Below are 144,179 nucleotides of genomic sequence, written 5' to 3'. Positions count from 1 at the left end.
GATGGACAACTTGACTACAGCTCTTCTGAATAAGGGGTGGGAATTAAATGACTTGCTTGATCTCCCTGGGAGTGTGTGCTGATTAGAAATAATTATCTGTGGATTTTTCATCAGGTGGGCAATAAACATGTCAGTGAATCTCTGTGGCTTCAAGTAAAATTGCATACAGTTTCTCCTCTGACATTCTTGGGTAATTTAATACTGCTCAGGTAGATATCTGGTGTTTAGCACATTTACATGTACTGAAATTTGCAATTGGTACTGTCACACAGGCCATATTCACTGCAGAATGACACCCAGTAACTCAAGCTAAGTTTTGTTTGTCTTTGCTCCTAATGTTATTTTACAGCATTATTAATATGCAAAAATGAAGTTTAAGACAAATAATTATGTTCATGTTTTTTACATAAAGACATTTTTGACAAGCATAACAGTGTCTTTCTTGGAGTGGAGACATCGGTGATAGTTGAACAAAGCAGTAGGATCAATGGAAAATACAGTTTGTAGCAAATAGCTAAGATCGTATGATAGTATTTTTGGAGATGATTGTTTCAAAATCAATGCTGCATACATGAAAGTAAAGAGAGAACTAGCATGGATATATTAAGACAGCAAAATATGACACTAACACTCAGCCTCTGGCGGCTAGTTTGTCCCAGTAGCCGTTCATGATTGTGCAACAAAATAATCCCTAAAGGATGTATATTTGTACAACTTTCCCAGAGGCTAGAAAAGCTATTTTAGAGTGTGTGGCATCATCTTAAAGTAAAGTCTATGGGGTAAGTGGGAAGCTGCAGGCATGGCCAGCAGGAGAAAGGCATGATGTGGAAGCCAGGAGGCTAGAAAATGTTTTCATGGCTCCATCTTGGAGTCCTTTATCCAATGCCTGTAATATATCCATGAGGCATGGTAAATTTGTAAAGAAAAAAAAGAAGCTCTTGACAGTGCTGATATCTGAGCGAACGGAGAGCCCAACATGGAGAAGATGAGATCATAAATTCTTCTAAATCCACAACATTGGAGTCGACATTATAAATACATATGTTATGAATACATACAATATAACACCTTGCTCACATTGGGTCTCACCTTTCCTAATCACTATTGCACTCAAATGTGTTTGAAAATATTGTGTTAACAATTAATTTATTTTACACGAAACAGAAGAATAATGTCATGGTATACAAAATCAAATATAAAATGTATAGTAGATTGTCATGAAAATATTTAGTAAGAATAAAATGTATTAACAATAACACAAAATCTCAGCTATTTACAGTATTTTGATGACAATAACAGTTGCTGCTATGTATACTTAATATGTTCATTTCTAACTTTCCATTATTTTTTCTGTGTCAAAGTCATTACCAATCACTCCACATTTTCAGGTTAAGATATTTGTGAAATATTGGCTTTGAGCTTTGACAGTGTGGGAAAGCAGACATGAGAGAAGTGTCGGAAATGACAACAGAGGATGGTAGAAAGGGATTTGTAGAAACTCACAATAGATGAATACAAATAGGAAAAACTTGTGAGAAATGATCTCTCTAATTGAACTTTTTGCTTTATTAAATTATTTAACTGCTTTGATGAGTAACTGCAATTACTGATGTGCATAATGTGAAATCAAATTACAGACCTCTCTTTGATGAAAATGCCATCTGGAAAGGGCTTGAGTCTGGGGAATCCAACTGGTGAGCTTCTGGTTAAAAGCCCTATGAGCCTCCACCTCTGCTGCTCTGAAGCATCAGCTGTGGATCTGTTGAGAGAAATCTGATACGCTTAAACAGCTGTACCTTCTTTCAAGACTCACAATGGTAAATCCACTGTGGACCTGCATCATGGCACAACATTTACATCTTAAATGTTGAGAATTAGACTAAAGAACTGTGCTAACACCAGTCCCATTTTAACTCCCTTTGCAGCATTTGGTGGAGATTTTTATCCAAAGTGACTTACAAGTGAGGCAAGACAAATAAGTGTTAGGGGACAACGACTCAGAAGAAGCTGTGGTACAAACTCTCAAGTCACCAGGTACAAGTACAGTGAGAAATAGCGCTAAACAGAAGGGAGCTTTTTTGATATTAAGTAAGAAGCAATAAGGAGTAGACAATCAGCAATCCACAAAGTGCTAAAAAGGGGCTCATGTGTTGAGGTGTTCATGGAAGAGTTTTCAGTCTTGAATGCACCAAGGGGGTCAGCAGACTGGAGCTGCGTATCTACTTCCACTATTACAGAACCACAAATGAGAAGAGTGTGGATGGTGATGGTATTACCAGATGTTATGTAGACCAGAGCAGATGGGATGTCAGATACCTTGCAGGCAAGACAAGAAGCTCAGTTTTGGACAGGTTCGACAGGAGCCGATCTGTCATCCAAGTAGAGATGTCTGATTGTGAAGAGAAGAGGGGATTCTTAGTTGTAGAGCTAACTTGTGAGATGGGTGTAATTTCCAACCACACATTTGTTGGAGAGACTAGTTTTGGATAAGTCAAAAAGAAAAGGGGATGAAGATAGAATCTGATGATGCTTATTTGAGATGGGAATTAAATAGTTGTCTTGTTGTTTGAAAGGCTCCCCATTGTCTTTTATTAGGAGTTGATGAAAATGTATTTCCAAAAACAATTAATAAAAAACCTATAATTCCTCCTGAGATTATCAAGAACCAAATTGTGTTCCAAGATGTACGAATGTGTTAGCCTGATAGAAAGCTGATTTGTTAAAGCTAGCATGATTTTCATTTGAGATAAAGGTTATCCAGCTCCTTAGAGACAGATCAGAAAAGTAATCATAACAAGAAAGATGCTGGTGGAGGAGAGAAAGATGGGTGGAGGGGCTGTAATACACTGTACAGACATCGTATTTAGATACTCAGATTCAATATTGGACTGGTGTGTTTACATGTGTACCAGCATTGTTTATGAGTCTATGTTTGTTTAACACCCATGACTGCATTCAGACAATATTATATTATCTACTCATGTTGAGCAACACTCAGGTTTACTGTCTGACACTCTGTGGTCGATTACTGAATACTGAGTACATCCATACTTCCAAAAAGACTCATTACGGTAAATGTTGTTAAATTGTTTCGTTGCTATATGGCATTATGACATTTAGCTTAGTGATTGGTGAAGAAAGACTGGACTTTTGTGTGGAACATCATAATTTTATGACTACAAATGTCAACTTCAGTGAGCAGAGCCAGCTGGACACTCATATTTTAATTGATAAAGCCATCTACACCGGCTTAATGTATGGTACCCTTTAAAACCCAACTTATGCTTATGCTTCAAGTCTATTTTCTCCCATTTTACACATAACCGTTGAGCTTTAGAGAAAGTATTGATTGAAATCAGGTAATTATTGAGAAAAGGGAATGTGGATACTTTTCAACATACTTTTCAACATTCCTGTGTTGGTTCACAGATTCAAACCGACTTTACAACTTCTATGTCAAAAGCCACTGTTGTGAACCGGAAGGCAACATTGCAACTTTTTTAATTACCTGAAACCTCAGGAGACCCATGAAAAGCATCTGATCATGGCACTATTGCTTTAAAGGCCATGAAAATTGTTGAGTGTTGCGCAGTGTCCCGGGCCCTGAAGAAGAGCTGTACTTTATGATAACACAAACTACTGATATGCACGCTGATAGGAGATCTGTGTTAAGGGGAAAAAAAGGATCCATCTTTACCAAGTCATGCGGCTAAAGGGATTATTCTGCGTCGCAGGTTCAGACAGTTACTATAATTCTTTGCTATTCTGCTAAGCTTTGCCTGAAGGTGCTGGTCTGCTCGATCTCTGTCATTACTTCTCTCTGTCTTTATTTTCTTCAACTTTCTTTTTTTAGTCAAGCCTTTATTTACCTCTTCTCTCTGTGTTTCTGCCTCACATATGTGACACAGGGAGGTTTAATGGATATAAACAGGCCTTTACAAACATCCTTGGAAGAAACCATGAGAGAGTACTCAGCACTCTGAAATTACTCTTCTCTAAAAAGAGAAGGTGGGATCAGTGGATGAAGAAAATGCACCTGGAATGCAGACACAGCTCTTTAGACTCATAGAAAAAGGTGGATCGCATTGCCAAAAGTACATCCTGTATGACGTCTGCCTAGCCTAGCAACAGAACACATAAACACAAGATCTTTGTAAACACTATTCCACATCATATCAAGATGGTAAACAGTGTTTATACAGGTATTTAGACTGTCCTCATCAGAAAAATGGGGGTATTGGTCATTTATGAAACAATTAAAACATCATAATGTTAACATTTTGCTGACATAGAACATCTTGTAGCATGTGAATTAAAACTTTTGGCCCTGACAAGCAAAGGTGAATGTAGAGCGACATCGTGAAACCTCTTTTTAGCCATGACCTCAACCTTTCTAACCCTAACCCTCCCTCAGCCTTCAATCCAGTATCTTTAGTTGCCTATTTTGTTTTTGCAGCTTCTTATCTCCTTGTCTCTCTTCCATCTTAATAACCACCTCCATTTCTTTTCTTATTCATATCTTCTGTGCTTCGGGAAGGTTCATCAGAGGTTTTAGAGGCTTTTGTGACATTAACACACCTCAGCAGCTTCAGTGTTCAGCTGTGATCTCAAGAGACAGAGCAGAGTAGTGGTTTCAGATGTAGAAAATGCACTGTTTCAGAAGCAATAATGTATCTGAGATCCAGTCCGCTGTGTGGAGTGTATTTTGAATTTGATTTACATGAATGAAAGTGTGTGTCTGCATGTCTGTGTGAATATTATGTCATTCATTGTGCTGCATTGGACAATAATTAATGTGTGTGTATAGTATTTGTCTCACTCTGCCTTTCTCAGCATTTATTGGAGGCATGTATGCAGTGTGTGTGTGTGTGTTATCATGGAGGAGATGTATATCAGCCTTACATCATCCACTTCAATGTTTTCAACCAGCAGATCTAAACTGAATCAACACATCTTCAACTTTCTCGACCTGCTGGTGATGAGCATTCCAAAACTATGTTTGTCTCAAACACAATCTTACTTCCATTGTTGACCTGCAGTGTGACCAGCACCTCTAACTCTCTCTGACTTAGACTCAGATCTAGTGATGCCACAGTTTGAAAGGATACTTCGCCCAATGACGGTTTTGAAATCCCATGAGTCACAGAAGTACCACTTAAAGTTCTCCTGTAGGCCAGACATGTGCTCAACTACATTCTGCTTCAGAGAGTCATTCAGGGAAACACCAGTTTCTTTTCCTGGTGACCAGAGAGGACAGGAAACATTGCCAGTTTCCCTACACCTAGCTATGACTGCCACAGACCTTGATGTGCAATGAATCCTTGAATTCTATCTTCCTGCTCCAAAATGCTGTTCTCCTTTTCTTGAAGGCTTTTGCTCAATCAGTTGTGCTTGTTGAAAAAGCCCACAAGGTAGGCAAATCCTGCCAGCCTCTGTTTGTCCTGAGTATGCTCAGCAAGGTTAGGGTCTTTATTCTTGAGGTAGGCCATGACCTCTTCTCTCAGTTCCCACACTCTCTGCAGACATTTTTACCCTGGGATCCAACCTCTTCACAGTGAGTGAGCAGGTGCTCGTGCTCTGCTCCCCACTTCCCTGCATAGCTCTGTGATTGTAACAGTCACTTTTTGATTAGATTCACTAATCTCAAAACCATATCCTCTCCTAGGTCATGCTGTAATGCTTTGCTGGCCAAAGCCTCCCTGTGGATGATACAATGTGTCAGCTTCACATTTGGGCCCACTCTGTGAACATGTGCCACACAACTAGACCTGCATCCAGTCATGCTCCTGGTGCCATCAGTGCAAATTCCAAATCCATAATTACAATACAATACAAGGTCAGCCAATAATCACCACCCTACCTTTTCAATGACAACTTTTTACAAATGTTTAATTACATGCTGAGGTCCTCCCTGTTCTCATATGAGAAATTCCACTAGTCTAAAAGCATTAAAGAAATGAACCATACTCTTCTTTCTGGATTAATTAAGTAATGCAACATCATGACTACTCTCACTATCATATTCCATGCATCAGTAAATTGTCACCTTTCTCGTTATACTTGTAAAAACGTTGTTTTCTTATGCTTTTATTTAGCTTTTGTATGTATTTGTCTGCATTTCTTTACTCATAAGTTTTTACGTTGTATGTCTCACCATAGGAGGGCCACCCAACAGCCCCTTATGGGTTTCATTGGCTCCTCCTGGACATTTGTTGGTTATTGTCCTCTTTTCCTTATCTCAAATATTCTGCACACAAACATATATCCCAGTACATTTAATGCAATCCAGTTTGAGGTCTTTCAAATTTGTGTCCATCAGTTTGAAATATCCTCTCCAAAACAGGAATTCCTCCTTGATATCCTTATCACTGACGTATCTGGCAAAGACCATTAACTGAGGGATCCCACCAACACCAACAGACTCATTCAGCTGCAGTGAAAACATTTTATGTTCCAATATTAACTCCAACCAACTTTTAAATGTCTGCTGCCATGTCCTTGATTCTGGTGGCAACAGTACTATTTGAGAGTGGGACAGACTCAGTTTAGTTTGCTGCTTCCTCACCCAAGAGAGAGAGACACACATCTTTTAAAACAGTTTTATCAGCTGCTCCCCAATTGAATTGGGTTTCTTTGCCTTGGCAATGTGGAGGCTGACTTGGTATGATGCCCTCAGTACTGCTCAGCTCCCTTTGAATGCCTGGTAGATGAAAGAGAGGATATTATCATTAAAAATCATCACTCTCACTTGTCGCCACCACATTAGTTACACACATGCACGCAAGCACACATACTGAATTTGTGACACACAGCACAGACATTACTGACACTTCCACTGTCAATACACTGTTGAATAAATCCACCTCATGGACAAACCTGCAAGTCAGTGATGAAATGTCACGTGTAACTGTTGTGTGGTGCTGCCTGTTGCCATGGCAAGGAGCCAATTTGATGAATTGGGAGACCTTTGTAAAAAGTGTCATTACAAAATAACCAACTTTGTGGCTTGAACAAACCAGTGTAGCAAAAAAGAACACTCTTTTTCTACTTTAATTAAGGAAATTAATTAATATATGATAGAATGATGCATTTTACTCACTAAAAACGGATGCATTTTGGGTTGTGACCCTGCGTTTGATAAATGCTGCTTTAAAAGACTGATAAGAATGAAAGGCAGTATTACATTATGGTGGAAAAATCTATCTCCTCACAAACATTACCCTAATTGTTCTGAACTGTAATTCCAATCCTCCAACATAGTTATAATCTATATTTTTGCTGCTCTTGAGGCGCTGTGTGCTTTGGTTTCTGATATTCTCCTATCGTTTGAACTCTCTGTCTGTCTGTCTCCCTCAAAAAAACAAGCATCGTTATTAGCCCTGTTCCACATGCTATGAATCTGCTGTAATTGAGACCTTGATCATCCCACACAAGACGAAACATGGATGGGAGACGGAGAGAGAAAGACACGGTCCAATTAGCATCTCTACAGCAGTCTGACTCCTGGGAGTTCCAGGTGGTCCTGAGGATCTAATTTGAAGAAGACTTTGAGAAATCAAAAGTCATCTCAGTCAGTTTGCAGAAGAATGGTCTTGCAGAACAATGGTTCCACATATTATTCATGCACTGAATACCTGCACCTGCCAATCATCATGATTATTACAATTCCTGTACAGCCCTGAGTTACTGTCAAGAGAATGCCAAAATTTACTATTGATTTTCTTTTCTTTCTTTTCTTTTTCTCTTTTTTTAAACTATTCTATGCAATTCTCTATTTTTTCTGTTTCTCCCTATTGGTGAAAAAGCATAATTTAAAGTAATTTTGGATAGTTGAACTTCAAAGTCCAGCTGGAATCACCATTTATCATCCATCTGCAGTCAAAAATAATGCCAATCATGTTTTTTGAAATGTGCAATTTAGTTAATTTCGTACTAATAGACTGCAGGGGGAAAAAGGTCTTTGAAGAAATATCAGAAATGTATTTGAATTAAGTTGGACTATAACATGATAGGATGTAATGCACCTTAACTAGTCACAGTCCATTCTGATTTTCGCTCTTCTTAATATAAAAACAAATATCACTGAAGCCAATAAAGAAATCCCCATCTCAAAGTGGGTTTTTTGAGAATGAAGAGTCCCCTACACAAATAAAAGCTTCAGATGTGGTAGATAAAGTTCCTTGTTTCATTCAATAGAGTACAAAGGGTTTACTGCAACTCACCATTTCCCATTGGAAATTCCTATGAGTCAGTCAGTCTGCTGTTTTTGCGGAAGTGCAGTGCAGATCATTTGAAAGATCATTTCAGTCGTAGCTTTGATGTTCAACTTTATCAAGTAGTGTCTTACTTAAGATCAAAGCTTGAGGTCATACCTCACCTTAAAGTTGTGCCAAGCCTCTCCCTCACATCTTTTCCTGCTGTTATTATTTCACAGAATGCATTCTCTGTCACTACAACTCACATTACGTTCACATATGATTTTTTTTTACTGTGGTTCACATCCATTTTTTTGTCCTTGTGATTTATTTTAGGTTCTTCAGTTCTTCATTCATTATGTGCTGAGTAGGCTCTTTTCCACCGTTTGTCTCCATGCTATTTATCAGATTTCTCTTGTAGCAAATATACTTCTGTCATTTTTATTCACTGTGTTCACCTGAGAGCACCCCTCTCCCCTCTCACATCTTCAATTACTATGTTTCTTTGAAAGCATTAACTCACCCATGTTTCCTTCACCTGCCCTTTGATTGGATGAGAATAAAAAGGGGAAATTAAAGGAGAGAAACAATTTTTCTAGCAATCTCCCACAACCCTTAAAACCCTGACCTACTAAAATGGCCCCATCTGAACCAAGCCTATAATATATACTTAAGAATAGAAATAGGATTATGTGATTGCAGGACTGTAACCTAAGCTAAATCACTCTCTTCTCTCAGTCCTTTTTCCTCTGTTGTGCTTGTGGGTCCCCAACGAATGACCAGGCTCTCCATCAGTCAGACACACAGTGAACAGATCAGCTCAGCGCCGCACAAGAGAGCTGCAGCCTCCTCATCATCTTCTGCTGCTGGACATGGTTGACAGGATCAGGAGGACCTCTCTAGGTCTCGTCACAGAACATAAACTGGGATGCTGTTTAGTGTTAGTTCTTTGATATTTCAGGAGCGCTAGTAAAGGCCTTATTAAAGATCAGAACAGTGGAAAGATATGCTTTGTTTATTTCCTTTTAATTCATTTAAGAATAAAAGTAGTTACTTTATATTTCCTAGACTGTTAATTGTGATCTTCTTTCCAAATATACAATTGCTGTGTGCTGGAAAAATCCCCTAAAGCCATCTCTTAGCCAATGGTTAAAAGGATTGTCTCGTTAGCAATGGAAAAGTTGACATTTGCATTAAAGAGAACATCCAAAGACGTGGGGAACATTTATGGACTTCCTTAACAAGTTTAAAGCTTCTGGGCAAACTGTACATCATCAGTTTGCTTTCTTTCCTTTTAATTTGTGTTCCTGTAGTTTTAGCTTAGTTGGTGTTGTTTGTTTCATTTATTGATTTTTTATTTTCACATATTCTATTCATAAGTACAGTTCCTATGCCAAAAAACAAAAACAAAAAACACATATTAAAAGAAAGTGAGGATGCTTTCAAAAGTAATGCCATGAATAGTTTTTATTTACTTAAAGGTAGAATATGTAGAATGAGCAGAACAACGCCATCTAATGTCTCGAGATCGTAGTCGCAACAACCAAAAAGTAATTCCAGCAGTTGGGTTGCCAGGTCCGGTGCCGGATTTTATTTTAGCTCTAACTCTGTAAATATACCACTTTATCCACATGTCTAACCTTTTTAGGCGAGAAAGTAGCCCTTTAGATCCACAATGTGACGCTAATTTGTCCAAATAACATCTGCTTAAAGTTTTGTTCCTGCGAATTCGGAGCCGCTCAAGTTAGCCGTAGCGAGTAACGCACTTCCGGTCATTTTCACAAAATAAAACACCCGTTGCCTTTTATTATTAAGAAAACCATAACGATAGAGTTGGTGCTTTTATTTTGAAAACAGGAAGCGAACATACCCTCGCTGTAACCAAAGTCCTTTTAAGGCAAGTCGTCTCACTCAGCAGCAAAATTGGCCACGCCTCCGGGCAGCTATTTGGCCATAGGAAGACCAACCGGCTATCTAAATGAATAGGGAGAGAGCTGTATCTCCATTTTCCGAGGTCTAAGGGACATAAAAAACATATGTTTTGAAATCACGATGAAAATCAAACTATAATCACTGAAAGGGTTTGATGGTTTGGTATCAAATTAACGTTTTAAAAGCCTTTTTCCTTACAGGCATCTTGGACTGCGCATGCGCAATACTTCACGACAGTCTTCATTTACGGCAGGCACTGACAGCAAGACGTCACCTTACGCTCACAGCAGAGACAGGAGTTTGCTCACAGTCAACTTTCCCAGATCATGCCACAATTTTGGATAAAGCATTACAAAATATATGTACACAAAGTAGTATAAACTGCTGATCATGTGTTTTAAAATGTCGCTGTTGAAAATGACTTCCAAGTGTCGCAAAAACGTGACCGCGTTGGACCAGCAAAATGATTGGAGCAACGGCACCAGAAGAGGCGGGACATGTGCAAACACCGGCCATCTTGGCGTTACGTAGTTTCCCTATGCATTTCAATGGGAGTGATATGTCTCCTCTTATTATAATGTCTCTGCTGTAACTGACTTGAAACCACCGAGGTACATTACATTGTGGGAGTAGCAGCAATGTCTCTGCATGTACTGCCTAATCCTAAACACTGATTGGCTTGTGTGTGGTGTCGTCAGAAGCAGAAGAGGCTCACGGTCGTAAACATCTAGTCACGTGTACTCTGAGATGGACGCGCAGGTCAGGAAATGACGTAAACGGACCGTATATGGTTTGTTATTTGTGTTATTACATTACGTGTTGGACTAAATACATGTTGACCTATTGAGGAAAGTATTCCGGTTAGAAGGAAACGGATTTCATATGTCAGCAGAATGGATACTTGGCGAGCTGTACAGAAAGTCCTGAGTCATAAGATGAACGTTGTGGATAAAGGGAAGACTTTGAAGGTATGTAGGCATTATAGCTTTTCTTACTTAGCTCAGGGGCTAGCCGAGCTAATCGCTAATACTATTACGGCTGTGAGCAACCATATAAGTCGTGAGTGGTCTTGAATGAATCAGGTCAATCTAAGCTTTCCAACTATGTACGGCATGAATATATATGTTTAAGGGTTGGTGTTTAAAACATTCAGAAGAACGTGTGGTTACTTCCTAACATCTGTCCCGTCCCGTGAACGGAACAGCGTGCGTTAAGAGGTTAATGATGAAATATCAAAATCCGAATAGCGTCAGAAAGTCAACCCACTCTCCACATTTCCATTTCTACCGTTTTGATACTTCATGGTACACAAACAAATAGCATCTCATATGAAAGCTAAGACCCTGGCGAGTTCAACAATACCCCTATTGTTGCGCTAAAAACTCAGTGAACCAGCAGCCAAAGAATACAAAGGTAAACAACCACTTATTTACAGCGACTAACAGATATTCTGTCTTACCTTCGAAGTTTTGTGATGAAAAGTTGTACTTGAGAGCAAAAAACGCTGGTTTTAGTAAGTCCAACACAGCTTTGCTTGTTTACAACTCCATTTCACCCAGTGCCAGCCTACAGTAGCTGCGCCGGAAGAACAGATAACCCTGGCAACCCGCAATTCCGGCCGCTAATTGGCTGGTACAGTGTACACAGAACGTCATTGTCGAACCCGTCAAAATTTTTTTTAAATATTAATTCAGACTAAATATTTTTTTTTATGGAAAAGCAATACTTTCATTCTGTACCCCTCAAAATGCCCCGTGGCTGTATTATTTTAAAAAAAAATATAGCTTTTAATAAATATTCTACATATTCAACCTTTAACTACATACACATTTCAGTAAATATAAGAAACCTAAATAGAATTTTATATTTGGTGTAAGCATTCTTTGACTTAAAAACAGCAGCAGCTCTCTGGAGAAGTTGCCACAGTTCTTCTGTGGATTTAGTCTCAGTCTCTTTATATAATCCCAGACTGATGTTGAGATCAGGGCTCTGTGGGGGCCAAACCATCTGTTGCAGGATTGTTTGTTCTTTCTGGTACAGAATGTTCCTTATGACTCTGGCTGTATGTTTGGGGATGCTGCAGAATAAATTGTATTTGGATAAGAATCTAAACATGTAAAACTTTTGCACAGTAGGCAGTTTCTCTCTTGTTAAAGAAGTAATCAAACATTTTGAGTATTAAATAACTCCTGTCATGTTCCCTTCATCAAAGACAGCAGCAAATACTACAGTGGATTTCCATGTTGTCACAAACTCCCAATTAAGAATAAGTATCATGTCCACTTCTCAAATCTCCTCTTGAATGTAACTAATTTATCTGCTCTCCATTGTGCACGCTCAGTATGTTCCAAAACGTGTATTCTCAGTAGAATATTCCAAAATATAGCATACTACACAGCTGCCATTTGTTAGCACAATTAGGTGTTTGTATTTATGTTATGCTAACAAGCATGCCATAAGGATTAGGCTGATATCCGCCTCCAGAGTTTCAATTGCAATACTCCTGATATCAAGCTTTAAAACCATATCACGCTTTATGAAACAAGCCATGAATTCACCCAACTAAGCTACTTTAGTTGAATAAATTAATGGACCCTTCATTCACTTTGCCCTTTTTCAATAGTTGAGCTCCTGGACTACAGGCTGTTGGATGACATGCTGATTCATCCAATACTTCCCCTCTCATGGGGTAAGTGTACTCCTTAGTCAGAGAGGGCAGTCACAGTGTGTCCCTGGCGACTTGTCTTTCCTGCTGGCACTGCCAGCAGCTGGAACTTAACAAGCAGACTAAGAAACTTTGGATCTGGCAAGGGAGCATTAACCCTCCTGGTGCTTTACACAAGTAGGTCACTGAGTTAAAGACTAGAACTAGAGCTCTTGTCTTTCAGTGACTGCTGTCTAGAAGTACAGGGCCATAGGTCCAAGTGAATCCTTCCAAATGCATACAAACAGACCATATAGAACCAAAACAGAGTAAGTCGTGCTTGAATCTTGAATGTCTGAAGATGTGGCTACAGTACTCAAGTCATGTATGGACTTGTAAAAGAAGCAAAAAAAGTGACTTTAATTATTTTTATGGTCAGTTTAAAAAGCCAAAAAATGACTTCTTTGTCAAAACACAAAGTGATTTGTGTTTTTGTGGGCATCATGCAAGAACATTTTTACATTCTTATTTTGAAACTAGTACTTTTTTCTATGACGTTTGCTCAGACGAGTGATCCAAGTCAGATTCAACAAACTCTTTTAACAGCCTGAACTTTGGGTAAATTGCTTGTTTCAGCCCGATGAAGGTCACCTGTACATGCATGCTTGTGAGATTTGAATATTAGCATAATCACTACCCCTAAAACTGCAACTTATTTGCCCCATTTGCGGGAAAGATTCATTCATAAAATTGTTACCAAAGAATAAAAGGAAGAATTTTACACCACAGAGCTTCAAGTCCAAATTCATTCAGATTAAGAAATTGTAATTCTTAGTCAAACAAGTGTTTCTCTCCTTGTGAAGGAAGGTTCATAACTTGTACGTCAGTTCTGGACCATTAATACATTTCCTTCATACCCAAGACAAATTCTAAGTGTGAGAAAATTGATGAATGCCACAAGTTTACTTCAATCATTCAAAGATGCCTTAAAGAACAATTCTCTTTCCATGAGTGGTTCTTTCATGAGGCCCGATGTGTGGCCCATTTGTTAATTTTGCTTCTTATAATTTGTATCTTAGTCATTTTGAGTCATTGCACTATTGAGTAATATTAAAGACAAATATGTCAAATCAGCTCCAACCAAACTTCCTCCCCTTAGACCAAATTAGCATTTCTCTGGCTCCAGTAACAGTCAAGAGGACATTAAAAATGAATCAGAGCTTCAAAATATCCCTTCAGACACTTATGTGATTAATCATATTTCTTGTATTCTGCTTTTCTTTAGACAGCTGTGTCTAAGAAAGTCATGCAATTATTATGAGATGTGTTGTCACAAAATCCAAAGAAAAAACAAACTATAAGAAACCACACACAGGAATTGATCTTGCTGCTCAGGACTGAAATTCCTCAATAGCTAACCATCAATATCAGCTGTATAATAACCAACTGTTTTTGCTTCATTCACTTGTCTTTACTGACTGGTTGTATCTGCTTGTACAGTTCCTTCCTGCATTATTTGTAACTGACCCACTGAACAAAGAGCTCCAAATATCTCCAGATTGTATTGTGCCAACTAGTTAATAGTACCGCTAAGGCAGCTCTACTAAAACGATGGATAAGCATATTTAATTCCTGTAAATTCTTCATAATAAAGTTCTCCCGTTATTCAGTCATATAAAAAGCTTTCAATTTGAGGCAGCAAAAGCAGGAAATGATGGATTTCTAACTTAAAATGACTGAAAGCAATCAGCAAACAGGAACACAGAGAGAAACTAAACCTCAAACCACAGAGATTCAGCTACAATTATGAGTTACAAGTATGAACACTGATAGGATCAATGTGTCAATAAATAGGTAAAAAATGAACATAATATTAGCATTTAATAACAGAGACGTCCTGCTGTAATCTTTGCTGCTCCACTCTGTGTTGTGTTCACTCTGTCCACATGCATATTTTGGGTGGGATTTCAGCTTCAGCAAGTACAGATGTATTTCAGAAGTTTATATTTTGAGTAAAGGATGAGAACAAGAACCAAGATCAGACTATTAAAGTTTGTTTACGATGCCTCTGGAGCCTTCTCACAGAGCCAGGGGAAGCTTTCTATAGCTGGCCAATCAGAAGAGAAGGGGGTTTTAGGGAGGGGTGCTGAAGGGAAGCGAATCCAGTTTCTGAGAAAAGCTAAACTGAGGGGTTGCATAAAGGACCAGTATAAGATCAATAAGGGGATTTTGAAACTGTGAATCATGCATAGCTACTGTAGTGGAGTCCAAAAACTATATATATATAGAGAGAGAGCTGGAATTGAGCATAATAGGTTCTATTTAACTTTGCTATAAAATTAGAGAGGAAAGATAAAATGATGAATACCCCTTTTTATAGCAAAGAGCTCAGCAGCACTGGTGGGAAGTGGTTAACAGACAAGCAGATTTTATGTGCTGACTATGTAAATACCATGAAAATATTCCCTTCTGTTCATGCCTTTGAGAAAAAATGTTTCCCAGCCTGCAGATGTATCACTGTAGTAATCAGACAGTATACATATTCATTAACTAACACAATATTTGTGCCACATATTCAGATTTTTCAACTATTACTACACATCTGCAGACAGTTACTACATTTGGGGTCTGTTCCTGAGATGACTGTGTGGAAAAAAATGTAAAAAAAGTACATTTTTCTCTTTTTCCTCACACTCTATGTAATGAAATGCATGGAAAAGTGTTTAGGATTATTTATATTGAGGCTGTGTCAACAAAAATAGAAGTTTTGAAACTGTGAAAAGCAATTAGTGCCAGCAGAGACAAAATTAAATCTGGTGTTTTGCATTTTTTTCTCATTTCAAATTCATCTTATTGCAGACTGAGCTCACAAAATGGGGATACTGACAAAGCAAAGTTAAGTTTTGTCCTTGTCCTATTTCTTTTCAATAGCCAAAAAGCCAATTACTGTTCACTACAGTGGCTGCTTAAAACTAATAATAGCCAGTATGATGTCGCACTTATATCCAATAACATTTTTAATTCGAAATAATTTCCTATAATTTTATAGTTTAGTATTATTTCTAGTGCTGAACACACTATATTTCCGTATGCAATTTATAACAAAACTGCAATAATGCTCATCTGAAAACATACTTATACTTAAACACCAGCTTTGTACAGTGAAGCTTCATTACTTCTATTTATAAGAAAGCGGAGTGATGAAGAGCCATTAAGCAAACTAGTAAACACTTACCCATCTAAAGCTTTTTTAATGCAGAGTGGAGAGCTTAATACATTTAAAATGAAGAGCAGACAACTGAGAGGACCAACAGAATACAGGTGACATTCATCTGAAGTGCACTTAACAGCATTATAGACACATTGAGCAGCAGGTAAACAGGCATGCATTATCAAGCATTGATACTGAATGTTAATAATTAAGGGCTCTGCATTAGAAATGGCTTAAAATATGAAAGTTTTCTAAGACTGTAATCTCAGAACATTTTATTTCATGCTGAAATGATGTGTTGCAAAGTGATTACAGTGCATATGAGCGATTCTTCCAGTTCACAGTTTCATGTTAATTAAGGTTACTTTAAAACTGTAACTCATTTTGACTGCTAAATCCCACCGTATAATTAAAATCTTTATTACAACATCAGAGTCTAAAGCCTGTGATGGATCATTTCAGGTTCTTTTAAAACCACGGAAATTGTAGGTAAACAAGGAAGAAATGACAAAAAAATCCTGACTTTCTCTTTCTCATGGACAAAATGGACAAACTTTAACTCTCTGAATTCTCCTGTTCTCTGAGGGTTTGTTTCAATAATGTATTCAATAGTAGGATAGAGATGGCATTATTCTCATGTTATTCTCATTATAACAAATCCCATGTAAAGACCAAAACCAATTTCTGTGTTGTCTGTGACACTTAATCCCAACACATAATCTTTAAAAATGGGCGACAAATCTCTAGTTTTATGATGAAAAGAGGCTCACGAAATTCCTTCCACTGTAGTTTTTTTATGTTACTGCATTTGTCAGGGACTATTTTAAGTGGCGGATTAATACACATATCTGATCCTCCAGAGAGTGTGTGTGTGTGTGTGTGTGTGTGTGTGTGTGTGTGTGTGTGTGTAGTGTATAATGGTGACTGTCAACCGTACAACAATGTGGCTCATTGATGCAATTTTACCTTTTGACAGAAGGTTTACATTTATGGCACAAGGCAAATGTCTCACCACATCTATTGAAGGACATGATGTACAAATATTGAAGTGTGCACTGAAGTAGATGGAGAAAAAAAAGAAAAAATAATGAACTACCTGATACCAAAATGTTTTACCTCATATTGATTGGTCTGTTGTCCCTAAATGCAGGTAAAATGTAACTGTTTTCTCATGTTTAATAATACAAGCAGTCTACATATTAAAGTCTTTGTTCTGTTCAGTTTGTGTTGAGGAAGCAAGACATCATCAAAATGTCATTTGGTGTTGCTTCCAGCTGAATTATTTTAGTCTGCAGGCAGTAATTTATTCTTATATTGCTTCTGTTGTCTCTCTATTGCTGCTATTTTACAGCTGCTAGTTTTACAGTGACATTACAGTAGCAGTTACAGAGCGTATTAGCTGTAATTCAACGCAGCACAACAGTGTGTATCTCACCAATAAGTAAGAGATTGTGTTTGCTGTGTTGAGATTTGAAAGTGCTGATCAAAGCAACCAGACTTTTCAGTAAATTAAACAGAAAAAAAACAACTTGTCAGCGCCCACAGAAGGAGCTCTTTATTGATTTTCATGGCTCATGTTTCAGCCTCATTACTCATAGAGCTACAGTAAAACCAGAGTGGTGAACTTCAGAGGAAATGCTGCTGCCCACGTGAAACTGCCAAAATCACCAGAGGAAAACACCAAATCCCAAACCTAATAGAGAGCCAATCAGTTTCAATTACTAAGGTTTTTCCTTCAGCTTGGTAAAACTGTTGTGGTTCTCATAGCAGGCGTGCTGCCCACTAACACCCACTCACAATATGTTATTGTGCCATGTTGGGTGAGAGGCAAGACAGAGAGTTAAATGTTCAACCCACCATCACAGAAGTGCAGTCTATCTCTTTGTCTGGCAGATAATTTTCATAGATTTGGCTCATTTCAGTTTGTTTGACTTGTAAAAGTGGAATTGTTAGTGGTTTTCAGGGCAAAGTGGTGAATGGAGCCAAGAATTTGGCTGATGGTTGGTGTACAAACCCTCATTTGCTATATAGTGCTCTTTTTTATTTTTGGTTTAAAAAAAGTCTGGTGTTATATTCACTGATGTCTGAAAAGAAAGAAAGAAAAACTTCAGGGCTAAGAATAGAGGCAGAAAATGGCCAGAAAACTTCCATTGATGAGAACAACAAAGATGTATAGATTGTATTTTATTGAAGTTGATTTTCAGAAATAACTTTCTTCAATCTTTATGAAGAACATTAATTACTTTCTAGCTGCTAACTGATTCTGGCTGAACGGGACATCAATTGATTGGTTAGGACCAAAGAAACAAAAGTAAAAAAGACAGAAGAAAGTGTGCACACTGTAGTTCCCTTTTTCAAATGCAGATTTAATGGGAGACGTTTCAAGCTACATGCTCTCCCCCAGACATACCTCGATCTCCTCTCTGTTAAGACAGTTCATACATTTGTCATCGTCGTATTAAGCAGGCCACACCAAACTCTATGCTTTCCAAATGCTGAGGCTGTCAGAAACACTAAAGGTTAAATGTTCTCCTCACCTGAACTGAAACTGACCTGCAGATAGATCTTCATCAGGAGTCATCATGTAGTCACAATCACAAGACCTGAGAGAAAGTGCATAAACATGTCTGTACCTTTTAGGACTCACATTCTTCATATTTAATATGTTTTCATGCTTTCACACATGTATAGTGATGCACACACGTCACATTATATTAACTTTGAGCAGTGTCTCTCTGTGGGTGTGATGCAGCTCAGTGCTCAGGAGAGTTTAGGTGTTGAATCAGTAATGAGTTTGACTGTGAAATGAATTATGAATGCATAAAAGAAAAGTGTTTGACACGCAATGTTAACATCAGAGTGTTCAAAATGTGATGGGGCAAAAATACATTAAATGTCGGTCACCATGAGTCTTGAACAGCTTCAGTGCTGCATGTATATATTCCCTCATTTATTGTTTTGATAGCAGTCATGGACAAAGTCAAATGTGTCACTCCAAAATCTCCCACTCAACTGGATGAAGATCTGGTGACTGTAAATAGCATATGATTGATATTATTTAAACACATCAAACCTTCCAATATCCCTGTATAGAAGTATCTACAATGGGGCTGCAACAAGTTGATTAATTGATTAGTTGATTAACTTTTGTGTCGTCCTCCCGGGTCAAATTGACCTCGTCTGTTTTAACTGTTCCTTCTTTCCTCCCTCTTTCCTTCCTTCCTTCCTTCCTCCCTCCCTCCTTCCTTCTTTCCTCCATCCTTCCTTGCTTCTTTTCTCCCTCCATCCTTCTTTCCTCCGTCCTTCCTTCCTTCCTTTCCTTCCTTCCTCCTTTCCTTCCTTCCTTTCCTTTCTCCCTCCCTCCTTCTTTCCTAACCTCCTCTTTTCCTTTCTCCCTCCGTCCTATCTTCCTTCCTCCCTTCCTTCTTTCCTTTCCTCCTTTCCTTCCTCCCTCCTTTCCTTCCATCTTCCTCCCTTCCTTTCATTTCCTCCCTCTTCTTTCCTTCCCTCCTACCTTCTTTCCTTCATCCTTCCTTTCCTTTCGTCCCTTCCTCCCTTCCTTGACTCAAGGACAACATGAGGGTTAATAATCAACAGAATAATTGATAATGAGAGCAATTAATTCAGTTTTTCCCTTTGTTTGTGTTTATGCATATAAAACACCGAGATTTTACCGCTGTGTGAATACAACTGTATGTCAAGTTCAAATTGTTACATGACAATCAAGGAACACTGTACTTCTTGTAATAGCTCATTTATTGTTTGTTTGTTTTTTTCTCAAAACCTCCCTCATCTGTTCACCCTACATTTAGAGACGTGTTCGTTTTTGTATCTAATTATATAGACATTTAAATGAACTGCAATCTTTTAATATACTACCTTCATGTTATTGTTGCTACTTCATCTTTGCATTTTAACAATTTACAATCATATTTATTTGTTTTGAATGAGTTTGTTTGTTGATGTGATCTTCTGTATTATAATTTGTTCAGTTTTGTGTTTTGCTACATATTGGAAATCAAATATAATTTTCTATGTCCTTTTGTTTGTTTGTTGTTCATTTCAGTGACATGACAACGTAAAACAAATACATTTGCAGCGATAAGTTTTGTCAAGTAGATATGATGCAGAAGCACATGAAAAACATAATGAACATGTTTGAATATCAGAAGGTAATAAAAAATACAATGAAAAAATAAATTACTTCTTACTGCCAATATTTACATAACATCATTTCTTAAAGCCGTACCAAGCAGAAGTGAAAAGATACCATATAATGTGAGGACAAAATGAATTGTGGAAAAATGTGCATAAAATGAGTCTTTGGTTTGAATATTTCATGCAGTGGAAACATAATGTAGGCTCAATGAAAAGCTTGAACAAGGTGATACAGAATATATATGATGCTGTCAGACAGTCTCAGAGCTACACTGAGAAATATAAAAAGACTTCCCAATGTCATGCATGCTGCTTTATAGACTGTAGCTGTAATATACTATATATAATTTACACTTTAAGTATCTGTTCATGTCCTACACTACATCAGTCATGTTTACAGAAAACACATTTAACTTTTAACTTTTTTTATTGGTTAGATTTTAATGGCATTTTTGTATGATGGGAAACAACACATGACATCTAAATTAACATCAGATTTGGTTCACTAACACACTGATAGAAAATATATATCAAACACTGGAGCACTTTGTCAAAAGATAAAGACAAAACTATCATTGTGTGAAGTGATTTAACATTCATTCATTTAAATACATTGATGGTTTAAATCTCTTTCTAACTATTTGAGAGACACATTACAACTATTCAGCTTTTCCTCAAATAGTCTGGATTGACTCAAGATGAGAGAGCACTGAAATTTTAAGCAATAATTTCAAATGCAAAACTGTCTTGTTTAGTCCTCTAGTGTTGTAATGAGGTTGTCAATAAATCACACCAGCAGGAAGCCGCTCAAGATGAGGGCTGAAAACTTGGAAGTAGTCAGAGGCCAAAAGTTTTAGAGGCCAAAAGCTTTTAAAAACTTCAAACCATCGGCACCGAAGCTCAGCTGTGTGAACACACTCCCAATGATGCACAGACAGCGGGCTCACACCTTGACTTCCCTCAGAAACACAAATATAATAAATATAAATAAGCAGATTAAACAACAAAGGGAAAAAGACACTCCAGCAGAAAGCTCTACAAAATGAGGACAAAGAAACACTATCTGAGAGAGGATGAGGGCACTTTTAAAACCCAACGCAGTCTCATTGATGCAGCAAACCAATCAGGCTATTAGCTATTATAGCCCCATAGGGACTTATGGACAGGAAGTAAACAGTATAGGGTTGTAAGTGTGGGAGGAGTGAAGGTCAGCTATACTTTGCTTCTATGTGTCCATCAGCTAGATAATTGCTTCTACAATCCTCTGATCTGCTGACCAAAAGTAGGTACATGCCCACTCCTTTATGTCTGTGACATCCACATACATTTCCATCGTTTATCCTGTCAAAGAAAATGTGTTGGTTGTTGTAGCATCGTAGTAATTCTTTGTGCTGCTGCTGAAAAAAAACAACCTCTTCTGTAATCACTTCAGTAAATGACTAGTGGCTGAAATAGTGTCTGATCAATGACTATTACGTCATTCAAGGATGAATTTGTCCATTCAAAATGATTCTGGTGCTGCTCTCAAACATCCAGCTATATTTTAGCATTCCAGTTGCAGCTGGTGTGCTGTAAATTATTTGTGATTTTTGGAAAGCAAATGTGACTGACTAGTTGTCGAGTCAAGTTTATTGAACTTAGTTTCTTTCACATTTTCACATCTCACAGAACTTTGAACTAATTCATCAGCTGAAGTTCAGTTAAGTCATTTTTAAATGAGCATGCAAACTTTAATTTCAAGTTGACATAAAATGCATAAAAATATATTAGTCTAACTAGTTTAAGAATGTGGTTAAAACTATATTTTTGTGTATATATTTATATTCAAATATTGTAGAAAGAGGAAAAGAAATCAAAGCATTGATATTCGATGTCATTGAACATAATGCAGCACCCTGGGGGATGAAGACCTAATTGGGAACACCTGCTTAGAGGGCAACTTCTGAATACTTTTGATGTCTGTTATGCTCATTGATCTTATCCAACAGGGGGTAGAATCACTTCCAAGATTGAACACTTGAAAAAAAGATTTCTTTGCCAATAGAAGTGAAGCAGTTTAAGTGTCTTCAACTTCACAATAAAATGGAGCAACTGAAAAAAAAACATTCACCAACCTTGAAGAATTTTTTTCTGCTGAGGACAAAATAAGTAATTTGAATGAATGGATAGTGTTTTCAACTTCAACAAAACACAATAACAGTAGTAATAATACACACATCCAAACGCTGGAGTCATAAATATACATTCGTTTCCATATACAAAACCATCACAGTCATTTCTGGCTGTTAAGGAGCTTGATTGATACAGGAACAAATGCATGTTTGTATCGATTCTGCCTGCAAAAGGGAAGCCTATCTCTATCCAGAATTCAGAAGAGCATATTCAGTTCAACACATGAAAATGTGTTAAAATAAAAAATAATCATGGTCTGTGCTCAGGATAACTTTTAATCAAACACAAACAAGGCAGTACCCAATGTATGATCTCATATTTGTATATCTCATATCTATATTATTTCTCATCATGATAATGTTGTGAAGCATGTTGCCACATCTAACATCTGACGAATTAAAATGTCAGTCAGTTTATGAAAGCACAGTCGAACCACACTTCCCAGAGTTTAGTGCAGGTGTGAAAGCACATTCATTCATTCATTCATTCATTCTTTAATTTACTCACTCATGGAAGGAATTAGAGCTATGAGCCTCACAAAAGAAATGTGTGCTCACTGCTCATTGACAGAGCCCATGAGTTGTCTGGATTTTATCTGTTCTCCTTCCAGTTTCATTCATCTCTGTTAGATTCAGGGAACGGAGGTGGCAGTAAGTATTCTATTTTCAAAAATAGTTTTCATTATGACGCAGGAAGACCTTTTTTTATTTTTTGTTTTGAAAAACAGGAAAATCCTATCCACAAAAACACTCAGGCAGTGGGATAGCTGCAAAAAAATAATTGAATGGAATTGAATTGAATTTTGGTGTATCGCAAACATCTGTGATTAGACCTTTTTTTATATCAGCTAGGGATTGGAAAGGGTCTTGAACAAAAAAGAAAACAGAAAACCACCTTTTTCTACCCAGTGTGTTGCTGTCAGTCAGGATTCAGTTGCCCCGTGGAGAAGCTTTGTTGTTGTTTAGAGCTCTTGAATTCTTTGGCTCCTGGAGAAACAGACAGAAAGTAATAAAAGGCTGATATATTTTCTACTGTGGAGTCTGACACCGTTAAACCCTGGAGCCCTGGGTCACCTCCCCGTCCTGCTTTTCGTCTCCTCCAGACTCTACTCCTCTTTTTACCTGTTTTATTCTGTGCCCATCCTTCTTCTTTATATTCCTATCCCTCTCTCCTGCATCGTCATCCTTTCTCCCCTCCTCCCCACACCCGACCCCCTCCCACTGTCTGTCTGCCTCTGCAGTTACAGTGGGTCTCTCAGAGCCCCCCTGGCTTCAAGTTATCAGGCATTTATTCTCTAATCTCTCCTTCCAGGAGCAGCCTTGGTCTGGCTCCATATGGCAGACAGCTGATGTGGCAGCTGGCCTTTTATCACAGCACAGGGCCCAGCCAGGTTACACACCAACACACATCTCAAAATGCAAAACCCACAAATACATATGCACACAAATGGACAAAACACACACACACAATTATTAACACAAGAACGGGCACAACTCACCTGCTCTTCACCAAGGTCACAAATACACAAACAAAAAAACACAACTCTGAAGGTTGATTTCTGTCCAAAAATTGCCTTTTGCCAAGAGTGGCTAAAGTACATCAGTCTTTCTCTGGACAGGGAAATTGCAGTGCTTTGCTGGAAAAACCTGTGTTGTTGGTCAAAAAGTCAAGTCAAATGTATTTATATAGCGTCAAATCACAATAGAAGTTATCTCAGAGCACTTTTCACATAGAGCAGGCCTAGACTGTACTCTTTCATTTAAGGAGACCCAACATTTCCCCACGAGCAAGGGGAAAAACTCCTCTTTTTTAATGGGAAGAAACCTAGAGCATAACCGCGCTCTAGGTGGGCGGCAATCTACTTCTACCGGTTGGGTTGAAAGAGAGGAGGGAGGAGGAGGGAGAGAGACACACAGAAGCATAATAATAAAAAATAATAGCAGTGGCAGCAACCACGATCCACAGACCCTTGCAATCCATAACTAGGCATGATCCATAGAGATGTGCAAGATGAAAAAAAACAAAAACACAAAGTTAGTATCACATGGAGAAGGGGAAGAGGAGACAGGAGCTCAGTGCATCATGGGAAGCCCCCCAGCAGTCTAGGCCTGTTGCAGTGTAACTAAAGACTAGTCCAAGGTAAGCCTGGCTGACCTTAACTATGAGGTTTATCAAAAATGAACATTTTTGAACAAACTGCTGGTCTGCTACAACTCCAAGGTCTTTTGAATCAAGGATGGAGACTCTATTTGCCACTAACCTTTTATTAAATCAAATTTGAATCTTACATTGCACTGTATCTTTTATTCTACTGTTTTATGTCTTCTATTTTAGCTTATTTTTATTTTATGTTACTTTTTTCAATTGGATTTAAATGTGTTTTCATATCATTATGTTTCATGTAAACCACTTTGAATTGCCTTGTTGTTGAAATGCACTGTACAAATTAACTTCCCTTGCCTTAAAATATGGTAGAGCAATTTAAAGTGTTGTTTAGTTGTATGGTATTGTTGTGACTGAATCATTTGATTATGAGCACCTCACGCCAAGTTCCAAGTCCCATAACTTCAGTGTCTCTAAAATTATAAAAGGGTGATCAAAAACAATTTTATACAAGAAATTTTAAATGAGATGATCAGCTTAATGTTCAAATATAGTTTTACTCAAAATGATATGACGAATAATAATTGCCTCACAAATCTTTTCCATTATGCTCGTCACTAATAGCTTGGAACAACCGTAACCACTATAGACAGCGCGTACATCCTTCAATGGGCTGTGATCATTTAAACACATTTAAAAGAAGAGTGAAGTCTAAAATAGTTTTACTAATTCTAAATTAGCTGGTGTTTTTTTACTTGACCAAGTATGCCACTGTCCAGGGTGAGGTTCAGCACCACAGACAGCGACAGAAAACACAAGCACTGCCTTTGACACATTTCAGGACCACGGACAGCGACCACTTCCCAACATTCAGCAGCAGGAAGTGAAAACTCACCGGACATAGTGACAGCTGCAGGGATCTTATCTATCAACACTACATTACAGGAATTTTCAGATTTAGGGTTGAGTCATCAGCTGACTCACCAGCATCAGCATGGAGTCATTTGCAGTCAATGGGATGAAGCATGAAAAAATAACAGTGTGATGATTGAACAGCTGTTGTTGGTAGTTATCAAATGTGTGTTTACACCAGTGGGTAAACTGTCAACTTGATATGACAGATACATTGTAAACCCAGCAAGTGGTAAGGTGTTTTTTTTATATATAGTGAGCCAAAAAGTAAAGGTCTGGAGTTATTGGTGTTGGAAGAGCATCTACTATGTCTGATGTTAATGCATCCTGTCACAGACCAGACGTTCCATATAATCTAATTCAAGTGTTTTAGTTTCTTAAGCCTAAATATACCTGTAGCATAGTTTAATAACCAAGATGTTTCCCTGACCTTACACATATTGTAGTTGTCATGTACAGTGTATAAAGTACAGATATGGCAGAAAGGGAGAATTTGAAAAACATTTTATGGAAAAACATTGGCTATAGGTTTGAATATACCACCTGCAAGTCTCAATTATATAAAGAAAGCAATGCTATATAGCTGCAGACTCTGTCACCATATTTTAATAGACACTCAATTAATACTTTTGGTCACATGGGTGGAAGAAAAACAAAAACAAAAAGACACAAACAGCCATGTGGTTATAGCTCTGATTCCCATGTATTAGTACAAACCAAAAGACTTACATATATTATTGTGCAACATTTTTAAATAGGATGTAAAACTTTTTGATGACTTTTTTCTTCTACTTGAAGTCTGTTTGACATTTAGAATCCAACAGTCACATTTTTCACACACGTCACATACCACAGGTGCTTTTAATAATGGTAAAACACCTCTTGCTTTGCTCTGCAGAGAGGTGTGCACATACAGGATAATAATGGAGCTCATAGGTGTATTTCACACATTTACTTGAAGGTTCCTCTCATTATTCTCCCTCTGGGAAAAAGTATAGTCTAAAGTAGAGTCTTGTCTGTTCACAGCCAACAATATGTCTTCTTTCTCTGTACAGTACATCTCAGAGTTCTGTGAGCAGCTGAAGTCTGTTTTATATGAACTCTTTCACCTCCTTTAATAATCAGTTAAGGGTTTTTGTTTTTTCTCATGCCGAGTTTCTAATCTGATCACAGATGTGTTGGTATTTAAAAATTGGCAAACTCCAGACAAATACATTTGCTCAAAAGTTAGCAACAATCTGGAAGAGATAATAGTTGATGCTAAGCGTCTGAATGGAATTACAATACTGTGTTTGGCCAAAAATGAATGAGTGATCTGTGGGGAGAAGTGTATTTTTCAGACATCTGTGTACTGTTAGTGTTGTAGGTAAACTCAGTTTTTGTGCAGAAACCCCAAATGCATTCTTTGTGAAACTGAAGATGCATTTGAGGTTATTATCGTGTGCCCTAATTACAACGTTTTCTAATCCCTGATCACTGTTTTTGTTTGAAACTTAACCCAAAGGACTTCTGTGCTGGTTCATTTAGTGACATCAGGTTGTAATTGTAATCCATTTTAAATAATAGAGATCCCAGGATAGCCTTCAAAATATCATGTGTATCAACTTATCTAGGTAGCAAACTGTCAGTGCCTGTGAGGAGTGCAACAGAAGAAGAGCATGTTTTGTGGTGATCCATCACATCCTGGGGAAAACAAAATGTTTACCTCGATCTGACAATTCTCAACATTTTAGTGAAATGTTTTCTTTCTCATCAGTTGCTGCTGAAGTAATTTGTTGTTCTACATCAACAGCTGTTTTGCTCTATATTCCTCCCAAAAAACATGATTAGATGGATATTTTTGGGGAAAAGGAAGCAAAGGGACATCAGTGACAATAACCACTGTTAGTTTATAATAACAGGAGTTGAATGAGGGATAATGGAGAGTCCAGCTCATCCAGCCTGTTGTGTTCGGGCCTGACCAGCAGCTGTGAGGGACAAAGACCACAAACCACAATAGGCAACATACAATCCTTAATAACCGTAATGACTGTCCCTGTTCAGCACAGCAGCTTATGCATCAATTTGGGAAGCGGCTGGCAGACTGACCCGAGCCACACAAACAGTTTTGACTCTGTGAGGCTTAAACGATGTTGATGCCACAGCTGCCAGGATTAGCTGTTCCATCACCTCTGAGGCCAAGCAGGCTAAAAATAGACTTTTTTTTTTTACTGTATGAAACTGCACATATGTATATATTATGACCAGTGAATCTAGTCAATATACTTGTCACATAAAAACCTTAACTAAAAGTACTTTTTACTTAACTTTAACTTGACTGTGGAGTCAAATAAAAAGAAAAAAAATATACCTTCAAGAGAACATGGAACTTATATTCACCAGGTGAAAACACAACCCTAAATAAATGATAATTTTGTTAAGTAACTGCTGGAAGTGAAAATAAGCAACTGTTTGCTACTTTATCTCTTCTTTTACTTTCTTTAGTGGAAATGTGAACTACACATGGAGTAATGTGACACCAGCTCATTAGACATGGTAGAAAAAAATGTACAAAGGCTGAGTCCCTGGTTTTGACATTTCTATGTACGCTCACCTCCTCATCTGGATATAAAAAAAAGTATAATGTGTCTCCTTTAACTTGGCATTAGCACATTTGGAGGAAATATTATGATTACATTTTGTACGATATCAACATGACTTTCTTTGGACAGGGGTTGCCTTTACTGATGATGTATCACCTGATTTTTTTTTTGTTATTTCTCATTTTGTCTGGTGATCTTTCAAGAGAGACATCACCCCATGTAATGCATTCATTTTGACACAAACTTTTCATAATTTTAAAACTTCTACTAGCACCTAACCAACCTAAATTTAAAATGTCTTAAGAGGTCGACAGTGATGGCGTGATGTTTTGAAACATCTGTCGGTTTTTCTTCTTTTATCTCAGTTTCTTTTCTCTGTTCATGAGGCAGTGACATTTGCAAGCAAAACCCATTATGTTATCATTTTGAGACATCTGTTGGTATTCGTCTTTGATTATGTCTCTCTTCCTCACACATAGACACACACACACGCATGCTGTCACTGCCATTGTGAATCCAGAGCACAGCATGGCAATCCGTTAATTACATAGCTCCCAAAGTTCAATGTTTCTGAGGCCATAACTACAAAGACAGAATGAAATGTATAAATAATGAATTCGGCATTCTATGTGATTAAAGCTGAATATCAAACTAATCAGACAGTTGCTGCAGCAGCTATCTGATTATCATTCTCTGACTTTTTTTCTGGCCTGAATGTTGCTCACTTTCCTCAGCTTTCATGCTTAAAACACCAGGGAAAACAAAAGTGAAAAAAATAAAGAATAAGCATGAAATACTTCTTATTCATGAGTTCATTTTATTCAGATTTCCATCTGTCTGATAGTTCATATCTTGGCCTAATATGGTTCCATTCAGCTGAGCATCTCGAGTGAAGCTCTGCAGTTGTTTGTCTTTTTTTATTTTCCTGTGAGAGAGACGACTTTGAACTGTTTGCACAGGAAGTGCAAAATTATTTTACACTCACTGTGGCTCACAAGGTCGCACACACAACGAAGAGTGTCAGTCATAGGCCTGCATCTCTTGACTTAGATGAATAATAGATAGCAGCTTATTTAAAACACTGTCTGTTTGCACTTCAGCACCTCCTCGCCTCTGTCCTCCCACATCACATGCCTGTCTTTGTTTAGAAAAAAAAAAACTTCAAGTCAATCAATAGGACTTCAGGCGCTTTCTTTTTTTATGCCTTCCCTCTCCTTCTCTCTGCCTCCCTCTATCCTCTTTCTATTTTTTCTTCCTCTGTGTCTCTCCCACTTCATCCACAGTGAATCTGTCATTCCATCATTCCCTCCTCCTCTGTTTTCTTCAAACTCTTGCTTCACTCCATGGCACAGACAGTGTCAGGTAGAATTATTGAGACTGACATTTACATATTTAGAGGAGCACATGGAGATCCAAGTACAAGACAGGTTTGAAGTATGAAGGACCATATTGGAGATTTTTCAAAATAAATCACACAAATTTCACATGTTTTAAACCATTTCCTGGAGTCTACCACAAATATTTAGATCATATGAATATAAAATCATAGCACACATTTTCCAACCATGTTTCATTGTGGACACATTTGAATTATATATTTATTTATTTTTAATTTCAGAGCAGGAATAACACACTAAAACCCATTGGTTTAGTCTGAACCTTTAGAACTTTTCCAAAATGAAAACATTTCAACCTTCTTTGTGCTGCAGTTAAACATTTTTGTACATACATACAGTGCAATAGTGACCATTCACCCTAAGCTGGCACAGTGCAAATGTTTAACCATCACACAGGTGGCAAGGTGAAAGTTGTGTACATTGTGTACTGGAGAGAGTTGTGCAATGTGTGTTTCATTTTGATGGACTTGCATTGAGTGAATTCTGTGTGCTGTCAAACTCTGTGATAGAGACATTACATTTTCTGTAACAATTTGAATGTGAGGCAGCAGGAAAGGGGATATTTGGATTGTATCAACAAAATAATAAGTAATGAAATGGGCTACCAAGCTTTCCTTTATGAATACTAACTAACAAAATAATCAGAGATGCTTTATTCATTTTTTTGCTTTTAATGAAGAAATCAAGCTTTTCAAAAGTGAGGATGACATGTCTCCCTCAGTGTCTTTAATGGAAAATACCCCCCTGTGCTCCTCTAGAAATCAGATGGTCTAATCATAGAGGGTCTTAACATCCTCTTTGTTATCTTGTTGCTTTGTTATCTTGGTCTTAACTGGAAAGTACAATGATACCAAAGTTTACATTTCTACTTCTTTGGTAAAAGCTGGGTATACAATTGCAAACAGTTAGGTCTATGGATATCCTAGAGTTAATTGCTTTTGTTTCTAGAAAGACACACTGATGGAGATATTTTTAATGTAAATATTTAGTAAATATGTAAATAAAACCAAAACATTGTTTTTGTGTTTTTTCAAGAACACTCTTGCTTTCTCTCAGCTCAGAAACAACAGGTCAGTGAAGTCTTCTCTCTCAGAAACCCTATAATGCTGTTCTTTGTTAGCGGATGATGATGCTATTAAGGCAGCAGTGGGGAGGAAATAAGTTTGTATAGCAAACAACACTGAGAGATGATAGATTTAATTTGTTGCAAAGAGTGCAAGGGTCTTTATTGTCAACATCCCAAATCCAGGATATTTTCTTACTGTAATTACCTCAAACCCTCACTCAGATAATCATGTTAAATGTAGAATCACAAACATCCTGACTGCACTTCCTCCTCACCCAGATAATGACATGATCCTCTGTGCATCTGAAGCCATCAGCTAAACTGATGACACTGATTTTAATTCCCACTACACATGTCACATTAAATCTTCCATCTCATGGCTCAGGTTACATCTTATTACCTCACCTTCATTACATAAAGATGTAGCTTGAAATAATCAGCTACTCTATGATGTAAAACAATGATGATAAAAGAAGAGATGGTAATGAGACTCAACCACTTGCTAATGTGTAAAGTGTTTATCATCTCATTTTCATTTCATCTTTAAGATTTGACTAAATGTAATCTAATCTAATTTCACTGATGCTGTGTGACAATGACATTGTTTAACTTGGCAGAAAAAGGATTGTAAAGGGGATTTGAGTGCAGTCTCTTACTCATTACTCAATGAAATCACCAATCTGCCAATTAAAAAGTCACACTGTGGTTAAAATGACAGACAACCTGAGCAACAACATGCCTGAACAAATAAATACAATACCAAATGCTCATTACTGTGCCAAAGCTGTAATGAGATGGAGAAAGTAGAGAAAGTTCACATTACTTTGGTGCTGAAATGACAAACATTTTGATAATTGGGAAAGTCAAGCAGATAACAAAAACTGAAAACAAGGGCACCACAACCACGTAAATGGAAGGACACAAACTTTACTTTAGCCAAATTGTTGAATGTGAGAAGACAGAGCATACAAAAACAGATAATACATTATAATAAAACCTGTATAGTATTCCCTGAGCCGAACAATTGCATTTTTTTAAATAATTTATTTAATTGTTTCTTATTCAAATGTATTACTATTATTGTTGTTGCTGCTTCCTACTACAGTACTACACTTTTTTTTTTCTTTTCTTGTGGGATTTTATGCTTGGTTTTTGATTTTCCTTTCCTTTTATCTGGGGTGTGAGGGGCTCATGGGGCAGGGAGCGTTATAAACAAAGAGATATGTACATAATACACATGTACATAATTTATCAAGCAACAAAGCTCAAAGTGTCCAGCCACTCTAGATGCTTTGAGCTGAATTCAAATGTCAATATGCTAATATGCTGTTTGGCAGATATAATGTTTCTGTAAAGACAAAGGGGCTGTCATTATTTTGCAGGTATTCAGTCATACACTAGACACATTTAAAACCTCATGATGGCACTAGATGAAAATATATAAAGGATCACCAAAGATGAGATGAAGATTGTTTGTACACAATTTCATGGCACCTCTTTGTCACCACTCTTTCTCTCCAATTAATATAGGTATATGCACCATGTCACTATACATTTACATAAAGAACATGTTAAAGCTTTGATTTTTATATCCTGCTGATTTGGATATTTATTGTATTTGAGATTGCTGGCAATGTTTGTTAGTTCTGCTCATTTCTGTGTTATTGTGTGTGGTATTGTTGAGACACTATAGAGTGATAATGCACTCTGAATAAATCTTGACTTGACTGAGGTGAAGAAGCAGTATGCCTTTAATGATGATTTATACTAAGAGACACCAAAGCGACAGGATAGGATAAACATGGAATGAACAGTCCATCTCTCTCAGAACACAGCAGCTGTTTTTCTCTTTTCACTACTCTATATCTTACACCTACATTTTGATCTGGGGCTTCCTGTGAGCAGATATTTTTCCTGCCAGTGCAGATCCAGATTGAGCGTTTTCCCTTTTATTCTTTGGCCCAATTAGTGGTGATGGGACGCTGCTTCCTCAGTGCATCCCCAGCTTGTGATTTAGGCAGATATGATGGGTGTATTTTCATATGAACGTACAATCAGCAAAGCTTTCAGCCTGACAGTCCAATAAGCAAAGGGTTGAGGGGCTGACAGCCACCTGACAGTTTTTTCATCACTAGCATCAGAGAATGAGCAGCTCCATGCTGTGCCTGTAATCATCTGACAGGATCCCTCCACAGCGACAATCAGACACAGAGCGATTTCAGCCACAAGACTCACTGTTCTCCCCTAGACTCCTCACATCTCTTCCCCTCCATCTGTGATCACGCAAGAACCGAGCAAATACTGCTTGTTGAGGTCAATACAACTGTCTTAAACTGCAGTTTCTGTAGTGGCCACTATGAGAAAATTCTGACTCTATTGAAGGGAGGATTTCCAAATGTTTACCATCAAGTTTGATATATTTAAATTTTACCCAGTGAGCTGCTTGTGGAGACATTTGTCTCCACACTATTGTGTAAGAGTGGGCGATCACAATATTGCCAGGCAACAAGTCCTCCATGTGAACTCCAGAATGATACATATTGTTTTCTGTGTCATAATTAGCTGTCATCTGTCACGCAAATGTAAAGGTTATTTTTGACCTATTGTGTTTGTTTTCTTATGAGGTCAGTCTCGGATTAATCCATTTACTGCTCAAGGTCCAACTGAAATCACGTAATCCTCAATTTATGCTGTCAAAAATCCTCATCCAAGTGATTTTATTGAATAACCAATATTGCTATTATCATTGAAAGGACAAAGGATCTTTGGAGATATATCAGAACCCCAACCCCGTTGTTGTACACGCTTAATTGACAGACGCAAGGGAATAAACTTCTGCTGGTAAATGTAGCTTACAAGCCAATTAAAGACAGTGAAATGATATTCAAGATAAGACATGACATTTTGACATTTTCATGTGGGTTTTTAAGCTCTTCAGTGTGCTAGCTGACTAAGTAATTCAATAAGCTCTAAAATACTTTACTATTCCGTCCTGGTGGATGTTTGGCGAGCAACAGTGCATCACGTGTCCATGCTTGCAGGTACAATAAGAAGGAAACATTAGCTTAGTTCATGTTGGTTTGGATTCAAAGCCTTGAAGGTTCTTGTGTTGTGTTGCAGCCAGTCCCACATCCAGTGGCAGAATGGTGACATTACTGCTTTATGCAAATAAAGTTATATTTAAACTCAATTTAAAATATATTTACAGAATGGAATAATAGTACTTTTTTGAAATGGGATATAAAACTTGAAATGAAATATTAACCGTACAAAGGTAATATGGACTGATATATGGACAAAGACATTAAGTGTGTAACAAGAGCAAAGACTAAATGTGACATGTGCATAAATAATTAAACAATATACCAGTGAAGGTTGAGTGCAATGTAAAGACTAGTTTGATTCAATATATTAAAGTAACATGCAGGGATTAAATGAGGGATGCAAAATGTAGTTTGATAAGCCTGTCTTCATCCCGTTTCTATGGCCTGTGGGCAGACTTAGCACTGTTACTACTGTTATAGATTGTCTGCTGTGGGTGGGCTTCATCATGTTTCAAATTTCTGCTGATTGGGGCCACACACCACTATCTCTGTTAAGAAAAGGTGTTTTATAGCCTGTGATTCTCAAATGTGAATTTGCTCATTGCATTTTATATTTCCAAGAATATACCATATTACTATAAAATCATTCTTTTAAGCATCAAGTAAAACTGAGCCACGTCATCCAATAAAGCACTCCAATACAGACGGGTGTGACAAAGTGTTGGCATTTGATGACTTTGGAATAAGGACAGGTTGTCTTTTTTTAGTACAGTTTATAAATTCAGTGTAGCATGCAGATGATAGGACTAATTGAAAAGTGCAGAAAATCAGACAAAAGGAAAGCGAGATGTGGTAAAACACAGCAAGAATGCAGAAGAGGAGATATGAAGTGAAATAGACAGATAAAAGTAAAAAGTGACAAGTAGAAAGACCAAAAAGAGAGAAATAACGAGAGAAAAAATTGATGGCAACAGGTGGAGATCAGACAGAGAAATGGAGACACAGGAGCATTTCAGGTGCATAAAGTATGAAATAGATAAAGGCAACCAGACAGAGTAAAGAGACGTAGAGCTTCATTTCTACTGCAGGCCTTCATGCTCAGTTCAGAGTCACCGCTCATATCTAATTTCTATGTATGATTCTTCACATCTACATCACAACGCAGCCTGTTTCTAGCTCTGATATAAACTGACAGCAACACGTGTGGGCAGAGCAACAGTAACAGAAGATGCCACATCCGTTTTTGTACAGTTGCTCCCCTTCAACTTGTGCTCAAATGCACTTCAGTTCTGGTATCTGCTTCTAGTTGGTGACTGAATGTGGGGCGTCTCCTTGAATACCAATCAAGCTGGCTCCCTGTTTCTTTTTTAGTATCGTCTTTTGTGCTCATGCTGGCTCAGGCAAGCTGTTAAATTTATGGCACTTGTGAATGATGCAAGGGTTAGTCATGTCAGTGCTTCAAAAAAAAATGTGCACGTAGGCATTCAAAAACAACTTCCATGTAGGTTGCATGTCTTGGAAATCCAATTTGTACCATTAATCCATTTGGTCAGAGTGGGATTTTGAACACAAATCCATCATCTGATCTGAGGGGCAACACAACTGTGACCTTAGCTATAGACAAAGAAGTAACTGAGAAGGGTCTATTTCTAACTTTATTTTTAACCTGACCTTTAACCTTAATGAAATCATTATTTTAACTCAAACCGTGACCTTTCCCTAAACCTATTCAAGTGATTTCTGTGCTTAACCACAAAGTTGTCACATTATACAACATCATTATTTAATATTTAACATTAATTTGTAATGGGTTTTGGAAAGCACAGATAAACAATGTTGCTGTGTCCATTACTGTCTATAGAGGCACCAGATTAGAAAATACTCCAATGTGTCATTCTAGAGTCAATGTATTCAGTCATTTTATTTGGAGGTCTTGATTTACACTCATGGTAGTTGTGGGTTGATGCAATCAGCAAGAAACTGCTAGCAAAACCAAAATAAATACACCAGTGTCTGTTGAGATTAATGTCTTTTTTAAAGGTAGTTAGACTTTTTGTCCTTCTTGACATGGGTTAGATAATAAGATTGATGTCTGCATGGTAAATGTGTAGCTTGAACCAGCAGATGGTTAGCCTAGGTTAGCATAGAGACTGGAAACTAGAGGAAACAGCTACCCTTGCTCTGTGCAAAGATAACAAAATCAGTTCATGACCTCTAAAGCTTGCTAATTATTGTTATATCTAATTTGTTTAATCATCTAAGAACAAACACGCTAACTATACATTATAGTGCTATCCGTCTTCTCATCTAACCCTATTTAAGAAGAAGAGTTGAAACATCTAAACTATTCCATAATGATTTGTTGGTTACATCTTCAAAGGCCCATCTGCCCGTTTTGCTGCACAGCTTGAATTTGATCTCTGAGCTCAAACTGGATCTGATCTGAACCCGAACCAACCTCAATCCTGACTCTGTCCTAAACTTTCCAACCCCTGGACAGCAGCATGGATGGATTGTGAGGATTGTCATAGTGCATCACTGTAGCTTTTCATCTCCCCCTCTCTCACTGTGCCCACATCTAATTTTCTCTGCTGTCCATTAGTATCCCTCCCCTCATCACCTCTGCTCAGCAATATGCCTGTCTGCTCATCCCTCACTCTGCTCTTCTGGGTTTTTTGCCACTTCAATCCAATTTATAGTTGCTTTAATAGCTTCTGCTGATAATAAACCAGTGATAGTAATCTGCAAGATTATTATCACTGTATCACTAATTTCAAAGGGAACCTTGTGGAGTTCAAGCACATGATAAAAGAACGCTTGAAAAAGTGAGGACACTGGCTGTGCCCTAAATCAATATAATCTTTTTTTACATTTTGCCTGGATGATGTTGCATGTTGGTATTCACACATCGACACCACATCATTTTATTTCCATATACAGTATAATGCTGAAAAATCACATTACAATAATACTTTTTAGTACTCTCTTGCCGACATATGGGAGATTATTTGCGACAAAGTCAATGCTGTTAGTAAAATCAAAAATATTCCACTCCAAAATTATAACACAGGTGGAAAAAGTCCGTTCTGTACGTATTCTGTCATTGTGCCTCCTTCTCCTCTCCACAGTGACAAAAGTCATCTGTGCGCAGTGCGCAGCCGGTTAATACCTGCCCTTCAAATGTATTATTTATAGACGCAGTTAGCATCAGAAATAATACCTTCAAGTTTGGTAAATCACAATGCGTGTGCAAAATGACATATTAGCATTTTCTCCTCCCCGTATTTTGCACACTGGGGTTGAAACGCCCCATATTACATATTCATCATGGCAAACGTAATAAATGGACAGCACGTACCATCTTACACAGTTGCAAGACGCAAACCTCAGTGCGCTGCGTTAGTAGATCAGCTTCACATTTGTCAAGTTTGCACACGTTTTTACACACGCAACTTTAGCAAATCAGGCCCAAAGTGTTATTGTTGCTAGACTAGCTTGTGACTTCTAGCCCGTTTGCAGTTTCTCTTTTAGAGTCAGCCAGCTGCGAAAGTGTTTCTTTAGCTCAGTATAACCTGCATCATCTGTCAAAGTTCCAACAATTACTGAGAAGCTCAAAAAGACTATAAAAGACAGTACAGACAGAAAAAAATGTTCACTGATGAAATGAATAACTTTGAGATTGACAGGAGAGAGTGAGAGTGTGCGACTGATAGAGAGGATACACAAATATCTACATTCTCCTTTATTAGAAGTATTTCACTTTTATGAGAGAAAAGGCTTCAAGGATGATAACTTCTCCTTGGAATAATAGTATTTTGGGGACCTATCTCAACAGGACTTGAAAATGTCTTGTATCTTTAAATATTCTTTTTTTTTCAAAAATAGTAATTGGAAAAGGGGATATTACGTCTTATAATGAGGAATGCTTTATAATACAGTAAATGTGTTGAAATGAGAAAAATAACATAAAAGAGGAGTTTTAGCCCAGTAATTGTGTTTAAAAAGTAACTTAACACCAGGCTGAAAGGCAGTGTTTAACTGCACTCTAACCACACTCAGCATCACTGTATGTGGATGGGTGTACTTAGAAAGTGTGTTTTGTTATATATGTAATCACACCAACAGTGATGTGACAGTGTAGTGATATACCTGGTGTACATGTCTACATCGCTGCAGTGAGGTGAGGAGTCACTGGATGTCTGCAAAAACAAGATTTTTACACAGTGTTCATTTACTGACGGTTATCTCTTCACAACATGCTGTCTATACAATGCCAAACTTAAATTCATATGACAGCTTGACACATCTATAATTGATGAAATCCAGAGAGTGATAAGACCAGGATGACTGAGAATCTCCAACTGAAGGAGACATTTTACTTGAAGTTGAGGACTCAGCTGAGCTCATTGTATAAAAGTTCAGTGATTAAGCACCTGATCTTAAATTGCTGGAGTAGCAGCTGCTCTTAGAGTAGGCTAAATCTCCATCCTCTTACTTTCTAGGCACTATTTAAATGTCAAACTACTTCCTGTTTCTGGTCGTGTCTCCTCTTAATCCTTTCATGCTGAGGAAAAGGATTACTCACTTCTCAAGTCATTAGCATATGTAGACGTCATGCTCTCTTCACAACATTTCACCACATTCTGCTCTGTGAACACAACCAGATTCAGTAATGCTCTCATGCTGCCACCTAAAACTTTATCCTCACTTTGCTGTTTTAAGCAGCCAGGACAATGATGAATGCTGTTGTCATTTCTCTACATAGCTGCAGTTGAAGTAGGAGAAGAATCAATGTGAAATCACTAGAGACTCATCCCCCTTTTTGTATCACCGGCCAAAATGACCACGGAATGAGAATCACAATGGGGCCTATTCATCAATCAGAACCAGCTGAAAAATAAATCCATTCAGTATTTCATATTGTGTAATGGTTCTAAAAATAAGTGTCCTGACCTTTTATTTAATCAATGCTGGAAGATAAAACTCACTTTTCTTGTCATTGTCACCTGCACAGCACAGTTCTCAACGCCTACACTGCAGCATCAGAGATAATTTTAGGAAAGTTCAAACATTTTGTGATTAATGTTTGCATTGAAAATGTAGCCATTCAGTAACTTCATACTGTAAAGTGTTTGTTTGCTTTGCTTTGGAGGCACAGGTTAGAGAGATTCCTTTCAAACTCTGCTTGCTAGGAAGACACATTAACATATAATTCTATGCACCTTTAGTCATATTTCAAGAGGTTAGGTTGGCTTACTGTCTAACTTGTATTGTTCACAGACAAGTTTGAGAGCTTATTTTCTTCTCTTCCGCTACCATTTTGGCCTTCAGGGTAAGCAACCTTGTTCGATCACAATACTGTTTTTTGAACATAAAGGAGGAATTTTAAAAAGATGGTTTTCTAGGCAGGGAAGATAACATATTTTTAGAAAGTAATTCACACATGCAAAGCTGGAAAAACAACCAAGAAAAGCCCCAGTTTGACTGTTCTTAGTGATATGTTTGAATTCATTTTGGGAATATGCTTCATTAAGGCACAAGATTAATGGACATACGGGCCAAGGTGCCTCTTGCTTGCTTAAAGCCAGGTTTGGTGTGATTTTATAATATTTTGAATAATCCTTATGTAATTAACTTTATTTTTAGTTACTGTATTTTCTATCACATTGGACAACCTCACACTAAGCTCTAATGATTTTATAATATGACCAACGTTTATCGTTTAACGTGTATCCTCCAGACTCTACACTGTTTTTTATGACCACCATAGTCAAGATTTTTCTACACATACTGTAGATAATAGATTATTTTTGGACACTAGGAGGCAATGCAACAAGAAAATGGCAAACATATTAGTAAACAGGTGCATATTTACACAGCTATCAGACACAGAGAAACATTTGCATTCATTTGAGACTGTATTTCTGGACACATGGCAGATAAAAGTCCAATATTCACTCTTCTTTTAGCTCTGTTTTGCTCTTCTCACTTTCACTTATTACTGACTTTTTTCATTGATAGCTCTAGCCATGTAGAAGCTAGTATTATGAGGCAATTAACAATCTACAGATGGAAAATATTTGACATTTTTAAAAGGCATATGCATCAGTGCAAATATGTGCTGAAGGGACTCTGAAACAGCACCAAAACACAGTACGACACAGATGGCAGAGGGAAAGCAAAGCAAAATGCAATGTACTGTACCACATGCAATCTGCAGCATGGACTCCAATTTCTCCATTTATTTTTAATTGGTGTATGAACTACAGTTAAGAAGAGCACAATCCTTTGCTGAAGTTAAAAAAGACAGAGTTTTTCTTCTGTCTTCTGAACGCTGATGTTGTGCTGCTGTTTTTCTCTCCGCGGTTGCTTTCACTAACAACGAATTGATGAGGACGATTCGGCTCGAGCTCGGTGTCTTTTTGAATTTCATGGACCAACCCATCTGTCTGTCTGTCTGTCCGTGGAGCTTGTTAGTTTGTTTTGAAGCAAGGTTTGGTCAGTGATGTATTATCTCTCAGGCTGAGGATGTATTATCTTTCACTGACCCAAGACCAAGATAACAAGTATGTGGAGCAGAGAGCTGCAAGCTGAGAGAGAAGAAGAGGAAGAAGAGAGGTCAAACACAATATAATTTTGTCTGTAGATTTCTTTTTTTATTAGATTTGTTACTGTTGTTTTCTTGTTGTCTTGCATTATTTAACCTGAGACAGAGGCTGCTGGCTTTTTCTTCTAGTTTTCTTGCAGTGCATACTAAGGGGCTGTTATGTTATGATGTCAGATATGATCAAAGGGTTTTCATTTGTCCAGTTGTCTGCTAAAATGTTATGTTTAACCTTGCTTTGACCAGATTGATTTTTATGTTTTAATGTAAGTCTTTAATATTGTCAAGAAGTCTAGATAAAATCACACATACATTTAGGATAAAGAGACCTTTGTAATACCAAAGGAGCCATCTGATTGTGGGAACTGTATATTTCATTGTATTTTCAGAAAGTCATCCTAATTAAAAGATAAAATAAATAACTGGCCCAGGCTCTCCAGACTGACAGTTTTCTGATTTGACACCATCGGCAGGACAACATCATTAGTCTGTCCCTTCCAAAACTTTTTTTTATTAAGTGTCAACACTAAGATTAAGGTCCGGTAAGATTTAGGCACAAAAAAACATTGTGGTATGAGTTAGAATTAAGGCTACAGACTATCATTGTCATAATTAGAAAAACAATGTTGAATTGGGAAACAAACAACAATCTCCTGTGTAAAAGTCTATCCATCACTTTGACCTCCTCCCTACACAGACTTTGTTGCTCCAAGCCTAATTTCCTCCTTTGCACACGTCATAATTCCCACAGACACTACAGAGTTTCTGTCACTTGTAAATTTACAATATGTTTTGGGGCACTAAATGAGTCCTAATTATTTTTTAACTACGCCAATAGTTACCAATATTTGCCTTTCAGATCCTGAAACATACAGTATGTGGGGTTAAAAACTCTCTAAAATATTGGTTGATGAAAAGAAAAAATGAAAGGGAACTACTTTTTAATGATTTTAAGAAGTGTAGTTAATTAACGAAGCTTCAAACTTCCAGGCTCTTGATGGCTTAGTCATCTCAGACTGTGAATTTGAAAAAAAAGAAAATGGTTTTGATTTTTCTTTGATCGTTTGGCCTCTTAAAATTTCCAGACTGGAAATATGTTAAACATTAAAATTGTTCAAACAAGATATGAGAAAACTGAGCTTTTTGAAAACACAGATTAATGAGTCAAATTTGAAGAAATATGGATGGTTGTATAAAGATCTACTCCTTTTGCTGTGATCATGTATTTTGTAGATTAATCAAGACACCCAAAGTGAGAGTTGTGGATTGTACCGCTGTTTCTGTTCAAAGTTGATCACTAGCATCAAATGTGGATGGCTGCTTTAGTGATGCTGCCCAGCAACTCTTCGTCAATGATCTTTGACCCCTTGTCAGTCGATACTGTGACCTGCTGTTTGTTTACAGTGTTCATCCAGTCTGGGATCCTTCTCCGGTTCAGTATTATAGATTTTCTCTCAGTTGTTACACGTGTTAGCATAATGGTGTGATGCACCACTCCAGTTTTGTCTTCAGGGTGTAGCAGCAGAGATCTTATAGTGTCAAATGATTTCTGGTAAGAGCTGTCACATCACTTACTAAACAAGGGTTAACTTTCAGGGCTCTGTAGATCGACCATAAAGGAGAATAGGAATCACAATTCATCAATGAACCAATTAATTGAAAGTATGAGAGTAAACAGAATGCATGTGAAAAGTCTTTTGTATATAATAAACATCCACTGCATTAATAAACATAACTTATAATGTTCTGTCAGTAGGACAAAGTTAGGCCAAGAAATGTCTCTATCAACTCTAATGAATATTTACATCAGACAGTTTGAGGAACACTCCTCTTTCCTCTTTGTCTTTACCTCCAGAATAGCAGGTTAATTGGGTTAAACTCATGATTTGATCTCAGCAGCCCGAGACCTTCCTTGCACATCGCCCTTTCCTGTCTCTTCCTCGATGGCAGAAAAGGCCAAAATAATCTTGAAAAAGGCAAAGCAAGTTTCCCCCACACAACACAGCAGTTGAATCTGTCAAACACACCCTGCCCTCGCAGAGCGTGAGCAACCAAAACTGTGACACACTGTCATTGAAACATCTTTCCATTTTGCTGTGTAATTGGAGGGAGCTGTTGGCAGAGGGAGAGGGAGAGAGAAGGGTGGGAGGCGGAAGGGGTATTAGTGAATTATGGGAGACAATTGGATTGCCTTTTTCTTTCTATAATGGTGCTGAGCGCAATAAAGAAACTTAATGGATATCTTCAGTGGAACACTGTGCTAATGTAATTGTGTGATCTCTGTCCCAGTTACAGCTCATGAGTCTGAAGGAATGCTGATTATTTGCTAATTAACTGGAAATAAATATGAATGGGAAAACTATTATGCAGGAAAAAAAAAAAAAAAAAAACCTCTGCTGATAGTATCAATTTAGTTTGCTCACAATGACAAATGTAAAACCAGGATTTCAATAATAACACAATAAATAAAGAAGCTAAAAAACACAATTTAATTAGTATTTACTGCTCAACTGTTCTCACTTTACTGCGATTATGTAATTATATGAAAGCTGCAATAACATCTAGGATATAAAGTGTTCTATAGCAAACTAAAATGTTCTCCCTCTTTCAGAGTCGCTGTGACAAGTTGAGCATTACGTGACATCCCCGGAGACTTGGAGAAATGGCTGGCTTGCAAAAGCAATATCACTCCAGCCACAAATAAATCACTGAAACCTGAAAGCTATCAGAGTTAGCGGGTTGCCAAGGGAAATGATTATGGGATTAACATTTGGGGAAAGTGTGTTTTTGCGCCATCAGTCACAGAAGCGATTAAAGTCATACAAAACCTACAACAAGAAGTGACAAGGGGAGGAAATTAGAAAGCTCTGGGCAGCAGACGTCCACGCCGAAGTTATTTAGAGGAGACAGTCGTGGCTGGAATGAGCTGCCTCTCCGTCCACCTGGTGCTCTGTCATCTCCGTTGCGGATAGGATGCTGCTCCACACAAATTACAAACCTCTGCAAACAATCTGTTGGTGAAAATATGAGAAAGCCAATGTGTGTTTTTGTCAAATTAATGGCATTTGTGATGTGTGGTGACATTTTAAAGGATAGAGGTTTTTTGTTTTCATTGCACTGTATAGGCCAGTCTGCCCTTAAAAGAAAAATGACAATATAGGTCGAAAATTCAGCCAGCAAAATGATCCATAGTTAAATTTGAGACAGATTTTGACTGACAAAATCCAGTGGCTGAGGTAATTATGACCCAGAGAAGTGACTCAGTTCAAATGACGTCAATATAAAGTGACAAATTCCTATAATTGTGTTTCTCAAGACGGCTCTTTCAAAACAGTAACTATGATTGTCATGGTGTTTACTGTTACCATGACGATGAAGGTTGCCCAACTTCCAGGAATTTTAACATTTTAACCCGCAGCATGTTTCATGTGATCATTTTAACCTAAAACATGATCTTTCCCTTACTCTAACTAAGTGGTTTTTGTGCCTAAACCTAACCAGATCTTAACCACAGCATCGTCACACCATGAAACATCATTATGTTTTAACAGTGATTTGTAACCAGGTTTGGAAAGTACTCATAGAGGCAGCATATTGGAAAATACTACTATGGGTTGTTCTGGAGTGCATGATACTATTATCCTAGAGTATGTGGTCATTTAATTGTGAGGATGTGGTTATACTGGCTGTTGTCTGTCCTTGTGTATTGCAGTGATTTGATATGAATGCCAACATCAGCTCAGTAGCATGCTCACAACATAACCATGCTAAAATGCAGGTATAACGTTTGCTATGTTCACCATCTTAGATTATTCTTAGTCATACTCTGTGAGAAGTGCTTGTCGATGGTCGGATAGCTTGAGATTTCTCCAAATCTCTTCCAACGTTGGATTAAGGGGGGCTGCGTCTGGCTATTTCTGTAACTCTCAGAAACCAGTGATCTGACATTCACACCCACTTCTTCCTTGAGGAGGAGGCAGGATTTGAACTTGTCTTGTCTTTCACTTGCATTAATAAACATAACTTATAATGTTCTGTCAGTAGGACAAAGTTAGACCAAGAAATGTCTCTATCAAATCTAATGAATATTTACAGCAGACAGTTTGAGGAACACGTTTCCTCTTTGTCTTTACCTCCAGAACAGCAGGTTAATTGGGTTAAACTCATGATTTGATCTCTAAAAAGCAGCCAGAGACCTTCCTTGCACATCGCCCTTTCCTGGCTCTCCTTTGATGGCAGAAAGGCTCACTTTTCACATGAACAATCAAATCCAACAGCAAGAATACCTTACAGAAAAGACTGTCTGAAAATGTGCACCCTTATCCTCATATCTAAATGATATCACATCTCCCCTTTCTCTAACTTTTTAGTAGGTGTCAAGAATTTCAAACACGTTGTACCAACAGGCTTTGATCGACCATAAACCTCCTCTAGCACTTGCAAATAAGCACTCAACACAAACGCCTGTGCCAGTACAGCTGAAGTTGATGGCAGTGCTGTTAGTTTGGAAGGTATTTTGACCTGATGATGCTGCTAGATGGAAAATAATCAAATAATCATCCTGAGTGGAACATGAATTTGAGTGGGATAAAATTCAAGGCAATCTGTCCAAAAGAAACTTCACACAACACCATAAATGTCAACCTCATGATGGCACTAGAGGAAAAATCACTGGTTCACCAAAGATGGAAGGATTAGTCCTCTGGGTACTATGTGTATCTGTGCCAAATTTCATGGCAATCAGTCTCTCTGCTCTGGGCCAAAGTGGAGCACCAATTGACATAATGACATTGTCATCATTAGAGCCTGGGTGCAAGTGTGGCTGAAATTAAGAAGACAGGAAAAAAAGCTATTTTAAGAAGAGAGTTTGGTGGAAAATGGTTACGTAGCTTATTTTTTTCCTGTTCTCCTCTGCTCTTTTTTTATGAGCTTCAGAAAGATTACATGTCTGACCTTCTACAAACTATTTTAGTACACTAGTTTATTACTCACCCATGCTGCCAGAGAGAATTTCAGCTGTGGGTTTGATGCTCTGCCTTAAAGATGTATTGTGAGTGGATAATCATGATGACAAATGTTGAAGCCTAGTTAACAAGGCTTTCAGTGCTGATCTGGTGATGGTGTTGTTCACTGCAGTGGTCCTTGAGAGTAAAACATGACAACAAAACAGATTTTTGTCATGTTTTCTTAAATGTTATTTGTATTTTCCGAAATGTTATATATTGCACCTCAGGGCCACCACAGTTAACCTACAGAACTTTTTTATTATCCCTGATAAATGTGTCAGTGATTTTCTCTGCTTGGTTGAAATGTCTGGCTTGAATCACCTCCTGCACTTTGAGTTAACTTTGACACAAATGAAAATGAAGCGATTTAGGATTTGGTCTCCAACGCTTTGCAGATGTAGCGACTTGCAGGCTGCAGTGGGATGTCATCCCCTTCTTCTGACACGACCTTGTCATCACTCTTAGTGAATGTACAGTGTAATCTGCTGAATATGGAGCTGCTGAGTCTCAGTAATTCTCTCTTTCATCTGAGCCAAAGGCATCGCATGCAAATCAAGACATCATAGTGCACCTGCTTCTCCACTCAAGAAAAAATTGGTCATTTATTCAGCCTGCCACAGGAGGGGATGGGAAGTTTTCCACCTCAGCCTCTAATCTAATATTTTGCCCTTTCAACATGAAAGGACAAACAAACAGGCTCAGTGTGAGAACTCTTTCAATATTTTGGGCATAAATTTGTTCATATTTTTCTTGAAATTTCTTGTCAAGATCAACTTTGATCAAATGATCAAAATTCATTTGTACAGTTGACCAGTAACACATCGTCTTGATCGGGGCTGGATATTGAACCTCAATACCTTTTCAGTGCTGGAATGGGTAGCTCAAAGCATTGAGTATTGAAAACATAAGAACTATAATGTCTGGCTGGATTTGTACTTTCCCTGTTCTTTGAGAGAATTTCACCCTCAAACTGACTATGCCAAGGTCTCGGGGAAGGTTTGCTATGATATATTATTTAGCAGATGATATAATTATGTTCTTATATGTGGTTTTAGTTGGGTTAGTTGGTTTAGCCTATTATTGCAATCTGCCACTGTCCCATGTGACTAATCCCTCAGGCCAGTATTACAGGAAACTTTTACATGCACTTGGTCACTTATTGGCCTGCAATGATTATTTCTATTATGAATCATTTTTAAGAGCTCACCAATTTCACGAGTCAATTATTTATGTAGGGCACTCTTAAGTCTGTCAAAACAGTTGTATTGTATAATGTCTTCTATGGCTTTTGAAGGAGTATGATTCACTTTGTTGAAACTGATGACTAAAAAGTCAGGATGTCTCTGCTTTGGATGCCAGTATTTTGACCATTCTTTTGTTATTGTGTCTTTCATGTGTCCCCCATCCTTGTCAAAGTGCAATATCAAATCATTGTATGCCTTGAGTACACTCCATACTCATTACGCTGCAGATAAACCCCATCGATAAACCCTATCATAAGTCCATTGTCCACCCTAACTCAAACAACAGCAGCACCAAAGTTTACAGGAAATAATGTAATCAAAATAATTTATCTTTTGGTGGCCTGGTAGGCTGCTGGGCACACACCAATAAATGCAACATTTGCAGTTTGATTATGACCTTTGTCGGATGTCATAGCCCTCTTCTCAACTCTGTTTCCTATCAGCACTTTCAAAACATCAATTAAAAGCAGAAATGCATCACAACCTTTTTAAAAAACCTCATGCAAGCATAACATGGTTTTGGTGATTGAAAGGCTCGACTTTTATAAGTGAGGCTCCAGCATTTATGGTTGTATTTGGCCAATTTTCCATCATGGTGAAAGAAAAACAAATTAATGTCCAATAGATGTGAAAGTGAAGTTGAAAAACACAACAATTTGCAGTTTTCAGAAGTATGTTTTCATGGTAAACGGCCAGTCTGCAATTACAGCTCTAAAATGCTTTGGTTGCTTTCGTCAAATGAAATGGGCAGTAATGAAAAAGGGGAAACTGGAGACAGAGAAATGCTCAGCTTTTTCAGTTTTTTTTGTAAGAGGTAACATGCAACATTTTTTGAATAAACATGTGAAGCCATATACTGTATATGTTTTCTCCCACCTGACAAGAATGACAAATAAAGAGAAATCAAGAGGGCTGACGGGCAGCACTTAGTCACAGCAAAAAGGGCTTATAATGGACACAACTCACAAACAGACTGGGACTGTAATCTTGTCGCCAATTATAGATGAAAAATAAGAAAGAATCTCTTGATTGGACTTCAAATAACTGTAAAAGAAAAACACGTGAGAACTTTTCATCCAAATATAGAAACCTTTTTATTTTACAATTTCAGCAAAAATATCATACAATTCCAGTTTAATTGTACAGTTCGTTAAATATCTAAATACACTTTTACAGTTGCAATGTCAGTAGAAAAAAATATTGGATTTTTTTTATGAGATAAAAAATTTACACTTCCCTACACATCAAAATTGCACACACGTACACAACATTGTGTGACGGGCCAATGCTGGCTGTGGACATTAAAAACCTTTGCTCTTATAAAATAATATTTCTTCACATTGCTTGCCAAATTTCTGTCTGACCACAAAATGATGGGGTGAAAACAACTGCCACGTAAAAAAACATATCACAATAAAAAAAAGGGCAGCACAGTTACAATCACCTTATCCCATTAACTGTGGAAAAGTATTTATATACTAAAAGTAATATGTGTATTTTTACACATTTATATGGGTATCAGTTATATTTTCTTGTAGATAAAACACAGTGATACAAGTTTTTAATGCTTTACCACAGTGGATAAATGTTATGGGATACAGCAGATGTGAATTGTCCCCATAAAGACTCTTAACTAGACCCAAGTTGAACTTTGATGTATTAAAAACATACTCTACATGTGCAATGTAAAGGTAAAATGTACTCTGATGAAAAAAAAAGAAAGAAAAAAAAACTTCACAAGCTTATTGAATTGAACAAACTTCACTTCCAGGGATACACTCAGTAATACCTTGGGTAATACTTTTGGGCAAAGTCCCCACAGAGGTCATTCAAGTTCCATTTGTGCAGTGAAAATTGATTTTCTTCTCTTTTCTAAAGCTCAAGTAAATGGCCTTCTGAATAGATGCTTAGAGGATGGGTTTCCTATTGAATACAGTAATAGCAAACATGTTCATAAACACTTCAACTTTCTAGTTTGCTTCAAATCCACTGAACCAGTCCCACAGAACAGTTCATCATCAAAGTTTGTTGTGTGAAGTTTTCATGTTCTGTGGGTTTGTCACTGCAAGCAACAACTTTTCGCATTACTTGCAGTCATTTCATATATACTGTCATTTAAAATAAATTGATTACTGGAGTTTAAAGTTATATTATTGCATGCTAGCTTCTGAATTTGTTTTATTGTAATAGATAAACACCTGGAAAGGCAGCCAAACACCTGGAACACACAGCATCCTGTTTAGGGGACCATCTCTACAGCAGAGGTTAACAAGCTAAAACATTTTAGTTTCATTACCTACATTATCATCATCATCAAACAAGCTGCTCAGAATAGTACATGGAGGAATTAATCTCCTTTTTTTATCAAAGGTTTAGCTGACAGTAATCACATTACAGTCATGGAGTTGGTATTTGTGCCTGTGGAAATGCTTCACTGTGAGATGTACAGACTCTGGGAAAACCAGATGTTATCGAACTGTTCTGCAGGATGGATGTGGGAAATAAAAGAAAGAAGAAAATAGACTTCTATGATGGCTACGTCTCCCAACACGTAAATAACACTTTTTTATTACAACCGGTGCCTCTTTTCAGCTGAAGATGTTGCCTCATGTAGTGGATACACGAGTGAAGTGGATACACGAGGCAACATCTTCAGCTGAAAGGAGGCACCGGTCTACACCACTTTGTCCCCAAGTAGCCTACAGTGTTTGTATTTAACAGTTCTTCACCATAAGGTCACATGATTATAAGGCCCAGATTGCACTACTGATCTGAACAGGACTCTGTTGATGTTATACACTGTTACCATGGCGACATGTCAGAGAAAAGGAAGTTAACTGGAATCAGGGTGTAAAAAGGTCAGAGGCGTGCTCTGTTTGGTCCTGTAGAGGAAACCTTGCTACAGTAGTGACTCAGCGCTCTGAAACAGCAATAACCAGTCACCTCTTAACAACCTGACAACGTCCAAGCTGCCCAGGTGTGTAGTTTGAAAGTGAGCGGGGGGAAAAAGAAACAGAGAAACCCGAAACTGAATTTAAAACTCTAAGCTCTTTCATCGGGAGTGCAAAGTCAGGAGTTGTGTTATAGACTAAGACAGTTGACAATAATGAAAATATTGTGAAAATAGTGATGAATGAGGAGTGACATTTGCATTTGTAACCCATATATATATATACATATATTATGGGCACACATGATACATTTATGATGGAGTCTTCAAACATGGATGTAAACATTATGCATATACTGTCAATTACTGTTTCCATAAACATTTTTCCTCTGATGTCACCTTTTGAATTAGATGTAAAAACTTGATGGCAAAGCAAAGTAGACACTTGATTGAAGGGACTTCATGACGTTATAATTAGCAAGTGTAATAGCGGTCGAGCCAGTATCCAAGTCCATTAAAAAAATACTTCTACCAGCAGATTTCAGCTTTCAGTCTGAGGGATCTTGACAGTTCAGATCAATCTTTTTTATTTGAACTGTTACTGTCCAACATCTTCAGTGTCGTAGTGGGTTTAAGTACCAACTATAAACCTGCTAAAATAATGTGTTCTCAATTTCGCTTTAGTAGAGGAGGATTCATCCTGTGGGTGACCCAACACTGTAATTTATCCGTGTGTAATAATACATTTCTTTATAACATTTTAATAGATGAATGATCAGACATGTTTGATGAGCTTTACGCGTTTTCATTTTCAGTGCTCAATGATCTAGCAGATCTACTGAATTTTCAGTCTTCGATTTAAATGACTAACTATGTCGATAAGTCTCTCTACTTATTGTTAGAAAAATCTAAAATATAAACATTACCACAGCTACTGCTGCGCTTACCAGCTTTCTATGTAAGAACTCCTGTTTGGTATTTTTGTGAAGGATTCATGTTTACGATTACTAAGAGGCCTTGTTAGCAAAACTGTTCATATGAGATTGAAGTTTGAGTTAATAAGGACAAAATGTGAAAGTCCGGTCCGGATTTTTTTTGACAAAATGTACGTTTGTTGCTGTTATGTAAGTATTTTGGAGGATATGACTTTTCTTTTTGGTCTACAACTGACTGCTGAAATCTAATAGAGCACAGTACCTGGAACTGCTGATTAAAATAGCACACACTGTACATTGTTCTTCTTCACAAAATCGGATTAGAGAATTGGTGCAAGCGACAAAGCAGAACATCCCAAAACATCACGTCGAACAGGAATTCAAACACAATTCAACATCAGCTGAACCACAGGATCAAATCAAAGATGAAAGAAAATTTCATTAAAAAGGAACTAGAAAGGTGGATGGAAAAACTAAAAAAAGCAATGATAATTCCCCTTTCCCCATAAAAGTACTTTGGATTGAACAGGTGGGAAAAGAACAACAACACAACAGCATCATGTCATGATTAAAATATAATAAAAAGGTCTTCTTAGGGTTCAGTTTTCAAGGCAGGAGAAAATATGGTGGAAAAAAAGTCTCTTTAGCTCTATTCACAGCCAGCAGTTACATGTGTGTTCATTTAGAAAGCCGAACACGAGTCACAAAGCTAGCGATGCCTTCGATGTCCTGCACCGGAGTCCAGGTCAATCCATACTCATTTCCAAATGAGACTTTTGAGAAGATTCCCAGTTTTTTCTGGAAAAGTTATCCCTTAAATTGAGTGAATTGTTCCCTAAACTGCTCTGGACACTTTGGACCACACATACACACACGCATACACTTCCTGTAAATCTAGTACTAGTACTCTTCCAACAAGGCACTAAGATTTCATTCAAGTTTATCATTACACAAGTGCTTTATGCATTTTAACTTCCACATTTTACTCCTAGAGCTACCTCGGCGAATCTGTTCCCCCCCCGTTTCTCTCTCCTCCCGCGCACATTGTACGCTAAAGTGATGTGTCAGCTCAGCAGCTGGCCAATCAGGTGGGTCTGCTGCATGTCTGCTGGCCTGCCAGTCACAAAGCTAGTCAACTCGCTGCTACGCGTTACGCCGTGACCCCGTGCTCAGCTGTCTGTGACAAGGTCGTTCTGGCGACTGAGTGGCAGAGCCGAATGGGGAGCAGCGAAGGGCGCACAGAAATAAAGAGGTGTGACAGCAGCTTCCACCTCCACCATGAAAAACAAGAAGCCCTTAGCCAGAGTTAGTTAATCACACAAACCCTGGTGTTAGATACTGCTTACACAGAGACAAAAGGAAAGTAGAGAACGCAAGAAAAAAATAAATATCTATTACGCTTTTCTTCGTCAGCTTCCATTTGCTACATATGAAGCAGCTCTGCCCACATCGGCCACAGAGTGGAGGAGAGCAGCTGAGGAGAAACCGCAGGCCAAGAGGGAATGGACACAGTAAAGGGAACGGAGGGTGAATGAGGGTCGTAAAGGAGAATCAATTCACCAGGTGATTTTCAGAGTGGTTCTGCCTGGCTTCACCCAGGTGTCAGGATGACTTTGGCTCAGCAGCAGTGTCCCCCCCACATCCCACCACCCACCCCTGGGAGGTTGTCAGTGCTGGAGAGACATAAGGGGATTTGAGAGGGTGAATGGAGAAGGTGGGAAAAGGTGCAGTCATGCAGGCAGATAGAGACGGACACGCAGGGAGAGGCGGACCAGGAGAGACAGTAGGTGGAAAGAGATGGAGACGGAGGATAAAGGCAGACAGACAGAGAAAGGAAACACAGAAAAAACAAACAGAAACCAAAGAACATAAAGGGAAACACTAATAAATAAAGGCAAAAAAAATTGAAATAAAAACAAAGGATTGGGGAAAAGAGAGTTGAGGAATAACAGATAACCAATCAAATAAAATCAGGAAGTGAGGCAGACCCACTGCCGCAGCAATGCTGTGACAGAATGAATACATCTCACACACAAAGTCACTTTTAAACTCAAACCCATCAATCAAAGATCAACCCAGTCATTCCTCTAACTGATGTGTTTAACCAACTTCCCCCGCGGTATCCCATCCTGCCTCACTCTGAGCAGCCCAAAGAGAAACAGCTGTCACCTCAGTGTCAGGTTAAACGGGGAACCAGAGTAAATGTAATACCCCATTTCACAGCAGCAGCAGCAGCAGATCCACGTCTGCGTGCATCTCGAGTCTTTTCTCTTGGACGTTGTAGGGCCTCAGTTGGCGCCCTGGTTGAAGTGCTCCAGCACGGTGGCGTTGGTTCTCTCAAACAGCCACTGCTGGCTCAGGGAGGAGGGGTCACACGTGTTCATGAAGATTCGCCGCTCATTTGGGCTGCTGTCGATACAGCTGTTACTGATGGGGTGATACAGACTCTTATCCTGGAGGATGGAAAGAAGGGGGGAAAGGAAGAATGGTTAAAATTATTTTATTCTTAGCTGAGAATGGACTTTACAGTGAAGCATAGTAGGAGACATTATGTGTCCACCGGTTAAACTTTTGAAATGAACAATATCTGCATATTGATCGTTTCTGGAGTGGGTTTAATTTTCGACAAGGTAACTCAACATAATTTTATTGATTCTAATTCTTACTGACTCTAATTCTGGTTTAATTATACTTTTTTCCCAGTAAATGAACAACACATTATTAGGCATTTTGTTGATGAAATGTCAGAAAATAGTGAAATGTCCTATATGAATTCCCAAGGTTCAAATTGCTGTCTTCAAATTTTTTTTTTCTGACCAGCAGTTTAAAATCACAGTTTTCCATTACAGATGAAAAAGAAAACCATAAAATCGTCACATGGCAGAGGTCGGAACTAGCCAATTTTGAGTTTTTTTGCAAAAAAAAAAAAAAAGAGGACTCAATTATCTTAACAGTTGATTAGTTTTCTGTCCGTTTAATGAACTAATTGTTGCAGGTCTAATAGTCACTTTTTAAAATCATTGATGTATTTTGTCGCAGCATGCATGAGATGAGCGTTTACTGTTTGTAGGTGTAAGTAATAGCTGACTGACTCACTATGACTCCGACATCAGATTTATTCAACAGCAGCAAGAAAATACTTCCTCTCTTGCAGTAAAATGCTTATTTGTGGAAATTGAATACATTATTCTGTATCACAACTGTCTTATCTTTTTTCTTACGAACATCAACTGCTGCTAACGACCTTGTTTGTGACACTGCATTAAATCCCACGAATGTTACATAAATTCAAATGAGGCTACCAGTGTGGCATGTTTCTTTAATAACTGAGCTTAAATGCAAAACAGCAACATCATAAGTTCCTACAAACATCAGCCAGTGCAGTTTTCAGCTTCAGGGTAGATTTTGTTCAAACGTGCAAAACTTTGAATGATTAAGTAGCCTTGAAGTGATTTATTTAAAAGCAATTATGTTATGCAGCTTTGTTGTTTTGTAGTGTAAGAAGAGAAAGGGGAGGGAGAGAATCAAATGTTCAGAGAAGAGACTCTACCTTTCTGTAGCGCCACAGCTGGTTGCCCTTCATGCCGTGACAGTCGTACAGGGTGACGGGGCTGTTGTGTGAGATGGCGTCGAAGCAAACTTTTTTAGTGTGTATGGGGTCGCCCACCCGGACGTCCTCTCTCCATCCCAATGTGAACACCTGCAGGGAACACGACAAATCTCTAATGACACATTCTTCTTTAGTTCCTGTTAAAAAACATTTCTTGAAGTAAGGAAATAGGATTACAGAGAAGGCTGAACAGTGAAAAGTGTAGCAATTATAGCCTGTTAAGAATACACCTGCTAGTAGTTTTTATAAGAAAAAAAGACACTCCTTATTCTTGATACATTAATTTTATTTGCCAATTCCCCTTTGATCTTGGATTTGTGACTAGCACTATGTTTTATTGGCTGAACAGGAAAAGCTTTTTCTCAATGTTTCTAAAGTTGGAAAAAAGAAAAGTCAAGGATCATCTGGCTGAAATAATGTATGAGTGTTATTGTGGCCTTTACACTCATCATTGGCGTGAGTATTGCAATTGTGATACTGGCTATTCAAATCACTCATTAAGCATAATTGTTCATGTTTCTGCTTCCAGTGGAGGACTATAAACCTCTTGAATTAGAATCTGAGTAAAAAAAAAAAACACGTTCATTATGACTTGTGAAGGATGATGATTATTTCTAGGCAAATTAGCCATCTTACAAAGCATATGATTTTCTGGGCTGTGATTATAGTAGATTATAAAGATGGCTGACGCGATGTTTGCAGCCATAATAACTGATTGTATTAAGATGATGACAAACCTGAAGACCAGCTAAAAGCTAAAGGAGCATAAACTTCATGACTGAGTGATCACAGACAACACACTGACCCACTGCAGATACTGAAATAACCATCAATTATCATGTTCCAAAACAAGAATGGACAATAACCAGTCACTTGTACTGTTTGTATTGTACATTATGGGCCGATTTCCCAGAGAGGGATCGAGTCTAGTCAAGAGTTTTTTCTCACAGAATCTTGTCTTAATCTCTGTCAGAGAAACTGGACTGAAATGTAAACCAAATTTGCACTGAAAAACAGGGAGAAAAAAAAAAGGGCAGAATTTGGGTGAGATCCTGGATGGAGAGATGTGGGTAATATGGTGAAAAATGAAGTAGGGATGAAAAGTTTCCAGTTCAGCATTTTGAGTTCTGATATTGTTCCTTTAAAAGCTGTGATATCATAATATCATTTTTGATTTATTTTGTTAGACATCTGTGCTTTTGTCATGTGGTCATGTCTCTTGTTCTCATCACAGACCCAGAAAAACACAAATAAATCAATTAGGATTAATATTTTAGCTCAGGCATAAAGTTGTGTGCATATTACAAAACACACAAACAATAAAAGTGCGATACATGTACTATACTATAACACTATACTGTATATAGCATGTTATATGTTCTCCCTGTCCTGTGTGTGCAGATTCATTGCTCAGCATCATCTTCAGCTCTCTGATCATTCACATCTATTTATCTAAAAGCTGCTGAAACACTGATGACTCACCACACTCAGGAGAGTCTTTGATGACACTTTGATCGATGGTGTCCTTAATGTTCATCTCTTTTTCTAAAAACCTAATTATTTGTCGCAGTGCATATCTGTTGATCTCAATGTTGCATGAAAAAATGATGAACTAAGTAGTCAGTACTGATTTGTTTCGAAACCCCCGCCCCCCCCCAAAATATTTAAAGTAATAACAATAATTTAAAAGATTGACACTTAAAATGACATGATGGGAGTAGGATCACAGTTTTAAATAAGTACTAAAATACAGTTTTTGTATTTAGTTCCGTGAAGCCAAACAAGCTCAGATTACACGTTCTATGTGCGCAAATGTGTCTCGATTACACTAAGACGAGTTTGTGTGCTTTTTCTGCATTGGTTAAATAAAATCTTCCGAGTTTTCTGTTATCTAAAAATAAAAAATTACAATAGTAGGGACATCTTTAAAGTCTCGCCCATCAGCGTTGTAGAAATGGCCGTCGCTCCAGCTCACAAAGACTTCCTAAATGAGTTCCGCCGCTCGTCTTGTACCAAATCAAAAAGCCCTGACAAGGACAGCTGCCAGACGGCCTCCTGTGATCTGCAGCAAATCCATATCTCGCTGGCGCTGAATACAGATGGCAACTGTGACACAGATTAAACTACAATGCATCTTCAGATTAAAGCAATTAAACTGTCAGGGCTCTGAGGCGCAGTATTTCAGCTGTGGAAACAAAAGGGGACATTCAATCCATTAAGGTTGTATTATGAGCTCGGCTTAAAGATGCTCGCTGTGACATGTGAGAGCAAACGGACTCCTTTCAAACAATGCAAAGATAATGAAGCTGCCGGTTTGTGTGTGTGTGTGCTGCTTGTGTGTCTATGAAAGTTCATTTGACATTTATGTGTGTTTAGCAGAGGAAATACAATTACTAAGGAGACAATCTATCAACAATGGTGAATCTCAAGGGTGGCTTAGTGATTTAAAAGTCTGTCCCTTAACCAAAAGAAAACAACTGCTGGTTCAACTCCCAAACAGACAGATTTCTGGTTAAAGTGTCCTTGCTGTTCAACTCTAATCTTACTGAAATATTTTTTAATTTAACCTTTTGAACCATTAGAGTAAATGTTGAATTTTAAGCCTTGAGGCATTCAGATTGATCCTCCAAAAATGTCAAACACGTCAGCCTGAGAGACGAAAGGCTAAAATTTTGGACCCAATCTAAAACTGACTTGTCAAAAAGCTACCTGAATTACACACGCATGAAATAGTAAAAACAAAAAGACCTGAACAGAGAGAGAACATCAACACTGGCAGCAACGTGATGAGCAACCAGTCAATGAACAGCAGTGACAGAGAAAAAAAAGAAGCAACAAATGTCAGTTTTTCCTGCAATTCACATTTCACATCCTCCTTCTGCTTCAAAAAGCTGTTTCTCTGATGGTGATAACAACACATCACATCTAATGATCAGAGCTGATAGCAAATCCCTTCTGATCCACTCGGGCATTAAACATATTCATGTAGACTTGAGGGCAGCAGCAGATAAACAGGACACAACCTGAACCAGATTAGACTGGATAAATCACATACTGTACTAAGGTGTGAGTGGACCTCTAGCATGTAAACAGTGCACAGAACTCAAATACCCCAAATATAACCCTGAAGTCTCCCTTTAATATTTATAAAAGAAAGCAGTGCTTGATCTACTCATTCACTAAAGTTATCAACTATTCAAAATAATTAAACTAAATTAAGTCTGGTTAATTTTAATATTTAAAGTAACATGTTTTTGTTATATGTATTTTTAGTGACTTTAAGTTTTATTTGTGCATGTTTTGTGCATGTTGAATATTGTCCTGTTTGTCTTGGACCTCGGTTGTCAAGTTCTGTCTTATGTGTTTAATTTAGACTCAATTCCATGATTAAAAAAAAAAAAAAAAATCAAGCCTGAAGTGTCTTTTTGTTTTAGGTTTTCGTTGCTCACCTGTCCGTGGCTCCAGCTCACCTCGCCCCTTCCCTTCACACAGCTCTCCAGGCGGATGGGACTCCCCGATACAAAGTGTTTAGTCTCCATACACAGGTTGTTGCCCACGTTACGAACCTACAGCACAAACATGCATAACAGTTATGTGTTACTGGGATAATCAGCTGTCAACGTGACAGTCTTTAGCTGTAACTAGAGGTTTTTATTAAACCACAATCACAAAAGGGTATTAGGCACAAAATCTGCAGATTCAAGTTCTTGACTCATCTCCTTAGCTTTGTTCATTTCAAAAGGCAAAAACATGCCAATCACACTCTGGCTCACATTAAATTCTCTCCTTTCAATCAGAGCATGAATCCAGACAGCAGCCTGGTACAACAGATATTATTATTTGAGCCTTCATTTTCTTGACAGTTTCCTGTATTACTTTAAATAAATTGTTATTTATGAACCTGTTCTTAGTTTGATGCTTTTTTAAAATTAATTTCAACTGAAAAACAATTAATAGCTGTATATCATATCTTGACAATTCAGTAAATTCAGTTTTTTCAGTGTTTTTAGGTCTTAATAAAAAGGACAGTTATTTAAAAAAAAAAAACAACAAGTTTTGATCTGTAAAGGAGGATATTTACTAAGCCTGTCGCATATTTATCATCAAGAGTGCAGACTTGTGATATTGCAATTTCTTAATTACTTAAGGTATAGCCTGAAACAAATACACTCAGTCACAGTTCATCTAATTTGCATAAAGTACCATTAAATAAGAGTTGATGCCGGGCTGTTTTAATGTGTGTCCCGCAAGTCTGGAAAAAAAAGGAGTGCAAATCAAATTGTTTTCCTGTTGCTGAACTAAGAATATTGGTTGTAGAGACAACACTTCTGGATCTGTGTGCCTGTACAATCTTCACTCCATATGAGGAACAATGTAGATCAGGAAATATTGGTTAAACATTATCAGTTCAACAAAATGATCAGTGATTGAAAAGTCTTCTTATGACTGACTTATGAAAAGTCAGTGGGAGATTTTTGGTGACATTTTTAAACTGCTTTTGCAAGATTGTATAAACATAATATCAAGGTCAGTAACAATAAGCTGGCTGCATCAGTCATATCATGCTGGATGGGAGCTGTGAAATTAAAAGTCATATATAAGTCATATTGAGGAGGGACCTGAGAGAAAAATAAAACTTCTGCACTCCTGCTTTTTAATCTTGTGTTGTGTTGCTGAGCAGAGAGCTCTGTAACCATCACTTTGTAATGATCTTTTCAATTTTCTCTCTCCTGCTCTCCCTCCCTCCCTATTTTTTATTAATTTCCCTCCTTTCATCTTTTTGCATCTCTAAACTCACATGTGGCATCAACCAAAACATGCAATTTTCAGCAGTGCCACTTTTCTTCCATTTTTCCAGTGTATAACCTCTGGGCCACTCTTTACAAAATAAGGAGAAATTTAAACTCGTCAAGCCTTCGTAAAGATCCCCTTAACGGCTTTGTACTCCTAATCGTATTTCAGCAACAAACACAATTAAAACAGACAAATAAAGAAACTATTTAACTACATAGCCCACTGACCCGCAGTAGAAGCACAAAAACACGTGGCAAATACACATCTGATTGAACGTTGTGATCTGAACCTAGTTGTCATTAATCAAATGGGCTCAGCTTACATGTTCCACTTGTGTAAATGTGTCTCTAACACAAGATAAGAAAACTACAGTATATTTCAAAGGATTGAAATAAAGCCTTGGAGGCAATTTCTTCCAAGCATGAACTTTAACTACCAGCTGTCAGAAAAAAATACCACAGACCATGTGAGTTCTAGCGGCTCAGATGTCTAAAGAGTATTGTCAGGTAGTCATGATATTATGGGTTCAAATCTGACACACTTTCATTCTTTGGCTCTATAAAAGCAAAAGAAAAAACCTTTTCATTTTGGGCATTTCAGATTGATCTAGCTTTCTATAATTCTATTAAGATTTCGGTCTTTTGGGTATGAGAGCAGACTGTACCTCTCCCCACGCAGCAGCAGGGGGCTCCACCGGTGGGTAGTGTTTGGGCAGATCCCAGGCCACCTCGTTCATGAACCACTTGAAGCTCTTGCAGTTTAAGCGGCTCCTCAGCTCCTTCTGCACCACCATGTCTCCTGCGGACAGGTGGCGATACTCCGGCCGACGCTGGTAGATGTATTCAGCGTACTCATCCATCCACACCTCCGCCACACGTTTCAGGTTCTGAAATCAAAAGTGAGACTTCCTGTTTTCATTCCACATTTGCAGAGAATAATGATGCCGTCTTGTTTTAACAAAAGTACAACCAACGAATACTAAGAAGTGCAGATACCGAACAGTCACAATATTTTTATACCTGTGCATATATTTTTGTAATGCTAGGAAATAAGTAAAGTAAGAAAAAAAGATGTTCATTGTGTTGAATATGGTCTGGTGAGGTTCAACAGGGATTCGTGTGCAGAATCAGTGAAGGTAGACTGAATTAACTATTTAGCAGTCATGCTTATTCACTCTTTAAATGAGAAGCAGATGATTGTAGTTGTATGTTTATTTCATTTCTTCCATCATGAAATATTAACATGAAGACTTCCTGCTGTTTGGTGAGGAGAGCACAGACAGGGTGCAGAAACAATAGAGTTTGAACACTGAAAATCCCGTATGGATGATGCAAAATGAAAATCCTGTGTCAAACTGTAAAAGCCACTTGAACTTCAAAGTCTTAAAGTCAACTGGCTTGTTGATGGATCTTAGTATTTCTGGACATCCTGTATTCATGGCAACACGGACTAAGCCATCATCTTTACATCCTGCCATACTCAATGTTTTGATTGATCCCACAAGACAAAATGATCAAAGCTGCTCAGTAGAAAGGCAGCCAGTCATCACACAGGAAGCTGTCATCATGTCCCGGGAGGCGAGCCATGAAAAAAACATTGAAGCAAATGACTGAAATTAAAAAATGCTGTCCTCAGTTTGAATATTTCACTCAGTGGGAACATTTGATTAGCTTCAATGAAGTCTTGGAGGAAGCAGATAGTAAATTAGAGTTGCAACGATAACTCGATTAATCAATTATTCAATCAGAAGAAAATGTATAATTTTTATCACTATTTTGATGATCAAATAATTACTTTTAGTAATTTTTCTTAAAGAAAAAATGCCCACATTTTAATTGTTTTCTTTATCTTCTTTGATGATTTCTTTGGGCTTTAGACTGTTTCTTCGACAAAAGAAGACATTTGAATTGTTTCAGTCTCTTCTTTAAACAAATATGCTGAAGATTCACCGTAGTTTTCACTATTCTAATGTGATGATTTGCTGCTATAAACTGAATATCTTCAGTTTCGGACTGCTGGTCTGACAAATCAAGAAATTTGAAAACATTGTCTTGGGCTCAAATGAATTGTTGTTATGGGATATGTTGTAACTTAAATGATTAACCAAGAATATAATTAGTAGATTGATCAATAATGAAAATACAATGTTTCAGCCCCTGTAGCGAATGTGTTTTGTGGAGCGGAGCAAGAGACAGCGGGCAGCAGGCACTGAAGGTTATGTGCCGGTAATGCAAAACTGAGTTTCATTGAACAAAGGATCCAACAAGCCTTAACTGAAAACAAGCACTTAAATACATTCTAAAGTAAGGACACAATAAGGAACAAGTGGCAAGACACAGGGGCAGGCTGGGAGTTGATTAGCTGGGACAACAACTAAAATAAGTGCACAATGAGCACACAGCAAAATAAACCAGCATATACTGCTGCGGACAAAAACACAAACATTCAGTCTGTCAAGCAGAGCGGCTTGCACACTGAGGCTGCATGAAAAATAAATCGAACTAAAAGACAACTGCAAGCTCTGAATAACATAACTGGAGTTATAATTCACCTGAGCACACAGTTTCCACGAGAATCAATATAGAAAGCAACAGTTTCTCAAGTGGCCCTTAAATAAAGTCTGGGACTTTTTATCTGTCCAACTTCCCACTCAATCCAGGTTTAAACAGGCAGAAAAGGGCATCTGGTGGAGAAGAAACTCTTTGGTAATAAAACATTTAAAAAAGGAAACTTAAAGGATAAAGCTGGTGATTTTTATACTTTTGTTATGGTCACAAATTGCATGTACCGAGTAAAGGCAATAAATATTGTGTGTATCTAAAGCCTGATAAATCTCATTTTCTGTATACCTCTGTTGATGTCCAAAAACTATTGAAAACATGTCAATGTGTACAGCCGCACTGTACAAGAACATGTTGTGGGTATACAAGACAAAACATCTCTCGAACCCACGCAGAAACACAACCACCATCATGTCCCAGCAGTTTTGATGGTAATGATCATAGAAGTCTGGAGCGTACAGGGAATCATTTTGAAGCAGGTTGTCTCATTGTTTCACTCCATTTTAACACTGAGCCACCCGCAGGTCTGGTGTGAAGCCTTTGACAAGACCACTTCCTGGGGAAAATGATGTGCCAAGGAACTGTATGAATTGCATTAAACTTGCGAGTGAAAGATTTTACCTTTCAGATATAGGTGCCAAGCTGAAAAGAAAGGTGTCTACTTAGATCTTCCCAGGGACAGAAATATCATGAAACTAAACTCCTTTATACTGTATAAATTGCCAGCTAGTGTGGCCTTCGTAAATGTTACAAGCAAACTGAGAGTGCTGGTCTTTCTTCACAGTCATCTAAATATGTTAGCTGGGAAGGGAGATGATAATGTGTGGTTGCATTTCTGTTGTTTTTTGGAGAGAGGTCCCTTTAGGTTTTATATCTCTATTGTATTTTTTGGCACATCTTTAATATCTGTCTTTTATCATCATGTTTATATTGTATCACAAATGTTTCCCCTGGACCACAACAAAGCTGTCAAGTTCTCTCAAAGATGTTTGCTGTGCATCTGTGACTTGATGCAAGATGCTTTTGCAGATGACTTGAAGTTGCAGTCTGTAGTTATGAGAAAAGGGAATTTGAACGAGTACAGCCTCCAAGTCCATCCTTCTTCCTCTCTACTGCTGCAGCTCTAACTTCTAAGCCCATCCCCACAGAGGAACCTGCTGTGCACGATGCATGCACGTGAAGGCTCGTCCCAACAGAAGAGAGGAAACCTGTTCGACCGAGTGAGTGCACACACTGTGTGTGTGTGTGTGTGTGTGTGTCTGTGTGTGTGTGGGGGGGGGGGATTGGACGTAACATCCGTGACATCACCCAATGGTTTGTGGACTGCTGCTCGGAAGCCAATAGTTTCGAATCTAGGCAGCGCCAAATTTCAGGTGCATGCTGGGAAAAATAAAAACAGATTCTACTTATATGGGCATGAGGCGGGGCCATGGGCAGAGCGGGGGAGGTTGCGATAGGTTGCGAGGGCTGGATCTTGAGGATATAGGGCAATCAACCTGTCAATCACGACGTAGCTACGTCCTAATGCATACCCTGCTTTATCTTCAAATATAAAATCAGGGAGGCCAAAATGTCACAAATGAACATCATACTGCATTGAAGAAGGCTTTAAACTAGCGATTGAGACCATAAACACATTTTGAAAACGTCTACTGAGGTTAGAAATCAAGTGAGAAGTTGGTGAATTCTCCATTGACTTGTATGGAGACACCAAAACGGTTGCCCCCTGGTGGCCTTTTGATAGAATGCAATTCTACGTTACTTCCGCATTGGCCTCATTTCAGAGGACTGGAACCTCCCACCTGGGGGGAAGGGGGCTGCCAGCTGCGTGTGTACAGCATCATTGACACTCTTCCTGGCTCTGATTGGTTGTTTTGATTTGTGAGCGGTGGATTCTTGCAAATCATTTTACGACCACTGGGTGGGCCGATAGACAGTGGATTTTATCACAGCTTATCTGTATCTTATTCTATTGTCAGATCATAATGACAATTTTAGCAAATACAACACAAAAATAATTACAGACTGCAGCTTTAATGAGGGCACCTTTAAAAAAAAAAAAAAAAAAAAAAAAGGTCAAAATGCATAATTTAGTGTACATTTAGGCCACAAAATAATGCATTTAGTGGTTTAAATACTTCCAGAAACTTTATTTCATTGACCTCTATTAATCATTGTGAAAGCGTCCAATATCCCAACTTTGGAACAAGACTACCTGACCGGAATAAAAAGATAAGCAAGTGACAAAGTGGATAAAAGCCGAGAGCGACGATGACTGCCATGCACACAGCTCTACTGGTTCTTTAAGCTCAGACAATTGCAAACATGAAAGATTTACACCTGAGCAATGGGAAATCCTTCCATCTGAAGCCTTTGAGGTGTAAAGAAGTAAAAAATCACAGAGTCTGTCAGCCTCTGAGGTACGGACGCATGTCTGGGAATACAGATGGTAGCAGTCTTGGAGGTATGGATGGTGAAATGAATGAGAATACTCTGTGCTCTCCAGGTGAAGTGGAGTTCAGCGGTTCTATCTCCCCTCCATGTTGACTGGACTCGAGGGGGATTCACTGATGTACACAGACACTGTTGATGTGTCTGAAGGGTCTTTGTTCTCAGTATCTGTACATGCTGAAGGGACTCACCTGCTGTTTTATAAAATAAGTATGGCATCTTTAAGTGCAAACAATTCTCTGCACATTAAATGAGAAGGATATGAATGCTTATATATATGGATGAGACACGGTTAAAAAAAAAACCCTGCAGTTCGATACTGGAGGAAAAGGAAAAGGAAGATTTGGGCTTAACTCTTACCTCAGGCAAGTAATTTTTAGACCTTGACTGAAGCTTTTCTTGGTGAACCATGACCCAAACCTTAATGTAACCAAATTCTTTGTTGCCTTCCCTTAAAAAAAAGAAAGTCAGTGCCTCAGGTCTGTAAAGTAGTACTGGCAAAACACAAATTTTAAATCAATAGACATTTAACATTTAGTTTCTCGAAGTGTTATTTCTCCCAAAACACTGGATCCCACCCCTTCTCATAATTCAATGCTTGTCTTTTAAAACACACCCTAATGTTTGTAATTAATTCTATCAAAAAATCTTCAATCTGAATGTGCTGTATTATCACAATGATTATTATTTTAATTGAACTTGATAATACTTCCTTCTGTGATATTAAGCCACGTGCAAATACAGTTCTAATAACTGATGTCAAACTAGTCTTGTGCAGAAACTAAACTTTCATGGTTCAATTTAGCCATCTTGGAATGTAAACATTATCCCAACAACTACTGAAATAACACAAGAATCTGTAGAAAGTATTATTAAACTTATATCAGTGATTAAAATTCTGTAGATTTGTAAGTTATTTTTGGGTTCAAAGATCAAAATAAATGCTCATCTCATTCAATCTTTTTCCACACTAAACCTCTTACGTTAGATCTCTTAATCTCAGACTAAAACACCTTTCAGGTCATTTTTGCGAGGTTTTAACTTCACACTATAGCGTCAAAAATCTGTTCCTCTTCCTGCTCTTCCTTTGGTCCACACACTACCAAATATTTATGCAGAGTTCTCCGTCTACAGACAGATGATATTCTTTTTTTTCCCCCATCCTTGAGTCTGTTAGGCTTCCTTTGTCTGCCTTTCTTTTCAAAGAAGCATATTCATAACATTCAAATAGTCTTTGTGAAAGTAGACTTGACTGAGACATCGAAATGTATTTTAGTCTCCTTTTCTTTTATCATAAATTAGTATTACTGAAGTGACATAACATGAAGTGCAATTTTAATGGTGACACTTTCATAATGGAATGTGGGTTGTTGTTTTGTGGTATTGTGGTATTTATGAACTTATTGAATGTGCATTGAATGTGTTATTTTATGCTTGAACTGAACAGGAGTAGCTCACCAAATCTTGCTGTATAGTGATGTACAATAACAATAAAGGTTTTTTCCATCCCCGTGCCCCGGACAATCACCGCTGACATTAAAAACACGCTTTCTCCAACTTTCTCCACTGTGAGCATGATAAAATATATATTTAACAGCATGTCATTGAGGTCAGTCCACATTGTGAGGTGAAGAAAGAGGTCTTTGTTCACTGTTGGTTTATGACTTCAATAAAAACCCAAATGTCCACATATCAAAATAAAGATTTAAAAACCCAACTGCAGTCTCATCCATTCCTGATAGGGTAACAAACAGCCTCACCATTCATCAACTAAAGCATATCTGCTTAATGGGAAAGGGCTTTTCAATATATTTTTCAAAGTGCTATGCAGAGAAGGACACAAGGGACTAAACAGAGTTAATCACAGCCCTGAGGTGCAGTAAGTCCTCCTGTATTGTAATACCTGCTGCCTGTGTTATATCAGCATTCGAAGGGCTAATGGTCAGACAGACAAGGCAAAAACAGAGGCCAAGAGGTTTAATTACATATTCAGCTAAGCCAAACATAGCCAGGTATCAGGCTACGGCTGAGTCATGCATAATAAATAGTGTTCAGCTACAGGCTATTTAATTTTTTTTTGACATTTTCTTATACTTTGCCCTCGTGTTAAAGCTCACATGGAGTAAAGAAACTTCAGCTGATTACTGGAGAACTGTAGGTTGTAGATTGTGGATAATGGAATGTATCTGGGCACTGTAAGTTAAAAAAGGTACAAAAGAAGTATTATTGTCAGTGTAGTGTGCAAAAATTAATTTGAATGATAGTTAAAGGGTAAAGTTGCCTAAATTGCATCGTTTCAAGCTTGTGATTGATTCATGATTTGAATCGATTTTTTGTTTGCCTACAAACCGCAGACTTCAAACATCATATGTTTGTACATTTGTACAAGAATAATAAAAGACCTGCAGCATCTACAAGGCTGTAATCATAAAATACATACATATACATAAAATATAGATTACCCCACACAGCTATTGCCTGTCAGTAGCAAATTCTTCAAATAAATATATGAGAGGCATCCAGTTCAATAATCAGTTTCAGCACAGATAGAGCAGGAGGATACACATACTAACAGATGTGCTGTTTGTGTTTCTTGACAAGGCATCAGCCTCATATCTGCAGACTTCTGCTAGCTAGTGATAGCTACCTGACGGCTAGGGATAAACTGAACATAAGCTGAATTTTGAAAACTGTTCAGTCAGCTCCAAGTGCTTCAACCATATTGTATTATATTGTATTAATATTGTAATACTGACAATGATTTTCAAAATAAATATCTTTGCTACTTTAGGCTGGATATCTTTTTTAATTGTCAGTGGAAATATCATGGTATCAGTTTCAATATCTCTATGAAAAGAAAAAAACAACACCACCAACAAATAATAACAAAAATCGCGTACATACATAATACAAGTCAGATTAACGAGATGTGTTTAGGAGAGAATAATCAAATATAACTGAAACTATCAGCCTGATACCATTATGAGATAATACATGTTAAAAAAGGTCTTTGTGTCCACATTAACATGCTATAAAATGAACTGAGACTCACCCTGGCTAGGCTGACCCCTCCAGGAACTTTGTAGGGGACGTACTTCCTGTAGATGTGTCCTACCCTAGAGCAAGGGATGTCCTCCATTCGACCACCACACATCCACACCTACAGAGAGACAGAGAGAGAGAGATTCAGCAGTGATACAAAAAATAATAAAAACACTATCAAAGAGGTTTTTGCTCATAGCTGCTGTGATAGTGTGTGTGAAACTGAACACTGTGAATATTAGATAAGCTGACAGGGTCAACAAATATGTGACTGTGAGAATAACAAGGCAATGGATAACAAACAAGGTTAAGATGTAAAGAGATGGAGGGAGTGGGAGGATGACAGCAAAGAAGAGAGACATGAGGTAATGTACAGTATATACAGCAGGTTGCAGGGTATGTTGACTGAGTCATGAATCTAGGAGTGAGGGATAACCGGATGGAGAAGGTAAATCTAAGAAAAAAGCAGAAAGGGAAAGAAACTCAGGAAAATAATAGATCATTCTTCTTCTCTTTTCGGTTTTATGGTGGGTGGCAACCAGCATTAAGGTGCATTGTGACCACCTACTATGTTGGAGTCTGAAGTGCTTGAAGTTGGCTTGAAGTTGGGGAACAGGAGGCGTGTACAGTTACGTAACGACTTGGCTCTCTAGTCCGTGGAAAAGCAAGCTGGTTCTTAGAAGGATCACGGGTTTAGCCAACTGTGAACCGGCACTAACAATTAGCTACAGTTTTAGCATATTAATGTTTTTACCCAAAATCACTTGCAATCCAGGTGTCTTTCACAATGTCACATGACTGATGATGGACATAGACTGGCCACAGGGGAAGCTCAGTGAGTCAAAAATGAGGGAGATGTTGCTCTTGTCAATTGTGTTGCACCACACCAGCTTGGGCAAACAGAAGAGGGAGAAATAACAGATTGAATGCAACCTCTCGACATCTCACTGTGGGGAAGGTGTGGCCTACAGCACCAATCCCTTCCATCCTCTTCATCCCTGCACGGAAACACTTGAGCTTAATAACAGGGGAGCCTAGCTGCAGGAGGGATCAAGAGCTTGAGTTCAGCGCCAGTCAGATTAAATTGAAAGTCTTATCACTCACCTCTGACACACAACCTCTGCAATCCACTCACCTCAAAACACGGATGCTAAAATCACTGCACCAAAGCATAGGTTGGCATTTCTTTTCATTACCAAAAAAAAAAAAAAGAAAAAAAAAAGTCTGTTCATAAAAAACACCATCAAATTCGGCGCAAGTTACAAAATGCTTTCCCAGATGAATACAAGTCTCTTACAAAAGGTGGATCTGGCTGACAACTGGCATTTAGTAACAATGCAATAACAAATTAAATACCCTCCTTCTTTGTTTTAGGGTGTTCTGTGACTATTGGTAGTCACCTGATTCGAGATTTCAGGATAGATATTTTGAGATCACATGAGAATTCATCCTGTCAGGCCTCAAGTTATGTGTTTGTGTCTGAAGCACTGGTGGTTCGGACTAATCAACATCTTATGAGGATTCTTGCGTGATCTTGCGAATCCTGCTGCCTCACAAGGGAAGACAGGGGTAGCAGAGCTCAAACCAAAGGACATCTTGTCATCCTGGGGACAGTGAAAATAGCATCCTGGACACATTATAGTTACTTGGTGCATTTGATCTTAAAACACCTCTCCTTTAGAGGGGCACCAGGAAAGATAATGATGAGATTGATGTACATATCAATTCAAAGCATATTGAGCTGAACGTAATGTTTATCTATAAAGCTGCATGGTGTTCAAAATATAATTATGTGTTCAGAACTCCCGTCAATGAAGAGATGACAGTTACTGAAACAAACTTATTAAACTATATTTATTATGTGTAATGGAAAGAGAAAAAAAAATAACTTCAATTTGGGACAGGAGTGATTAAATCTGGGACAGCTGAAAGTAGACAGTTGCAGGACACTGAGGAAAAAAAAAAGTTAATTTCAAGCCCTGGGTGATAGACGGTGATAGAACTGCCAAGTAGATTTTGAAAGTGCCTGCCCTTTTCCAAAAAGTTTCCAAGGACAACTTCTCAGATGGTTCCTTGTAACAAGCCATCTGGTGTGTCAGATTAAACAAGCAGTGACATTCAAAGTGAACCTGTTTTCTAAAACATACAGAAACAATGAATACAAGTCTCTTACAAAAGGCGGATCTGGCTGACAACTGGCATTTAGTAACAATGCAATAACAAATTAAATACCCTCCTTCTTTGTTTTAGGGTGTTCTGTGAGAACCACATTATATCAGAGCTCATTTGCTCCACAACTTGATATGGTGATAACTTTATGTGAAAAGAGGCCTCAAATTATTCTTTTTACAATACCCTCATGCCTTGTGTGATGAATAAGCACTTCATTCATTGCTCGTAAAAAGTTGTTAGTTGTTAAAGTTATATCTCAATGTCTCCTGTCCAAACTTTATTCAATCAACATAACACATCTGGACTAAACTCCTGTAGGTATTCCTGTTCAGTGTATGTATGTATGTATGTGTTGTATGTGTATATATGTGTTCCTTAACAGAAATGTAATGATAAGGAGATTCATAAAGTCCACATCCTTAAAGGCATATATGTGTGCATGGTGCAGCTCCTCCACTACTCTCACTTTCTTACAGTACAGTTTATTATACTCACTATCTGCTTTACATTCCTGCTGTTGCCTCTATGAAATAAAATGCTTCACAGTGAATAGGATGAGTTGGCCCTGTTAAACAAGCAAATGTAAAAGCTTTCATGCATGTCATATATGAGCAAATTGTGTTATTAGATATCAGTTGGCAATAGAGAGCAACAAAAAAAAGAGGGTATGTATTAACATAGAGAAGAAGAAGAACGTAAAGCAATTTGAGCAGTAAATTCAATTTGGATGTTCAAATTTTCTAAACAGCAAAACTACTTTGACGGAAATTTCACTCTAATGAACAACATTTAGTATTGCAATGCAGCATATGTCCAATCAAATCAAACTACCCAGCAGTGGCCTTTGTGCTTAATTGAGTGAGACAACAAAAGTCCTTACTCATACAACCCAGAATTCAATTATTGTGACAGGCTGTTATATCAGTCCAGAGCTCACTGATAGAGGCAGCAGAGGATGGGTCGGGGTGGGGGGGAGTGGGAGGGGTGGTAGATTTTAACATGCTGGCCAAGGCGCAAGCAGTTATGGCTATGCTATGGAATAATTCATGCTGAAACACCAGACAAAAGCATAATATAATATGGTATTCTGAGTATGATTAATGTGGAGAGTCTGCGATGCAACAGAGCATGTTTCGGCTCACAGGACTCGGAACAAGTGTTGAAACCATAATGAGGAATGTCTCACGTTGCTCAATTAGCCATTTAGTTTAAAAGCCGTGGCTAAACAAACAAAACATTAGGAGAAGTATGGGATCGCATTCTTTCCTACTTTACAAGCATTTCAATGTCAACATATTGTACAAGCTGGCCTGTTAACTAAAAGGAGCTCTGGCGGAAAATTGGACATATTTTGTGACCAGAGATCCAAGAGGCATTGAAACTCTTAAAAATTCCAATCTGTGATAGACATGATAGAGCATTGAGCAGAACAGGAATAACAATATCAAAAGCCTTTTGAGAAGGAATGGGTATTTGATAATAATAGCTGTGATTATAATAAGACTCATATTTTGTATGGTGAATAAAGACATTTATCTTGCAAGACTTCATCTATCCTTTGGGGCGCTTAGATAAAATAACAATTACTACACTGAGGTACACAAACTATGGACTACCTTTTTTGCAAGAAACAATTACATTTAAAAACTGACATATGCTTTTTAATTTAATGTTATTAAACTATTATGATTTATACTCTTTGGGTGTTAAACACAGTCAAATGTACAAACCTTGAGGTGAACATATATAAGCTCCTTTCAAGTCCAAAGCCAGAGCTTCAACCTGCTCTGAAAGCTTCACTTGCTATGTGACCTCTACTTCCTCCTTATGATGACATCAGATTGATCAAGCATGCCCACAAACAGCTGTTCATTTTGAATTCTTTGGTGCTAAAGTCGTTGATAAGGTTATTTCATGGACTGTTCACATTGTCCACTCTCATATTTCGGATCAGATTCAGGCTGTATTTGAGAAATTTCCATTTTGAGTGAATAATGAACAAGACAAGGTCACAACCTAGTATATGGCTGGGCTGTGTATGAAATAAAATAACTGTGCTATAGCTATGTAGCCTGGGGACACAGAAATTACCACAACAATGGCAACAAGCGTGGATGTTATCAATGTAGGTATTAAAGAAGATTTATAGAATGAATCTATTACATTAGGTGGTGTTTACATGTTCTCCCTTTGCCTGCATGGGTTGTCTCCAGGTAAAGCGGCTTCCTTCCACAGACGAAAACATACTGCTTTGGTTAACTGTTGACTTTTAAGTGCTTGTAGGAGTGAATGTGAGTGTGAATAGTTGTTTATCTGATATAGCTTAGCCCTGTGATTGACTGCAGTGTTTCCCACAGATCTGAAGGCAATGTGTGGTGGGGGGGGGGGTTGGTTGGTTGGTCGGTTTCGGTAAACCGGCCGACGGGGGGGGGGGTAGATCTCGCTGATGGAGACACACGCGGTTTGCACGGAGGGGAGGGGCTGTGTGTGTGAGCTATGTGAGAGAGACGCGTGAGTGACAGAGAGACGCAGGGTGAGCAGAGAAAGGAAAAAGGAAATGCAGCTTAACGAATACGATGCGTATTTTTTAATTAGCGTTAAAAAAAAAATTAATAACGAAACGCAATATGTGGCGGCCGGTGTTGAATCTGTGGCGCACCGCCACGAATTAGTCTATGTGTGGGAAACACTGGACTGGTGACCTGTCCAGGGGGTAACCGGTGTTAGCTGTGATTGGCTCCAGCTCCCCCGCAGTCTTCTACATGTACATGTACATACTTTATACAACATTCAACATTAACTCCAAACACGAAACATGGAAAAACCCAGGCACGTTGTGTGATTCAAGTCACCGCTCATCACAACTGGCTCAATGGTCACAGTGACAGTATTGATTATGTTACACTGCTGCGTTGTGTATGGCGGTGATGTGTTTCATTTTTTTTTACCTTGAAGGAGATCTCGTACTGCTCTCCACCCCAGATCTCCAGACCCGTGTCATATCCTCCCAGCTCCCAGAACCACTTCCTGTCCACGGCAAAAAGCCCACCTGCCATTACTGGTGACCTGGAGGACACAAGAAGTAGAAAGTCACACTCTGAGACAATAAAATGACAAAAAAAAAAAGTCAGCATTTTAATAGCAGTCTCCATTTGCCAAACACTTGTCCTCTTCTGCTCTCTCTGTTAAGTGTCCATGTAAGAAGTCCAAAATTGTTTTCATTGCTTTTCTCGAAATGTAAAAATCACAATCATCAATGAAGTTCAGAGTTTGGTGACCCATTTAAAATTCCTGCAAATTTCCTATAAGTTACAAAATGATGAATGTGCCAACATTCGAGACTACAGGAGGTCAATATTTATACCAAATAGATTTCATGGTGTTTTTCAGGGGTGTTGATCCACAGATAGTAATGCAATTCAGTTCAATAATGCCATGAATATTGTTGCAGTCTAAGCCCTGGCATTACATAAAATGGGAGGCCTAGGCTTCATAGCTCATATTACTGTACACTGCTGTCACTCAACTCCTTTTCTTTGAACTTTAAAGCCAGATTTGTACATACGACCACATGCTCCATTTGATACTATAAACTGGGAAATCACAAGGACCTATTTCAGAGAACAGAGGATTAAATCAAAAGAAAAGCGGTTGTATTATGATGGTTTACAGGCTGTGATATGCGTTAGGCTCTATTCTTCCACAGAATTCTCTATCCGAGTGTGTGTTTAGCGAAAGCTTTTTTTACCCACCCAGTGGAGAAAATGACAAAACACAGTAACACGCAGGGCAAAATCAATTAACCCCTCTGAACCATTGTGAATTCTGATTGGTTTGACAACATCTGCTGTGCCAAACTACCTAAAAGGTCGTCAGCTCAAGAGTGCAACTGGAACTCCTCCATGGAGCGTAACTGAATGAAATGTACCTGTGTCAACTGGTAGAAAACGCGAGGAGCAGAAGACAAGACACTTTTTTTTCCTAGAGCATTTTGTTAACTGAACTCTGAAATGACACAAGGTAGTCAAGATGTTGGTGGCTTTATGACCCCACTTCATTAACATACAAATAAAATAAGTACCAGTTGATAAACTAGTGGAAGACTAGAGGACTCAACCTCTCTCTAGAAATACTAAGTAATTTTTGCTCAATTAGCCACTATGGGCTCAATGATACATTCAGGCCCTCTAATCAATGTGCTGGAGATCAGTAGCTTTGATGTCTCCCTTTTGGGCGTTGACTGACAGTTGGCTCACCTGCTGCTCTCCCCGGCTCTGAGACTCACACTGAGTCCACTGTTCTATTGTCACAATATTTCACTAAGTTTAATGTTATTTCACTTCGCATACCTCCCAATGCATTGTGCAGACCTGATGTGCCAGATGGTTTGTTATCACCATCTGTGAAGTTGTCCTTGGAAACTGTATGAAAAAGGGGCAGGCACTTTAAAAAAACACTTGGCAGGTGAATGGGTGGACCATCTGCCTATCACCGTCTTACGAGGCAAGATCAGGCGAGAATCTTCATAGGACATTGATTGGTTGTTTGAACATGAGTGTATAACTTGAAACCTGAAGAGATGGTATTGTGCATGATCTTGTGAATCCAGCTGTCTTATAAGGTAGGTGCAGACCTGAGCATCTAACAAAGTGACTGGACAGCATAAACATCCAGTTGCCATATTTAAGAAAAGGGAGAATTAAAGAGGGGTAAAGTGTGCTCTAAATTTGACGTGAATGCTGTTTGCTTTGTTTTTATTGTGATATATATTTTAAATTGCTTTTACTTTTAAAATCCATAAAGAAAAAGAACATCTTTTCATTCTCCTGCCTCCCTTTGTTTGAACAACACATCTCTGATAAACTTATTTCACAAATCTCTGTAAATGTTTGTCTTTGTCTTGTCTTTTTAATAATGTATCGACAGACTAGCGGAGTTTCAGACTTGACAAAACTGCTGTGATTAAGTTGACTAACCCAAATGTTGCCCTCAAACTCTATGTTTTCCACACTGATTTGCCTGACTGGGTCACAGTGTGTCTGAGCAGTTCGTTGTGCATGACTGGTAACTGTTGTATGCTGGAGGAAGAAAACTGCAGACAAAGCGGGGACACACTCTCTCTCTCTTTCTCCCTGAAGTAGAACTGAATGAAATGCTGTGGACAGCTTTTCATCAGGAGACAAAGGATAAACAGTGGCTGCAGGGGGACAGAGGAATGGTGTGTGTGTGTGTGTGTGTGTGTGTGTGTGTGTGTGTGTGTGTGTGTGTGTGTGTGTGTGTGTGTGTGTGTGTGTGTTTGACTGCACAAAGTGTGGTGATTGCCAACTGTTGTATGGTCACTGGAATGAGTGATCTTAGCAAAAGGAGCATAGACACTGCGTGGGCACTGATTTGTGGGGCGGAGATTGTTAGCTCTTGTTCGCCAGAGGGAAAAAACACAAACACACTTCACCTCCCTGGAGTTGCATGAAATGAAACACACTGGCTTCAGGATAGACAACACTGATATCTCACAACTCAGATGAAGCTAGTGAACACAAGGAGCATTTAACCACAATGTGTTCAAGTTTAATTCACCAGGATAACAGCCACAGGCATGTTCAGCTACTTTTCCCAGTAAACTCTTTATCTTTAGTAAACACTGGAACCACTGTTCTATGTTTACCAAATATTTGACAAGAGGTCTGAGATGATTACTTGAGAAACTGTAATGCAATTTAAATAACAAACATGTTTGATTTTGGACAAGTGCATAAACATTAAAGGGCACATATTCTGCACATTTCCAGGTTCATATTTTAAATCTGGGGCTGTACTGGGATATCTTTATAAGATTTACAGTTTGAAAATAACTTCCAGTCATCAAGGCATTGCCTTCCATACACTAGAAGACTTTGAAAAGACTTATAAGTCTTACTCTTATAAGTAAATCCTCCTCTTATTTTCTGTCAAACACCTAAGGGACTTTGCATAATACTTCATTTAAAATGGTAATCTGTTGACCCAAAGTCACCACTTACGCTGCTGCTGCTGTGTTGCTTAGCAACTACTTTGTTAAACTGTTGTTCAGGAACTACTTTTCGGTGGATGATCATTTTTGGTGAGGGTATTTAATTAAATTCATTCTTAAACAACACTAGGCCTAGACTATTAATTAAAAAGGAAAACAATAAGCCACTTTACATGTGATTTGATCAGCAAATCATCAAAAAAGTGTTGGCATGTGTAGTTTATTACTTAGGTGATAAGCTCAGTAAAGGAGACGAGCAATTTCTTTATCAAACTGTTGAGCAAGCACAACATTGGCGCTGTGTCCTCCATTTTCTCAGCATCCTTTGGATGCATGCTGTCATGATGCTCTCCATGGTGCAGGAGTAGAAATTTCCCCCTGCGTCTAAGGTGAAACAGCTCCTGCCTTGCTGTTCTCACCATTGACTCAGTATGAAGCACCCAAGTCAGAACCTCAGTGAAGTGAACACTATCATCTCCTTAGTCTTGCTGACATTAAGCAGATTGATGTCCTGACAACAGTGGATCAGGGCGTCTACTTCCTTCTGTTAGGCCTTTTTATTGTTATCTGTGAGCAGGCCAACCACAGTTGCATGCATATAAATACAGCAGGGGGCTAAAACTCAGCCCTGGGGTGCTCTGGTGTTAAAGATGAGGATAGAATAAATGTTTTACAGAACTACTACACCAACTACTAACCCAACAATCATCACCTGGGGTCTGCCTGTCAGGAAGTCAAAGATCCACATGCACAGAGTAGGATTTAATCCCAGGTCCTTGAGCTTTGTGAAAAGACTGGAGGGAACTATGGTGTTGTTACGGTGTCTCACATTACAGTGTGTTGGCATTGGAAACACAGAGGCAAATTGCATTTGCACAGTGCAACTGCAGTTCCACTGAATTCATATTGACCAGCATTGACTGAACTGACCTCAAAGGTTCCAAAATACAGTACCATGAAAGGAAAAATGCTGTCCTTGGAATATGTATCATACCTTTACAAAGTTTTTGATTACTGACTGAAATTTGTCTTTAGAATCTATTGAAATACGAAAGCTATTCAAATTTAGCATTGAATGCATGGTCAGAATCTTAATTATTCTTTGGATATTCATTTCTGAAATTGAGGTAACAACTTATTTGGACAACGTTGTTTATGACACATTAGTGCAAACTGTTTTAAAGGAAAAAAAAGTGTTGTAGTCCCAATTTCTGTAGAAACAAAATGTGTTTGTACTGTAGCATCTAGTACCAAAACCTGTCAATAACTGGAAACTGGGATTTACTGTAATGTCTTTTTAGATGTGTCCTTCTCTTACTTTGACTAATCTCTTCCTGATTTAAAATCATAACTTTGCCAATTTCAGGTATCATATTGTAACATTGCCAAACAAGATCAGATATCAGTTTCTCAAAATCTCTGCTGGTCTTCCTTAGTCACTGTTCTTTGGCAAGTGTCAGTACGCTGGAGGGGGGGAAAAAATGATTCAACTCAATGGCCCATGAATATTCCAACTCAAAATTTAAATTTAATTAGAAATGGTCAAGCTGATATTCTCCATTTCAGTCTATTGACCTTGAGGAGGGAACGTTGAGGCCTGAGCTCATCACTAAATGAAACACTGGAGCCCGAAGAAGGGATGAGAGACAGAAAGAAAGGGAAGAAGGAAAGAGAAGTGATGGATTTGATGAAAGAGACAGTGACAGAGGCATGAGAACAGGGATAAAATCACACAGACACACACACACACACACACACACACACACACACACACACTCCCTCCAAGATGGATTTTGCTGTCCCACCGTGCCTCATTCTCCACTGCGGCAATGTCAATCAGAATGAAAATGAAAATCTTTGCGACTCAAATTGGATTTGCACTGATGAAGGTCATTTCATTTGGCAAGAAGAGCAGACTAATTCATGAAATGAGGATTGATTCTGACTGTTCTGCAGCTCATTTCTTCTTCCTTAGTCTCTTATCTTCCTGCACCATAGCCGCCCTGCCTGATGATACCTACTGTATTTCCTGGGACACCCAAATAGTCTTTGGCATCAAAACATCGAGAAATGTTGTCTAAGTAATCCCTCAGGGCTCACAAATGGAGTGTCTGGCATCGCATGCTGAGCAATTTGGCTTTACAAAAAACAAAGTGTGCCTCTGAATATTGTTTATTTATTCTGTCTTTCATTGCTTTAAAATTAAACTCTGTGTGTATGTGTGTGTGTGTGTGTGTGTGTGTGTGAGAGAGAGAGAGAGAACTGCTGTGTGTTGAAAACAAGACACTGTGGTTTGTGTTTACAATGCAGTAATATCACCTTGAGATCTGATGTCATATAGTAATCTCAGGCTGCAAGTACTGATTAGTTTCATTATCAATCTGTCAATTATTTTCTCAATTAAACAATTTGTTATTTTGGTTCATAAAATATAAGAAGATTGTGAAAAATGACTTCCCACAGCCCAAGGTGACATCTTCAAATGTCCTGTTTTATCACGACCAACAGTCCATAACCCAAAGACATTTGATTTACTGTCCAGGGGACTATATATACACATTTGAGTAGCTAAAATAACAAAGTTTGGCAATTTTTTCTTGAATCAATGAATCAGCTAATCATTCTATAATATGTTACTCTTTTTTTCTGTGTTTTGCCTTTGTTTAATTCAAATTTACTGACAACTTCTCAAGATGAATTGTATCTTTTCATTTTTTATTGATCAAATCCTCACCACAATCCTCTAGAGGATAAGTAGTAAAGAAAATAGATGGATGGATGGATGGATGGATGGATGGGTGGATGGATGGGTGGATGGATGAATGGATGGACGATCAATTCCTCATTTAATTAACAATATGTCAAAAGTCAAAATATATGAATCAAATAAAGGTCGCAAATCTCCGCATTTGAGAAGCTGGAAGTAGCAAAGAACACGACATGTTTGTATTATCATGCTATGATTCCTCTGAAAGTCAATAAGCAATAACATCGAAATGATCGAAGGCTCATAATGTGGATGTTGTCTAATGGTGATGACTATCATTGCCATACACCACCTGTGTCATTGTGTGTCCTGGGCAGTGCAGGTGAAACACATGATGTGTGTATGAATGTGGAAGCAGGGCAGTACTGAACAAAGAGCATGTACACTCAGAAAACCCTTCTGTGAATAATCAGGGTTACAAGGTTGTGTTTAGCTCATTCAGATCTCAGTGCCAACACATGCAGCTGGAGGATTGTGACTCCTACTGGGGCCACTCCTGTCACAGACGTATACACTCATGGAACAATAAGATAATCAGGATAAAATCTTCTAACCAATGTCAAATGTGTCAAAAGAGAACAGCACTTACTCAAAGGGTTCACTGGGGTCATCCTTCTGCAGCTCTGTGGGGATGGGGATCCGTTTGTAGTACATTTCCCAGTCGAACGCCCCACGCATGGCGTCGCCTGCCTGCGTCTCGTAGCCGAAGTTGTCATGATCTATGACGTCGATCATCGGACACACGATAGTCTTCCTGTTCTGAGCGATCCGGTCTGAGAAACACAGCGGGAGGCAGACGGGTTTAATAAACAACAAAGTGAGGAACAATGGTTTCAAACTCTTTTGGCCTGTAACCTTTTATACCCAAGCAGCTCCAAAATGTAATGTGTTACATGTCGTCAATGTGATGTTTTGTCATCAGTTGATTGTGAAACCTGTAAACTGATGTAACGGATGGTAGGGCCACATTTTATATGGTTAAAAACACTGTACATGAGCAGCATATGTCCTTCACACAGCAAGGAATCAAGGCTATTTACTGTATCCGTATTCTTAAACTTCTATCTGTACAAGTTTTAGACTATTTTGTTTTGAGGACTTCTTAGTAAAAATTGGTACATTCGGTTGCTCTTCACATGTTTGAGAGTTTTTCCAAGATTACAAGATTAGTCTGCAACTATTCATTGTTTTCAAAATCTATTAATCATTCCATTGTTTTCTCAATCTATCGAATAATTGAAATAAAAATTGCTTTCACTATTTATTAGAGACCACAGTAATGTCTCCAATTTACTTGTTTTGTCTGATTATTAACAGTGTAAAATCATAAGATATATAATTCACTCATATATAACAAAGAAAACAGCAAATCGTCTCATATGAGAAGCTTGTCATTTTTGCTTTAAAATAAATATTCAGTAATCAAAATAGTGGCCAATTCATGGTTGCAGCTCTGTATAGGCTTGAGGTTAGAAGGATTGGCTTCAGGTTAGGGAGAAAGTGCATGTGTGTTCCTCACCCAGCAGTGGAGGCAGCCAGTTGACATTGCATTCACAGTGGGAGTCCAGAAAGGTGATGACCTCTCCCTTGGCAGCAGCGGCTCCCAGCAGGCGAGTCCTGATCAGACCCTCCCTCTTCTTGGTCCTCAGGATGCGAACTTTCGGCAGCCGCACCATGTACTCCTCTAGTGCCACCTTTAAGTGCTCTGCACAAAAAAAAGAGCGAGACGTCAGGATTCAGAATGAAATGAGATCGATGTCACTAAAGGAGCATAACAGGTTTAAACCCACATTCATCCCACATCAGGTGCATAAAAGAGTGGTGAGGAAGTTGTCCACAAATGGCAAACCTTTCACCAACATGCTCTCTTACAGGAGGGAAAAAATAGATCAAAAGAAAACTAAACTATTAACTGTCACCATCAAACAAGACATCTGCCAGTGCCACATGTTCAGCACTGAAATCTTTCCCTAAGGGCCTCTACACCATCATATACTCTCACCCACACTAGGAAAAACTTTACATTTTCACTTTGTTTTTCTTCACTATGTGACTTTTAAAATATCTTTACTGCAGTCATTAGACAGACTGCTTCCCTAAAGAGAGACAATCCAACTGTGAGGTATGAAAAAGGAATTTGATCAGCCCCTCCTAACATGTGCGGTCCAAACGCCTTTTGGCAAAAAAAGCCACTTGTCTTAAAATGTAATGATGCAAAACATCTCACAAGACTAAATTCATAATGCTCAATGAGGGAACTGCACACCCTGCTTCTTTGAAAGATTATCACTAACTGCAATAAAGGTTATTGTCAGTGAGTAAATCACACCATGCAAATGTTGTAGACAGTTTATTTTGCAGACTTGTGCAGTACATGATGACTCCATCATGTGACATAATAAATCCAGACAGTGAGGGAGATATCAACAGAATGGTCTGCTTTTTCATATAAAACTATATAAAGACTATAAAAACTATATGAAATATAGTGGAAGGTGAGAAAAATAGAATTTCAGAAAGAAAGGGCAAACCAATTGAATGAAAGCATCAATCAGTCAAAGAAGGGGCTATTCATAGACATTTTTCTCCAATCCTCCCACTGAGTTGCCTTCAATAGAAATCAATCCTGCTCTAAATGGAGTCTGTAAATCTTTCTGCTCAAACATCAAGTCAGTTCTGACAGGTCAATAAAAAAAAATCGGAGCCAGACTCAAGGCCATGTTTCATTCTCTGTGTGTGTGCTGTCGCTGTGTTTCCAAGTCCATCAGTCCATTCATGTGCTAATTTATCAAACTTCATGAGTATAAAGTCATACAGATAATTCTAACCATCATCACATTACAGTTCTTCATTGCCATGTCTGTGTTTGCTGCAACAATATCAACATGTTGCTATATTTTAATGCCACCCTTATTGGAGGTTAGTCTTGATAAAATACCACACGACTCAACCCATCTGGCCAAGAATGTTGCCAGATATAATGTGTTAAGGCTCATCTCCACCAGAGAGACATGACTCAGCAGTGGTTTTTTTAACCACCTGTCTCCTGCAAACATAAACTATTTAATTCAACTAAAGCTGCTGCCTACAGTGACTCACACTCCAACTTCATCACATATGCAAAGTGCCTCACAGAAATGAGCACAAATGTCACTGTAAGTGCACCGATGTTTGTTTTTTGAATATCCATTTTCTACATCATTACCCCATAAATTAGGCTGCTGTTATTTCATCATCAACAATTCCAATGAATAAAAAAAAAAATCAAAAAGGTTTGGACATGTAACAGTTGCATTTAGTGACATGTTCCTTCGTTGTGATCAGGGTAGTTTTTAGGGGTGTCGCAACACTCTGCCTGCATAGTTATTCTTGGAGACAGAAAATGTAGGGGCCAAGTTATTTGATAATATAATAAACTCAATGTTTGTATCACAATGTCGGAACATGTCACCTATTTTAACAGTGTGTCTGTATTTTTATAGCTCGGGTTAAGCTGACACTACATGATGTAGACATTATTGTTTATCTCATTCCAAAACTGTTTAGTGTTTTGGGGAAATATAAAATTATTGTAATGTAAATGTCCATCATTCAGTTGTTGGAGAACTCAGTTTCTGTTATGTTAAATGTACAAATTAATTTTACAATGTTGTGTGTGTTGTTCTTGTGTAATGTCACCATGCAGGCCTGTGCCCTCTAGAGACTAATGACCACAGATGACTAGATGTGCTGGCTCTTGGCAACCAGTTTTCTTTTGCTGTCTGGTTAGTGTAGCTGTTTGTGGTCGGTGGAGGCCAGGATTTGAGACCTGGTGTGGGACACTTCCTTTGCTGTATCCTGTCTGGATCTGACATCTTCTTGATTGTGTATTATATTGTACTGCGTGTGTTTTATTTCTATCTTATCTATTTATTTGCTATCTCTTCGACCTGTATTCTGTTTTTATATTTATTTTACTCACTAGGGACTACGGATGCAAATTAGCAACTTTGCTATAATCCAGTATATTTACAGAGATGTCTAATATAGATGTTCATCAATATGCATTGTCCCTATCCAAAAAAATAAACTATTACTATTAAACTATTCCCTTCACACATATTTAATTGTATTTTTCTCACTTTACTTAAAGCAAACAACTGCCACTTACGTTCTTATAACCAGCTTGTAATGTATTATATCTGCCTATACCTCAGAAAAATGTCATTACTTCACTTAAAAGCACCTTGTGAACACTAAAGTAACTTAGTAGTAATAGTCACTGGTCGACCTACTGTGTATTATATTGACTCATCACAACATTAATGCAGGGTTTTACACAGTGGAACAATGGCTGGAGGCTACATAGGGTGGGTGCCAGCCTGAAAAGAACGGGTGAGCCTTTCCCTACATAATATTGCAATAAATCAGCCCATAAGCAATTAACAATTAGGAGATTGATTGGGGCTAAACTTTTGCCCTGTGTGGGGCGCTTCTTACATAACCTACCAAATGACAGGCAGTGAGATTAAACAACGAACATTTGCATTACATGTTCAGCACAGGGGAGAGGAGCGGGAAAGGTTACCGTGTCTAATTACGAATGGTTAATTTGACCTGAATAAATTGGAATATGGCTCCTCTGGTTTACTGAAAATTGGCGAGGCTATAAATCACACTAATGAGAGCAGGCTGACGTCGGCAAACACATTAGTCATTATTAGAATGTGAAGTCCAGGACATGATGAGGGCTCAGACATCATCGACGCCTGGGTCACCTCCGTAGACCCCATTTACCAAACAGCTGAACATTTTCTGCTCTCCATCTGTTTCTGCTGCAGAAATGCATCACATGTTCCCCTGAGCCATTAATTAAAATTCAATCACAATCAGTAAAACTAAGCATAGAAGACGCAGGAGTGAAGCGTGGGTAGCAGCTCCACAAGTATTCAACTAGTGCAATTTGTTAGCAATTTAGAGATAATAGATTATCTATTTTGCTTCACGAACCAGCTGCACAGAACCGCCAGTATATTTTATTTTCTCCCATACAAGCGATACCTTATTCCCTAGTACAGGTATTTTTTTCTCTTTTTTTAAATTTTGGGTGAGTCGAGAGAGATTTTCAATTCAATTAACCTCAAATTACAGTGGATCCAATATGGCATCCAAAGCTGCTTTGAAGCTGCTTTTCTGCAACTGTCATTAAAAAAAGAAAAGGATGCTAAGGGAGAGTCTGATGATATAAGCCAGTCTGGGGGGAATTTTAAAAGCACACATAACCCACCCCCCACCGCTTTTCCTTCACACAAAAACCACACTGCTTAAATAGTTACTGAGGCGATGATAAGAGATGTATTACAGATGTGCACTTTGCCGTCACGACTTAAAATGATGAAAGCAGCATTTTGATAAGCGTGAGGAGAGGATGGACAATTTCATGTCTCTGCCTTCAAGCACTGTCACACATTTACAGGACGCACATACACATGCTACCATACTGCTTCACACTAAATTCACAACATCGCTATCTAGACTGCTGTATTTCTGCTGCATATTTTAAATTATTTGCTTATTTTGAAGATCTTTTATTTTCTTAAAACAAAAAAAGGCTTCTGTCATCATCTGCTTACTCCCAACCATTTAACTTCAGAGGACATCTGTGTGTTAGTATGTCTTGATAACTGAAAGCACACAAGCTGAATCACTTTCAGCTCAGTTTACATGGTGTCTAAGCCTTTAAAAAAAAAGTGTTTTGGGGGGAGGGGGGGGGTTACAATCCTGTGGCATGCATGTTAACCAGTAGGCTACCAGTGGGTCCAACTGGGATAAATCATAAATTGGTGTTGGAGTTATTTCTCTATTAGGGTCTTATTGGGTCGACTGTATTTTGAATTGGATCAAATTTTTTGGAGGTCTATTCCAGGCAGCTTTTGACTGTCCTTCAGGGGTTTGTGTAGGTATTCTGTCCTGTTAAATGACATTTTAACATTGGACAGCTAGTTTAATTTTGGTTCCTGTTCCAAGTCCAAAAGAAAGAAGAAGAAAGCTCCAGGACATTTATCTTACAAAATAACAAATAAATTGTTTCAAACCATGAAAATACAATAAGAAACCATCTCTAGAGGACAGTCAAGAACAACTTTCAAGACTTCCAATTTTGAACAGTGCAGCTGTGGTTTATTATCTCCCCACAATATCTGTATGAGGTTCATCTCGGTTAAAAGGCCATTAACTGAGGAAGACGACTGGAAGACTCAGGAATACAGACTAACATTTAAAAGATGATAAAGGCTGTAAGAACTACTCAGCACACTTCAACCCTCTGTCCTTTCACAGTGTAATTAGGTCCATTAAGTTAATCAAGTACAAGAAGCTGATTTGCTTTATCAGTTTATCAAGTGGTAATTTTTTTAAGGAGGATTAGTTAACTGTTTTGTGTTATTGCATGTTATAAGAAATCAGGTACTTGCATTTAAACTAGGATTAAGGGTTTTAAATTGGCCAATTGTCATTCTAAATTTGCATGCAGTGTTTCTTTTGCAATTATTAAATCTATCAATTAAATTATTATTATCAATTAAATATGCGTTTAAATATGTTATGATTTCTTTTTTAGTGCTATCAGGTGGAACAGTAAAGTCAATTCTTCACTTACTGATCACCTCCACCAAGTCATGGAAGATGCCAAGCTACCATTGCTTTCAGTCCAGTGTCTCTTGACCAACTCATGTGCCACAATCACCTAATTTGACACACTGACCAACTCAAAAGGCAAAAATCTAATTCTTGTATGAAGAACAGTAATGCATAACAGATGTACTTTGCATTTAGCACAGGGCTGTGTTATAGGTCATTTATTAGAGTTATCTTTCTAAGAATTTGTCTGCAAATAGTAAATGGTAACATCACAATGGACGAGAATAAAATGAAGTGGAAGCAACAACATGACAGAAGATAGCAGAGGCCAAACTGACTTCATAAAGACAGAACGGTGCCAGCAACAAAGACAGAGTCACTGTTAGTCACTGTTAACACGGCAGCACTGATGTTGTGTTCACTTTACATCTCTGAACCTCATCCTGTCGAGCAGCTCTTATCCTGCCGCTGTCGACTGCTGTAAAAATATCCCCATGGGGATTGTTAGTCCTTGAGAGAGTCACTGTCAGAGTCTGAACAGCAGCCTCCCGGCTCAGACCTGTGAGGCAGGTTAGGTCTTTACTGTTGTCTAGTTTCTCTTACACCTGTGAAAAGAGGATGAGGAAGAAGAGGAAATAAAAGAAAACTAATTGGATAAACAACATTTTGGTCCATGCTCCCATGATTTACAATCCACAGAGCTACCAAGTAATATGTCGATATGAGTTAATTGTTCTTCAGTCCTCTGTTATCACAAGTGTGAAGGAAAGTCCCAGCAGATAGAACTTATGAAGCGTTTCAAACCATTAACATTAAATCAGCCTTGTAGATCTCTCACCACCATGTCTGAATCACATGTGGTCCTGACCTCGATGTTGAGAAACTCAGAAGGAAAACAACTGCTGGTGCGAATCATGACTCATTTGTTCATTATAACATCTTCGTCTAACAAATATTTTTTCTTCTATTTACTCCAAAAAACCATCAGAAATATAAAATGCCTTCATTTTTGTTTCTAAGGATTCTTTGACCAACAACTACACATCTCAAAAAGAATTGCACTAAACTTTTGAGTGTCTTGGGATGCACAGGTTAAAGGTGGTAAGCTAAGACACACTCACAGTACAATCTAACAATGCACATGGATTTTAGAAGGAGTCTTTCTATGGACCTTAGGTCTCCCTCCAGCATATTCTTAGCAGTATAGGGCGATCTTTAACTAAGATTTAACTATTACTATCAAAAGTACATGAGCCAAAACCAAAAAAGAAAGAAAAATATAAGAATGAAATCAACAAACAAGTGCTGAATAAATATATGATGATGGTACAAAGAGCATTAATGAGTTGAGGAAGAAGATTGGGAGCATGGATGAGAAGAAAAGGAATGGAAATCTGGCCACAGAGGGGAGGGATGTGGAGGCTCGAGCGACATTAAAACTAATTTCCATGGCTATCATTTATCCTGACAGTCTTATTTCTGCACATCAGTCGAAAGTCAATGCAGCAGACGTGACACCGTGTATCCTGGTTAATACAACACCGGTCTCCATCTTCTTGAAATCTGTGCATTCAGCTCATTCTCTAATCTTTCCTGATCCATTATTCGTCCGTCTTTTAAAGCTGCTTCTTTCAACTCGCTGAACAGCCAAAAAAATGGCCCCTCTGCTCTCCAGGGAAGGCTATTAAAACATAATAACAAGTCTTTAGCTGAAACACCACCCTGTCTCTTATTGGCCATTCCTCTTATCATTGCTCATTTCTTTCCCCTTTCACTCCCCTTTTCTTTTGCCTTGTTCTTAATGGTTAACTTGTGCTTATGATTGTTTTGGCATTAAGATTGCCCCCATTAAGCTGGCAGCATGCCAGTTATTCCCACTATTATGGATGCTAATGACGCTCCTTGGGGAGCAGCTCCAGTTCTCAATTTAAACTTCAATTAAACAGAAATGATAATAATAACTGCATTATGAAAACAAGATAAAAAACAAAGAAAACAGTCTCATTTCTGTGAAGTCGTGTTTGTTCTACACTTTAAGATCGGAATAATATTAAGACTTAAACTTTAAAGCGGGGAGAAAATGACTACATTTAAATGATCCAAATATTCTTTGACAAGCTGGCATTTATTAAAGACAACTCTTCAAGTATGCCTTTCTCTCTCAATCGCTCCCTTTTCACTAACATGCCCGGACACTTACAGGTGCTAATGAAGTCAACATCCCCAGAGAACAGCTCTCGTCTCCAAAGTACACTCCAATTAAAACGAGGGGGGAAAAAAATAAACACTTGCTAAAAGATGATGGCATGCTTCACTGCTTCTTGCTGCCTCTTGTGTAAAAAAGTACCGCCTTTTACCCCCTGGCCCTGGAAACACAGCTTTATTAAAGAACGAAATTAGCAAGCAAAATTGAAAGTAGAACATAGCGGCGCTTGTTTTGCATGTGAATGGTTTTAAAATGTCAAACACTCTGGAAAAATAACATCACTGTGATTGCAAAGCAAGAAAGTTTCAGCAAAAACTTTACCAAGGACACAATCTTTACAAATGTCCACTGAACAGACCGGAACACATGACATCTACCTTTTACATTTTTTGTTAATTAGTCATTTATTCCAAGTCCAAGGTGACACCCATCCTCTAAAGTCGAAAACCCAGTTATTCAGTTCACAATGATAGTGAGAAAATGTGAGAAAATCAACAAATCCTCATATCTGAGAAGCTGAAGAATGAGAGGGAATGCTTTGCAATCTTGCCTCATGAATGCATTCTTAGATACATGTTTTGTTGAATGATGAATCAAGTAGTTATTTCAGCACTGAAGATGATGATTTGAAGAAAAAAAATAGACAGAAGTTGTTAAGTTGAGCAAAACTCAGCAAGCATGCTTTATGTGAGAGGTGCTACTTAGAAGATGAATGTGGAAGATGTTCTGTGGTAATCACTAAATCACAGTTATCACCACAATAGTATACACAGCAGGATAAACCACCAATTTCTGATCACAAAGATCACAGTGTCCATTATTGATGATAAAAAAGACACAATTCCAACAAATAATCAGATTTCAGGTAGCACCTCCAACCATCCAGTAAAATAAGACCTGATATGCCCTAAAATGTTTCAACATACATGCCATTTCATGAGGCATTTACTGACTCTACTTAAATTCAGCATCTACAGAAAAACACATCCACATATCCATAAATTCAGGAAGAGGTAAGGAACAAATGCTAAAATGAATACAGCCAGCTGACGTTTCAGCTTTAGAGCCTCTTTCAGAGCTACTGAAGAAGACTCGAGCGCTAAAGAAGGCCCACTGTCAGCCTAAGGAATAAAGCCAGTGCTGCATAGCTGTCAAAGCCCCTGCCTCTTTTGCATGTTTGTGTGCTTGTTTACTACCTACAGTTATCATGAACACACCTCCCTGCAGGTTAGAGTGCGGAAACTACACCAAAACAAAAAATAAAAGCTTAAAAATAAAAGATTATGTAATCAAAATTCAGTCATATTAGAAAGATAAAATCATTACATTACAAACATTTAAAATGATGCAAAACAAGACAGCAAATTGATTTTCTACTCAAAAGCTTTTTTGGGACGTGTAAGATGAATGTCCTTCCATGTCTGCGTGGTCAGCTTTAACACTGGGACACTGCAGGTCCCTTGTTGAGTCACTGCCACAACGTGTGTCAGCTGTTATCAGGGCCAGAGGTGGTCTACTGCGTTACTGAACAAGGCCTCTAGTCTCTGCTCTACTCTATTTTAGCAGAATCACATGGTGGAGCATGTACCTGTGCGCCTACATGGTCAGACATGTAGATGACAGATGGTGAGTGGAGAAATCCGTGGAGAAAGTAGCCCATTAGCTGAGCTAACCTTGAAAGTATCGGGGAGGTTGAGAAGCTGGAGCCAAAACTCCCCTGCAGGGAGAGCGAGGGGATGAACATCCTCCCTGCACGGGCTGCGGAAATTCAATTACAGCCTAATGAAGAGTGAGCTGACCTCCCCTCACCATCGCCACCCCTCCTCCCCTTCCTCCTCCTCCCCCTCCTCCTCCCACTCTCCCTCCTCTCACCCAGCTAAAGCTCATCATGGAGTGTAGCTGTGCATGTTGGAAGGTCTAACTGGTTTCACTGAGACTGGTGGTGTCTCTGTCCACAGAGCATTTGTGTCTCTTTGTCATCATTCACTGGGTTCTTATCATATTGCTCGCTTTCTCTCATTGTCAGTTTTTGTCTCCTTTTCTCTTTACTGAGCTCTGCAACCTGTTCAGTCTGTTGTTTGTTTGTCTGTTTGTTTTATTTAAGGTAGATTAAGTGAAATAAACACTATCACTGGGTCTTGAATCACATACTTCCGTTAGTACACTTCTCTGTAGTGCAGTGTGCATATTATGTACTTACTTGCATAGTGCACATATTTCAACAGTGATGCCTCACTTACCCCAAATGATGATCAGACAGTTAGCGGGCTAGCGTTAGCATTCGTATTATCATTTGTGGTACCAAATCATTACAGACAGCTAAATTAATCCAATAACCCTACTGGCGGTTTATATCTGACAGCAGTATAGTGTTGCTTAGTATAAAAAACACATGTATATTTCATTAGTATAATGCAGCAATGTTCACCGTAGTTACAATGTCCTCAACCGCCATTTCCAGTTTGAAAAGCGCCCCTAGATAATATCAGCCGGACTGATTTTTTTTTTTCTGGTTCTGGAGTTAAAGTTTTCAGTAGAGTGATTTTAGAGTCCTTCACCTTTCCTCTAGCACATAAATATACCAATGTGAATTCATTAGGTTTCATCAGTACCAGTGACTCACCTTTTATCAATGCAGTAAATTGTTTTATACATTTATATGATTCACAGGAACCTGACTTCTCCAGTTAGTTTTTCAATGATCAATCTAATTGCAGAATAGTGTGTGATCACCATCAAAAGGGTATGTTGTCATTATTGTTACAACCCTGTAAATGAGATAACTTGGTTCAGGTGTGGTACCAAGAACTAGGACTACATTATCTGATGTTTAAGTGCTCACTTTTTGGCCACAGACTGAAATAATTGTCACTGTGTTCACATTTTTCAACTTATGAAACACAGAAGACGTCTCTGCAAATGAGATTTCAACAATTTCCATCTGAAGCTAAAAGAAAAAAGCCATTAATCTTGTGCGCAGTGACAAATGACCTCTTCATTACACATTTCTGTTGCACCTCTGCTCTACTCTAACTAGCTGTAATATCCATCTCATTACGAAGGTAGCTTTTAAATTTATGTCTATTACAGCCTGCCATCAGTTGTACCTGAGATCTGTTGATTTCCACCTTATTCACTGATAGAGGTTGATAAAAGTCATAAATTACTTAATTCCTCATTTAAAGCATCCACCTCACCTCTCAGTCTCTGTCTTTAACATTAACTCTACCTCATCCTCCCTCTTCTGATGTCTCTCCGAATGTTGTTTCATGTGTCTTGATTGCTCCATTTCTCACTGTATGACTTAATTTATTCCTCATGCCCATTTATCACCTGCCTCCACACAGCACTGCACTTTCATTTTTACTGCCAAAACATGATAAACGCCATTAAAACCATGTCATACCGTCTCAAATTGCTTACAATAAATTGGCAGCCAAGTATATAGAACTAATTACGACCCCAAAAAAGAAAGTCTCATTACCATTTGGTGTTACCAAATGAAATATTTTCAATCTAATTGATCCCATCAGGCACTGACAGTCAGTGAATAATTGGGTAATAAATCTGGAGTCAGTGACAGGTTTCTATCACAGGAGGTGATACTGCAGTGTGGCTCAGTGGTCCTTTGGAGAGGGATTGTCTCTGTCACAGACAACAGTTAACCATGATTGATACATCTGGACTCACACTGTCCCCAATTTAATGAAACTCTGCCCTGAAGACGTCTAAGCCCAATAACAGCCCAGAGATGAGATATGAAAGCAAAATATGAAGCCATCCTGCAACTGACAAAATCTTTTCCAACCTTGGGTTCGTTCAGAAATCTTTAGTAACATCACAAAAGGATTACTGATAAAACATTTTAATCACACACCTGACCATTTTTCACGGTGTATGAGTAAAAAACCAAGACAGTGATGTTGATGTGTTTTGTATCTTTAGGTGACATTGGAGATTATTCCCAAAAGATTGCTGCACTAACAGTAAAGGCAGTTTTTTCTAGATCAGGTCTGGTTTTGGGGATCCTGAAGAATCAACCAGACACTGGAGTCTGTCAAATATGGACCAAAGTGCCAAAGCAGCAGCAATTGAACACCTGTTAGCACATCACATCCTATTTGAATCAATTCATTGATGTGGAATTATGCAGTTAATGTGAACATTAAATCTAACCAGTAACAAATCACACATTTTTAAGTGACTCCTGTCTTTATCATATCCTAAAATAAAGTCTGTTTCAACAAAGATTGCATGATTTAATAGAGAAAATAGACTATTTTATGGTGCCACTAATAGTTTAAAGAAAAATCATTTTTAAACTGCTTTTCTGAATCTACAGACTTTAATATTATTAATGGTTCTTTGGTAATATTGCTCACAAGGCCTTCACCAGCTGACCTGTGTCACCTCCCATCATCCTCTTTTCTCAGTGCGATGCAACTTTACATCAATAAGAAATAAAAAGCTTATTACCTCTACTTGTACTTGTGTTTGAATAGTGCTCTGTGTGTGACGTTGCCTTGTTATCTGTGTGGATGGTATTCCACTTAGCATGCTATACACATCTGATGATACCTCTTCTCATCCAGAGAAGAAAAGTTTTACATGTACTCAAAACCCAGCAAGTGATGTGGTTGCATTATATTATATTCTATAAAGGCAACTGTGGAATGAAAAAAAAGAAAGAAAAAAAAGCTGCCTCTGACTTTTCTGTGATTGATTCCTGCTGTTATGATTGTTGATTATCAGTAGGAAAAAAGAAAGAAAAAAAAAAAACACTTTCTTTTTGATTGAGGGACTGACACTGAAACCTGACATTTGCTGTTCCCAACAATCTTCCACTGAGTAAAGGTTTTCGAGTCAACGGCAGCAGAGATTAGCAGGGAGAGCAAAAAGCAGTAACATGACAGTCAGCACTCACTGAAGCGGATGGATCAACCAGAATCATATTTACGAGCTTTGTTGCCTGGAAGAGATGGATATTACACACATATACACACACACACAGTCATTACATATGGTGACCAAAGTGGAACACAAGAGAGGAGAGGGAAGAAAAAACAAAATAAAGCAAATGAGAACAGAAGAAAAAGGAAGATAAGTTAAAGAGAAGACAACTTGGGCTGCAACTAATGATCCTTTCAAGAGACTCACCGATATTAGCACGGCTGGTATAATATAAATGAGGGTCGGCTCATTGTTTAGTTGTCCAGCTGCATCTTTACTGTGTTGGTTCACTCTCAGTGCTCTAATAGGGTTGTTTTCGGCCCCACCAGGCAGATATATTCAGAGAAAAAGCCTCTAAAAAGCCACTGTACACTATCTGCTCAGCACCACCTGACACAGTTAGCTGTAGAGTAGCTGGTGAATATAGTGGCCAGAGCCAGATATTTGCCTCAGGAGTCGGTAGAGAGCAAAAACAGAGCTAAAAGTGATTGAATATTGGATTTATTCAACAGGTGGACAGAAACACAACTCCAAATTAATAAATTACTTCGTTCGCAAGACAACAGATTTTAAGAAAAGGGGAAAATGAGAGGCAAAATAATGACAGACATTAAAAAAAAAACAATAAATGAAAAGAGATTTAACATTTGCAAAGAAGAGATGTCACGAGGAGGCAACCAAGATCATGGAAAAAGGGGAAAAAAAGTTGAAACATTATGGAAATATTCAGGTAAACAGAAGATAATTAAGAGAGTAAAAAATGAAGGGAAAAAAACAGGATAATATAATTAGTAGGAACTGTAGGAAAAAGAAAAAAAAACAGAAAGGTGAGACGGAGAAGCACAAACAAGAAAATGTCAAGAGATGAAACAGGGTTAGATGTCAAGAAACAGGCAGGAACAATAAAAGATAAGAGATGTCAAGAAAAGACAAAAAGGAAACAAGATGAGACAAAGAAGACATTAGAGACATGAAGTGGGGGGGGGCAGCAAGTGGAACGAGGAGAGAAGGGGGGGGGAGAAAGAGACGTTAAAGAAGATGAGGGCAAGTGAGGAGATAAAAACAGCAGGTTTCAGTGTTTGCATGTTATCTGTGAGTCAGTGTTGTGCCTGACTGAGCTGTTCCTGCAACACAGAGGTGAGCGTGGGTGAGAGAGGAAAGTAGAGCGATGGAGGGCAGGAACACAAAGAGAGCGAGGAGGGATCGAGATCTTTTTATACTGACGAGGTGATATGTATTGAAAATCAGATGAACGAGGACCTAAATATGGCTCCGGCGCATGTAATTTCTGATTTGTTTGCACACTTGTGGGCGGTAGAGAAAATAATAATCATCACTCTGAAAACACAGGTGAGATTTTCTCCACAAACAAACAAACAAATGAATAAGCAAATAAATAAATACACACTATATATATACATAAACCATACAGTTACAGTTGGTTTTCTGGCTCAGGACAAACATTTCAGACAAGTAAAGTATGGCCGTGACAGAAGAAGTGCAACTTTGGGATTAAAGCTAAAAGATACTGAATTCTGAGGCTCAATTCACAGTAAATCAGGCGCTGTGGTGGAGCTTATTTCTACTTGTATTCAGACACACAGAGTATGTTTTCCTACAAGTGTAATATAACTATACATTCATTGTGGGAAAACATATTTTTACTATGTTAAAAGCTCTGAGGAGAGACATATTTTAGTTACATCAGATTATAAGGGCTCAGCTGCATTTCATGTAAGAGTAGCCTAATTTGAATTTAAAGACATCTGAAGCAGGTTCAAGTTGTAGATTAACTGTACTGTGAAAGCCAAGGCAGATGTTTACAATGTTTTAAGGGCAATACAAGAATAGATATGAATCACAGTAATTATGATACATAATTGTGGCTTTCAGTGGTAAGCAAAACATTTTAGCCAAAACTGTAAAGCCCTACTGTACATGTCAGTGTCAGTAGTCAATTTTCACATTCAGACTTATTCTACAGAGCTTGTCAGCTTTTTGTGCAACAAGCATTATGTGTGTGCAATCTGTCAGGAGCAGAACATTTTAAATTGCATGTACCTCCAAGAGTGAAAAGAAAAAGAGAAGCAGACTACAAAGGGGGAAAATATGGAGACTCATCTGACCCCTATCTTGAATTTGACGATCCTTTACGAAGCCCCAACTGACAGTAAGAGCTTCTTGCAGCAGTTTGTGCTTCACAATCATCGTGGACACCTCGAAACACTGCACAACCTTAGCAGTTCAAATTTTGGAAAGACTTGTGATGATGTCATAAGATGGGAAAACTAAAACTGAAAAGTCCAAAAGTCCACCCATGGCTTCATGAATCTCTTAATGAACTTTAATAAACTTAACTACATGCAGCAGAGCAAGTCATGGAAAAAAACAAACAAACAAACAAACATATAAATAATCAGATATCCTTCGAGTCAAACATGAATAGATGTATTAATTATGTGTTTAAAATGAAGAGGGGTTCTTCCTGCCATGCCTCTGTGCAGCGAGGCTATAATTACAACATAGAAACTAATCAGCACCTCAGAAAATATAACTGCACTCTGAAAAAGCATCTCAGAAGTTGTTTACTTTCCTCGTGTCAGCTGCAAGGTACCAAAACAAAACAGCATCAATGAATGTCAAAGGGTATAACCGCTGGCTAACATACTGTCATGGAGGAGAAAAGTTGTTCATCAAAATCAAAGAAAGTGACTTGGAGGATGCACAGAAATATACCTCTGAACAGCTCATCCTTCCTTTTTTTGCATGATTTAATATCTAAGAGAATGAAAAAAGGAGAAGGAAATCTTAATGACGTGTTAATGTTCATATCATTATTTTGTATTGTTTAAATATTTGGAAAAATTCTATCTCAAACCTTTCAATGTCAATAAAGCCTACTGAAACTGAATTGAAATGATACGTCAGACTGTGGCTGTGAACCAGACTTAATGATGAATATCTTGTTCTCTCCTCCACTCAAACCCCAGCAATAATATTACACTTGTCCTCCGATTTATTATGTAAGGGTTCAAAGCTGTACATTAACTCCAGAGTTCAAACTGATTAAGCCTCCGTTGTGAGGAAACCAATCTGCACTAGAAACATGTTGTTTTTTTTTCTTTTAATCTCCCTAACCTCGCTGACAGCAATGGGTTCACAAAATGACCCTCATCATCACCATCTGTTGAGAGGTTACGGCAGTCTTCAGCTTCCAACATAATAATAATAGGAAGTCTGTGAGGAGGTTGGAAGCTTTGCATTCAACACTGCTCCACAGTCTCAGAAAAAAAAAAAAACAACCATAAAACCATTGTGCTCTTAACATTGCTCCTTAAGGACAGTCCTAATTGTAGGTGGTAAGTATATTCCAGCGGTTTGCATGTTAATATACTGATGATTAAATTAACATGGATGGAAAATAACAAGTTAATACTCTGACATGCTAACATTTGGCTTAATGTTTAGCATCTGAATTTGCTTGTTAGGTTTTATTGTAGAGTTTTATGGATGTATCAGTGGTCAATAACACACCTCTATAATATCACAAGTTAGCAGCAGTGACAGTATCCAGTAATTAAAATAGCATAGTCCCTGACACCACAGTTTACGTACATGTACACACCCCATACACACACATAATGACCTGTTTGAAATGTAAGCTGCAGTCTATATATGCGCATTGTTATCCTTGTGATCCAGCAGGGGGCGCTCAAAAACTTCACAATTAGCTTGACCTGAATGCCCTATCAATAAATCAAGCTAATGTTAATGTAGTGCAGTTTTTTGTTGTTTTTTTAAAAATGGAGAACAATAGCTAAGAACAAAAAGGCAAAGGTGACCTGAGTAGACAATCAGGACACCAAAACATGTGAGAAGTGGCGTGTGGAAGTATTTTGGGTTCTGGGAAGGCGTCGCTCATTCAAATTCATCCAAACGGATTGCGGATCATTTCAAGTTTGTTCCAACTTGATTTTTTTTAAAAATGGCCCTCACACACATTGTCTGAATAGAGCAGCGAGCTCAACAATGCTAGCTGGTCTTGTTAATGAATGATGAATTGAGCAAGTGAGATACATTAAATAAAACATTGACTCACCGGTGTTTGCGTGTGTGTTTACATGTGTGTATATTTCTGCTAATGGTGCACAATTTAGAGTATGATAAGATCATTTTGGGTCTCTACAGAATCTAGCATATGCTTTTGTTTCTGTACAACTCATTATTTCTGCAACAGTCACCAGCACACAGCAAACAATAAGCGTGTGTGTGTGTGTGTGTGTATGTGTGTGTGTGTGTGTGTGTTCGTGTGAGTATGAAAGAAGGAGATAGACAGAGGGGATACAGAGCCACAGTGTCTGCAGCTGTGCTCATGTAACTATGAGAATATATGTGCTTTTCCACAGGCGCAGGTGTGTTTCTTAAGCAGTGATGAGTGTGTGTTCTTCTTGTACCTTTGTCGCTGAAGTCGTCGACCAGGATGACCTCCGCGAGGAGCTGTGGAGGAGAGCGGTTGAGTACGCTGTGAACGGTCCTCAGCAGCGACGACCAGCCCTCGTTATGAAATGGGATGATGATACTTGTGTTAGGCAGCTTCTCCGAATAGAGCTTCTGTTTACAGCTACACACAAACAAAATGAAATAAAGAAATAATAAGAAAGGGAAGTGTCTCATCTGTGCTGAATAATAAAGAATATTTTTAGCCACACTAACAGTGTAGCTCCAGGCAGGGGGATGCTGGCCAGGTGGTCCAGTATAAAAATATCTCAACAACTATTAAATGCATTTCAATTAAATGTATTTAGACATGTTCATGCCACCAACAGGTTGAATTTAAAGACTGATGGTGAACCCCAGAATCTGCATCAATCCCCTCAACTATAGAACTACAACTAAAAATAATGTCCATCACTTATTCAGCTGCTTATTTTTCTCAATTCATTTATTAATCATTTGGTCTTTTAAATGTAAGAAAATGGGAACACCCAGACATATTCAGTTCATTATCATATTAGACAAAGTAAAGCAGCACATCCTCTGAATTAAGAGTATGAATCAATTTGTTTGACTCATAAATCTATCTGTTGCATTATGGATCAATTTGCCCCATTTCAGTTTTTAAGTTGTCTGAAATCATCTTTTTTCTTCCCGATATATTTTCTTTCCTCATTCGTGGTCATGACCTTTGGTGTAACATGTGAACACACTGATGTGTCATCGAACACCATAAAACGAAGTCTGCAGGTGAATTTGACCCAGATGCCTTCATGTAGGTAAACAGCTGCACAAACAAAATAAAAATGTGTCTTTCATGTAGATGTTAAATGTTATGACATTATTCTGTTGACCAAGTTTGACTGGCCTGTCACAGTACATTTGTTGCCCCACATTTTCAATGCTGCAAAAAGATTTGGACTATTTTTTTCTGTTTCAAACTTATCTCCTGACATGAGTTGGATCAACCAATTAGGTTTCTGGATTTGGAAGGCTTGTGTCTAGGTTCCTCCATGAAGCTCTGTGATCTATGGTTACCCAAAAGACCCTTCTCTTTTCAGGTAAGCACATATGTATGTGTCTATCTGTATCAGAAGCCCAACTACACTTACAAGATTATGAGATATTTAAACAGTGTGGGTCAAATTGACAAATAATATAATAGATTATTTTAAACATAATGGGAGGATTAATCGATTATTGAAGTAGTCACCATTTAATTCTTTGTCAACTAACCAAATTCTTCCAGCACTACTGTGAAATTGCTGCTAACATAACCTGAAAAATATGGGCATTGTAACAGGCTTACATGATAAACATTACTACACTTAAAAATTAAACATTGTATGATAAAAAGCTCAAAGTTGTATGTGGCGTCTGGTTTGTGCTACAAGCATCAATTCATGTGTGTCAGAAGAAAATGTGTGTTGCACTTTTTCTGGCATGCTAAACATGCTAACGTAGCTGTAGCTGTAACATACATGTTAGAATAATGGCGAGCTGAAGATGTACTGTTATTGTAACCTTTAAATGCAAAATGACAGCAGAGTGGACTGGACTTTTATTTTAATATATTAAATAACTGTATATATACTGTTACAGATATGCATTGTGTACATTCAAGCATCAAAGCAAATACTATATTATAATTATAGATATATAATATATATTTTTTATTTTTTTTATATTTGTGTAAGTCTTGTATTCAGTTTAGCCTTCAGTTTCAGTTTAAAATACAAGTTAGTGGACTCCCTGCTGGCCATTACTGCCTGCCACACCTCCGCTGGCACCTTGGTGTGCTTCTCCAAACACCTCTGTGGGGCCTAATCAGGTCATCAGCTGGGAACCACCAGTCACTGATGCATCACTCCTTTTTTCACACTTTTTTATTTTATTTCTCCATTTGTGATTTTATGTATTTAGTTATTCTATCCACTTTAGCCTTCACTATTTTTGTTTCTTTTACCTACGTCATTGTTTTTGTATTTTGGTTTATCAAGTGGTCGCTATAACACTTTATTTTCTCTTTGAAATTAATTAATCTCTCATTCTCTCTATCTATCTAACTAAAAGCACATCTCTTGGAACCAGCAGCTGTGCCGTTTTATTCATGGCAATGTTCCCTGGCAGTCCAATCTAAACAATGTGTTGCTCTTTTAATAAGATGTAATGGCGCATACCACCTGCTGGTTTGCCCTTCCATCTATTTCTCTTCTCTCTCTGCGAAGTCAGGGTGGAATCTGTAGAGACAGTAATTATCCCCGAGTCCCTCAGGCTTGTCTGTCTGTATGACACTTTCTCCCTCTTCCTCTCTCTCTCTCTCTCTCTCTCTCTCTCTCTCTCACGACATCCATTCAGTAAGTGAGACTGAAATGAATGAATGAATGAATGCTGTTGGGAGGCCTGGGTCTGCTGGGGATTGATGTGGCACCTGCCTGTCACACACCTGTCACTCTGCTGTCACTTTGACCAATCAAACAGACACACTAGTTTCCCTCCACCATCCAGTACAACCAACCACACCCCTGTCTTCCCTTTGTGACTCATCAACCCGAGAGTCTGCTTATCAAGAACTATCATTGAAGAGCAATAGCTGTATAAGACACGCATGGAACACCAAATATGTTCAATTGACCCGCCCATTTCAGCTCCTTAAGAGCCATTATTGGAAAAGTCATTAAGTGGTGCAAATAAACCAAAATCAAACATAAGTTGATCCATATTTCTTTGCAAAGTTCTACATTCAATAGCTCAACATCTAAAAATCACCCTACCATTACAACTCAGCCAAAAGTTAACCTTTATTACCGGATATTTCCACCGTCTCTCCGAGAAAAGGGGGTGATAAAATGAACAAAAACACTTTGATTGAACCTCAGAATCTTCTAGAGAAAATGCTGCTGGCCAGGAGGCACGGAGATCATGAAGTCTCACATTTTATTCCACTCTGGCTTCACTGCTGCATTGCGTACCACCTCAGAGTTCACCATATTTGACTCTGTTCCCTTGACATCAGAGGGTACAAAGAATGTTTTTGCCAAGTGTTAATTTGACAGAATGTGCTGCAATACTTTGGTTTGTTGCAATACTGATGGAGGCTAGTTGCATGAATGTAGGATGGAAAATGTGTTTGATGGAAAATGCTTTATAAGGTCAAAGGATGCATGTGTTTTATAAATATGAAAGGTAAGTAATTGAAATAATACATTTTGTGTATGGCGTGTTGTGCTGAGGAGACCTTGAGAGAGAAAACGTTTAGAACATCTTCCCACCTGAAAGTGACGGTGGGGTTAGGAAAAAGGCTCCTGTCAAATAGCGGGAAAGCGCTGAAGGCTGATTTGTGATGAATCAGGTCAGCAGGTCCGAAGCTGTTCAGCAGACGGTATTTATAGTGTTGCTGGTATGTTTATTTTCAGTGTTTAGTTCTTTAATGAGTCAGAGGAGAGCTGGAAGAAACCCAGCAGTCTGTGCTGCAGCCACAGATCCATATGGCTCATCACATCTCTACAACGTCTGTTCTTTAAAACCTTATTCTGATAGAAAAGACGAAATAAAGTTGAACAATAGTGCCTTATTGTGGTAGATATATCAGTACTGGTGACAGCTTGTTAGGGTCAAACTTAGTATAGCCCCCCTTGAGCTGCAACAATTAATCAATTAATCAATTGAATGTTTGACAGGAAATTTTACTAGCAGGTATTATTTATGACAGAATAATTATGTTTTAGTAATTTTTAAACCAAAAATACCAAACATTTCATACTTCCAGTTACTGAGATATAAGGATCTCATGCTTTTCTTTGTCAAACATTAATATATGTTGATTTTTGATTGTTGCACAGAATAAGACATGAAGATGGTTTCATGGGTGGGAATTAAAACAAACAAGGACTTTTCACTATTGCCAGATATTTCTTACACATTAAACAATGAATAAAGAACATAATCTGCTGATTAATCAATAATGAAAATAATCCTTAGTTGGAGCCCTAAAATGTCTGCTTATACACGTTGTATTGGCAACAGGTTCAGTAATATAGTCCATCCACGTCCTCCCGCTTCTCCTGTGAGATTTTAATATTAGAATAACCAATAAAATGATAAGCATTAATCTAAAAGTATAGTTTACAAGATGTCCAACTTAAATGCTAGACAAGTGAAAACTGTTACCAGTTACCAGACTCAATGGTAAATCATGTAATAGTAGTATTTCACTCTGAAACAAAGTGTAGGACTGATCATTATAGCAAGATATCACAACTATTGGTGGCCATATCTGTAAGAAATATGCTAAAAATAACCAATTCCCAAAGGCTGAATTCAAATATTTCTTGGTTATACCTGTTATCCTCTGCTCGATGTCTCATTTAAATGAAACCATCCACCACATACAAGAAACATTCAAACCTAAGGGGAGGTTTGCCATTACATGTACTGAGCACATTCATGCTATGAACAGGATGAACCCTTTCTACTTTGGACATGAGCTCCCATCTGGCATCATCTTCAGATTGACAATGTTAACACTGCACACAATATATCTCATAGTCTAACAGACAGATTGCCAGGAAATGTGCTTCCATGATACATTAATGATCCCCAGATAATGAAATCTCTGGATTTTATTGACATCATGGCATTTCCTTTATCACCACATATTTGCAAAGTCATCAATATGTCACTGATCCCATCTAACAGTTTTATATGGTGGAGTACAATAAGGGTCATTAGCAGGATGTTATATTTCATCTTGTTTGGAGACTTCATTTTTCCCTTACTGTGACCAATGCTGTAAAATACTTGAACATCCTCTTCCTCTTCCCTGTTCTTCCTGAGGAAACCCAACCATTCAAAACTAACCCAAGCCCCACTGCAGTCAGACAAAAAGCTGCTTCAGTGCAACAACATCACACATCTATCATTAGTTCTTCACACCTTGCCCACAGAAGGGGACATCAGTGACACTGATAATTGCTGTCAAGAACACGGTTTATAAGTACATAGGTGCTGTGCGGTGTGTAATCGGCTTCGGCCTGTGCAAAGCTACATCTCTCCAGTGAATAGACTGGGCAGGTTGATAATTGGAAGAATTGTTCCAAACAGTGCTTGTGGTAATGAGTTGGGACAGATCCAGCATGGAAAAATAAAGGTGTAAACAAAGTAGGGGTAGGGTTTTGTGTCAGGCTAAAATTGTCCTATTGGTCACTGTCACCCCTTTCACGGGTGAGGGTGTGTGTATTTATGTGTGGGGGGTGACTGATGGTGTACATGTGCTTTACAAGCATATTATATTATTTGGCTCACATAAGTTATATCTGATGCTTTGAACGCTAAGAAGACATAGATATTAAAAGCAGAGTTGTTTAAGTGTTTTAAAAGTCCAAATCAAGAACAAAGACTGTCAGAGCCTTTAAACATTGACCATTAAAATGGCAGAATTTGAACATTATGATTTAACAGTTGTTTTGTTTTTTTTTTTACAGAGCTTGAGACCTAACCCTGCCTATGAACAAGTCTACCAATTAAACACCGACAATGTATTTAAATACCTGTTTCTTTGTCTCCTTCTCTGTTAATCCTGCACCCAAGCTTGTCCCACTCTCGTCTTATAGTCAACCTTATTTTTGGGAGGACTAACAACCATCTGCCACAAAGAGCAAAGAGTCTGCAGATTTTCAATCCAACGAAAGACTGTACCAGGTGATTCATTTTTCCTCTGCGGTTGATGGAGTGCCAATCTGTGAAATAGCCTGCTGCAGTCTTTGGCTGGAATGAAAACCTGCAGTTTTTTTGGCCCTCTGTGGCCCATCCTTGCCCCTATTCATTCAGACTGCTCATACAGACACAGAACATTATTTTTTTGTAGAAAAATTGCAGTTTTGCCTGAGGTTACTGGGCACTTTACTGGGGAAATTTGAAAGGAGGGTTTTTTCATCTGGTCACTATTGCACAGTACATAAAAATGACTGATGTGGCAGAACATGGCCCAGTTGGAATTGCACTGAGAAGACCTCCACTGTCCATTTTTGAGTCCTAAAAAATAGTTGACTAAAATGATATTAAATTCAACCAGTTTTAAGAATTCCCTAAATCCCATTGCAGTGATTCTGTCTTTTCTGAAACAAACCAAACTGCTCTGAGGGTCACGGTTGAATATAAGTGTGCAACTAACAATGATTTTTATTATCTATTAAACCTTATTATTTTCTGGATTAATCTATTAGTTATTTGGTTTATAAAATGTCAAGAAGTGGTCAACAATGTCAATCAATGTTTCCCAAAGCACAAGATGCAACATGAAATGTCTCGTTTTGACCATAACCCAAAAAATATTGAGTTTATTATTACAGAAGAATAAAGAAAGCTGAAAATATTTACACTTAAGAAGCTGTAACCAGAGAACTTTAGAGAATGATAAGATTAACTGACTAATTGTTGCAGTTTGTCCAATAGTTTGGACATACAGTCAAACTATCAAACATATAGTCCAGTGTAGTTATAGCAATATGTATTTGAAGTTATGACTCTGAAAATAATATGTACTCCAAGCAAACCCCTTAATAAAGCTGAATTTAACCTTATTAATCCTATTTACAGCTGTTGAACATACAACTGTGTTTAAGGCGTCACATTCTGTTTAACTTCTATCCTGTTCCAGATTTTTACCCTAAACTCACCACACCTAAATAAATACTCGTACTACTTCTCCTCACCTAAACAAACACACACACACACACAGAACTCACTTTTGATGGCGGATGTCAGGGAGGGAGCGGTTGAGGGATATCCTGTCACTGACATAAATATTGAAGCCGTTCTCCCTGTAGGCCTGGTCGACCCGGTCTGCGTCTGTCAGGGGGAATGGTTTCCCCTGTTCACCGTTACCTGTATCACACACACACACACACACACACACACACACACACACACAGACGTCACTATCAAGACATCAACAGTATTTCTAACCCTATCAACTTCGCCAAACTGTATCTACAGACACAGATATTCTACTGCAACTATCAAAAGTCTAAATCCCCATTTGCTTATTTTAATTGCTTGGAGGCAGAAAGGTTCCAACTCTCATTCGGATAAGATAACGAATAAAATCAAAGTTAATCAATTATTTCTAGAAGTATATTAAAAGCAATGTGCCTCAAGGTTGTTACACTGACACTGAACACATATCATAGACTGAAACAACACAGAACTCAAAATCAATGCTAATGAACTGTTTCACTACTCTGTTTGTCAGGGACCAAACAGGTTTCAAGACCTTCAATGTCAATGGAAATAGAAACAGGGCCATTTCTATCATTAAATAGAATTTATATTTCTTAGTTTTTTATAACAGCATTTAAGACTATTTTTCTTATATATAGAAACACTTAATAAACATTAGGGCCATTAGAACCTTTCTTGCCTATGAGGAAGTACTTATTGCAACTTCAGATCCATGCTTAAAGTTACCTAGCTGAATACCTAGCTGAAAAATAGGATAGTATAAGTATTATACCAGGAAAAAAATAACACAAGTGATGCATAAATAAATAAACAGTAATAAAAACATTTCAATTACATTTCAACGCCACTCTGTGTAAATCAAAGCTTGGGCATTCAGAGCAAGGACCCTGATGATGAAAAATTGTGAAATAAATATGAACTCTAAAAGGCTGATTTGCTACAGACAGTTTTATATTTCCACAGCTTGATATTGTGCAGATTCATTAAAGAAGAATGAGTGAACTGTGATTACCTGGAGAACAAAAACAACTCTCCCCCATCAATCATTTATAGACAAAGGCATTTCATTAGGTAGAATTGATATATTTTCCCTTCTAAAAAAGTAACAATTGTGGAAAATAACTTTTTAGATTTTAATGCATCATTTCAGGGACAAACGCATTTAACCTCGTTTACAATGCTTACAAAAACTGTTTGGATTTCCCTGAGCAAAAGATAAAACTGACTTGGTGATTATCGTTGCAAATAAGTAGAATTTATGACTGCAGAACTGCATTTACAGCAAAGATTTCCACCACAGCTGCAGAGCTGGAGAGCAATACAACCCAGAAACAGAATAAACAGTAAGTGAGAGAAGAGCCTGCATATTCAGATGCAGAGTTAAATGTAGGAATCTTTCTACATGTGAGTTGTTTTCTACATGTAACATTGAACATTTTGGTTCATGTTCTCGTCTATTATTTGGCAGAATATTTATAAGGAAGGAGTACGAGGAGCTTTGGACCAACCGGATCGAGAGGCGTCCCTTTTGATTGCGTCGTTGTCGTGCCAGTCTTTCCTCCGCACGCCGTCTCGTCCCACCTGGGTGTCCTTCCCCATGCGGTTCACCCCCTGTAGACACACACAAGCAAACATATAAGGTCTTGAACGCTGTCATATACCCCTGCATTTGTACAGCACTGGAGATCAGTTTCAAGGACCATTCCGGTCGTTTTTCTGCAAGGTTGCCAATACACTAAAACTTGCATATTTATTACATTTCTGCAAGTCCTTGTCCAAAAGCATCATAAGTTTTTAGATTGATTTCCATGGAGCTATTGGGTTTTAAGTAATATAAGTGCACTATAAAAGTACACTTGAAGAGACTTGAAACTAGCTGAAGATTCAGCAGACAATCCATCACAGTGACCATTACTTTGTGGTACAAGATAAGTTGTGACTCCATGGGAAAGTGCTTTTAAGGAGATTTGAGAGTCAGTTAGAAGAAAGTTTGTGTTAGTGTTTAGTAGCTTATTTAAAAATGTCAAATGCCACAGTGTCTGTGAATGTACTATGTGGCAGAGTTTATTTTTAAACAGTTCTTGTTTTTTTTCTGCATTACCCTATGACAATAACACAACTGATAAAATGTCACTGACTAGAAATTGTGATTACTGATGGCAAATGTTCAAGTGAAGTGACCTTGGGTTTCATGAAAGGCACTATACAAAATAAAGTTATTATTATTATGATTAAGTCTCTGCAAGTAGATGTTCATAGTTTATAATTAAATCTATTTTTTTTTTCACATTGAAGAAAAAAAAAAAAGTCTTCTGCATTTTTTTTGCAGCACAATCTCAAGTGCTGGATGTGTTTATGTTCCCATCAGCCCATAACCTAGGAAACACTGAGGAATGTTAAAATAAAATATGCATAATTTATTTGTTAATGAGCTAAATCATGCACAAGCAGCAGTGTGCACCTTTGAGAACTGTCAGAGTAATAAAACAGGGCAGCACACACAATAAGACTTTTTTTTTGTATCAGTATCAGCTGAGCAGCAGACTCTCACTATCCAACAGCGTTCTGCTGAGAGTTTATCCACAGAAAGTGTACTCTTCTATTTCATGCTTGACGACCCTGTGAGGTGAATATCAATGCTGTGACGCACAACTCAGCGGAGGCCTTATATACACACACACAACCACACACATACAGACAGTTACACTGCAGCTAAGCATACAAAAGGCAGAGGCAGTTTTTTTTCTAACACTTAGTCATTCAACACACTCTGTGACTTTCAGTTACTCAGCATCGTGAATTACAGGATCACAGCACAATGGAGAAATAATTAGCTCGATGGGAGGAGGCAATTAGTGAAACACTTTAAATACAAATGGCACCACTGACTGCATGAAATACCATGAATTATTAATCAGACTGCTGGTTAAGAGGAATATGACACTGAATAACAAACTAATTCACAGTATATACACAGAGATTTTTTTTTAGGACTACTGTTGCATGTGTGAGTGTATGCCGTGTTCTTGTACTACACTCTTTGTGAGGACCATGTGTTGCAGAACAATATAATGAGGACATTTTGTTTGGTTATTACCTTTTCAATATATTAATTTAAGATATATTAGGTTAATTTTAGGTTAATGTGCATAGCATAGCATCAGGTTAATATTAACAGTAACACATACAGTAACATTGTGGGGACTCTCAATCTCTCTGCAACAAAATAGTCCCTAGAATGTTAAACATTAAAATGTTCTTTAAGGGTAGAGACTTTGGTGTAATGGAATGGTTAAGATCAGAATTATTAAGTATACGTAGTTTCTAATGCTGGAGGAAATTGTTGGCAGTGAAAACAGGGAATACAGTTAAGGTGCAATACAGTATGATAAATCTGTTACATAACCCTGTAATAGTTGACACAACTAGCTAGCCTTAAAGTAAACCAAAAAGACACTCCAGCTTGTTGCCTCAAGAGTTTTCTAAAGTTCATTTTTACAGTGTTTGCTTTCTTGCTGAGATAATTAAAAGATGCTAAATTTGAAGCTACAACCAGCAGCAAGCTAACTTAGCTTAGCATAACGACTAGAATCTGTGGGAAACAGCTGGCCTGGCCCTGTCCAAAGGTAACAAAATCCAAATATCACCACCTCTAAAGCTCAATAATTATTGTTTGTTATTATGATTGTTTGCTCTGAGCAGTGCCAGGCAACCAGCAGAGACTCCAGGAAGTTAATGAGCATGGCCAAGGAATAGGCCATAAAGAGTTCCAATGTTTACTGTAAATGCTCAGGCTCCCACAATGAAAGTTTTTATACTCACTTCTCTATTATCTGTTAATGCATATCAGACTATTTAGGTCAACCTGGCACAAATATCAGATGGTGTGTGAACATGTCAGTGCGTGTGTTTGTGTGTAACCTGTTATTCACAACCTCGACTAGCTGCTTTGACACAGAGATGCTGTGTACGAACCTAATATATATTAATAAAATTCTTTCAGGTCTCTGTCCTCCTTTCCCCGTTTTCATCTTCTTGCCTCCCTCACCCCATCTACCATTCTTCTTCTCCTATCTGTCAAAGGCAGACGCCCTCAGTGTGTCACACAGGGACCTGACATGCAGCAAGAGTCCATCTGTGCAAATTTATACTAAAAAAGAAGCGAGATTGTGCCGCCCCATTTCCTCCTGATTAAAATTTCAGTGCACGTCGCCATGATATTCCTCTGGGGGTTTTCTTGCTGCTCAACAAGACCTTGAAAAACAAGACAAGGAGAGAGGAAAACTTTTCAGCTAATGTGTGCACATGTTTAGTTCTGTGGGAGCAGAACGTGGGCGTGCACAAGAAACACAAGAAAGTAATTGAGACAGACAGTAAAAGAAGATGTGTGTGGAAAAAGTCTTGAGGAACAGATGGGAGGATATGATCACGTGTGCAATGAAAGTGGGGTAAAAGAAGCAAAAGACTTCTGCAATGGAAACACTTAAATTCACACAACACACACTTCCTTGAGAGCCACTTGACCATCCTTTTTGGAAGCTCTCTGACTTCATCTTCTGGGACTTTGAATTTAAGTTGTTAAGATATTTCATGTCTGGATCAAAGTTGTGAATGAACCAAAGGACCTGGTCATTCCTCAAGTCATGCCGCTAACATGGCTAAAACCATTACAACCAATGCTCATCTTATTCTTGAAAAACTACAAAACAGTCTCAAAAATCAATAACTGGGCCTTGTGAAAAAAGCAGCTCATTCCAGATAATAAAGGGGACTTATTTCCAGTCATATATAATGTTAAATGTGTCAAATAATGTGGTAAACATATGCAGGCTCTTAGCACCGGCTTCAGACTGCTCTGAACTCTCCATTTCGAATTGGGTTTTTTTCTATTTGTGCTCTGTGCTGGTTGTCTGCAGCTTTTCATCAAACATCATCATCACAGTGGCTGTTTCTGCTTGTACTACTCCTCCATGCATTATTTTAACTGATCTGCTGTTGAAAGAGCTGCAAAGATGCAAAGACTGCCAGATGTATCTTAATGCAATTGTTCATAGGATTGAACAGAAGATATTCAAAAATGTCAGGCCATATACAGTAATCATAATGTCCGAGCTTGAATCTCTTGTTATACATTAATTACACCCTTTACATTTACTTTTGATTGAGTATGTTTGCACCATACTGAGTGTAGAGATGGAAAAATGAGAAGTGGTTTAAACCATTTCTACTTATGTATACTTTTTTCCCCACTAAAAATCAATTCACTGACTCTGAGAAGGCAATCTTTTATTTATTGATTCAATAATTTACTTTTTTTTTCTTTTTAGTTTAGTACACACAATGCGATCTGTAAGACATGTTGAATGTGAAAGCTCAGCAGGATGCCCATAATTACTTCGGTGGTAATGCAATGTAGCAAATGCAATGCAAGAAGCATTAACACGGTGACCCCGGCTCCAGCATGCACATTCACAACCAGGCGTAAAGCATGAGCCAGCCAAGACGAGGCATCAAAGCTGAGCTGAAAATAAGGCAGCACCAAAACACACTCATCTATTTCTCTGCTGTACTACCGGGCAGAGTATTGCCTTCCTCTGCTCTTCTAATCACCATCATCAGAAAGCCGAGGCTCCATGCTGCCACAAACTCATTCTACTCTAGGCACTTTTCCGCTCTATTAATATTCAAGGCACAGCACAAACACTCTGATGGACTTTGGAGGGACAACACCACGATCTTGAAAAAGGCTGTGTCGTCTCCATTCACTGACAGGCCCCAAAATGTCTTGTATGTGACATGTAAAAAAAAAAAAAAAAAGAGATGCATCTTAAAAGCACAACCCGTATTCTGAGAAAAAGCCTTTGCAGTAGTGAAGGTTTGTACACTAAACCTACACATCCTCCCACATTGCTTCAAGCTCTCACTCTTAGCCTCACACAGATCATAACCGATGGTGCATTCAGGGCCAGGAAGTCCTCCTCAACTTGCAAAATCTAACATATCAAGGTATACTGACCAGGTTAGCAGTTAGCAGTGAATATCTTGGGACAAGTCTGCCTAAATTCACACACAAAAAGATGATATGTTAAATGAAAATAAAAGACTAGGTGGAGAGAAGTCCATTATTTTCTCTGTCACGATACTCATATCAACCTTTTTAGCAGATATGCTGGACTAGTTGCTTATTTCCACATCCAGCAGTTACAAAACAACATTATCATTCATTTGGAGTTGTGTTTCGGTCCACTTGGTGAATGTAAGTCCAACATTCACTCTCTTTCAGCTCTGTTTTTGCTCTCTACCATCTCCTGAGGGAAATATCTGGCTCTTTAGCTGCTAAATGCTCCACTGTGTTCACCGGCTAATCGCTAACTGTGTCTGTTTGATGTTTGGTGCTGAGCAGGTTTACAGTGGGTTTTTAGAGCTTTTCCTCTAAAAACAGCTGCTTGCTGCTGCCGAAAAACAATGCCATGAGAACGCTGAGAATGAACCAAAACAGTGAAGTAAAAAAACACTGAGCTGAAACTCACTATTTAACAGCTGTTAAGCCGAGGGGAGCTGCAGAGTCGCTGATAAGTCTCTCTAAGATAAGCAACACCTCTGGCATTACACAGTCATTTTATGCATTAACATGAAATATTAAAGATGCTTTCAGTTTGCTCCTAATTCAATCCATGATTCATAGGTGAGTGTTAACTGCAAGTAACAACTTTCACAAGTACTAGCAATTTAAAATACCTTGTGAAACAATGGAGAGCAGTGCTCAAATTAACTACTGGACTTATGTGAGTATGAGAGAAGGTGTCCCAGTACAATTTCAATAGATGGGACAGCATCATTGAGGCTTGATATTTGAATAACACCTGATTTAGGACAATATGAAAGGCACTGAAATCACAGTCAGTCAGTGGTCCATCAGTTTTCCTCCTGGTGACCTCGATGGAGGGATTTGCAGATTACGACGAGCCTCTCTGAAACGCTGGCTGTCTAACCTCATTTCCATGCTGCTGTGGTCCTCTGTTAATCTGCCCAACAGCAGATTATGTTTGCTATTCAGTCAGATAGGGTAGGATTGGTGCTGCTGCTGTGGGTTTAGGCTCTCAGCAGCTGTTGTGGGACATTATGCAGATATGCAGCACCAACATGCTAGAGACACGAACCAAGGCGCTTTCTGCATCAGGCACACGGTTCTTTCATTAATTCTTTGAGTTAAAGAGTTAAAGGTTGTGCAAACCACATGTTCACTTTGACAATTTTAAACATCAAGTTATAATTTAAAATAATACAATTTAGAAAGATTATTTCAGAAAAACAAAGTGCTTTTTTTACACAATTGACAGTCTTCTAAATCCATCACCTGGCCTCAGTGTTTAAAAAGAAAAAATAATTTCTATTAGAGCTAGAATTGTAAATGCAGGCATTCAATGTAGCTGTCATCAAGAGATAATATGATGTCTGTTCTCCACAACTTTCATCACTTCAGTGGTAAAATCCATGATTACTTAACAACATTTTAGATAAACTCAGAACTTGTGATCGAGCAAACTACAGCACAGAGACAGCCCTAATGAAAGTTTTAAATAACCAGGGAATTATTGTGGATGTAAACAACACGGCTGTCCTTCTTCTCTTAGACCTAGCATTCGATACAATCGACCATGAAATAGTAATTGACAGACTTGGGAAATGTCTGGGTCTCTCTGACAGTGATTTAGCTCAGTTTCAGTCTTATTTAACTGACAGAAAGTTTTTTGTCAGCCTGGGTGTTTATGTTTCAGAGACTCATGGTACTGAATATGGTATTCCTCGAGGAAGCACCAATTTTGTTTTCATTATATAAGCTCTCACTTGGAAACCTAATTAACCATCACCACATCAGTTACTGATAATACACAATGGTATATTCGTCTCAACAACTGACCCCAGTGCACTGCATGTTCTCATTGACATTAATATATATGGATGGGTGAAAACTTTTTTTTTTTAAACTAAATGGGGGGGGGGGGGGAAATTATATTAATATGGCCCAAGGCAGCAGGAGAAAAAGTGCAATGGACTACTATGTCTATGAGAAAGCTATAGCTAGTTCAGAAAGCTGCAGCCAGAGTCTTAATTAAGTTACATTACTGGCTACCTGTATCTTTCAGAATTTACTTTTAACTTCTTATACTTGTTTATAAAGCTTCGAATGACCTTGCTCCTCCCTACATCAGAGATTTTATTTCATTTTATGTTCCAGACAGATCACTGAGGTCCTCCACCTCTTCTCTTTTAAATGTTCCTTATGTGTCCCATAAAAGTACCGGTGAGCCCTCTATTTTTATGGACCGCGCTGCCTCTGGATATTAGAAAGTCTCTGTCAGTATTGTGAAAAGGAAATTAAAGAATATTGCTTTTTATTAAGGGTAATGTTAATAGTCTTAGTTTTTTTAATTTTAATAAATATTTCTCAATATTATTTTCATGCCTGGTGTTTATTTATTTATTTATTCATTTTCAACATTGTATTGCTTTATTATTATTATTATAATGTCAGTCTTGTCTTTATTTATTGCTGTCTAGATGGGGTTTTTGTTTTAATCTTGCAATTTAGACTACATGTTGGTATGAAGGTACTATATAAGTAAAGTTGAGTTGAGTTGAGTACAGTAGTGTGGAGTAGAGTATTTAGCAGTTCATCTCCTCACTGTTTATCTGCTATTCTTTCACTATGCATCCTCAGCTGCAGCAGAGCCTGTCTGTCATGTATGTCAAGGGTGTGCTGCTGAGGTTTTTATTCATGGAAGCCTGGTAATTGAAGTTGTGATTTTTTTTTTTTTTTTTTTTTAAATCATCATTATTTCACCTGCCTGGCTCGTAAGATGAACGAAATGCCGTGCTTGGCTTGGCTTCAGCTTCTTTCAGACCATCTGTGCTGAGGCTGCAGTGCCATCTCAGGTAGACATCAGGTGTTAATACTAGCTGGCTCCCACAAAGTTTCCAGAGTGGTCTTTCATTTTTAGAGGAGCAGTGCCCAGGTAATATTGCTGTCACCCATGAATGATCACTTTAAAGGTGCCGGTGAAAGAAAGGGAGAAAAATAAGAGCTCTGGAGAGTAATACAAGGGATTTTTTTCTCTTCCTCTCCTTTACAAATTCATTTCTTGCCTGCTGCCTGACAGCTTCAGCATTTAGGGCTTGAATGAAGCCCTGAGGTGTGGAGGTGACAACTGCATCACACATAGTGGGTAACTGATTTGTTTGTATCTATTCTATATCTGTCACCAAGTCATTTTATAGAACAACAAAGCATGCATTTTTATTTTGTTAATTTGTCAGAATTCGATAAGATGTTGCTATGAAAATAAGTGACAGAACATAAATGAGAGTGGAAATATAATAAGGCCTACATTTAAAAAAATAAATACAAATGCAAAAAGAACCTACCATTCATTTCTAATTAACACAAAATTATACTCTATTAATGTTGATCCTTGATTTTCCCGCCTCAGCTTGACGATAAAGTTGTAAAATTAGTTATCTTCCAGAGGCAATGTCGCTCTCTTGCATTAAATTGTGTGCAAACATTAGACTAGCGTTACTTGTACATGTTGGGAAATGTGGTGAATGGAGGCAGAGATCAGCAGTAAGTGACAAAACACACATCCAGTATTTTGAAAGCAGACATCTGGGCACATTTTAGATTTTATATTTACTGGGAAGCACAAACTGAACAACATACACATTGTGACGCTTTACAATTTAACTTCATGTTAAAATTTTGATATTATATGCTCTATATAATCTATTTTATTAAGTGCAGTTTAGTATTTAATGTTGCTGTCCTATTGTCTCTTTTGTTTTTGAGCTGCTCCTGTACTGTATGTGAAAAACATATTTTCTTTTAGATAACAGCACACTTGTAATGCACTGCAGAAAAATGTATGTTTTGTTATTGTGATGTCTATGTACTGAGGTAGGTAACACAGATACATGTATTGAAAGATGCAGTTTTTATAATATAGACAATTGTAGTCTTATTTTTGAAAGCACCTTCTAAAATAACAAGAGAGTTCAGATTTATTTAAAAGTGGTCTTGTGTAAGTAATATAGAAAATTGAGGATGTGGTACATTGAGTTACAGCCCTAGAGATGTTCAGAGGTGGAAGGAGAGATTGGAAAACAACAGCAAGGCTGATGTATGTTTTCTGGTAATTTGTTTGCTTTAGTACACAACCACTCTGAAACATTACAGAAGAAAAAAATCCTATTCCAAGCCCTGCTGTTGTTGTACACAATATCATGCAGTCTCGAGGCCTGGGTTTTAATGTTCAAAACTACCCCACTAAAACCTCAGGTGGAGGGACATTTTTCAGGGGTAAGACCCGTAACCTAGAAACCACAATGAGATTTCTGCAGTCAAAAAGGCAGGAAAAGTTCTCGAGTGCCTAAAAACTTTTAATGGAAACGTTTCTGTTGAGTAAAAAAAAAAAAAGTTCATTTCACACTTAGCTGTAGCTGCCTGGATTTCATGGAGCATGCATTTTCACACCTGGCAAACAAAATGAAGATAAACCCAGGACTTTGGACTGCTTTTGTTCAGAGTAGAGGAATGGCTGGTATTACTAGAAGTGCTGTGTGTCTGATAAGAACAGAGCTGCCCATTCACTCTCTGAGGAGGACGAATCACACCGCCTTAGGTCAATACTTCCCCTTTCTGTTTCCTCTCCTCCTGCTGAGAGCCGCCAGTAGCTTGGAGTGAGAAGAGTAAGCCTTTTTCTGTTCTTTTTTCTTCCCCTCCCTGTTCTGTCAGATCACAGACAGATCCACCTCGACCCCCAGAGACACAATTACCTGCATTTCCTGTTCCACCTCACCCTCTGCCCCTCCCCCATCATCCACCTCTTCCTCTCCTCAACCACCTCGCAGACAAGTCAATTTGCCCTGGCTGTCCTGGCTCATCACACAGAAACATAAGCGACCAACCCTCGCTTTCTAAAAATAGCCTGGGTACCAGTGTAGCCAACACCAGCCTACACCTGCACCGATTACAGCTCCAACAAACTGATCCAATGTAAAACAAATTAGGAAAACACACCAAAAACACAAAAAGTGGTTTTCTGACAAATCTTTGGTGACATTAGTTATTGCAGTTGCAGTTGCTATGCAGCAGTTGGATGCACCATTCCCCAAAGTTTTGGCTACCCACGAACTGTAACTGGGACCAGGCAATTCATTTGTTTTTAGATAAATATCATCCTGAAGGTGTGATGACATAAAAGGAGCTGTTTATGAAACACTAGAGGGCTTTTAATATGAAATGACAGGAAGTGGCAACACTTAACCAAGGCAAATGATGTTGTTACACCATTGGTCATACTTCGACAGTTGGCCATCTAATGTTGTAACTTTATCACTCAGTCACAGACTTTTGCATTTATAGAGCTGGCCCCTGCAGTCCAGCCAAAACACACTAAAACAGTCAAATCTGAGGCAAAAGACAAAGGAAACAACCTTTTTGATGCCGCTGAAAAGACATCTACCTGCAGCGACTGAATTACTGAACCCTGTTCAAGTATTAAATTATAGAAAAGCCAGTTTGAAGTTTTTACTGTGGATCTATTCCAAATCTCCGACTGTCCCCTGAGCTCTAACTCTATTGCTCTTTGCTGCTGAAGTTGAGGATCTCTGAGTGGAGCCTGAGGCGTTGAGACCTCCCTAGAAGTGGGGCCCAGCAGGGCTGCCACAGAGCCGCTCATCTCCCAACAGGAGTCATTATCCACAGCTCTGCTGCGGCCAGAGATATCAGACAGAGAACTGGACAAAGGCAAGGTAGGTGTGAGTAAAAAAAAATCAATTCACATTAGAATCATGATTTCTACCTCCCACAATTCTGAACCAATTCACACGTCAACAGTATATTCTCTAAATGTTGGTCGAAGGGAAACCAATCTTTTTCAACTTGGACCATATTTTCCCATTATTTTGTATCTAAAAGATTAATGAGGACAACAATTCTTAAATTGGCCCAGCATTGAGCGAGGGAGCCACAACACGCGCTACAATGCAATCCTTTGGGTTAGGGGGTTAATTACAATTGCACTCCATCAATACATTCACTAAAAGTGTTTGTTTTTGCCAATGACAGACTTAACTTGTCATTATAAGCGTCTGACAACATTATGGAAAGAATCCTTTGTATGTTTCACTTCTTCCCGTCTGACTTCAAGGCATTATGATGTCCAGATAACATTGAACAGAACTAAAAATGGCAGCCTTCCATGAAAGCAAATTGACAGTTTTGGAATGATCAACTTTATGTAAACAGACCGCGGTGGCCTGGGGTTTCCCTCATTCCACAGTTGAGTGGATGCACTGTCCCTCGCTTCCTCTGTGAGCTCACACTATCTCTGGAGTGATACATTTATAAAAGAGGCCTCACATTTCTTTCTGGGAATCTCTCATTCTTCCTCTCGTTTTATTCACAATCAATGTCTGAAATGGTCAGAACTGTCTACCGAGATATGTAGAAACACGTATCTTGACTTGTCTGAACAGTGTTAACCTTTATTGTGTTTCAAAATCATTTAATTATTTTGGGATTATATGAAATGCAAAATCTGTTAATGTACCACATTGCCAGCAAGTGACCATTTCAGTAACATTTTTTTTAAGATATTGATATACAAGCACAACAGTTTCAATTTGATATCAACCACCAAAGTGTATTTTTTTAGCTATTGTTTGATTACTGGGATCACATTACTTGGTTAATAATCAACACTGATGACAGAAATGATAAGAGAGGATTAAAAGTATTCCCTTCTGTAGTGGAAGGCCAACACAATCAATCAAAGTAATAAGTAATTGAGGCATTCCCTCAAAAGAGCACCAAAGATCCTCTTTCATCCTCTTTCATCCAAAAGATGCCCACTTGACTATAAAAAGTTTTACAACTCTCTGTCTGCTGTTTCATCCTTTTTCTCCCAGCCTTGTCAGTAGTTACAGCCCATTCGTCGTCTTTTTTTATTTCCCTGAGAGCTGAAGGCCCCAGAAAGACACTCTAAACTAGACGCCTAAGGCCACAAGTCAAGCATCACTTTAGCTATCACACGCTGTTTGTCATTTGAATATCTATTATTTTTGTAATCTCTTTTTTTATCTCGACTTTTCCAAGAACATTTGCTGTTAACTTACTAAGAGTTTCAACATCAAACTTTGCAGCCTGCCAATAAACACATCAAGACTGGAACACACACCCCTGCTTGGTGTTTGCTGTGTGGACTAAGTCTGAGACTGTCCAGCATTGGATTCACTCTCCTGGGGAGGCGCTGAACCAAAGTGCTTCACTGAACCCCCGGCGGTTCTCATCTGACTGTCACACTGGCAACCCCAGGCTCACTGAGTCTGCCTCATCATGTTCGGCCACTCTCCAGGAAGTTCGCCTCATCATCACATCATCAGCCATCCATTGCCAAAGAAAGAGCAGGAAAATAACAATCTGTTATTCATTCTGTCTGAGTTGATGCAAAAGATCCTAGATCCTAAATTATTAATTGGATTTTTATTAGTCTTGGCTCTCTCATTGGGCTTTTGACTTGATTTTGACTCAGTGCCATTAAGTCATTCATTCAGTTGGCAATAATGTACATATTTCTGACATAACATTTCATTTTCACTTGATTCTTTTGTATATATATTTTGTATATATGTGTGTATGATAAGTTGTTGCAGCTTCATTGCTATCTGTTGGTAGTTCAATAAATATCTTGATGTATCAACAAGTCACTGTGTTTGTATTCAGAGTTCACAACCTTCAAATAAAATAATGTCTATTAAATTGTTTCTTTAAGTTAAGAGTCATGGCCTTCATAATTTTACAAGTGCAAAATATTAATTTCCAAGTGCATTACTCCTACACATGAGAATCCCAAAGAATCACACCCCTAACAAAGGCCATGGCAGATGGCTGCTTCTTTGCCTTCTGCGGTCTTAGAACTGTGCTTAATTCTTAGATGCATGACATATAAAAGAGCAAAAAAGGAAAAAAACTGGCAATTTTGAGACTTTATGTTGTGTGAACGGTTTCACCCTTTGCAGGATGTTTATTCTGCAAGAAATAAAAACTGTGAGTCAGTGTTTATCTCAACTGTCATCAATGCCAACCAGCCCCCTTCCACGCCTAAATCAGTCTGCTGCCAAACAAACAGCATGCACTCTATTAAATATGTTTTTTTCAGGATTCATGAGACTTTGTTTGACATTTATCTTAATCTCATTCTTCACAAACATTTGTTTTTTCAATACTGAGAAGAATAAAGTAGCACCAAAACTGGATCTTAGACAGATGTGTATGAAGGAACGTATGTTCACATCCTGGAGGCAACTTAGAAATTACACCACGCCATTTAAATTGAATTTTAACACGAGATGTAGCGTGATGGATGTGTACGGGGGCTTCTGTGGTAATTTACAGCTGTGTTGGCGCTGACATGATCACAGCCTCCACTGGCTCCCATCCAAACCCATCTGAGCAAAGTGCTGTTCAAATAAGCTCCTTATTATCATGTCTGAGGGAGAGGAAGCAGAGGAATACTGTACGGTGGCCGTTAAGTGCTGAGATTTGATGCTGCCAGCTCAAAAAGCAGCTTCATGACGCTAGACACCAAACCTCTCCCATCGTCCCACATCCAATGGATCCAATGCAAAGCCAGAGAATGTCCTCCAACTGAGTCAAAGTACAGTGATAGACAGAAAATCAGCCCCATCGTTCCAAGGCATTCTTCCAGGGCTGCGGGGCTGCTGCCCTTGTAGAGAGCCAAGAGATACAACAGACAGATTTCTCCACTGAGAAATAATAATACACAAAAGATTTAATCTATAACGTTCCATCTGTTATTTTTGATTTTTTTTGTGTGTGTGTGTATTTTCATCACTTTGGAGGGGAAGCAGGGGAGGAAAAGACATCTGTTTACTGTTACTGCAACAGTCGAGATGTGCTGCGGTAGAAAGAGAAAACAACCTTTCTGTCTCCTGCGAGGAGCCAGAACACCTGCTGACAGCTGTTTTACGCTGATTTATGGCCTAACTGTATATAAAGCAGTTGAAACTAGTTCCACCTCCAGCAGGTACAACAATAACATGCTGCTTACACACTGATGCTTCAGTATAAATAATCTATATCATATAATACATGGAAAAATGTAAAGCCATATTAAAACTCCACGTAACAGAGAACTGCAGCTGCCTTATTTGAGGTGGATTAGTCTATTTCTTGGGCGTTTATTATGTTGTTCTGATATAAAGTACACAGTGGTTAATCTGAAAAAAAGCTGTCAACTAATTGATCAATGCCTAAAATAATCAGGCAGGTCAACATGTGAATGATGTGCCTGGCATGCTTTTGTACTGGATTTAAAAGCACTTGGCTGGTCATCCTGTCATTATATGAACACCATTATCCCCTTTACCACCATCACCCACTGAGTGATTTTGCGACTAGAAGCCAGGAGTGTGTTCGACTCCCCCACCCCCTCACATTTCCCCTGGCTTCCTCTCTGTGAGCCGAACTCCGAGCCATGTCTCTTCATGTTGCTGCCGGGTTCGGCTGTGTTCAGCGTGGGCGGCCGGGTGCTACTGAGGGGACAGAGGACAGATGTGGCTTACATAATGATCAGCAAATCAGTTATCTCAGCAGCCCTAATCCTGCTAGCATCCCTTCATTCACCTCCCCACGGCTCCCGACTCAACCTGCTGCGCCAGGCTTTACTGTGCTGCGCTGTGCCGCACCGAGCTGAGCCAGAGAGCCTGAGGCATGTTTCTCCTTCCTGCTACTGGTTAGAAGCAGCGAATCAATGAGCCCAGCAGGGAGAGCTTTTGCAGCTCCGCTGGAAGGCAATTATCAACATTTGTCAGTGAGGGGACAATCAGGCCACAGGATGATAGCTCAGGGGTTCAACAGACAACAGTCCAATATGAGAGCATAATGTGAAACAAAGTGGGCAGAGGCAACGCTTTGAAAGCTGTTAGAAAGACCCCATTCAGTGGCAGCTTCATAATGGAATAACACGGTGTAAATGTACCAACTTGTTTCAGCCCACTGCCTCGCATCAATGCTGGCTACAGAGATTAATGACAAGCACCAGTTCACCTGAGCAGTAAGGAGCGCCGACAATAGGTAGAGAAATGACTCATCAGATTCAAGATTAGAAACCAAAAAGGAGCCACATCCCTAAAAAGATTAGTTCATATTTGTGGTTAGCCATGCCGAAAGTTTTGGTTTTGTCCAGATGTTAAAATATCTGTCACGTAATAGTAATATTCACATTTTAAGTCAATCATATTCGTAAGCTGATTGTTACTAAAAAATTAAAATCAATAAAACCAACTTGGGAATTATTTGTTTTTCTCTTTTTCTTATCATTAAAACATGAAACCCTTCCAAACTAAATAATCTAAACTCAAAGGTCAACTCATCAGCTTTTCAGAGCTTTCAACTGCAATTAATGATGTTCATAGCCCCAGTTACTCCAGATATCTACACTGACATGAACAGTTTTCCTCACATGCCATCTACCACAAAACATTTGGTTCCCCCAAGAAAGAAGCGATTCATAAAACAGTGAACAAACAATCGCTGATCTTCTGCTGACTTCTCAAACATCTAGTGAACCCACAAGCAGAGCAAAGGTCTAAAAACAGTGAATGACCCTTATCCCACAGAGAAAATACTCCACATGAATGATTACTTTCACTCCATTGAAATATCTTTGAGTGCTTTTCTAAGTTTGAACCGCTGCCAATACAATTAGAAACTTGTTGACATATTGATGACATCTTTAGGCTCATAGTATGCACCCATATTTTATAAATACATATATAGTTGTTCCGACGGCGTCGTTGGCCTTTCGAAGTTCTGCGTCAAGGGAACGCGTTGCTCTGCAATTCACCGCCATGCCACTAGGGGGTGTGACTGTGTGTGTGTGTGTGTGGTTTCAGAGGAGTCATATCCATATCCTTGTTTAGAAAGAAGAAACACTGGAAAAAGCAACTGACGGAGGAACTGATGTTTTGAGCGGACCAATCACAGCCCTTGTGGCCCGTGTTGCCATGACGCGTAGTTGTAGTGAAGGTACACGTCAGGCTAGGGCGTAGGGGTCCGCGTCGACGCAGGGGACTACACGTAGCTAAGCCGTCGACGTGACGCAGAAGTATAAATCAAGCTTTAGACAGAGAGGACCATTACATTTTTTTAATCAAGATCTATTTTCTTACCACAGTTTCTTACCAAGTTTTCTGCTCTTAGAAAGCACTTCTTATTTCATCTGTTCTCCTCACTTTGTGAGAGTTCTTTGTTTGTGGTGTGACTGATTTAGTCTCTAATCTAATCTTTTCAGGTGAACATGAATAAAAAAAAGTTGATGATTGATCACCTACTCATGATGTTTTATTTATGTTCAAGGTCACTTTTAATGATTTTAACAAATGATAATGTAGAAAACATAATTTTAAATTTGTGATGGTCCACATTCATGTCAGGACAGTCTCGAAAAAAGAGCCCTGGCAGAATAGTGGTATTTTTCTACAGCTTGAGGAGGCAATTTATTTTTTTCCCCACACTCTGACATGTTCAACATGAGTTTAATTCACATGTGTCAGTCACACAGCGGTAGTTGAAAGTAACTACTGCGAATCACATTTCCACAAGCAGCTACACAAGTGAGTCACCAATTAGCAGCATGTCACATTTCCTAAAAGCCTGACATTCTAAATAAATGACTTCTTAAAGCGATATAAGACACTTTATGACAGCATAAAGACGTCAGGTACTTTCTTCATTCAAAACTCAGGCAGCATAACAGACAGTACAAATGATTGCAATGTGGAAAAAGGTAAAGTCCCAACAGTAATGGTGGATTTGCTCAACAATTCTGCAAACAATAGCTTGAAAAATGAACCTCACAGACTCAACAGAACGTCACCACATCAGTATTTACTGCATGTTTATTTCAGGTTGCCTCCATTATTTACTTCCACGCTATTAATAAGTAACACGAGGCGGTCTTCCTCCAGTTTTCACACCGCTTGCGTCTGTTCTTCAAATTGAATGCCAAATCATACAATGGAATAAATGCAACAAAGCAACAAATAGAGGTTCAGACAACAACATTTCTCATTATGCTTTCCCACAACAATCTGTCTGAGGCAGAGACAAGGACAACGTTGTTTCCCCCCACAGCGAGTCTACAGTAGCTAACATCTAGCCGGTGGTTTCTTTAGCCCAGAAAACACTAATAGGCCAGTCATGTCAGCACTGATGGCTGGAAATATCAGACCAGATTCAGTTCATTGGAGATTCAGTTTGAGTGGATATACATCTTTGTGAACCTTGATATAACACCAGTTCTGGTTTGATTGCACCGGTTCCCTGTCTCCGTCCGTACCTACCTACAGGAACTGATCATAGAGCAAACTTCCACCCAAACCCTCTGATCTGCCAGCAGCTTTCTCCCCTGGGCCGGCACTACTAAGCTCCATACTATGGGGGATCAAGTCTTATGCTCTGTGGCAGCACGCTCATGGAACAGCCTTCCTCGCCATCTGAGGGTAGCACAGACCCCAGACTCTTATACAAAAGGCCTAAAAACCTTTCTATTCAGAAGGACCTTTAAGTCTTGACTATTATTACTATTTTCTTTATGTGGTGTGGTCTATGTCATGAAATACTGTAGCACTTAAAAATGAATGAAAACTGCTTTACAAATTCAATGTAGAGTTATTTTTATTCATTTATTGCAATATGATTTGTGCCATCTACTCAAACTGTCCTAGCTGTGTTGACCTTGAGGGGGCAGAGAGATGTTTAACTTATTTAGTCTTCGATGTTGTATACAAAATATGTTTGGGTTGTGGACTGTTAGTCAGGATAAATGAAGAAATTCAAGGACGTCATCTTGGACTTAGGGAAACTATTCAAATAATTGAGAAAATAATAAATGGATTAATCGATTATGAAAATAATGCAGGCCTAAAGAGTAGTATTGATAGAGTCTTTGATTGAAAAAGGCATCAATAAATGCTGGGTGAAAATTGTTTAACTGATGAAATGAACAAAGCTGCATATTAGTGTTAAAATACAGCATGTGTGGGACTTTCTCCCCCTTCTGGCAGTGAGCTAATTACAAAAACACTGTTTATACTTGCTCTGCTGTAGCCTACCCCCGTCGCTACTGTTGCAGCTGTAATATGGTAGGTAAACTGCATCACTCAACCCCTGTGCAATGACTTCTTTCACTCTCAGAATTTGATCCATTCTGGTTGATAACATTTACAGTTTAGAAGTTTTGCATGATTAAATTATTTCATTTCCATTCAAGTCAACAGATAACCAGTGAATGTTGCCACTGACACCACATTAAAAAAACACTGAAATAAACAGGCATTTACCTGGAGGCGTAATCAGCATGGTGTGAACTCGTCTGGTAAGGCCTTGAATCTAACGGATGTTCATTTATATGTAGAAGTTCCGCACTGCAGGTTTAATTGCTCAAAATGTGATGGGACTATAAGTGCGTTATCCAGTGTGACTCTGCATAAAGAAACCCATCCTATGCAGTTGAGTAACAGCAGTGTTACTGTTGACATTAAACTGGACTGTTTCTACATTGCATCAGCTGCCACCTCAGTCATCTCCTGAGTCTGGAATAAATCCCAGTGTTTATAGCTCCTTTCATTTACCTTCTCCTCACCCACACAGCTTGTCTTTTCACGCATCGTTTTACACCTCTAATCAATGCCTATGAAAATATTTTACAAGATGAGGCAGAAAAAAGGAAAAGAAATTTCCCCTGACTATGATCCAACATAGTGGAGAGAAGGTGTGTGTGTGTCTGTGTGTGTGCATGAATGTGTGTGTCATGATCAAAGCCTCATAAATGCTAACAGTGACATCACCTGCTGTTCATACGAGTAGCTCGGTAACGAAGGCCACGGTCTAGCAGAGCAAAAAATACAGCAATTTCTTCTGGAGACAGCGCGTCAATCTTCAAACAGCTGTTCAGAAGTGCTGCTGTGGCTGCAGTACGACTGCTGAAAAGTGCTGTAAGACTATAAAATGAGAACAACTACCTTCAGTTCAAACCTTTCCTCTGAAGCTCTCTGAACTATAGGAAACATCTATTGCGTCGTGATCTGTCAAAATGAAACGCAGTCGCCACACCTCGCAGGGAAGCGGGGCAGTAGTGGCCTAATGGTGAGAGAAAAAGGTTTCAGTCACGGGGAAAACGTGGTAGTTTGAAATCAGGACTGTGGGGATTGTGGGTGAAGAAAGTTGAACAAAGCAATCGCTGAGCTCTCCATCACCACGCTAACACTCACACACAAAAGGAGCAAAGGAGACAAAAACAGATTATACTGGAGTTATCAGAAAATGAAACAACACTGGGAGCGTTGGCAGCACAGCACCTGCTGACACACCCAGCTTCATATCAGCAGGCTTTTTTTGTTTGTTTTCTTGGGTTATTTTTCTATTACTTTCTCAGCTTGTTAATGGCAGATAAAGAATGTTTATGATACTACTTTATTAATAGTTGAATTGCCTTTACTCTAAGGCTATTGTGCCTAAAATATGTCTATAAATAAATACAATACTTTCATATGAAGTCATTAAACAACAAAGAACAGTTAAATATTTCAAGTTAAATTGGATGACTGGAGGTACGCTAACATCTGTGCATTAACGAAGGAGCTACAGCTGAATGTCAATTAGCTTAGCTTAGCATAAAGACTAGACATAGGGTAAAACAGCTAGCCTGAATGTCTCCAGAAAAACACAGCAAAGTAATTATTATATTTTGTTGGTTATACACAAACCAAAATGTAAATAAGACATGTTGTGGTTTAAGGATATGTACATTAAATTGAACTCTTCTCAATTTACCCAAATCCCACCACTGTTATTTCTGAGTGCTTGTTTGTTTGGGGTCCAATTTAATAGCATCTTGTTATATCTGGTGTGTTTGTTTGAGTGAACAGGGGATCAATACCTTTGTACAATTGTGGCTAGAGATTTCTAACCTCATTATTTATACGTCTGCTATTGTTCTGTTTTTTCAAAATAAAATACCAGCCAATTGCCAATTAATATTATTCAAAGTTTCTTCAAGTTCAATGAGTTTATTATGACTGCAACTAACCATTATTTTCATTATCATCGATCTGTTGATTAGATTCTCAATTAACTGAGTAGTTGATTGGTCTATAAAATGTCTGAAGATGGTGAAAAATGATGACCAACGTTTCCCAAAAGATCAAGGTGCAACTTCAAATATCTTATTTAGTTATATTTCGATATTTACATCAAAGTCCAAATAAAAGAAAATATCCACATTTGAGAAGCTGAATTCTGAGAATGTCTTTTTTTTTTTTTTTTTTTTATCAATTAATCGATTATCAAAATATTTTTTTCTTGTCAATTGACAGATCAGGTAATCAACTAATCTTTACTATCTGACAAATATAAAAAATAAAGGTAATGGCAGGTGTTGGAATACTAAACAAACAGGGAACGTCAACTCTTCACATCTGAGGGGCGAAAACCTGTGTATTTTCTGGTTCCAGTTTTTTAATACAAATCTTTGCTTCTTTGGTATATATGTTAATAAACGTGTGGGTTGTGGACTGTTAGTCAGATAAAACGAGCAATGTGGATACATTAACTTGGAAATCATTACAGGCATTTTTCACTATTTACTTACATTTCATGGATTAATAGGAAAAAATAACCCAGATCAATTGATAATTAAAAAAAACAATTAAAACAACAACAACTTTGCAGTCTTAATGTAGATTAAACAAACAATAATTTAAAATGACGTTTCTCTAGCATGAATAATTCTACCATTAGTACTCAAAGAGAGTAACCACATTTCCGACGAGCATGTGAACACACCACAGCCTTCAAAGGTCCCTCTCAGGTGTTAATAACCACAGCTGAGTGAAGGATACAAACAGTGGCAGAAAGCTGCCTTGGGTTAAATTGTTCATCTGCTATGGACACTTCAACTGTTTCTCATTTCCCATGATGCTCGGCTGATTAAACTGTCATGACTGCGCTTTGCCTTATCACCTGATCTTTACTGCTGTGCAGCCGGGCAGGCAATGTGGAGAAGATACTGCTTTGTCTTTTGTACATATACTCACACTGAGCTTTTATCTCATATGCACAAAGCCCACACTAGACTGCCTTTTAAATGCTGTGGACTCCGAGAGTGCGAGCTACAGAAAGAAAGAAACACACATACGCACACTCCACACATCAAAGCCTACTACTGGAAGAAGAAAAACAGAATAATCTCTCTAGAAAAACTACACAAACTGGGTTTCTCTTCAGAAAGATAAACAATTCATAGGTGAGGTGATGTGATCAACTGTAATAAATAGCTAAAAAAACAAAAAGACAACCATATTCTGTTTTAGCTGCTTGATTGCCATCAACCCTGAGAGGGGATTGAAGGTGGACCGGGGAAAAGAAGCCCTTGCTACAATGTGTATGCTTTAGTCTGAATCAGTGGATGGGTTAGGGTTAGGAGTGTTTTGCCTTTGGTTTGATTTCCTTTCATACAGAGAAAAATTCAAGCAAACCAAAATTCATCCCTACAAACCACATGAGAAGGTTCACTCCAAATGTGTCTGGGGTGGGAGCAAGAATATATAAACAGAGAGAGAACAGAAGTTCCTCTGGCCAAATACAAAGTTCTTCATTGCACTTGTCCAGGTTGGACCTCAATTATTTCTCTGGCTAGCTGCTTGTAGCTGTTAAATCCGGTCATCCCATCCCAATATGTAGAGCACATCTCACCACAGAAGCTGTTTAGCAAGTTTAGAGCAAGTTTGAGAAAGTTTGAGCGGTAGTTAGGTTGGACTGAGGTCGGATCGTTCTCGCACCACAGACGAACCACTCAGGAATTTGTGTGGGACCCGAGGCAAGAACACCTCCTCTGAAGGGTCTCGGTGCAGTTGAGTATGATTACTGTGTTCAGACCCAAACGAATCGCAACGAGGGGGAAAATCAACCAGAGTCTGATTCAACAAAAAAATACAAAATGCATGTCTGAAAATGTCCTAAGAAGACAGGAAAGTACATCAAAAATCCTCCTCATCAGTCTTTTGAAGAACTTGATGTCACTTCATAAAGTTTAGTTTGGAGTTCCTCTTGTCTCTCTCATCCAGTTGTTTCCCTGATCCTTCCTATAAGAAAACTGTGAGGCTGGAAACCTGGATGCCAACACTCCACTGATGAAATCAGAGGATATTTGAAGGCATCTACAAGTTGTGCACTCTTTTTAACGGTACTTTTATATCATTTTTGTCTCATTAAACAAAGTCGTGTGCAGTAGTTTGCAAACCAGCTGCTGTTCTGCACTGTAGAAATAACACAGCTGCTAGTAGTTTACTGTCATTTCACAGGAAAATAACTTACAATAACTCAACGAGGAAGACGGCGACACATTCTCAGAGCCGACAATAATATAACTGAAGACAAGTTGAAAGTGAGGAAGAGTTCAGGTCCATTTAGCAGCCCCTCAGCTAACAACATGTTCTCAGTAGTAAGTTAATCAGGGACATTTTACAGGTCAGGGATTCAGCTGATGAGCAACACTAATGGTAAAAGCAGTTAACAGTAGGTGACCTTTAATACCTACTTCATCAAGATTACCAGCAGCTGATAACGATGAGTACAAGGGTCAGAGTACTTGTTCAGACAGAAAAAAGTGACTAACACAGATAGTAGCTAACAAGGTCTAATTCGAAATTCACTGACTTACTCCGTAGTGTCACTTTGACAGCCTTTACAGGTCCAGCTGTACAGTATCAACATGGTTGCTATGGAAGCGTGATCTAATATGACTACCATAAGCACAGATTTGTTGTGTATATTTCAGCTTTCTCCATACACGTTTTTAGCCATATTTTTGACAGTTGTTCGTCCTACCACTCCGGCGCACACTGAAATATCTCGACAGCTGTTAGAGGGATTGACGTGACATTTTGCGCAGACGTTCATGAGCCTCACAGGGTGAATTCCTAATGACTTTGATGACACCCTGACTTTTCATCTAGTGCAGCCAACAGGTCAACTTTTTCATTTATCCAGTGAAATATTTTCACATTTAATACCCACTGGCACAAACGTTCCAGGAGCAGGGCTGGTCCTGGTCTCGGTCCCAGTCCCGGTCCCAATGGCCTAGTGAAGCCTAAAACTACAACATCACAATTAAATTCCAGCTAGGGATCTCCCCGCTTGTCTACCTCTGTATTATACCTTATGGGATAAAAGGTCAAATGCCTTAAGCTCTTAAGAGTGACACTGTTTCTTTTGCAACTCTCATTAAACTGACTGATAGCCATAAAACTAATGCAAACACTGCATTGTTTGATTATGCACACATACACACACAGATGTAGTCTGGTTTTATGAATACCTGACCTCAGGTTAGTGACTGACATGTGCATATTTGTAACAGGCTGCCGAAAACTGACCGGCTCAAGAAATAACTAAGTATACCAAAAATGAAAGAGTAGAGTGCATCTTATTCTCGGTGAAGCTCAGCACTGTAAGGCACAGAGCAGGCCTTAAATTGGTGTTCGGGGATTAGCTTAATCATCTGAACATAAAAAAAAAGCGGCTCCATAACCCACGTGGCTGTAATTAAAAGCCTGACTCCTTGCTCCGTATCCACAGGCTGTCTGCTGCACCTGTCCCTCATTTGGCTCTTTGCACTGATCTGGGGCAGCAGATCCCTGACAGGCATACAGAGCAGCTTCTGCACGCGCTCAGTCTGTGCTGCAGCCAGCAGCGAGTCAACGTCTGCCTTGTGTGAGGAACCTGGAGAGGAAACACTCTCCAACAAAGTCAGCCTGTGAACAAACACCTCTTTTACCCCCTCACTCTCGCTCTGCCTTTTGCTCTCGGGCTGTTTTATCCTCCTCCCTTCTTCTTCTTCTTCTTCTTCTTTCTCGCTCATCTCAGACAGATCAGCTCGGACTGATAAAGAGCAACGACTTAAGTCTGCAGCAAGTAACTCCACTTGTCTTTGCAAATGACTTTCACCCCTCAGTCTCCCTTGTTTCCAGAGGCTTAGCACATTAAAGATAAAATCTCATTTCCTAGTCTAGCAGTGCAGCACAGCTAGCCCACAGCTCTGTGAGACTGCATCAGGTACTGACACATCACAATCATTACCCTCACATTACTATGTGCAGCCTCTGTAGACATAACACATCAGAGCCATGGTGTGATATAAACACAATACTATAATATTGTCCACCTGCTGCAACATTAGCTAACCTAACCTAAAAAGAAGGTAAAAACGAAAGGGAGCACACCCAAACCGGCAGTTACTGGATTTTGGGGCTGATGCTGATATTAGAGAGTAAAAACAATATCGATAAATTGGCTGATATATGTATTTATACAGAATATATACAAGAATACACATTTTTTACAATGATCTATCAAACGTGGTCATCTATCAAGATATAAAATAAATTTTACAGTTTGAGAAAAACCTTAATGTTTATCAATAACAATAAATAAATACCTTAACAAAAAACATGTACATATAACTTGAATTAAGAAAAGGATCAAATATACATAAAATGCTGCAATATAACTTTAAATTACAAAAACATTTCAATATCAAAATATACGCCGATATGAAGATACAATTTCATCTATGAACCCAACAAACGTTCAAAGATCAAAAGAAGACTAAACTTGATACAAAGGAAAAAGGGCTATGTAGTGTCTAAGTCCTTCACTTTAGCCGCTACTGGCTGCCAATGGTGGTAATTGTTTAGACGTGCACTCAACATGAATGATAGGCTATTCAGTCTTACCAAATGTCTGTGTTATGCATCGCCCGTCACTTTACATAAGCTTTTCTTATAAAACTAAACAAATATAGCCCAACATACACGAGCACAGTCAAAAACTGTCTGCCTCCTTCCATCTGTAACACCTGTGATCAGTGGCATGTTCTTAAAGGTCAGTCTGTGACCAGCCGGGCCTTTACCATGTACTCCCTAGTGTTTGAGAAGAACATTACATTTAACCCAAATCAGATAAATGGACGTGGAAACATCATTTGTAATGTCCATGAGCACCTACGGCAAGTACTGTAGACCAAAGTTGAAGCAGGACCTCATAACAGGCAGTTAACCGTTCTACTTCATTTAAGTTGTAATAGACCAGAATCATCTTCTTAAAAAATATAATTCTGCAATTATGAGCAAACGTTTTTGCAGCTTAGTGTCAAGTGTTTGTGAGTGACTCAGAAATCATTTTGAGATCTCAAGAAAGCAATCTTCTTACATCCACATCACAACATTCCTTTTCATGATCATGAAAGACGCTTCAAGCAAAACAAAACTCGTCAGGTCCTCAGAGGTCATCCTCACAGAGATACAATACACAGAAAATACAGCAGTGTAATAAACTCTAATGAACTCTCACAACTGTTATCATAAACCATGCTAAACTGTCTTAATCCTGCTCTCCCAGACTCTCTAATTGCTCTTAACCTCACAGGATTCATAGAGTTGATGCGATTTTCTTAATTGCAGAGAGCCCACATTCCCCTCACTTGTTTGCAGTCATACGAGGAAACTCACTGCAGCCTGAAATGACTCCCGACATCCAAAATGTGCCTTTAGGAGGCTCGGTTTTTTTCTTTAAACCCTCATGCGTGTGTGGTGCAATCCACATGAGCTGTTTTTTTGGGGGTTTTTTTTGTGAAGGCAGTCTAAATCCGTTCAATTTCAGTTTTGTTTCTGTGCACTTTGGATTCTCGCTTTCCTGTAGGTGCAGCCCCGAGGCTCCAGAGCGCCCTCAAATCATTGCCTGCTATTGGCATGAAACATCGTTCCCTCTCTCCCACACGATGTCAATAGAGCGGAAAGGAGAGATTTTTCACAGAACCACAGGCTAAACTCACATTCAACTTTAATGTTTATCAGAATAGGAACCGAGAAGAAACAGACAGGGAGCTGCAGGTCAAACAGTTCGACACCGCTGGAGCGCCAAGGAAAAGCATGGGACCAGACCTTACAGGCGATTGTACCGAGGCATCAGAATCTGGGATGTTTCAATGACTTTATTCGTCCAGTTTTTGGCCCACTTCCTGGAATTTTATTTTAGTGATGAGAAGAAACATGCCAACTCCTCCTTCTTCTTCTCACATTTCATCATCGAGTAAACTGCTGAAGGAGAAACCATTCATTCAAAGAGTTATTATTCATCAAGTGACTGTGTGATTAACATTGCGTCAGTGAGTAGTGGAAAAGCTACAGGTTTTTCCTCCCAATGTGCTACTATGACAATATCAGCTTTTTATTATTCCGCTGAATTACATCACCGGGTCCGATCCCGTCTCGGCACACTTGCAGCCTAATTATAACCAACATGTGTTCTTCAAAAGGATTTGAATGGATAAAAAGCAAATGAATAAAGCATCAGGGCTGCGTGTTTATTTATCGCTTATTTATCACTAAATGTCAGACTTTCAATGTTTTTTAAGGCCTGTGGGAGCCCTGAAAGGCCAGAGGGGTCAAACAAATATCTGATTTGCATTGTGACTGTGGGGCAGGAATACATCACAAGCAGACAGCCAGGGAATTCAAAATCAGACAGACGCACTGGGGGTATTTATTCAGAAAACCAGTTTGTTCTAGAGTGATAATTTGTCGAGCAAACTGGGGGTTGACGATCTGCAGCTTCTGAGGCAGAAATGAGAAATTAAAAGATGTTACAATATCTTTCTGCTGGGATTTCTTGTTGTCCCGAGATGTTCTACATAGATGTCCTTGTTTACTTTGAGCCCTGCTCATTAATAAGACCAGACTGTCGCCAACTGACCTTCTACTGGCTCTAAAAGCAGTATATATAAGTATGTGTGTGTATGTGTGTGTGTGTGTGTGTGTGTGTGTGTGTGTGTGTGTATGTGTATGTGAGTCATTGAGGGTGCCGTACGTGTGTAAGAGGCGAAATGCACAAGGTCCTGCAGTGATGAATGTGCAGTAATCCGGGCCTACAGTGTGTGGCTCATAAATGTAGCCTCCAGTGTTCAGAAGCCTGTATGATTCTCATTTCTGTGTGACAGCGCTGTGAATCTTTGCCAACTTTCCTTTCAAGAACACGCTTTATCTTCTGGACTTCTAACAGACCTGATCACATCCAGTTAGTGGGACAAAAGTCCACCGGCAATAGAACCTGACCTGTATGTATGTGGATAATGTCTCACCTACATTTCAGCATGATTTCCTGAAGTCTGTGTTGGTTAAACCTGGCTGTGCTGCCTGGATCTTTTTTTCACCATATGGGCCTCACCGCCTTTGAACTGCTCAGGCTGTATTGGACTTGACAATTTATTAGGAATGCACAATAATACCAGGACATTATTGATATCACCCAAACATTTCTTCCGATTTGACAGGCATATTCATCGCCTTCTCCTCTGGCTGTGCTTCCCTCCACGGACTGTCTCACCCTGACGGTCGCTGCTTCTTCCCACTTTAACCTGAATAACAAACAGGAGGTCGGTGTTCCGGTTGGATCCACAAGGAAACTACCAAGGTAAAAATTCAGGCTTTAAATTAGTTTAGTCATAATCACTCAGCACCCGGGGGTGCCTTGTGGACAAGCAAAGGGCACCACAAGGTTTAGGCCAGTTTTTCTTCCACTGTACATTTTTATTAATGTTTTGACGCATAAGAACAACATCCTCATATTACAGCTTTAAACGTATTAAACGAGAACAACATTTAAGTTACTTTATAAGAAAACCTCATTACAGGTGCAGTTATAACACAGCTAGGACCGGCAACAGTTCAACATTTCTGGATGTCATAGCAACGCAACATGCTCTACAATGCATAAATCACTGTGCTCTTAACAAAACAAGCCATGGAAATCCCTCCCAGTCCTGACACACAGACAGGGAGACGACCAAAAGAAGTAAAACTACATTTTATAGTGAAAAGTGCTGCACTGATTGCTTTTCATGTGGAGGGGAAGCTAGCTGTCCCACACTGCAATACCTCATCTGCAGTAGAAACTGTCAGATGTCTAATGGTGCCAAATAACTCCAAGAGGCATCTCAAGAAAACACATCCTCTTTAGCCAGCAAAGATATGGAAAGAGGTCAATTAAAAACAAAAGATTCATGATGTGCATTTGTATTTATTATTTTCTTGACAAACTCAAATGTAGAATGTAAACTAGCTGCTTTTGAACAGTGCATTTAACCCCCTAACATGCTAAACTTTATTAGATTAGTTCAGCAGCACAGTCTAACAGGAAGTCACCCGACTTCCTGTTAGACTGTGCTGCTGTGCTGTTAGACTGTACTTCCTACAATAACATAATATTGCAAATCTGAATTAATATTCATAAAACAATGTCTTGTGTCCAGCTTACAACTTCTGCTGCTTTCAAATGCACCTCGGAACATGGCAAAATACACGGTTTTACACTTGAGATTGAGATTATTTTTAATGCGTAAGGCCAAAATCTGAACTACCTGTTGTCAGATCTTACTGGAAGGATTATGTAATATTTGAAATATCTGCGATAACTAAATTTGGTGACGTTGCGCTGCCTGTTCGATTAAACTTGGTCAAGGAAACCAAACACTTTTGCGTAAACGCCTTTGCACAAGTCTGTCAGGCATTTGTCAGCACATGCGTGCTACTCAGCTGGCGCCGACAGTCTGACAGACTGTCAGACAGTTAGCCGCTCCGCACAGCAGGCAGCAGGTCAAATTCTGTGGCCTCTTTTTAATTCTACCCACTGCTCTCATCTTCTCTAACCTCCACTTAACCTGAACTGCTGGAGCAGGCAGGAGGAAGCTGAGCCACCTCTGCTTCAACAGGCATCCTTAATAATAGACTGGAGTTGTGCAAATTACCTTTCTGTCACTGTCGCGGTGGGGAAGCTCTGAGGCAGCTCATGTTTGCTGGAGGAGTATGAAATACTCATTCAGGCACCGTATGCATGGGCACATGAATACAGCTTACACTGCTTGTATCTGCTGTAGAAAGGCACTTTTATGCTGAGATGTATCAGAGATGTACCAGCATGTCTAAGTTTGTTTTGGTCAATGTGTGGCAAGTCACATGAATGCAAGAGAAGTAGACAAATTTAAACATCAAAGCTGGTGTATTTGATGTTAGTAAGCTGTAAAGCAGGTTTTCAATATGGCCTAAAGAAAAGTGCAGAGGCCTCAAATCACACAGCAAAGGCAAGTAAGTGATGAGAGGCAGCCACTCCTTCATCTAGTACAGAGGAACTTAAATACAAGTCTCCCTTAATGACTTTACAACCACATTTATGGGAGAAATGACTCCTCTGTTCTTTAACCAAGCCCTTCAACTTGAGTTTCGGAAGGTGTGATGGCAGAAACACTGGTGTTTATTAGACACTTCTTCTCTGTATTCATCATTGAAAATCTTTGATATTACAAATATTCTGTTGAAGTCTTGATATCACAACTTCATCAGGTTCAGTTTTGTGGTTATTCTGTTAAACTGTTTTCTTGCACTTTTAAGGATTGCATTTCAATTCCGTTGCACTTGTACAATGACAATAAAAGATCTATCCTATTCTATTAAGGAGTTATTGCAAATCAAGCACAGTGACGGTCATGGATTTCCCTCAAGCAAAATGAACAAGTCTCGATCCATTCTGGTGAACGTTGGCCTCATTTTTCGAATCAACCTGTCGTGTCTTATCAAACCACCCTGGAAGTTGACAGCTGTTATCACACCCTTTGCTAATATGCAACAGGCTTTTCTTGGCCTGATAGATCTCATTCATTGTATGTCTTGTCATGTAAGATATCAAATCCAAATTTGAACAGAGAAAAGTAATCCTTTCCAGAGAAGATCTGTGCCGAAAAAGGAGGCTTTATCATTCAAACAAATCAGCGGGGAAATTAGCTGTAGCCGCTGATAACTCTGCGGATTTTAGATGGGGGCTTGTCGACATTCGTAGGCTATAAATGATGACTCGATAATGAAAATAATTGTTAGATGTTGGACTATTTGATGTATTATTCTTAGCTTCATATTCCGTGAAGAGATGAATGCAACATTTGTATGTATTTCAAGGCTTTATTGGACAAACTCTTGCTAACTTAGTTCCTAGCAAGTTTGCCACATCTAGACAATCACCACAGCCACCCAAAACTCACACTTGCACACACACACACTCGCATACCAATCGTGAAAGCCTCTATTCAACAGATTTAGGCTCATTTGAATTAGAGGAGCAGCGATTGTCTGCCAACTAGAGCCGGTTTAGTGGGACGTTTGACTATTTCTCAATAAGCTGAACAAGTTTTACAAGCAGCACTGATGATTCACTTCTTCTGTCCTGCCGGTACCATAAATATCTGGCTATTGTTCAGTGGAATTTTTTTTAACATTTTCTCTCTGTACCAAAACAAAGATGGCAACCGGAATCAGAAATGTCTCCTTACCTTCTTCCCTGTCTTCTTAACTGTATGATAAATGAGTCCAATACTAAAATATTTTATTATCCGATATGTGTGATATGACGTGATGAGTAAAGACGTACAAAACTTTGGTTACCATCTCAGATTGGGTGAAGGAATAAAATCACAACTATTTCACATTTTGGCGGGAAGTGTCATTTACAGATTTCGGCTGTGTTCTTTGGTATCACAGACTGTGCCAATATTCTGTGGTTCCAGTATCTAAAATGGGATAATTTGCTGCTCTGATACAGTTTATTCTCTATTATCAATTGAAAGTCTACTGTTTTTGGAGATTTGCTGACTTTGCTTTATAGACTCAATATTTAGTCATACACTAACCAACAGATTAACTGCCTTTAGTTGAAGCTGAGTTGAAATACACAGAATCCCAGTAAAACTGTCCACACAGGAGCTTTAAACTTACAAATAACAGACATGATAACATGGACAGGCAAAATATGGGTCAACAAAACATAACACTCAAATAAAGGGTTAGGGTTAAAAAATCATGTATGAATCAGAGCCAAATGTACATGTGTGAATACATAAGCAACAAAACTGTGTGGCTACTGCTGACGCCTGTCAACCTTTGAACGCACCGCCTTGCTTCACATGCTTGACAACTTCCTGAAGTCCGTGTTATTATTATAACTTCACTGTGACGCCTGGCCCCGGGTTAGCTACGTGGCTCTTGATATCCATCCTGGTCGATGTTACGCACGACCTGCCGGGTTGACAGTGTGTTTATAAAGAAGGTCCATTTTGTAATTCATCACTCGTGCACCCACTCTCTCTCTCACACACACACATAGCCTACTCACACACACGCACACACAGTATGGGAATGTAAAGGTTTATGTTATTTGGGTAGGGGAGGGAGGGGGAGTAAACTGTTGAAGCGAGCACAATCGATGTGAAGTACGCAGCGTTTCAGCCGAATTACAACCTCTGCTCTGCTTGCACACTGCAGCGACCAACCAAACTAACACTGGAAGTATTTGTGGCGTATATCGTCACCTCCACAACACGGCGAGACGACCGACAAAACAGCAGACAGGCTGCAGCCGAGCTTCCCTTACCTGTATCTGCGGGATAACGCCCGGACCGTCCACTGTGTCGGGCGAGTTGTCGAAGACTCGGTCCCTGTACAAAGACCACAGCCCGACATTGGGGAGGAAAAGAAGAGCCGCTATGAGCAGCCCGGCGAACTGCAGCAGCCGCTTCTCTTTCCGTCTCATGTCTCCGGGAGAAAGCCTGTGAAGCAGCGGCGGTGCAAAACTAGCGAGTCCCGACTCCCCTGCCTCGCTGAGCGGAGACAACTTTCACTGTGACTGTGGGGACGGACACCGGCGCTGTGTGAAAGCTTGCACGGCGGCGAGCTCACTGCCACTAGAGGGCGCAAACCACTGCGGAGGAGGAGGAGGAGGAAGAGGGTCAGACAACAACACAAGACTTAATTAAAGCATGTTTTAAATGGAATGTAACGAGATCCGTTTTTATTTAATAAAAACCCAGCCGATTACACAGTGAAATGGGGGACATTGTGGGGAGCAGAGCCAAACTAAAATCACCAAAAGTTATACAGGCCTGCTGCATGTCCGGCTGGGAACTTCTGCTGCCTTCACATGCACCTCGGAAATAAGACAATCACTGTTTTAGATACGAACTTACTGGATATAAACCACCTGTATAACCAGTAAATTCACCCTGAAAGCATACACATGAAAATCACTTTATTTTAGTAGTTTTAAAATACTTGAGACATTTTCTTCATTATGAATTAATATACAATACTATAATATTGCAATTCTTAAAACATATTCATAAAACAATGTATTATGTTCGGTTTACGACCTCCGCTGCCTTCAAATTGTACTTTTCTGTTAGTACTCAACTTACTTTGTCACTGAAAGGCAAACTTCAATAACTGCAAACATGTAGTAATGGCCCTGTGTTCATTGAGTGGATAGATGATATGGATGGTTTAAATGGAATGTAAAGACAGATATTCAGCGCAGAGTGAAACTCAATTATCACCTAAACTTATGTGACATACAACTTCTGCTGCCTTCATAATGCACGTCAGAAATAAGTTAAACACTGTTTTATATTGGCAAAATTACTTGTAGGCCTATAGACTGAATAAAATAACAGAATGCATCCAGTTTAATAAGCCAGTGTGAACATAAAAACTACTTGATGCCCAAGCAGATCTGAGAAGCACCTGCTGTCAGATCTTTTTGAATGGACTTTCCTGCCACTGCTAGACTTACCTTTGTACTAAATCTGTTCAGAGATATATCAGTTTTGTTTTTCCTTGTTGTAATCATTGCTCCTTTTTCATACTGGATATTAAAAGAGGCTTTCAAATGTGCTTTCAATATAAGTGGTGGGGACAAAAATCCAAAGTGTGTCAACACAGTCATTTTGTGAAAAAGTGCCTTTTAATGTTTATCTGATACTTATAGTTTGAGTTAGTCATATCAGCTTTGATATAACATTCTCTATTTGATAAATTTGGCACTAAAAAGACTGTAATGTTGAAAAATTTGACTTATTTTGATGAGTACAGCTTCATATTATCTCACAATAAACTTTCAGATACATGTTTGCACAGAAGGACCACTGTTGATTTTGCCTCACATCATTTACATTGTAAGTGCATTATGAATGGATCTTCTAATGGCCAGGAGGAACAGGAGGGATGATTATGACAAGAAAAACATTCAATTTTCATCTGAGTACCTGACTGCTGCTTTAAGAAAGACTTTAAGAATTGTGAACCCTTCTTTTAAGTGTTTACTCTGTATTGGCAATATTCAAAGTCATTTTAGGAAGTCGCCATCAGTACTATAATCTCATTCTGCGCTCTCCAAACTCCACTTTGCCTGTCAGAGAAACAAATTATGTATTTTTCGTTTGAAGAAAAATACAAACATAGTTGTAAGCATTTATTGAATCATAGTGGTTACTCTTTGTGTGTTTAAGCACAAAATCAATGTGATTAGGGTTAAGAAAAGAGGATTGTTTGAGTTGAAATTGCTACTATGTTAAGGTTAAAGAAGCTTCATAGTCATAGTTACAAAAATAACTACTTGGATATGGTTGTTAATGAATGGTCATGGTTCCAAAACATTGTTGATTGGTGGTACAAAGGAAAATGAACAATGATATCCATCCACCCACCCTGACCTTCACTCTCTGTGGATTTTTTAACATAAATACGTTTTCTTGGCATTTTCTGAAACAAATAATGGCTTCGGTTTTTGGGGGGATATAAGTCTCCTCCACACTGGGCATGAGGGCTCACTGAGGGGTTTGGTGATTATGCATATGGTGTGAATCATATGTTATGATATTCTCAGTCAATCTATTTGAACACCATTGGGATATTTCAGAGTAATAAAAAAAACAGATCATTCTCCACCATCGTCATCCAAACTGCTCTTAAAGCCCATGGCGGTATTCTATCACCTCACTAAGACACTTTATATTGTTTTCCTATTTGTCACCCATCTGTATGCTTATGTAGCTTAACACAGGAAGTAATTACACACTGAGAAAGCCTGTGGGCGTATGGACACCTGATTGTTTGGATTTGTAAGTCTGATCGAAATCTCAGGAACCGTAAGGCATATTGTAATTGTCCGTGAAAACATGTTTGGTTCAGAAAAGCATTGCGCCTGTTTAGTTAATGTCATGTAATATTAATGTGATGTTGCTCTTCTCTTTATCTTTCAGCTGTCTTTAAAATTTACAGCATGAATCTGTTTTTGCAGTCGATTGCACAACTTGATAGTGTTTGTTTTTCTATGTGAATGCATGATGACAGATGCTGACGGTTGTGTGTTTGCCAATCAGAGGGGAATAACACCAGTGACTTCTGCATGCACTGCTGTCACGTAAAAAAAAAACAGTCCATACAGCTGTAGTGTGCAAAATCTGTTCAACTGCTGCACGCCGGGGATGTTGTTGAGCTGATATCTCCAGCTTTTGTCTCCACATCTGGTTGATTTGTTGTCACTGTGAAGCACACAAAGTTTTTTGTTTATTCAATACGGAGCATGCTGATGGGAAATCATTTGAAAAGATGTTAGTTTAATGTCCAGTTTTAACATGCAAGGCATTTCATTAGACCATACACTGCGTCATGAACAACAAACCACAACAAAAATATAATACAAATCTCAGCAAAATGTCATTAAAACTGTTGTACATCACACTGAAAAAGATGTTTACTGATCCAGCAGGGTCCAAATTAACAACCATCTGTTCCTTCAGGTTTCTCCTGCGGCTCCTTCAACACTGCTGAACCAGAGCCAATGGTGGAGAGAATAAAACCTGATTGTGTCTCTGATAGAAATCTACCACAGCTAGTTTGGAAGCACAGAACTAAGCATTCCTGTATATAAGTTGTGGACTGACTGTAAGCATGTGTGAGTGTATAAATGATTCCTTCTAGACAAAAAACTTAGATTCAAAGGATGGCAGAAGGACTATCTGTCACATTAGGCATAGATTTCATGTATTTTACTTAGAACAGTGTATTAACAAGCTGAACGAGGTTGAAGTTTGAAGGTTTTGGCAAAAGTTGGTTTTGCCATCTATAAAAACAAACGTCACCAGCAAATTTACTCAGCTGCAGCTAATTAGCATTAATTTTGTGATTTGGCCGAACAACATAAAACAAACTCTTCCCTGTCTTCTGGGTCATACGTTCTCTGCACATTGGTGTCTCTGTACTACAATATTTATCCCCCGTTCTGAGGATCAGGCACAAGGTCCACACATAGACTTACACCTCTAATCGTCTACTTTATGTAAGGGATGATACCACTCATGGTGAATATTCTAATGTAAAAAACAACAACACAAAAACAAAAATGCCAGTGTATATTTCTTTCCATTTTGAATGGACCCCACAAATGAGGGAAAACATCAAAGTCCACAGGAGGGCAATACTGCGAGACACACTCACTCTATTGATTTGATTCACCTCTGCCAACTACAGTATGTGTGAAGAAAACATCAAATGCATTCAATTAACATTTAATGATTTCTGTTTTTTTCCTCACTGTTCTGTTATATTATTATTATTCACACAAATGGATTCTGTAAATTGTACACACTGACATGTATTTCATTTGATTTCTTACAATAACCCTTCTGGCAATTAAATCATGATCACCACTTTAATCATACTGTAGGAAACTCAAAGCATCGTTAAGGTGAGGAAGAAACTTCTGGGCTTGGGTAAATAGTGATGAATTCAGTATTTAACTAAAACCATCATTATTAATAAAACCAAACGAAAACCATGATTTACAAGTCCACCCATATCAAGTGTTTTAGCAGCCTTACCTGACTACCACAGTATGCAGAATGTGAAGCCCTGTGTCTGCTTTGTACACCCCAAACATCCAGCCAGACAAATAAATTTTTCCAGCTGACATAATCCTCATCATATTCATTGAAGCACATTAGTTGTTTATTAATGCGGGCAGTTTTGGATTAATGAACACTTCAAATTGAGACAATTGAAGTAAAATGAATGTTAAAGACATCACTGTTTGCACTACTTTTTGTGGCCATCCAGGAAATTAAGAATTTAATGTAGTTCACAGAAGAAAAACATAGCACAGAATAATAACAGAGTAAAAAAAAAGTCCAATTCATATTTTATTGTGATGCCCCAGACTACGCCTGCCGACTTTCTTTTTGTCAGTGTTTGTTGCATCAGTTTTAAACCTGCTGCCTGCTAGCCCCTTACCACTGCTGCTTCTATGTCTCTGCATGTCACCTGCAGAGTTATGGATTTAAAAAAAGTGCTTGGCAGAAATCGATGTGAGTCAAGACAGAGTGTGGCCGACACAACAAAAGCATCAAATGCATGAGCAGAAATGAAAATGTGAAAAATAACCTGTTCTGAAAGCATTTAAAATCACATAGAGAGGCCATGCTGGCAGAAAAAAACTTGAGCACAGTCTGAAACACAGATCTTATTTGTAATGTGTGAAGATCAGTGGGGATAGTATGAAGTAAACAAGGCATTTTCCCCATATGAATAATACTTGTAATCTGCTCATTGAAAGTGTCTCACATGTTTTTGTCCCTCAACAAAAGTTCAAAAATGTAACTTGTTCAAAACCTTTCATTAAATTGGAATCTACTTTTTCTCTCTCATTGAAAAAATCATAATCTACGGTATGAATATGCAAATATTGTTAATTTCAATTTCATGTCTCCTACTTCACTGAAAGGCCCATTCACAATGAGTGCACAGGAGGTTTCAAGTTTCCACAGCATGTTTGTACAAATTGTACCGGCTCTCGATGGCCTCCAGACTAGGTGTGATGTCACAAATCCTGCTTGTAGGTGCACGCCACAAACTCAGATTATAGGTGAGCACAGAGAAACTTTCCAACTCTGCACATAAATCATTCTACAATATGAAGGTCAAATATCCAACTGAAGCAACTAGAAGAAAAACCCGTTTTTGAGCAAAGAAGGACTTTAATATTGTAGTAGATACTATCAGCAGATATTTACAGCAACATCAGAAATACTTTGTCATTGAACATTTCAACTCATATGTTCAGTATCAACACTTGCAGCATTTTCTCACTATGTTGAGAGAAAACATATCTGCTGTTTTAGCAGTATATAAATGCAATCCAAACTGTGATTATATGTCAATATAAGGCTGACACTGCTAAATCATTTATGCACTGTACATCAGAGTTAAGAGGTTAAGATCAGTTAAGAGGTCTTTATATTACTGACATTGACTTTACATAACAGTTTGGATCTGTTAAAACTTCAGCTTATGCAAATTCAAACCTGTAAGGGCGGTGGAGCATGTGCTGTATGAAAAGAGTTTCACATCCTTGTTGTTGGTTTGAAAAAAACAATGCCCTCAACTCACTGAATAATGTGCTCATGAGTTTGCAGTTTGCAGGTAGGCATCTACAACCTTAAGCAACCTGATTTTTTAAAAATATGCAATCAGAAAATGTGTACTAAAACCTTTAAGTTTAATTAAAGTGCAATAGTGTTTGATTGGAGTGGGTCTTTAAGTTGCTACCACACAAACTGGAAATGTAAACTGCTAAATATGCAGCTTGGCACATCAACATACAACCACTTAAAAAAGAAAGAAAGAATAGGTACATAATTGCTCAGGCCTACTAATGGGAAACACCAGGGATTAAAAGGATACAAACTCCTATTTTTTTGTTTTGCTACATCTCTTAATGGCACCATAAACCTGAGTCTCCTCTCGGGGAATGTTTTGTAATTGCACTCAACTCGATTATACATGAAAAACATCCTTCCACAAATCAGGGGCTTTTATTTACTTGACCCTTGCTGCAGAGTCAGAGCATTGTCTGCTGAAGTGGACTGATGCGTACTAATTGTTTATCAGAAGGGACTCGATGCCAGAATGAACACAGCTAATGGGTTTCAGCACACAACAGTCAATCATTGGTCTGCCACCAGGGGAATAAAGGCATGCTAACAGGATACTCTGCTTTGATGTTCTGCAAATTACCTTGATTTCTTTCTGACCTCTTTCAAATCCACACTGAGCCTGTGACACGAGCAGGAAGAGTTATAGAGTGAATGGCTGCTCGATCAACGTAAATCCCCGCCACATTCAGAGGTTCCGGGGTTCATCCATAATTCATGCGGGAAGAGACACTGAACAGATTGAATTGTCACAAGTTGAGCTGGTAGAGATGAGGAGGACGAGAGAGGAATGAGCCGTTTTCTTGTTCTGTGAGCATCCTGAGCAGGAATAGAAGAGCAGGATTAGTGCAGAGAGCAATTTCAACACATCCTGTCCACTCTGTTAATGTGGCTAATCTTTGTCCACAATGACCCCCGCTACATGTCTGCTTGGCAAACAGAAGTCTTAATGCATTCCAAGAGCTACAACTGTCTGGTTTATGATACCACGATTAGGGAGGGAGTCTATTAGAATTTAGTGAGATTATGAATTTAGAAGTTTAAGATTAAAAATTCATATTTCTTGGTCAGGATAGAAAATGTACTATTTGGAGATCTTGTGGCTGGTTTGGGCATCACAGTAACTTAAAATGCCATCAGCCAAATGCTCTGTACAAACACAGCGTATTCATAAAAGCAATGCATGCTGGACGTGGGGTGGGTGTACTTTAAAACTTAAATTAAATGAATGAATTATTAAATGAATACAGAATAAGAAAGACTAAAGAAGATGAAAGTTGTTTTTTTTTAAATGTAGGAACAAGGAGAAAAAACATATTGTTGAGTGAAGCTGTTGAAGTAAAAGCCATAAAAAGTAGAAATTAAAAGATTGACAATCAATACTTAAAAGTCTAAAGAGCAGAGGGAGTCTAAAAGTCTAAGTACCAGGAAAGGGAATACTCAAAATGACTTTACTTAAAATGTCCAACACTGGTTTCATTTGTCGGCTGATTGTCTGGCTTGCTTGTGCTCACTTAGGGGTGAAGGGATTTTTCACTCTTCATTCGCATTCCCGTCTGTCCCAAACTGTCTGATGGTCATTTGGAAGGAACAAGGTTACATCATGGAGCCTGGGGACTGCTGCCCAGCCTGCAAAACTAACAATGCAAAACAAATCTGTTAACCAGGAAAAGATAATAGCTCAAAATACTTACAGTGCAATACAGACCATAGTCAACAACACTCACTGTGTTACTCATCACAAGCAAAACTTTCTAACCAACTGTCAAACAAACACTCAACAGGCATCATAACGGCAGAACAGTTGGTAGCAGTTGGATCTTGAAATCCAATCATCTGAACAAAGTTTCCCAATAAATAAATGAATTATGAAACAATCAAGATCCTGGTTTCTTTAAATGAATGAAAACATTGAAACTCCTCTGGATTTTTATAGCACAATGCTGCATAAAAAGGTTGTGCTCTTGCTGAAAGGAGACAGTTCAGGGTCCTCTGGTGGTGAGGACTACTCAAAATGTTGCTCTGCGAGTAGAAAATGGGATAAGAAAAATGCAAAAATAATGAGCCCTAAACATATTATATAGGAAGATTTTTTTCCCCTAAGTTTATTTTGATCTAATTTTGAAAGAAAATGAAAAGAATTTGAGAAACCAAATCTGGATAGCCTATATTATTTGATTAAGTTCTTGACCTTCATAGAGCTTTACAGTTTTCATGTGACTTTTCCAGTCCTCAACATCTGCTCATAATCCCATTACGCTCCTACAGCCACCCCTGAAGGCTTGTACTTGGCATGTGGGAAGACTCTGTTTGTGTTTGTGTGTGTGTGTGTGTGTGTGTGTGTGTGTGTGTGTGTGTGTGTGTGTGTGAACCTTCATTATGCAGAATCCCAGATGCTCTTCACCTGCCCATTAAGCCCATATGATCCTATAAACACTGATACACATAAAATGCCAATCTTACTAATGGAAGTTCTGCTCAGTATGAGTGACTGAACATATGTTACATGTTTCATTTCGATCCCTGGTGAGGAGCAGGGACTCTACCTTTCTCGCCCGCCGTGAAACCAATCAATGTTAGCTCCATGATCGACAGCTGCACTGCAGTAAAATGTAAAGTGTGTTACTGACAGAGCATGTTAAGTATGTTCCTCAATGTGAAGCAGCAACTATACAGCTGAATGTTATAAACCACCACTGAGTCACAGCTTCACTGCAAATGGATATCATTTGGAAAGATCTCAGAAAAAAGGTTCAAGTTTGTTGGCTGCAATGGAACACTTTGCTAAATTTTATCTCCAGCATTAGACAATTATTATGTTTTAAGTTGCAGCTGTTTTGCTGTGATGTTGGATCATTTGCTGGTGAAAGGTCCCAACATCTGGGAACTCACAGCCAGCTGCTTAAAAGGTCTGCACATGAAGCTATTGAGAATGATCAACATATTTGCAGCTCTATAGTGAGTTTCAGCTCATTTTATAGGTTTCCAGCTCCAGCTTTACTATTTTGGTTCACTCTCAGAATTCTCATGGTGTTGTTTTTAGTTCTGTTTTCAGAAAAAAAAGCTCTAAAAAAATGTCACACTACCTGCTCAGCAAACAGACATATGTAGCTGTAGACTAGCTAGTGAACATAGTGGAGCATTACGCCAGGAACACACCAAAG

The 144,179-nt window shown here is 38.6% G+C and overlaps 1 protein-coding gene across 1 annotated transcript; it reads right to left on the bottom strand.

The window, feature by feature from the left end:
* Positions 1-51,478: 51,478 nt before the first annotated feature.
* On the bottom strand, positions 51,479-135,821 carry LOC128371316 (polypeptide N-acetylgalactosaminyltransferase 10-like). Its single transcript, XM_053331599.1, has 12 exons — positions 135,126-135,821; positions 104,020-104,122; positions 102,517-102,655; positions 95,731-95,897; positions 79,022-79,207; positions 78,092-78,275; positions 71,674-71,791; positions 66,564-66,671; positions 59,164-59,385; positions 57,155-57,271; positions 53,646-53,795; positions 51,479-52,548 (listed from the first exon to the last, which is right to left on the bottom strand). Exons 1-12 carry the CDS (start codon positions 135,282-135,284, stop codon positions 52,384-52,386), a joined length of 1,818 nt encoding a protein of 605 aa, XP_053187574.1. The 5' UTR covers positions 135,285-135,821; the 3' UTR covers positions 51,479-52,383.
* Positions 135,822-144,179: the final 8,358 nt, after the last annotated feature.

The sequence above is a fragment of the Scomber japonicus genome, chromosome 13 (genome assembly GCF_027409825.1).
Source record: "Scomber japonicus isolate fScoJap1 chromosome 13, fScoJap1.pri, whole genome shotgun sequence".
NCBI classification, from domain to species: domain Eukaryota; kingdom Metazoa; phylum Chordata; class Actinopteri; order Scombriformes; family Scombridae; genus Scomber; species Scomber japonicus.
This window is presented reverse-complemented; position numbering and strand designations above follow the sequence as displayed.

Coding starts and splice junctions, on each gene's coding strand:
- LOC128371316 (XM_053331599.1), bottom strand. CDS start 135,284: ATGAGACGGAAAGAGAAGCGGCTGCTGCAGTTCGCCGGGCTGCTCATA. Junction 104,123..135,125: donor GCGTTATCCCGCAGATACAG/GTAAGGGAAGCT, acceptor GTGTGTCTACAG/GGGGTGAACCGCATGGGGAA. Junction 59,386..66,563: donor GAGGGGTCAGCCTAGCCAGG/GTGAGTCTCAGT, acceptor TTTTGATTTCAG/AACCTGAAACGTGTGGCGGA.